At 45.3% G+C, this 144,179-nt stretch overlaps 1 protein-coding gene and 1 long non-coding RNA gene across 5 annotated transcripts; one reads left to right on the plus strand and one right to left on the minus strand.

Annotated features, from left to right (window-relative positions):
• Positions 1 to 1,097: 1,097 nt before the first annotated feature.
• On the minus strand, positions 1,098 to 4,916 carry LOC306656917. Its single transcript, XR_013762666.1, has 2 exons — positions 4,741 to 4,916; positions 1,098 to 2,443 (listed from the first exon to the last, which is right to left on the minus strand). It is a non-coding gene; the product is annotated as an uncharacterized lncRNA (long non-coding RNA).
• On the plus strand, positions 2,443 to 115,860 carry NRP2 (neuropilin 2). 4 transcript variants are annotated; one of them, XM_079132497.1, is made up of 17 exons: positions 2,443 to 2,609; positions 17,355 to 17,532; positions 35,718 to 35,899; positions 41,399 to 41,629; positions 42,676 to 42,831; positions 44,703 to 44,872; positions 46,679 to 46,834; positions 58,766 to 58,910; positions 61,443 to 61,792; positions 63,551 to 63,695; positions 67,570 to 67,686; positions 70,630 to 70,770; positions 81,546 to 81,808; positions 83,332 to 83,428; positions 84,581 to 84,616; positions 110,099 to 110,149; positions 112,568 to 115,860. In XM_079132497.1, exons 1-17 carry the CDS (start codon positions 2,537 to 2,539, stop codon positions 112,870 to 112,872), a joined length of 2,796 nt encoding a protein of 931 aa, XP_078988623.1. In that variant the 5' UTR covers positions 2,443 to 2,536; the 3' UTR covers positions 112,873 to 115,860. The 4 variants fall into 4 exon arrangements, with proteins under 4 accessions (XP_078988623.1, XP_078988624.1, XP_078988625.1 ...); XM_079132498.1 differs by having other exon boundaries at positions 84,581 to 84,601; XM_079132499.1 differs by lacking the exons at positions 110,099 to 110,149; positions 112,568 to 115,860 and adding an exon at positions 93,617 to 96,636.
• Positions 115,861 to 144,179: the final 28,319 nt, after the last annotated feature.

The following is a 144,179-nucleotide window of genomic DNA, read 5'->3' on the forward strand; positions in this document are numbered from 1 at the left end:
TGACCCTTTGAGTTCAGGGACTGTCAGTACAGATAGTGTTATTTGTCCTTAGATTAGCAATGACATAAGCTGGGGTCTTTGCTTCAGGTTTTAAACCCAGACTGCCTTTTCAGCAAATATTTGGAGTTGGGAGTCGTTCTTTACAATTGAACTTTAAACAGGAAAAAATGTAAATCTGTGGTTTTTAATAATATGGATGTGCTCTGAAGCCTAGAAAGAGAGGAAGGAGAAAGGGAGAAAGAAAAAAGGAGAGTGGAATTAAAGGCAGCCTTGGGGTGGGAGTGGGGATGCTCCCCTGGAAGAAGTCAACCTCTGATACCTGCCCTTTTGCAGTCAGGCACCTAAGATTAACAGTGTGATACTCAGCCTGTGGATTTCCACTGTAAAATCCCTCTTTGGCTTGACTCAACTAGTTGCAAATCATTTCTGATTCAATTTTGTTTTGGTTATCTCAGTGTAAATAACAGTTAAGTGGGAGTTACAGATTTTTCAAACACTAAAAGTGATAAACAAAGCTAATGGCAAGTCCAGATAAGGGGGGAAACCACCCAGAAGAATCCACAAGTACAGCAAAGAGGAAAATGGTTTAGTCAGATGTGTGTGTTTCTTGTCACCCAGACTTGATTTTTCTAATCTGTGGACTGGCAGAAAAAGTATGGGCAGGGTTTTATTTTGGCTGTTGCTGTTGAGTGTGATGGTATAGTAATAGGTACTCAGCGAACAAGACAATTGGGAACCCCTAGAACCATTCTTAGAAACAAAGATCTAACTATTTCCCCAACTGCTCAGTTGCAGCTCCATCTAAAGAGTGAAGGCCTCCACTGAAAAATAGTTGGCATAATGCTGTTTCCTTTTTCTCAACGTTGTGATCACATTTCCATAAAGGAAATTTGAAAAGGAGTAGTTACAGTAGCCTTTTGAGGGGTGGACCTGGGATGAGTCCAATTTAATTACCTGAAGAAATTCTTTATAGAAGAAAAGCCTTTCTTCCTCTTATGATAGTTACAAGTTAAGGGCGCAGGCACAACTAAATCCTCACCCAGAGAGCCGAGGAGCCTGTTTGGGACACAACAAAGGATCTGAGTAGTAAACGCAAGGAGTGTTTAGGGGTTTATTCATCCCGGGCTGATGGTGTGTGTCGCCGCCACGCACTGCTGCCTATGCGAACACATGGCTAAGCTGGCGACTGGTTCCCTACCCCAGACACCCCCAAGTCTTCTCATAACGCCATTGCGCGTGGTATTGTGTTGGGTGCTGTGTATGTGGCATCGGAGTCACGGAATTTAGGGGGAACGAGGAATTCCCCCGGTTCCGTGGAGTTTCCCTCCGGCAGGCGCGGCGCAGCCAAGGGCAGAGCGCCCTGGAGGTGCCCGGGGGCGCTCCTTCCCCGGGGCGTGACGCACCGAGGGCCAGGCGCAGAGGAGCGCAGGGCGGGCGGAAGGTCGGAATGGGCGAGGGGCGGCGGGGTGCGGGCTGCCTTAACTTTGATCCCGCGGCGGCCGGTCTGGGGGGAGCCTCCTCCGCCTCCGCCCCACTGGAGCTGGGTGCCGCGGCTCTCGGCTCTGCGCCGCGCGTCTCCGCGGCTGCCTCTTTAATCAGGAACACAGAAGGGGCGGGCCCAGAGCCGGCGCGTAATCGGATAGCTCTGCCGCGGCTCTGACATCCACATGCTGCTCGGCCTGAAAAGGCAGGGGGGAGCCGGAGGGGAGACAGAGAAGGCGAGCGAGGCAGCAGCCCGCAGCCCGCCCCCAGCACATCTTCAGACGCGCAGACACTCGGCGAGGCGCTGGGCGAGGTGGAGGTGAGGGCGGGCGCGAGCGAACTCGGAGAGGGGCTCGCTCACTCCCAGGCGATCCCCGCCGCCGCCGCCGCACCAGCAGCAGCACCAGCAGCGCTACCAGCCGCAGCCGCAGCAGCAGCAGCTTCCTTCCTCACACTCCCCTCGAGAGGCTGGCCAAGCGGGTGTAGCCGTTGGGGGAGGCTCCCGCTCCGGGAACCCGGCGAGCACAAGAGCGGGGCGGCCGCCTCCCACACGGTCCGTCCGGCCGTGGTGCCTCCACCCGCGTGTCGGTCCCGGGTGCCCGGGGATGTGTGTCAGTTTACGTCTCTGAGATCACACAGCTGCCTGGGGCCGTGTGATGCCCAAGGCAAGTCTTGGCTTTGATTTTTATTATCATTATTATTATTTTACGCTTGGCTTTCGGGAAATACTCGCGATGTTGTAGGATAAAGGAAATGACACTTTGAGGAACTGAAGAGAACGTAGATGCGTTTTGTTTTTGAGAGGAAACGGGTCCCCTCTTCCCGGCTAGCTCCCTCTGTGCGGATTTCAGAAGCTACCCTCCTCCTGGTGAGGTGGGAATTCCAGCAAGAATAAAGGTGAAGACGGGCCCCCAAGACCCAGGAGGGAAACGCTGACCATAAGGAACCTTTGCAGAAGACACTGCAAGGAAGAAAATAAAAGAAAAACACAAAGACTTATAATTTAAACAAGAATCTTACCAACCCAGCCCTGGAGAAAACCTCCCTCTCCAAAATGGATTTGTTTTCTCTCACCTGGGTTTTCTTAGCTATCTACTTTTCAGGACACGAAGTGAGAGGCCAACCAGGTAAGCCCCTCGAAGTTTTTTTTTCTATTCATTTCAACATGGTTTCCACTTTAAACGCTATTGCTAACGCAGGGAGGCCACGCAGTACGGCTCAGGAAAAGACTCCCTCAATACTCAATATTAAAGAAAGATCTCAGCCAACCCTCACTACCCCACCACCGCTGCTAAAACCCAACTTTTCTCTCCTGCTATGAGTGTGTGTATGTATGTGTGTATGTGTGTGTGTGCGTGTGTGTGTATGTTGTAACAGAATTTGGCGGTGTTCAGATGTCACATATGGACTGAATCAAAGGTTTAAAAATACTACAAAGCCTTTGCATTACAGTTTTGGGGGATTTTTTTTTTTTTTTTTTCCTGTCTTGAAGCAGAACACATCTCCCTTGAGTTTCTTCAACCTAGCCAGTGAAATATAAATCATTTGCATTCCCTCCACTTAGCTACATTGAGCAATGTTAACTGAAGGGCTTGGGAAAGACAAGTCTAGTTTGAATTTTCATATGCGGTCGATTCTTTGCAGAAGGAGTGGATATGCCTCAAAATTACAGGGCTCAGGCTAGTGGAACAAGTTGGATTGTGGCTGAGATAGGGGCTTTCCACTGGGCACTGCTGGCAACCAAGGTGGTTGGTGGCCCCTGCTCTCTGTCCTGCATCCATGTGTTTTCTGAGAAAGTAAATCATATACATTCTTTCTTAAATTATTAGATAAAATGACTGCATGGCCCTCAAAGATCTCTCACTTTTGTGACGTGGTTTGAAAGTTTTGAGTGGAATTTGTACTCAACCCTTGCCAAAAGGGCTGTGTGGACAGAGACTGCAAAGATAAGCACTGTGAGGCCCAGCACAGTCCCCAGCCAGCATTCTTGGAGAGTGCAAGGGGTACGGTCCCTGAAAAGACATTGCTGATTTCGGATCCAGTGAGGGTAGTCTTTTCTTCCTGGGGCCACTCTCTAGGGTGAGTTTCTCTCCCTTCTGAGAACAGTCTGGAATCTGACAACAAAACTCTTAGCAGCTGCCACAGGTGACTGGGAAGAGGAAACCATGTAGGGGAGAAAAAAGGGAAAAGAGAAAAGGGAGGAAAAGGCACTTCCAGAAGGGCCTTAACCATAAGGCACTTACTTCAAAGATATGGCCGCAGTGATGGGGCTAACCCCCTGCAACCTCCAGGGCCTCCAGCGCCTACTGACTAGCGGATCCTAAAGGGGAAGATTTGCAACTAGTATGCTGGTTCTCACCTTCCCCTACACACACATACAGCCACTCTAAGTTGGGGTGTTTGGGTTTTGGTTTTGGAAAGAGAGGAAGACAGAGGTATGCCTTTGCCACACACATATCCAACCGTGTGCAGCTCTTTCTCTGCCATAACTGGTCTACAGGCAGCTGCAGATCGTATCCAAAGAATGGGCACAGGTCCGACTCGGGAGATTTTCTGACCTCCCATTCTTTTCTTGCCTTAATTCTAAACTCCCATCTTGAAGCAAAATTAAATTACCTCCCACAGACCTGGATGCTGTGTAAATTATGTATGTTTGGATGATTTGCTATGTGTGTGTATATGTGTACGCGCGCACGCGCGCGTTGAGAAAGCCCACCGTATATTTTGTAGTCAGGCGCCGATTCCCGTAGGCCCCGCCGCGCGAGTGCGCGCACACTGGCACACACCACACACCGGCACGCACACAAACACAACTTAAGGTTCCGTGTGTCGTGCGAAGCAGGAGGGATTGTGAAGATTCGGGGGCCATCTTCTTACCCCAGATGTTCGCACATCTGTCCCTGAGTGTTGCATGGAGTGTGTACGTGTATGTGCGACGCCCGCTCGGACCCACTCCGGTTCTGCCACCTGCCTCCCGCGCTCTCCGCAGAGCCCCCTCCCATCCCAACCCCTGGCCGCGCTGCGTCACTTCCAGAGAAGCTCAGAAGCAGGGAGTGCAGAGCAGGTCACCCACTAGGAGGCCTCGGACCCAGGATGGGACCCAGAGCTGAGACCTGCCCAGAGTAGATAATCTCCAGGTCCCCGAAAGGCGAACGCAAGCCGTGTGCTGTTCAGGTTTTCAGCCAGAGCAACCGACTGGCACCCGGGTAGCTGGCAGCGGTTGGCAAAGGGCGAGGTCAAGCTCGACCTCTGACTCACCGGTGTGCGCTAGCCAGGAGAGGGGCCGGCCCTGCCGCAGCCAGCGGCGGCGAAAACCGATTCCGAGAAGGAATCAGGGGAAAGAGGGCGGAAGGTGTGCACGCGGGAGCAGCTAAGCAAATAACCCTGTGGTCTCCGCATGCGGCCCCCTGAGCTGGGAGGACCCGGGGGGCGCCGCGCACCAGGTTCTCCTCTCCTCGCCACGCCGCCCTGCCACATGGCAGCTCAGCTGCCTCCGCTCGGAGCGCCACCGCCTGCCCCCGCACTTCGCTGGGCGCCGCAAGCTCACCGCAGACCCTAGAGACCCGGCTCTGAGGGGCAGGGACCCAAGGCCGAAGACCCAAGCTCCAGCCGAGCTGGGTGGCGGAAAGCTGGGCGGAATTTCAGAGCCGAGGGCGGAGAGGGGCGGGAAAGAGTCGCCCAAAGCCGCCGGAATGCGCGCAACTTGCACAGTCTCTAGACACGCGGCACGCAGAGCACCCGCCAGTGCGCGAAACAGGTGAAGAGCACGCGCCGCACAGGCATCCACGTGGTGGAGACGTGGGGGCCCCAGCGCTCCCTGCCGCCCCACCCCACCCCCAGCGCCGTCTCTAACGCCGCATCGATTTGTTTGGGCTACGCAGCAGAAACAGAGCTGAGCAATCCATAAACATTCTATTAGGCAAAAATATTCCCAGAGAAAGCAAAACCGAGGCTAAAGCCTCCGCGAAGTTGGCCGCCTCCAGCTCCTCCAGGCTCGTCCCCTCCTTCTGACTAAGGACACCCCCAGGGAGAAGCCTGCGGCATTTTCTTGCCACTGCCCAAGGCCAGAAAGTTAGGTCGCGGCTGCGGCTCTCCTCCCGAGCAGCGTCTGCATTCGCTGGCCAGTCCCCCGCCCCTTCCCCGCCGCCTCACTCTTTGCTTTTCCACGTGAGAAAAATATTGCATTCACGGCCAATGCTTCATTTTCACTGATTGATTTCTTTTTAATATCAACACAAGTTAATGGAGGCGAGGCGCGCTGTGATTAAACGGCTGCCCCCACCCTTCGCCTCGGGCGGGCTGCGCCGCTAGTCTTTCCCACCAGATCCCCGGCGCCCGGCTGCTAGGTGGGGGGCACCGGTAGCGCTAAAGTCCGGAGAGGGAGGAGATGGGCGGGGGGACGGGGAGGGTCTCGTCACCCCTCTGGGAATCTTCTGGGAGGCTGGGGCGGGGGCGCTGAGAATCAGCTTTCCAGACCAAGTTTAGGGGATCCCGCCCATCTGTGCTGCAGCTTCTGCGGCTCCGGTTGAATTTCTTCTGGAAGGGTAGTGGTTCAGGGCTCTGGTTTATTGGCGCGTGTTCCCTCCTTAGCTCCCTCCCTCCGCCTCCCATCCTTTCTGTTTCTGACGGAGAGGAGAGCCCCCTGGCGCTAGCCATTACCCCGCAGCGCCTGGCCACAAAACTCTCCTTTGCTAGAGTTAATCGCGATGGGGTGGAGGGTGGGGAGTGGGGGCGCTCAGGAAATCATTCGGGTCCTGACAATGGGTTCTTCAGACGGTGGCAACTTCCAGTCCTAACGTCCGCACCTCCGGGACCTACAGCTCGGCTCGGGGCCAAAAGCAGTCGAACCCCATAACCATCTCCCCCTTTCGTACCCGAGAGAGCTTTGATCTGTGCTGGGCTTAACACCATTGCCATGGACACGGGCTGACTCGGTCAATTCAACCTTCCGTCTGGACTGGATGATCAGATAAGAGGTGTAAATTGGCTATGGGAGACAGGTCTGAGTTCAAACAAATCCTAAAAGAGAAGCAATGATGGTCTAGGCGCCAGGTATGGGTTTGAGGAGTATTTCTTATTTCTTTTAGCCTTTCTCCCCAGAAATGTGGTATAGCCATGGGTGAGCATTAAAATGTGCGAGTAAAACTGCAAAGTAGATTCTATAGAGACAGCGTGCTCTGGGCTCTGGGGATTGGTCTCTTGCCCACATTAAATAAGTGCCCAGTAAACTTTTCCCCAGAAGTAGGCACTGGAGGCAGGGGAGCTGTTGCCAGTTGCCAACGGAGCTCAGTGCAAAACAGTGGAAAGGGGAGAGCTCCCGCGGGGCTCCAGGGCGAGCCCCTACCTGTCCAAGATGCGCCTGGGGTTGAAGTTTTAGGTCATCCTGTGGAGCCTTCAGATATTAAGCCACAGAGCACTCAAATGGCAAACTGAAAGATTGGAAGGCTGTAGTGACTGGAGCCCAGGCTATCCGACAGGACTCTTGCTGCCTGCCAAATGGCTTCAATCCCCTGCTATTGAATGTAAAGTCCATATTCTACAACAGAAAGGCCAATTCTTACCTTCAAGGTACAGAAAAGGTTAGGAGTACAAAAACCAGTAGGCGTAAATGCAAGTAACAGTAAGAGGAGTTGGGACCAGTGGGGGAAAGACACGTAGACTAGATCATTCCGAGGACCCTGAGGTTTTTCAGCTCACTCAACTGTTCCTTGAAGCAGTCAAGAAAATGAATGGACTTGGGGTGACTTAGTTTGGAACAATTCTAAGTGGACAGGATATAAAAACCACGTTCACTGGGACAGGGTTCTTAGAATATATTCCCTAAAGATCTAGTTTGGAAAGCCTTTCGAAACTAAAGATGAGTTTTTCCTTTGTAAAATCATAGAACAAAAGCATGTTACGTCAAGTTTATAGGCCATTGTTTTGGACTGGCCTCCTGTACTAAGCCTCAGCAGACCAAACCAAACCAGAGTGGAGTCACTCATGCTGGGTACTGGGTGCCATGTTATCCAACTGAACTCTGATCCAGAGCAGTTAAAAAAAAAAAGGAAGTATAAGAGTCACAGCAATCAATGAAAGGGGACCAGTTTACCTGAGTAGCATGAGAGGGAAGCCCTCTCTGCTTTAATTCCATAAAGAAAGTAACTTTGAACTGGCCAACCCACATTTGTTCTGTTTCCTCAACACTTTTCTATTTGTAAAACTCACCTCTCTGCTCAATTCATGGACGCTTCATTTTAATTTTATAAATGAGACTTGTAAATAAAAGCCAATTAGATCCATAACTAAATTTGTCCTAGTTTTGTCTTTTTACAAGCATAGCACTTTGAAATCTCTTGAAATGAAGAGAAAGGGCCGGGTAGTGCTTTGTATCATCATTAACATGTGACCATCATTTGTCAAATGAGGCACCCACTTTGAGTGACAGATATATGTTTTGATCGCCATATGTTAGTCCTTGTACTGTTCCTTCCAGGTGAGAACTTAGCTGATTATTTGGTGAAGAGGAGGAGGAAGAGGAGGCTACCCCCATTACTGAATGATTCCGAAGAAGTTTTTTTCCATAGCTCCTCCATCATTTTTCAAAGCTTTATCTACCTTGATGAGAAGTGGCTGAGGGCTTAATGGTTTCATTACCTAACAGGATTCAGTGGGGTTGGATTCCAGGACACACTGGCCTTGTACTGGGGCCGGCCCTCCAGGAGAAATCTTCTTGTAAAGGTTTAGGAAGCTGTCAAGTTTAGATAAGACTGAGCTTCCATCCTATGGGACCTTGGTTGTATTAATAAGGAGAAATTAATTTTTAACCACTGGGAACGTTGCCAAATTATGTGACCTTTGGCAGACCAGCTGTGCTATAAAAATAAATCCCCCATTTCTGAAAATGCTGCTCCCATCCAGTAGAACAATAACAATGTGGCATTTAGGATGGGGAAAGGGGATGAGAAGAAAGAGAAATGGTTGTTGACCAAAATCCCCTGATGTTGTGATACATAATTTTAGACCTGAGCATCCTATCCATCATTCCCCCACCTCCCCACTCCCCACAAGGCGCAGGAAAGGGGGCTGGGATGACAAGGAGCTAGCACCTCCGTGTGCAGGGAGGGGGGAGGTGTTAAGTGCTTCCAGCCCTCTCACACCCCAGCCTGAACACATCTTTCATTGTTCACACCAACAGATGACTGGCATGGGCAGAGGAAAGGGGGTTTTCAAGCTGGCAAAACGTTTGTCTTTCCTTAAATGCCACCAAATAAGTTTGTCATTGAGAAGTTTGGGGGGCTCGTCATTGCACTTTGCAGCTTCTGAATCACTGGAGCCAGGCCACCTAGGTTTAAGATTCATCTCAGCCACTTGGCAGCTCTTTGATCCAAGGACTATGTGTGATCCGGGTACTTAATCACTTGGAGCCTCAGTTTACTTATCTGTAAAATGCATTTTATAATAATAACTACCCCATAAGGTGGCTGTGCTGTGTCAGACTACATAGAATGCTGTTTGACACACAGTGAGCCAATTCTGAAGTCATTTAATCTTTCAAACAGCTTCAGTAGGGTTAGGTTTCTCGTGACCATAGAAAGCACACTCTAACTATTGTGGTCAGTTTATTTTATTTTTATGAGATTTGGTGGAGGGGGATAAGTAAATAATTATTCATTCTTAGCTCTTTCCCCACTAAACCTTTGTCTGTGTTTTATAAGTATCAGATTATCTCCCAGCACACTCTTCTTCAGAGACAGATATTCTCTGCTGGATTCTCATCTTAGATTTATGCCTCTTCTTTGCATTTTCTCCTCCTTGTTCTATTTCCCGTGTTCTCACCTCTGCCTTTTTTTCTTTCTTTCTTTTTTAGCTTTTAATCTCTCTTTCTTCTCTCTGTTCCTTTTCCTACCTTCCCATCCTTCATCACTGGAAGTGTGCTCAGCAGGAAACACCGCGTTTAAGGCGCTCTCCCGAATTTGTAATAACTTCTGCTCTGGCGTGAAGGCCCCTCTCAGCAGCTGAACTCAAAAAAGTCATCAGAAAGACAAAATAGCTTTTACCCAGCAAGACTCTTAATAATCCCATTTCCCTCTGGGTCTTCATAAAAGAGTCATGATCTAATCCAGAAAAAAACGGGAGGAGGGCTGGGAATAACAAAAGGAAAGCCCTTCCCAGTAGCTTGCAGTGGATAGGGCTGCCGGCCAGCTGGATGCATATGTCCCGGGTACCCTGATCCCTGACTCCAAAGATGCTTTGATAACCGGCACCAGGTTCTGGAGAGTCTTTCAGGGAAGAAGATAAAGGGAATTGCAAATTACTGGACCGAATGATAATAACTGTTTGGATAAAAGGGAAAAAAATAAAACAGGTGTGCCCCAAAGGCATATTAGAGGCCAGAGATAGGGGCACGGGCAGGGACTGAGTAAAGAGAAATGAACTGAAACCAAGCAAGAGAAAATCCAACACCACAAGTGGTTTAATGATAAAGTAATAGTTTGTGTTTTCCTGGTGCTACTGGCAACAAATATTTAGAACCTGCCTTTGGGAGTGAGGAGGGAAAAAAAAAATTAAAATAAATTGGTTTCACTATTATTAGAATTAAAGTGTTTGTATTTGTTAAACTTGATAATTTTCTAAGGTTAGAGCATCCTAGGAGACAGTTCACATTAAGTCCACTTTGATCTTGGCCTAGGTATTATTACCCCAGACTAGCTGGTTAAACTGTCAGTTCCCAACTAAAACTTTGCCCTTATTAGCAGCTGTAGGTAAAGAAGGGAGGATAGTAGCTGGAGAAGCAGAATAATTTGTGGTGAAGCTCTCAGAATTTGTGAGCCCTAGTGATGCTCTTGGACTTTAGTTCGTCCTCAAATTATTAATTTATCAAGTCTCAATGAATTTGACTTTTGGGAAAGGTTCTTGGTTTGATTCCACAAAGTTTGCCAAAGACAGACCAGAAAGGAGTTATGCCATCTAGTTGCTAGTGGCCCAGCAGAGTAGATAAGTTCATCCTGAACTTCCTCAGTCCTTAGAGGATGCTGAAGAGCTCCTGCCTGTGAGAGTCAGGGAGGGGAAAGATTATCCCTGGTATCCCTGGGGTGGGAAGGAAGAGGATGGGTGCTTTTAGAGCCCCAAAAGGCCTAAAAGGGAAGGGAAAAGAATAGGAGAGCATAAAGACGTTAACACTGGGATTATTTGAGGAACACTCAGAAGCAGCAGTTTAGAATGTGTGGTTGGAAATAATTGCAAATAAAGTTAGAAATAATAGCTTGAGCTTAATGCAAGGCCCAAATTGCAAGGCCAAGAGGTTTGGGTTTCATGTGCTAACCAATGGGGAGCCATTGGCATTTCAACGTAAGCTTTCATTAATCATAATAAATGAAAATATGTATTCCGTTACCATTTTTCTCCGTGGGTTTTTGGAGAGTTCTCAAAATTATTCTGTTTCCTTCCACCAAATGTCTGTTAAAACGGCCAGGAATCGTAATCCCAGATCTCTCATCAATGACACCAAAATTGCATTTGCAATGAGGGCTGGAAAAGAGTGGACATAAATATAAAGTAATGATATTATATCGGCTGCCCTATTGGAATTGCATTTGTTTATGATATAAGATGACAAATAACAAGGTTACCACAGGTGGCATGATTCGAGGTCAGGGGAGGTAATCACATCAAACATACATTTTACCGATTAAATGAGGGTTCATTTTTAGAATCCAGATTGAGGAGAAGAGACGTTCAAAAGGCCCTATTTCCAGTTGTCTCCTCAGTGAGGTTCCTCCTCATCTGTCTGAGGTGTTTGAGAAGAGGGAGGTGCTTCATTCCTTACTCTTCCCATGCACTGGCATGGAGTCCTTTCCTCCTCTCCTGGGTGGTGCTTTTGGTCAGATTTGGAACTTTACCGTTGCAGAAGTTCATAGGGGTCCCATTTGCTGCGCCTTCACCGGCCTCATAAATTGAATAGATTGCATCCCTTCTTAGCTGCCTTAGGATGTGGTCAAACAGGCACATTCCTGGGCTGATGGATTGGCTCATTTCTTCCTAGCTTAAGCCAAGATGCAGATTTTATGAGACTGTCTTGTGACAGGCTGAAGTCACTTTGCATAAAACAAAATCCAGCCCCAGCTCAAAGAAATAACTCTTCCGAAGCAGCTTATCCTGGGTTGGTGAGCAAAATGTGGTCAAAGCCCTGAGGAAAGGACTTTGATGATCTAGGTGAGGGATTTGAAGATGCTCCTTTTGGTCTTTCTGTTCAGGCAGCCGGATTGTTGATGTACTCACACACTGAACTGTGTATCCATAATATTTATAAATATGCAGCCGCAGACTCTGTTAAGAAAAGAAACTCACGTCAGTAGAGCTAATGTGATTAAAAGAGACATTTGAACTCTCTGTAATGCAAGACAGACATGTTCATTTCAAGATCTGAGTTTTACTTCAAACTCACCAAGCAAATAAAATAGGGATAACACCTGGAATAAATGCCTTATTGTCTAGGAGGGAAGAAAACCTTTTGAATTTTTGGTTCAGTCCTTGGGTTTGAGGCTGTTTTTCCATACCTTGTTACGTAGACTATGAATTTTAGAACTGAAACTGGCCTTTTGGGCTACTCCCTCCATTTTATAGACAGGAAAACAAAGGCCCAGAATGGTTTACTGACTTCCCCAAAGTCACACAGCCTGCCAACAATGAGACTAAACATGATTACATGTCTTCTTCTTCCAATCCTATTTCTGGTCAAGTGCCCTGAAGGAATGAGTGAAGTGGCCTGGTGATAACATTTTCTCTTTCTAAGTGGGTGAAGAGTTTCTTCTTTGCCTTGCTACTAATAATTAAATAAAAACAATGCTGTGGAAATATGGATGAGATGAGATTATACTGTGGGTAAAGAATAAACTGTAAATCAATAAAGTATACTGTTTTCAAGGGAAATGAGACTGACTGCTGTCCTCTGCCAAATGCCCTCAGGTGCGAGAGCTGCATCCCCCACCCCCACCCCACTCTGCTGCCCCGTGGATGCCTGAGACCTTGGTCTGCACCAGCCCTGCACATGGTTTTTCTTATACATACATTCCTGTGATAAAGTTTAATTTATAAATTTATAAAATTTAGTTTATAAATTAAGCACTAATAGAAGAAGAGAACAACTTTTTTTTTTTTTTCTTGCAGTGCTGGGGATTGAACCCAGGGCCTTGTGCTTGTGAGGCAAGCACTTTCCAACAGAGCCATCTCCCCAGCCCATGAACAGAACAATGATAATGACAGACTGTAATATAATTTATGTGACTGTGAGCTCCTTCAAAATACCTAACCCTTCCTGTACCACAGTGAGGTGGCACACTCCCCACATGATGAGGAGACTGAGGCCGATGACCTCGCATGAGGCTACTGATTGGCCTCCCTATGACATCAGAAAGGGCCATCAGGCCATGACAAAGCCATGTTGATGCTGGCTGACGACAGGTAACAAACCACAGAAAGTGAAATCGCAGATGAGAGGATTCCTGCTTCTGAGACCTTGAGAAGCCAGCGTCCCCGGATCATTCCCTCTGTCCCTCCCCATAGCATTTAGGGTAACAAGTGAATGGAACTCTAGCTCTGTGGATCTCACTCCAGGTTCCCGGAGGCCCTGGTGCACTTGCAGAGAAGTGCCCTGGAGATAAGGGGGGCCTGCGAGACCTGGACTCTATACAGCTTCAGGCTCCCTGCCTCCCAGCAGCCAAGAGAACTAACTCTTGGTGCTCTATCTCCTTTGTACCTTGGGTGGTTTTGACCAAGGAGGGAAAAGCACCACTCCTAAAAGTATTTGACAGCTACACACCTAATACAACCCACTCATCGAATTACAGGTGACAAAGCTGAGACCCTGGAAGGTCCCACCGAGTTATAAACCCGGTGCCCCATGTTCTCTCTTTGCTAGTGTCAAGCCCTCTCTTTCTTAGTCACTGGTTCCATTACCACCCCCCCACACACACACACATACAACCTTGAAACAGCCTGTCCCTCTATTTCTACTTCCAGCCAATGACCAAGTTTCCCTGGGTCTGCCTTCACTTGAACTAAACCAAGGGGTCTGTTCTTGACCTGCTGTCATACAGCAAAGCCACTGTAATTCTGATTATTTAAAAGTCTGTCATTACACCACATATATATTTCAAAATATCATGCCATACCTATAAACATATGCAACTTTATGCCAGTGTTTTTAAAAATAAAAAGATTTAAAAGAAAGAAATTAAGGCCCTCACTAAAGTCCTGCTTAAGTTTTATCAAACATTAATGTCAAGTTCAGGTCATACAGTGTTCTTTTAAAACAATTCCAGCTAAATTTTCCTAGAAGGCACTCCAGATATTTAAAAGCTCTTCTTCATCCCTTTTTAAGACTTTCTAAAGATCAAATATTACCAAGGAATCAGAAATCTTAAAGGGTTTCTCTAGTAGGGTAAGTTCCTAGGTGAACGGGTACAAAATTCCTTTTGCTTTTCTGGGATTAGATTGCCCCTCGGCAGCATCACATGATGCGCAGGTCACCTGCAAGGAGAGCAGAGAGAGGGAAAAGACACAGAGAGACTTTAACCATCAGCAAAGATTTTTAAACCGTCTGATATTTTATAACACCTAAGTGGTCACTATGGGCGTATATGTAATCAGAGCTTTGTGACTTTGGAACTTGGTGTTCTTTTTCTTTAAAATTACAGAGTCCTCGTATTAACCTTTCACCCTTGGGCCTGTGACCCAACCTGCTCATCTCTCAGGCTTCCCTCCCAGAAGGAGGAGAAAACTGCTCTAGACATTCTAGGCCTGGGTTTTGTGACTTTTCTTTGGGAAATGAAGTTGCCCCAGGTGAAAGGTATTCACGAAATAGTTGGAGAATGAGGTCCCTTGTCAACTCACCAAACAGGCTCAGTAGCTCCAACTTCAGCAGGGTCAATTTTCCTTCTGTATATGGAGATTGGCCTTAAGGGGTTTGCCCTTAAGTTCAACTCTCCCTTGGCTCTCTCTACTCCTCTGAAACAGGACAGAAAGCATTTATGAAGTTCATTTTAGAACACAATAAAGGCCTACAAAGTAATGGATGGTATAACTCTTCTCAAGAAATTCTAGCTAATTTCTATTGGGACATTTTGTATTTAAGAAATGAAGGGCCCCTGACCTTGAAATGCAAGATCAATCATCAAGAGAAGATGTAGAAAGACTAAGTGTGTTTTCTTTACTGTTTTTACTGATATTTTACAAGAATTCTATTCTCTCCAAGAAAAATAGAGAAAGAAACTCTAGTATTTATCTTTGCGGATATATATCCGTGCAAATGATGTGTGATATTTTATGAGAGGGTGTGAACGTGTGTACAGGACTGAAGTGTGAATTACTGATATGTATATGTAATTGCTGCTTGTTCAATATCTGTGTTTGTGTGTGTTGTGTTTCTTGAGTGTGAATGCAATCCAAACAAGAATGGGAGTTTATAAATGTTTGGATATTGAGAAGGTTGTCTGTACACAACCAAAGCAGATGTTTTAATAAGTTCTCTGATATTTTAGTAAGTGCCTTGATTTTCTTCAAATAAAGAAAGGACAGGAAAGAAGAAGAGGGCTACTCCTTTTTCCTTTGGTCAAGTAAGTTTTGAACAACAGAAAGAGCAGATGTCAACTGTGGAATATACCATACAGTTAAAAAATTTTTTTGGTAGTGGGGAAATGATTGCTTTCCATGTAGATGAGAAATGAAACCATCCTGTGAGGAAGTCTCCTGTCTCCATTGCTGATCTGTGTGCTTGATCTCATTACTAAATTGTAAGCCTGGAGTTCAGGGATTTGAGGGCGAGCAATTCTTCTTTCAAGAGTAATTGGAGAGAAGCAGGGAAAGGGTAGAGAAAGAGACAGTGTGGGTGATGTGGAAACCATAAGGGTTACTAAACAGGAGCTCAGCTCAGGTTTCCTCTCATGAGTTCCAAGGCGAAGAGTGTGGTTTGGGGTGAGTCGGGGCAGGACTCCAGTTTTCAGCAAAATAGCTGGCAGAGGCGCTGGACCCGGTAGAGAGCTCCTCCTTTTGCTTGGTAAAAGCAGCTGGCGATTCAAGTGCCCACACCTCTGCCTTCTCAGAAGGCCACTCCCAGCCTCGTTTCACATGTCTGAGCCAGGACGAATGGGCCACCATGTGACCAGCTGCAAGATATTGGGTGCCCAGTGTAGGTGAGTCCTGCGGGTGCCCAGAAAGTCTGCAGGCGTTGGCTGCAGAGAAAGGGTGGCTGCATCTGGGTGGGAGGGACAGACCCATTGTCCTCCTGGACTGGGGAGGGTGTGGGGTCATTAGGCAGAGGATGATGTGGTGTCTGCTAGCCTGAGGAAATGGCTTGCTTTTGTTTTTCGCCCAGTAGGAAATGGACCCGAATCCATTAGATTCTGGGCAGTTCAACAGGGCACAGTTTGAGCTCTTGGAGGCTCAATGCAGAAAAGGCTACTTGCGTGGATTTGTGTCCCAACCACCATTGTGCAGCGTGCCCATCATTTATGCATTTAAAGCCTGTCAGGCTGGTAATCTGAAGCAGAGGTCTGGAAGACAGTAATGCCAACAGACATGGGGAATGGTAAAGTGCACCTGTAGAGTTAAAAATGCATGACCCATTCCCTCAAAGAGTGAACACAGGAGAAAGACCCCGTCCTGGAGGGCGGCTGCTGAGCTGTCATACATAATTCACAGGCCCATGCTGCTCCATGCAGATGGCGATATTAAATCGTGATTGATGCTAAGAGACGCGCACATCTCAGGAAGGTCTCCAAGAGACTTCTGAATATTTCCCTGTCTCTCGTGCCTCTCTGTTCTAACTGTGGTATGGAGCAAAACCCCCCTACCCCCCAAGAACCCCTGCTAGGGATTGCCAAACTTCTCTCCTAAATAGATGAGATTCTTCAAATGTCATCACCCACCTCTTCCGCCTTTGAAGGTAGGCCCTTTCCCTCCTGGCCCACAAGAGGCTGTTTAACTCCCGTCTGGCACTACAGGAAAGGGGGGCCAGCTCCTCCCCTGCCGGGCCTTTCCAGCGGCTGCTGTGGCTGGAGAAAGCAGCAGCACACTCTGGTGGTGGTGACCAGCCAGGAGGGACAGTGGGCAGAAACATGCAGAAAGAACACAGCCATCCATTCAGCACAAAGCACCTTTGTGGGAATTCTGAGGTTGGAGCCAGTGGGTTCTCCCATACAGATTTTTCCATTTTGGGTCTAATGAAATAATAAATCAAATTTGCGGTGTATGTGGAATTAAATGTTTGGGGATTGCTATTTTTTTTTCTTTCGCTTAAAAAAAAAAAAGGTGGAATCATCCTCAAGGGCCTGTTCTGTTCTGGTCCAAAACTGAAAGTGCTTCCTTGCACCACGTGTAATTGTCACCAGGTGCACTTTGGGTCAGCACCACAAAACCACGATGGTCAGTTCCTGGAGACTTGTCTGCTGGCTGCTGGGGCTGAGCTGGGCTGGGAGACACCAATAAAAATGAAGAATTTATGAGATAAAGATAGAGATGGGGAGTTTGAATGAGGAGAGGAAGATGAGCCAAGAAGGGGAGGTAGGAACAGGCGGGAGGCATGCTAAGTGTACAGCCTTCTTGTTTTCATAATCTCAGACCATGTCATTGGGAATATTTATGACCATTTTCTGGAATACGTGTGTGTGTGTGTGCGCGTGTGTGTGTGGTTGGGTGGGTGGGTTGGGGGAGGGATGAGCTGAAATAATCTCTTCCACTGAATGAGTAAGTAGGTTAGTCTCCTGGACTGCCATAAAAGGTCTGTAAAATAGTTTTAATCAGCCACTGGGAGAGAAGGGAAGAGGGAGTAGGGGGCAGGGTTAAAAAGGCTGGAGCACATTTGAAGTTCTTTGGGTCCTTGTTCTCTCTTCCAGACCCACCCTGTGGAGGTCGTCTGAATTCCAAAGATGCTGGCTACATCACCTCTCCAGGATACCCCCAGGATTATCCCTCCCACCAGAACTGCGAGTGGATTGTTTATGCCCCAGAGCCCAACCAGAAGATTGTCCTCAACTTCAACCCTCACTTTGAAATCGAGAAGCATGATTGCAAGTAAGCAGCGCCCCCCAGTCCACTGTGAGGGGCCTCACACTGCCGTCCTGCCCCGCCCCCATGTGTCTGTCCCTTGTGTCACCTAATGGTGGCAGTGGATCCTGGCCTATAGGGAAACCTCCAGATGACATTCCTTTTCAGGGGAAATAATGTGGAGTTGATCCCATGTTATGGAGGACAGAACCTTATAGAGTGAAGTCCAAACACTAGTGCCTGTCTCCAAAAGCTGGTGGTGATGGGGGGGTGTCTGTGTTGGGGAGGGGTGAACCACTAGACCCTACTCTTGACTCTGGGATCTGCCTTCCCCTTGGACACCTCACCTTTTCCACTGCTGCTTCATGGAGAAATGCCACTGACTTCCATAATAAAATAGTTGCCAGATTCCCAAGTGGAGACTTCCTCAGCCTCCAGCCGTGGAAGATCAGGATCAGCCTTTTATTTCATGAAGTGGCAGCTGGTTGCCTTACAGAAAGAGAGGAAAGCATTCTGGGTCTATAAGGATAGGTCTAAGATTCATTGATTCTTGCTATCTAGGCTACACAGGTTACAGTGTCAGGGCCGGTGTTACAGATTTATTTAACACACATTATTCTAATTGTGTTACAAATATGAATCCCTTCAATTCTCACAAAGACCCCTAGGAGTGGGTGCCATCATGATCTCCACTTTGCAGATGAGAATACTGGAGCACAGAGAGGTTAAGTCTGTCCCAAGGCAATGCACAGGACCTCAGTACTGCCTCCTTGGAAATGTGTGACTTAGGAGATTCAAAGTGGCTATTGAGACATTTAGAAATGCCATGTTAGCACGGAGGTCCTAAGTTAAGGTAGGGAAGCAGGTGGGTGTGGTAATGTCAGTAATGCAGATGTGTGTAGTCTGATGAGCTCTATCTTAAACACTTTCTTCATTGAACAAATGCAAAAGTTTGCTGTGCAGAACAGAATGTGCCCGTGTTGGTGTTCTGCTCCAGATGAGCACAGCTGAGAGCATCGGAGCTGTGCTGTGTTCGGTGCTCCCAGAGGATTAACAAGTAGTCTGGGCATTCTTTGCGAGTGAGGCATTGAGTCCTGAAAAATTAATCAAGGGGACAGCTGGTGGGACAGGTATAAGGGAGGGAGCAAGTGAAACTCCTAGCCTTCATTTCAGAGCAGCCTATACCCAGGCCAGTACTTCCCTGCAGAGGAAACAAGGCCCCTCTAACTGGCACAGGACTGCGAGGCTCTGAATTGATGTCATTATTATCCTCCTAGGGCTACTTTGCACCTACAGAATGATTCTCTTCTAACAAGAGGTAGTCTTTATTGAAAACCAAAGGGTTCCCGGATGGATGCCACATGTGACTGAAAGTCATAAGATGGCATTTCTAATCTCAGGGCCACTCTTGACTGCATGGATGACATTGGGTAACGCATCAGTTCCCCTTTGTCTCCGTTACATACATACCCAGGCTTCCACTCAAGGCTTCCACTTTCCTGACAGTGAACTTTACCAAGAGTTTCGGGTGGGAGAGATGTAGAAGGCATTCTGGGTCCTGGTGCCTCTGCTGGCCTGCAGAGGGTTGTCATAAGCTGAAACATAAAGCACAGAGAGCTTGGATCTGAGCTCAGAGGAATGTGACTAAGCACCTCTCTTCACTGAGGGCCAAATTCTGTTATGCTGATGCCAGCAAATCTTGAGGAGAAATGGCTAAGAGGACATTTTATGTATATTCATAGTGGCAGAGGGAGAAGGCACAGCTTTTTAAAAGGAAAAACCCGGGAGCTCATGAACATGGCATCAAACTCGTTGGAAAACACAAAGGGGCCAGAAAGCTTTGGGTTGTGGGACACCCCTCCCCCTCACAGGACTCAGCCCAGGGGTGGGGAGGACTCAGCGTTGCTGAAACCTTTGTGCAGAAGGGAGAGGGACATTGCCCTTTGCTGGAGCTGGACTAGAGGAAGCAGGTGTGCTGAAGGGTGTCTCTTGGTGTTTCAACCTCACTAAGTAGCTTCCTGTTTTCCTCCTCACTCCACATCCCAAGCTGCCACTTCAACCTAAAAGGTCAGGAAGGTCAGAAAAAAAATCTTTCTGGAGTCTGTTTCCCCCAGCACTGAATTGTCAGAAAGCCTCATCTACTTAGCATAGTCCTAACTCTCCCCCTACCTGCACCCCACTCTTTCTCCTCCATTCCCCATGCCTCCCCCCTCATTAATTTTCATATTGAGAAAGACAAACCTGTTATCTCTTAGCCTATCACTCTTCAAGGTATTTTTTGACATGTTCCCCTGGTCATTTGTATTCAGAATAAATGGACTTTCCTCTCTCCCCACTGCCTACTCCAACTGTCTTGTAAAAAGAATAGTGGATCTAGCTGAAGTCTTGGAAATTCTGTGTGGTTTCTGCTCTCTTTTCTTCTCCCTCTCACCTCCATATTTCATTATTGCTCCAAGGGAGCTCCTGAGTTTGCAAAATTCTTACTATCAAAGGAAATCAGGTCTTTTCTCCTTTCATTTTGGGGCACGTTTCAAATTGGATTAGGCTCTCAAAGCCCACGAGGCAGGTACTTCCCAAAAGAAAACTGCCTGCAGCAGCCACACCCTAGCAAAAAGGGGAAACAGTAAGAAAGTCAGGAAAAATGGCAGCCAGATATGAGGAAAGGGCAGCGGTCAGCACACCGCCCTCATGTTTCTATTCCTTCTACATGCAGAATTAGCTGCAAAAGTTGCCCCTTGACCTAGAAACAGCACCCTGATAGGAAAGAATTATCCTGGCTGAGGCCCATAAGCCCTGGATCTCTGCACCTTGGATTTGGAAGTGCACCCTACAGGTTGAGGCTATTGCTGAGTAAACTCCAGGCAGACCTTCCCGCTAACTGCCACTTTTAATTTTGTTCCGCTGAAGCCTGCTGTCTGCTTGGAAAATCTCACTCACGAACCTCAGCTTTGCCTGAGTCAGTGCAGTCCAAGACCACCATCTCTGCTGAGCTTCCCTGACTCCTCCCTCCTGCCACCCGCAGGGATCCAAGCCCTGAGCACCCATCCGCTGTCCTGGGGCCTGGGGCAGTTGTGGGCAAAAACAGAGGTTTTTGCCAGAGGCCACCGTGGCATTGCCAGGTTCCTGAGCCGAGGGACAAAAGGGCAGAACTCAGACTGCCTGGGCAAACAGAGAAGCCACCTCACCCCTGGGGAGCAGAGGATGCTAGGAGGCGGCTACTGCTTCGGCAGACAGAGGCCTTTCTCTTGAGTCATCGCCTACAGACAGTGTTATGGTTTTAGAAACCGCATAAAACTGGGTTGTTTTTCATTTCTGAAATTCGAAATATATGTATCTCTAAAAACACTCACCAGCATATCATACGTAGCTTGTTCCAGTGTCCTCAAACTGGCATGGCAGTCTCCGACCCCATCCCCGAGGCCCAACCAAATTAAACCAAAATCAAGAGAATGGGTCCTTTTAGGAATCAGCCATTTCCGGGTGGGTATCTTGAAAAACATTTTTAGGAAGTGCAAAGGCCACTAGGAAGACTTGAAAGAACATTTCTTAAGCTAAAGACCTCACGAGGAAGTCTATACTAATGAGTCATGAGAATTATGTTCAGTGAAAAATTAGCTCATTTACCATTTATCACTGAAAGTGCAGTTTCCAGATACTAAAACATACCCCTTCAAAGCTCTAATGTTCTTCTTATTTATTTTTTATTTTTTTAAGTGTATTGTAGATATACATAATGGTGGAGTTCATTTTGACATATTCAGAAATGCATATAACAGGTTTCTCCATTTTAGTTCCTTTTAAAAATGTTTTGATAAAGATTATTTTAAGTCATGTGCCACACTTTCATGTCTTCTTAAACAAAACTAAAACTTAAGGGGACTCCATTTTTGTCTTGTTGATATAGGTTTGTAATTCTAAACTTCACTTTTTGTGACAGATGCTAGGTCATGTCATATTTGGATCAGATTTAGATTTGAATTTTCATTGACCTTTTAAACTTCCCAGGCTTCAGTTTCTTCTTCTGCAAAACAGTGATAATAACAACTGTTTTGCAAGGTTGCTGCTCCTGGTTTATGGGGATCTACCATAATTTAGCATCTTTTTGCTTTGTCATGATGACGTTCCAGATCATTTTCTGTTGGTGCTCTTGCCGACCCTCCTGTTATGAGTAGGCCTGACTCCTGCTGTCTCCATGTTTGGATGAGGTTTTACTTTTTTACAAAAGTGGATTTTGCTTCAGGTCTTGCTGTCTCTTGAGAATCAGAACCCTATGTGGTCCTGGGGTCTAAGCTCTACCCTAAATCAGGGCAATCCCAAGGCCAGTGTTCCTAGTTTGCTTCAGTCAGTCAAGCTCAAGTCAAGTTCATGTCAATAAGGACTGAGGAAGGACCCCAAGTGACAAAGTGTGAACATGACAGCACATGGAGTTCTCAGCATTGGCTTAGATGTTCATAATCTTTTCTTCTGATCTCCCCCCGCACCCCCCCCCCCCACACACACATTCTGCATATTTAGAGTTTCAGATATTTGGCCTCTGGCTAAGTGTCCTAGATAAACAACTCTTGTGTTTATTTACAACAGAGGGCCCTCTGTGTAAAAGATGTGCCTATTTCTCACAAAGCTGGCGACTATATCTTAAAAACGGTAGCAGCTTCCTAGGTTGATAAATTGACCACAGTAAACAGAGGGAAGACACCAGACCTCAGTAACCCAGCCCCTCCCCACCCAGCCATCAGTGCTTCCCCGAGAGCCCAGTAAATGCTCTCCATTCCAAACAACCAAATACAATCTTCCATCTGCACAAGCACCCTGAGTTCCCAGGGCTCAAACTCTCCTTCCTCCAGTCCCTTCTCCCTCCAGCTGCACACTCCCCTAGTGACCCCTCTTGCTCCTCACTTCCTTCAGTTCTCTCTTACCAGTTCCTACTCTGAACTCTCAGAGTATTTTATGTGATCGTGATTTGCCTGCCTTGATCATCCTGAGTTCTGATCATGTAAACTCTCCAAGGGCACAGACCACATATTTCATTTCTAAACTCCTGCATCACCTATTCATGGAGGGCGCTAGGCAGATGGGTGCAGGTGATTGTTTCGGTGATATTGCTTCATTGGAGGTGCCAGGGCATAGGTAGATGACATGAAGCTGCACTGGATCTTCATCCATGTTCATCCATCTGAAGATGGATTGACAGCAGGATGTTGGGATCTGGGCTATGAATGCCGCTAACTATTCTGTGACTTTAGTCTCTCACTGACAAAATGACCATAGACCCTTCATTCATTTCTCAGGAAGTGGTTATTAAGCACCTACCATGTGCCAAGCACAGAGATAGAATTGGGAACTCAATGATGAGGAAATCCTACTCTTTGCCCTCCTGGAGTGGAGAGATTGGGTGGAGGAGGCAAGTCAGAAGACAGTTTTGATGATAAAGTTGTCACATCTGGAACATCACCTATGAACCCCGCACTTGACTAAGCACTTGACACCCATTGTCCTCTGAGCAGAAGCCTATGAAGTGGCCCTGACTCTTTCCACTGTACAGATGGAGGAACTTGGGCTCACAGTTGTTGACCAACTGACCAGGTCCCACTCTCAGAGTGGCAGAAGAAGGATTTGAAGCCAGATTTTCCGATCTGTGTCCTTTATTCTTGTGCTCTCTGCCTCCTCCACACCGGGTGTTCTGGTCAGGATGCAACGTGGGCCTGTTATGTGAGCCCACAGCACCCAGAACCAACCTCAGCCAGGAGATCCAAGAAGGCTCACTGGGAGGAACCTGCATTACCCAAAGGGAGTCAGCCCAGCACAGGGGTGTGCGTGTGCATGGCCAGTGGCAGCCCAGGCAGAGAGCTGCAAGTTCACAGACAAGAGGCAGGGATCATCTGATGTCTTTGGGAAGCACGGCAGCTGAATGTGGCTGAGCTCTATTTCCTTTTCTCTAAGCATTGTAAGAGTCGTGTAAGAAGGGCTGCCTTGTACTTGCTGATACAAACCCTCTTCCTGACAAAGAGGTGCTGGAGCAATGCTATTTAACTTTATTTCCTGACCAGGCGACTTCCACCATCTCCTTAGGAGAGGGGCCATGGTCAGGAAGCAGGAAAGACCGAGACTATGAGGACTCTGCTGCCCCACCCACCCTGTCCATTGTGGAGTCTCTAGAGTTTCATTCTCTCATCCAGGGACAGTGGTTTAATACCCAAGAGTGGCATTTGGGAAAGTCCACTAACACGCTTGATTAAGCTCTTCTCCTCAGTTTACTCCCACAAACTCTGAATCTACTTCTTCCCTATGAGTAGAAGGTGGAAGACCAGATTGCCCAATGAAAGGGGTGGCTTCAACTAAGGTCCACTGAAGTTTCTGAAAGTTCTCAGTGGTGCAAGAGGGTGCCTTGCACTCGCTCAGGAGGAACCCTCGGGTTTATTACTCATGACATTGTGACAGATTTACACACAGAAATATTCCAATTCCCTCAGGGAGCCAGCGAGCAGTAATACTTTTCTGTATTGCAACAACCCTCCTAATGACAGAAACAGATCCACCTGCAGGCACGTGGTTCAATAATAGGACTGGTCCTACTAATCAGCTGGCGCTGACCCTGCACTCTCCAGCCTTGACCAAGGACTCCACCCAGCAACTTCGGTTCGCACAAGGAGTGGGAAAAACAACCCACAGATTGTTCTCCTCCTCTTACCAAGGTTAAAGAGCAGTTGGGACAACGGTTATTTTTGGCAGTTTGTTTTTAAATATGTGATGTTGCAATCTCAACGCTCTCAATGCAAGCTTCACTGTGAATGTCTTCCTTGACAGTGCATTTTATCTTCTGATTAAGAAAATCACTTGAGATTTTATCATACACAGTCCCACTTGTTCTCCCTCTCAACCCTGGCATCTTCTCTAAACCCAGAGATCCCAGAGGGCCAGCATCTCACCCCATGTAACTCCATGTAATTCTCCCATCTCATTACGCTAAGAGTGTCTTAAGACATTCAGTGGGAGCTTCAGGTGTAGAAGGAATAAAGCAGAGGTGAAGGACACTGGAAGAAAGACATCAGACTTTCTAGTAAGAGATTTATACGTTTCCTTGTAATCATGAGTCCTATAGGAAAAAAATACTTTTTTTTTTTGTCCATTTTGGTGGCAGGGGTATTGAACCTCTAGATGAAGAGACACTCAAGAGATGATTTAATTCCATTCCACTTCTACCTGGATAAATCATCTCAGGAGGTGGGGGGGAATATATATATATACATGAGCCGCCCTTGTCTTTTCTTCCAGAATCGTCCTTCATTACGGGACCTTGTGTCTCACAACTCATCTCAGTTGATTGCAGGGTAAATGTTGTATTTAATTTGCATAATCAAAAAAATTTTTTTGTAGAAGGAAAATCCCTGAAAAATGTTAGCTGGGTCAAAATTATTATCTAAAAAAAAAAAAAAAAAAAAAAAGAAAGAGAAGAACCAGAAAATGAAGAAAGAAAGAGATGTGAGTTGGGCTTAGGTTTGGGAGGACAGCATAAATGTCCACATGATAAAAAGAAAATCCACATGAGTTTTGAATGTCTCTTTCCTGGCTTTGTAACTAAGCATCTTGGCAGGCTTTATATATTTTTCTGCTGCACTCTGCTCTGTTAGGGACACAACTGTATGTTTGTAGGCTGTGTGGCAAGATTGTCAGTTGAACAGTAATGGCAAACGTTTCATGATCTCTCAGCTGAGATCAGGAGCTGTCCGTGTTTAACCCCCCTAACAAACTATCTGTGTCTAGTATGGTCCCCATTTAACAGACAGAAATACTGAGGTCTGAGAGATCACAGGATAGTAATCATAGGGCTGTTTGAAAGCCGGGCCACCTAAAGCTGCCTCTGTCTACCTGGTCAGTCTGCCCGGAGCTGTCACCCGCTATCCAGTGCTTAGGTAGCTGGGACCTCCGATTCTTTTAGATAGCTTTGACAGGCCTTTTCTTTTCTCTTTTTATTACTTTTCTTTGCCTTTTCCTGCCTCGTGGTCACCTCCGGATGCCTCTGGATGCCCTGGATGCCGGCAGGGCAGTCAAGGAGAGAAAGGTCTTCCTGTGTCTTTCCATGCAAGCTGGAGGCCTGACTCAGTCAATAGCCCTGTCTGGCCCTCTGTCATCTGCTTCCTACTCCCCTGGCCCCTGTACCCCCCTGGCCACCCTCTTCAAATTCCCTGCCATCCCCACCACCACCTTCGTCCTCCATCTGGAATCCAAAGACGTGTGGACCAGTAATGGAGTGTCAGCGGAAGTAATTGATTCCTCACACAGAGAGAATTCTCCTGCCTTTCGTGTCAATGGAGCTGAACCAGACTCTGGGAGGGTGAGCAAGACGTGTAAACAGTCCATGGCTGAGCTGTCAGGGCCAAGCCAGACACACCGGAGGCCAGCGAGAGGGAGAACGGTGGAACAAATAATTGTTTTATTGGAAAGGAAAGGAGTAAATAATATTTCAGCCTGGGAATTGGCAGCGAGAGAAAGATGGCAGTGGGCTCAGAGCAGAAGGCAGCATGAGGCAGGTTTTAATGGAAGAGTTTTTCTTTGTCTCAAGGTAGGAGGTTTCATCCCTACCCCACCCCCCTTCTCCCATTATCATCATTATTATCATTAAAATAATTACCGTAACAATTACAGTTGATGAGACCTCAGGTTTACGGAGCACCTTTCATCTAAAAGTTCAAAGTGATTTATCTATGTGTCATCCCTTTGAGAGTAGTAGGAGGGTTTAAAGAAAGTATTATTATTTAGAGGCTCTTATCCGCTGGGAAATTGAAGCCCAAGCAGATACCAGATTTGGTCCAAGCTTCCGAAGAGGCTGATGGGTTAAATATTGGGGCATTGACTTGTTTTCTGAGAGGTCTTTGCTGCTATGATTTTCCTGCCAGGGACCTTTTCCAGGTGTATCCCTTACAGCTCATCCCTGGCACTAGTGCCTCCCCGCCATGCTGCGAGGGCCCTGCTGGTCTGTGCAATATGGTGACCAGCCAGCCAGCAGTTCCATGCACAAAACAAACGTTCTGCTTATAGCTGTGGGATAAATAAAGGCTCTTGAAGGCCTGACTCACGCTGTTCTCATCCTGCTTGGAGACTTCCTGCAACCTGGTTCCCTTTCTGGTAGATCTCAAGTCCCTGCCAGATGTATTTCTTTATGGTCTTATGAGCCTCAGGCCAAAAGCACCCAAGATTTCTGAACGTTTGCTACTTCCACCCCCAAGAAACCCTGATGAGTCCTTTCAGAACAGAAGGAGCATTTCTATCATGGGCAAAGCAGGGCTGTAATGCGTGTTGCCTGACCCAGGCTGGCTTTGCACCCAGCACAAGCATCCATCCAGGCACAGTGGCCGGGAGGCAGTTGCAGAGGAGGAAGCCATTCCAGCTGACAGGCCTCCAAGGACTATATTCAGAATCCCCACCCTGGTGTGGCAACAGCCCCTTCCTGCTTGGACACAACACAGGCCCGTCATCTCCACACACCAGTGCTCTTTGCACAGTAGTGACAAGTTTGCCCCTGGAGCCAGGGAAAGCTCTGAGTTCTGTAACTTGAAGCTTGTAAGAAGTGAAATCCCAAAACGGGGCCCATCATACCTGCCACATACTCCCAAACTGTCCCTTCCTTGAATTTCACATGGCACATTTTTCAGACAAGTTTTGTGTCTTCCAAGTCTTATAGAGGCTGGAAGCCAGCGACAGGGGATAGAAAAATGATTAGAAGCCCAGATACCAAAAATCAAAGCAAAACAAAAAAGACTTTTATTCGGTGATTGACTGATTCCCTGATGCCTAGTGCACTTCTGCTCTCAGCAGGCTCCCATTTTTCGGACAGATGGGGAGGTTATGATTTTGCTCTCACAATTGGATCCTCTGGGACCCAGGGTTAGTGAACACTTGGCCCAGAGGGAGCCGTTCACTCAGCCAAGTGGAGGGATGCTGCCACACACCAGGGCCTCAGGATGACGTGCTCTGATTTCCCCTTAACGGTTACCAATGGCCCCATGCCCCTTCCAGTCAGCCCTGAGAGACACAGAGGCATAATCCCTATGCCCATTTATGAGGTGTGGCAAACTGAGGCACGAGGCATGATCAACCCAGTTCCACATAAGACAATTTAGTTAACCTTGGCTCTGCTAGAATTCACTGGCGCATCCAAGCACCAGCAGCTGCTGCTGCCTCAAAAAACAGAAATACGCATAAACTGTGGGGCCCTCTTACCTACCTTGTACTCTGGCATCATTACAAAATGCTAGCAACGGGCCCTTGAAGTCGACCGCAGCGAGGATTCTCTAGATGCAGAACAGACAAAGGACAGATCCAACGGTCAGGCTGAAAACAGCCTGCCCCCATCAACCTTAAACTTCACGCTGGCATTAGTTGCCTAGAAAATTGTTCCTTTTGTAAGTAAACACATTCTGTTGAAGCAGCCTCCAGAGCGCTTGCTGGTTGAGGAACCTAGCAGATCCGCTGCCCTACGGCCTCAGGAATGTGCCTTGCTGGAGAGCCAGGTCAGCAGGGGAAGCGGTGATCACCCAAAGGGTCAGGGCAGAAGTGCGGGTGGCTTTGTTGTGTGTCCTTCATTCTCTAAAAGTTCATGTGCAGTGAGACTTATCAGACGCCCCTGTCTGGAGTGGGCTCCTTCCTCACGTGGAGCGTGTTCTTGGCAGCCTGCTCCACCAGGAACAATGAGATTGGCGGGCCCTCTTCATCATCCAGGGCCTTCTGCAGAAAAACAACCAGAAATTATAAATAGATGTTATTTGGAGTTTCCATTTTCTTGCCTTCAAGGTTTTTAGAATAATTCCTTCTCAGTTTGTTTTGGGTTATTCTCTGTGCATGCTTCCTTTGCTGGGTGGTCAGATTTCCTCCCTTCTGAAGAGCCCTGGTGACCCTGGCTGTAAGGGAATTGTGAAAAATAAAGCTCAAACCATCAGAGATTTGTGGTGGGAAGAAACGAAGGAAGGCAGGACAACTGCCGCTCTGAAAGGCACTGGGCACCAATGCAGATAAACAGAGTTTTGGAACTGTTTGAGATCTCGAAGTTAGAGAAACAATAATAACAGTAATAATAGCAATAACAACATCTACTGTCTGAGCACTTACTATGTGCCAGCCCCTGAGCGGAGCCGTTGATGCGCTTCAGTGACCAAAACGCAGCCACTTCGAGCTCCTTGCTGTTCAAGATCCAGCAAATGCAGGGGAGGTGGTTTTGAACCCAGCCTGGCAGTCTGGTTCCAGAGTCTGGGCTCAGAACCACAAGACTGAAATAAAATCTCAAAAACTCAAGTGACTGAAGCACAGTGGATGGATTTGTGCCGGAGGAGGATTTGGAAAAACCCAGCCCCAAGGTTGAGGGAGTTAAGATTATCACCACGGTTTTTCGGTTCATCTTCAGCGTCTGGTTTCTAGGGCCCTGTGTGGCTGCAGCTCTTCTCGCCCTCAAATCCACATCCTGTGTGTTGGGCAGTTGGAGTCATAAACATAGGGCCTCTCAGGTGCTTTCTGGGGCACCTGGCACTCTGCTGGGCCTTGCTGTACCTTTGCAATCTTTGCATGATCCCCAGAGGTAGGATCTGTTATTATTTTATTATTTCCATTTTAGAGATGAAGGTACAGAAACCTCAAGAGCCGTCATGCCATTAGCAAGTGCCAGAGACTAGCTGGGTCTCTCCACGAAGCCCACACATGGCACTTCCATAGTACCTCGCGCCCTCCTAGACTGATGTCTTTTGTGACAGGACTTTTAGCTTTCTCTTGTCACAGACCCTTCCCTAGGAAAATGTGCATACACACAAACACACGACGTTTCAGCAAGATTCCAGGGGTTCCCCAGCCCACTGAAACTCCTCTGTGGGCCCTACTAGAAATCTGTGGACTCCAGAATATGTGGAGGGTCCTTTAAGAGCTTATAAATATACAGGATCCTATTTTCTCACTCGATGGGCCATATGTTCACATACGGGTGTATATGTGCTTATAAAAATACCGCACTTACAAAAATTAATATGTTATCCCATCTGAACACTTATAAGATGGATTTCTACTGGGTGAATCTTGAAACCATGAATTTCAAATATGCTCACTGTTCCCCTTGGTGATTTGACTATTAATTTTGGCAAGTCCTGCAGGCTTTGTTTTAACAGAATTACTAAATAAAAAGAGCAAGACTCTGTAAAGTCTCTTCTATACCTTATGCCCATTTTGTGGACACCTGAGACCAAAAGTTTTCTTTATACCCGGTACCTGCTGACGTTCTTGTGCTGTGACAATCTGGTATTTCCATTGCTCTCAGATTTTCAAGAACAGCTGAAGCGGGAAGGTGAAAGGTCTGTGTGCCTGAGTCAGATTGCCTGGGTTTCACTCTGCCTCTGATCTTACCTCATCATGTGACCTTGGGCAAGTCACATAATCTCTGTGAGCCTCCATTTCTGCATCTGGAAATGAAAGTTAATCATAACAGGTCCTGCTATATAGTAAATGAAGATCCAATTAAATCATATATAAACTGGCCCATAGTAAATGCTCAATAAAATGTGAATGCTTTCCATCCATATGCTAGCTTCTTATTAAATGAGTGATACAAATGAAGGGAGAAATTCAAGAAAATGAAATTTACTTCTTAAAATATATGACCTGGCAGTGAACAGATTTCTTCATAAAAGCTGGTTACCCATACTGAGCCTGACAGGCAGGTGGCCTGGTTTGGGGCCTGAATTGACCAGAGACCTCAGTCTCAAGCATCCCACCCTATGACTCCTCACATCTCAGGTAGCTCCTTTACTGGAAAGTTGTACAGGACAGTGTTGGCTTTTCCTCTAATTTTCCCTGCAGGTTTTAATGTAAGGATTAATAAGACAGTGTTCATAGCTGTCTTTGAGCTTCCTGGAAGAAAGGCACTCCAGGAGGTGGTAAATTCTCTGGCCTGGATAATCTACTCATGAAATATGGAACTTTGAAAGTGTGAGAAAAATCTCAAATCACTTTGACAGCATTTTAATTATAGTTGATTTGTTTGCCACTAATAGTGGAAATGCTGTCAGCGTGATTTGAGATGTTTCTTCCCCACAAAATGTTATATTTCGTGTTTTTGTGTCACGAGGCAACATTTTGGTTTTCAGATACAACCAGAATAGCTCAGCGAACATGTTTGGGCACAAGGCAGAGGGTACAACATGAACCAACCCATCAAACCCCTCGGAAAGTGTTATCACAGCATGCATCTTCCTAACCAACTGCAAGTCCCTTATCCATTAATTCACTCAACAAACAGCTAGCAATCCACTCCTTGTGCCAGGCACCAAGTAAGTTGTAAATCTGGCAGCAAAAAGACATAGTCCTTGCCCCCTGGTGCTTACTGTCCAGTTCAGGAGGCAGATCATAAACAAATACATAAGCATGTTGGCAAGACCTTTCCAGAGTGGGACAGTAGCTGCAAAGGAACTAAGAAAATGGTAAGATAGAGAAGAAGGATAGGCATCCAAAATAGGGTGGTCAGGGAAGGCTTCTCTGAGGAAGTGACATTTGCACTTAGGCCTGAGAATGAGAAACAACGAGCCTTGGAAAAAGCTAATAAGTAGTATTATAAGCACAGGAACAGCAAGTGCAAAGACCCAGGGGACAGGAAAAAACTTGCCTTCAAAAAACACTAAAGTTAAATGAGACAAGCATTGAATCTTAAAGATTTTGAGACAAGCAGTGTCAAGCATTTGCCTTGTTGGCAGAGTTATGACTTCAAGACCTGGACACAGGTGTTAGATCCAAATCCCACAGAAGGACATAGTCTTCTTAAAGAAACTAAGAGCCCTATCCTTGATTTAGAAACTCCTTCACACATGGTTCTCCACCCACCCATAGAAGTAGATTCTCATCAAGGCCAGATAGTCTCCAGCTCCGAGAGCAGGGTCTCGGCCTGGTGAGTCTTCCAACATAGTCTTGCAGCCTTGAATGCCCTCTGGGAAGTGCTCGGGTGACTTGAGTTACGGACACTAGAAAGCCACTGTTCACGTTTGCACAGTGATTAGAGGAAGAGGTGAAATGGTTGCTTTTTCTCCTGTGGACTCTCCAAATTAATCCCACCACCAAAATTCCCATACCCCAAAAGTGGACTTGGGGAGAAGAAACTAAGACTCTGAAGTCGAAAAAGAAAATAGAGAAAGCACGAGCTAGACACAAGTTCCATATACAGATGTCAGAATCGGTATGGAGAAAAGTGAAAAGACACTTGGGAAACCATTTTAGAGAGACTGAGAAGAGCAGGGAGTAGGGGTGGCTCTTTAGCTCAGGACAAACACAAATAAATACAATAATAAGAGGTAGTGTCAAAGCTTTGAAAGGAATTTTTTCATTTGAGAGAGATTATGAATAATGAAATGCAAACACTAGTTAATATGTCTGTTAGCTGGTTGATGTTGCCTTCCAGAAAATGAGTAATATGTTATAAGAGGAGCCTCTGTTCAAGTTATCCCCCTTGACTGTCCTTGGGGTGAGCTCTGTGTGTACCCCAGATTCCTTTACCAAACAAACACTGGGGATTCCACGCTAGATGCAAAGCCACATTTATTCCAAGACCGCAAACTTCCTAAGCCTCTGCCGAGTCCTTCACAAATGAACCTGACAACATTGAAATTTCTAAGGAGATTTACTCCAGCTGTAGCAAATCCCTAATAATAAAAAATTTCCCCAAATGAGTCAGTCACACGGGAGGTAAATGAGACATTCTGTATGAAGTCAGCATGCCATTTGGAATGTGCCCTTTATATAAGAGGCACAGCCAGAAGACCATGTGGTAAAGTGGGGCTTGTTCATAGGGCACAACCAGGACACTGGAGAGAGAGCGGAGGTCAGGGCCAAAGAATAACTCTGGCTGGCTTCTCCCTCAAGCAAACCTGATGGGAAAATCCAGTTTCTCTCAGAAGTTGAAGCAGAGACTGATTATTTGCTTCACACAAGGATTCATTAGAGGGGTCCTTTAACAAACTTTTGTTTTCTAAAATGCATCCCTGGGCTGGGGTTGTAGCTCAGTGGTAGAGCACTAGCCTAGCAGGTGTGAGGCATTGGTTTGATCCTCAGCACCACATAAAAATAAATAAATAAAATAAAGGCATTGTGTCCATCTACAACTGAAAAAAATGTTATAAAACAGGCAGACCCTTCACTATACATGTATGAGGATAGGTAAGGATATATTTATTGCTGACCACATTACAAGAAGGCATTCGGGTCCGTACATCCCTTGAGTAAATTGAGGCAAGCTCGCAGTGACGGCATTTGGAGGATAGTCCTGCCTCCTGGCTGATTCTGTTAATCTGCTGAGAGACTCCAGGGGTGATTAGGCAGCCAGATACAAGCTCTCACTTCTCAGAACAAGGCAGAGAGATGGCAGGGCCTCTCTTTGTCCTTCCTGGAGAAACTGGCAATGCAAAGGCTACTCAAAATCTTTTCAAGTTATTTATTGAATGTGGGCCATGTCCCCAACCCTCTTCTGCTATTGCTGTGTCTCATTCATGGATGACAATGGGGATGATGATGATGATGAATTTACTTCTTTTTCTGCTAAATCTTAAGAACTTATTTTACTCAGCTCTTCTACTTTCAGACGCGCTTCATGGAAGCAGCTTTGTTTTATGTGTTTTTGGCTTTTTAAAGAAATGCAGGTTTTATGATAAGCAATTCAGATAACACAAGAGAACAAAGAAGAAAGTAAAGATGACCAATTACCTCGCCACCCATGTATCTCACCACTGTTAATATTTTAGTATGTAGTCTTTCAGATGTTTTCTGCATGTTTACATAAGGAAATACATGTGTACATTTTAAAACATTTAAGAATCTACCTTTTATGAGTTATCATGAACATTTTTCCATAAAAACAAAAACCCTAGACCTGCAGCACTCTTTAATAGAGCAGCAGAATATTTCATTTTATAAATATAACAGAATTGATTCACTTACCCTAGATGGTTGGACTTTTCGACAAGATGCTATTTATAAACAAAGTATCTTCTCACTTTTCATATGCTTTTTTAAAAAAAAAAGTATGCACAAGATGCATGTATATCTTTGCATAATTGATTATTTTCTTAGGAAAAAAATTCTAGCAAAGGAATTGCTGGACTAAGGGCTATGTACATATTATCTTTTGTAGCATTTTGCCAAAAATGCCTTCCAAAATGTTTAAACAGATTTATAGCCCTGCTTATACTGTCCCTTTACTCATTTACTCTCTCTTAGGGCATGCCACTTCTGCTTCAGGGCTTGACCCCCTTGCCTCTGAAATGGGTGAGAGAATGCAGTAAACCACAATTTTCTTTCTTAAGCACATGCTGAGTGCCAGGCAATGTAGTAATACTATGTATAGATTAGAATCAGTCATTTAAATCTTACAACAACCCTAGGAGAAAGGTCCTAAAATCCCTATTTTACTTTTATCATCCCCATTTCTCAGGCTCAGAAAGGTTCAGTCACTTGCTTGAAGGTACCCAACTAAAAAAGTGGTCAAGCCGGAAACCAAACCAAGCTCTGTCCACTCCCAGGACTGAGCCTTGTGCCCAGGCCCCTGCACACCCTCCTCCCAGCAAGCCTGGGGAGTAAGGACTAATAAACTGTATCTCAGTGTGGAAACAGCAAGGAGGGGTTTTCCAGAAGATCTGGGGAGTTTCCCCGGAGAATGAACTAAATGCCTTTTCACTTTTGTATTGGACGTGAGAAAGCCTGTTTTCAAAGTCAGCACCATCTTCCACACTGAAATCCCAGACCTAAGCAGCTCCCCCCAGGGGCCTCCTCAGCCTGCCCATCTCTCCCGAGCTCCTGGGGACATTGCCCTCTCCATGTCTCCAGACTCAACCCACTTCCACCATTCTTTTGGTGGCGAGCCGAGCCCTCTGGGGTCTACGAATGAGCGGCTCCTGCTCCACTCCTTGTTCTTCCTTCACAGGCCTATTTATTTGGAAGTGACTGAGCCATCTGAAATATGGCTCCTGGGGGTTTCCTCCACTTCTGCGGGCAGCCAGCTCCCACAGACCCCATGTGAGACAGGAGCCGGCAGGCACAACCCAGGGAGGGCCCCATCTGTAGCCCCTCTCTTTACCCACAAGGAAGACTTTTCTTATGTGTTACTGTAACAGGTTGATGCAAAATAAATAGAGGGAAGAAGGGAGGGAGAGATGGATGGTTTTTAGTAAATAATAGTACAGTGGTCAGCAATTTGAAGGGAATCAGTGGGGAAGAAGCTTCCCGCCTTAGCAGTTGTGACAAAGGTATTAACTGGAAGCCTAGAAAGGAACACAGGGCACAGTGAAGATGGCCAGAGCACATGCATGATTGAAAATGCATGTCTGTCAAGATAAAGTGGGACAGTATTTGTGCACCAGCCCATGAACATGGATGTCTGAGGTTTCTCCCCCACTGGGGCTGGTTTGACTCCAAAAGCTGTGTAGACCTCAGTTTAGGAGGCAGCCTGCTCAGCCAGTTGCTGAGACTGATGCTTGTGTGCTCCGAGATGCTGGGTCCCCAGGGATTCACCCATTTGGAGAAAGGTTTTATTGCCTTATCCAATATGATGCTGATTCTTTCCGAAAAAGTGTTGTTGACTAGACACTGCTGATGTGAACCTCTTGGAGAGGGAGGTAGCCTTTAGATGGGGAATCTCTGTCACTATCAATTAAAGACAAGAAAAGAGGAATGATCAAGGAGAAACCGAGCCAGGGTGGGGTGGAGACAAGAAACATCTCCAGTGTGCCTGGCACAGGGCCTAGTCCCTTACTTGTATTTTTTCCACTCCATACCCATCCTGACTTTCTCGAGTGAATATTTTTCTTCTCATTTTGTGGAGGAAGACATTGATGCTCAAAGGGGTTAAGTCACTTGCAAAGACCCAGAACAAGGAAAGACAGACTCAGAGATCATAGTGGAAATAAAAATGGTGCTAACCAAAGGAATAAAACAATGTTTGTTTTGAGATCTTTGAGAGAATGATTCTATTGCTCTGTGTGAGCAAGAGATAAGCCTCCCACCTGTGCCCTTCTTCACTGTGTGGCTTTAACAAAGCAGCGCAACTTCCTGTGTCTGTGCGTGCCAGGCCCACAAGCAAGCATAAATGCCCTTTGTTATCACTCTGAAACACCTGAATGGGAGAGTTGGAGGAAGACACTGGCCCTCCTCAGGTCCTCAGACTGAGCTTTTCTCATGTGCCCCTTTGTGCCATCCCCATCTAGGTATGACTTCATTGAGATTCGGGACGGGGACAGTGAGTCTGCAGACCTGCTGGGCAAGCACTGTGGGAACATCGCCCCACCCACCATCATCTCCTCGGGCTCCATGCTCTACATCAAGTTCACCTCCGACTACGCCCGGCAGGGGGCAGGCTTCTCGCTGCGCTACGAGATCTTCAAGACAGGTTAGTGTGGTCCCAGGTGGAGGCCAGAGATGGGCACTTGGAGAAAAGGAGGGACATGGAGGGGAAGCCATAGCCCAGGGGTGGAGACAGGTAAGGGGTGCAGGTTCATCCTGTTTGAGCTCAGTGGCAGAGGCTCCGCCAAGATGAAAGGCCAGGTCAGGTCGATACCTAATCTGAGGGGGTTGGGGGAGGCCAAGCACCTGCAGAGTGGGAGCTACCAAAGGAATGGAAAACACTTTTTGAAAGAATCTGATTTTTGTGGTTTTAAAATCAAACTAATCTTCATGGGAAAAAGCAAAACTTGATTGAACTTCCTCTCTATTACTTCACGGTTTAATGTGCCTTTACATAGGATTACTTGGGGCTAAAGGACAAAATCTTTGCACTGTTTAGCTTCTCCAAAGATCTCACCACGAACCTCCAATTGGGGTCACACCAGAGCTTTTATTAGAATATGACTCCTAGAAATTCTTCTTGGTGACCCACTTTACCACCTCTGTCCAATGAACCCCAACTTCTCATATGCCAGGGAAGCAGACTCCTGAAAAGCAATCAGAAAGATAGCAGAAAAAGAGGCAGAGAACACTGCCCTTCCTTGATTCCAGCAGGTCCCCCTTAGATTACTTTAGGCCTTAAGAATAGAGTCCAGAGCTCACGTCAACCTCACGGGAGAGCAGACGCCTATTCAGAGGGCCCTAACCCTACCATCCACACGTACACTCTCCAAGGAGCAAGCCCTGGTCTCTGAGGTCTCTGATGTATGGCACTCAGTTTCTCCCTTGCCCCCGGCTGCTCCCCACCTTAGAAGCTCCCACTCCATCTTCAAGTGTCTCCCCTCTCCAGCAACCTAAGTTTTACAACTCGCGAATGAAGTCTGGTTCAAGAGGAAGCCGTCAGCCCTGTCATCGAGAGGCCCAAGACCGGCACCTGTTGAGTTCAGTGTGAGGGGAACTATTCATATATATTTTCTCTTTCATTAAACAGTTCTTGAAAGGAAGTGGTAGCTGCTGAAAGCACTTTTTATATCCACTCTGTCTAAATATTTGTCAGATTTGTCTGCCTGAGACTGTGGAATCAAATGAAGGGGTGGGGTCACGGGAACTGTGCTGTGCCAGAGTGGGAGCCCAGGTTATCACAGGGTACAGGCCCCAGGACAGTCCGTCTGTCATGGGTTTTCATGCTTTGGGCCACAGCAAGGTCACAGAGACTGGTGCTCTGTGTGCTTGGGACTCAGGGCTGTTGTGAGCCCCTTGAACAACTTTATTCACATCCCCTTGAGTCCTCAGCAAGATTCACATCAGTTCCACCAGCCTCTGCTTGGAGCAGTGGAAAGAGAGAAAAGAGAAGGAATCAAATATGGATTTTGCCTTCTTGGAGCAGAGGACACAGGTGTATAAAATCTCAGCTGGTAGAGATGCACAGTTGTTGAATATATATGTAAATGGAAAGGAAAATTATGATATGAGTAAGTTCTAAGTGAAGAAATAATTAACATCCTGTGGTTATGAAAGTGAGAGAAGAATGAAGGGCTTTTTTGGAGTCTATCAGATAGCAAGGTCCTTTGTGCTAAAGCTGTCACTCAGCTCCCATGAACTGACCAGGAAAAGAAAACAACCCAAGCAGGATCTTCCAAGAAGCTGGCCAAGGGAAGTCAGAACGAAGATGAGCAGGGCCATTAAATCTCTCTGGTCCTATGCCTCCCAACTTGTATATTCCACCAGGCATAGCACCACCTTCTCCAGAAAGCCACAGCAAGAGAAAATGTTAACTTTACCCAGGATGCAAATTTGAAAAGAGGATAATAAAAGATAAAACACACAAGAGTGCATCATAATTCAGCACTGCTGTTTCAATGACATACTGAGGTAGAATTTTGAATGAGGCAGCAAGCCTATGAACTGCCTAGAAACAATGGTGCCAGTCATGGGAAGGAGAGTAGCCTGGCATGGAGCAGTGAGGCAGCCTGTGGTAAGCGCTGGGATTGCCTCCAGAAGAGAGGCCCTGTCAATAGCCATGCTTCTAAGAATGAGGAAGAAGATGAGAGCCTATAGCCTCCTCCAGGGTCACTCACACCTGCCATTGTGCCCATCTGCAAGAGCAACTCTTGGCATGAAATATCAACGTGTAAGTACGCAAAGTGCAAAATTCAAAACCGAGGCTTTCAGAAAACCTGCCATTCTTCCAGGTGCCAAGTCTTCCACCCAGATTTCCACGGTTGCAGTCCTGAGAGAAAATACACAAAGTTTACGTCATCCACAGAACATGAAAGAAGATGGGTGGACGCGCTGAAGAAATCCAAACAAACACAGCTATGTTTGCTAGTCGGATTCATAAAAAGAAAGAAGGGGAAACTGTAAACACAGAAACGCAAATAGCCACACAGAGGGCTCTGGATGCTTCTCTTTGAGGAGGCTCTGGGCACGGAGAGACAGAAGCCCACACTGTGGGGACAGACAGGGGGCATATGACTGAAGTGGAAGGTTCACATCTGTCGTACATGAAATAAAAGATTCTTTTTTTACCAGATCTGCTATCAAAAGAAGAATAAGCCAAAACAACTCCCAAACTTAAAAGATCTCAAATCACCAAATCCCCAGCAGGGTAGAGAAAGGAATTTTAAATAACTTAAAATGTAACCCTGGAAATGGAATCAGTAGAAAATGTGGGGTGGGGGAGGGGGTTGGAGTTTGGGGTTTGGGTTTGGGTTTTGTTTTCTGATACTCCTTTGACCAAAGTTCAAAACCCAGTTTTCTTTTCTGGTGCCCAGTTATTTCTGGGGTCATTCAGAATTAGAAGAAAACTGGAGTGCCCGCTACCCCACTCCTTGAGTTAAGAACCAGAATTCACCTTCCGTAGTCAAGCCAAGCTCAGCTTTGGATGAGTCTATCATGTTTTAAATATCTTCGTATGTGCAGATTCTTCTTTCATTTGCAAAGTTCTAAAATTTACAGTGGAAAAACATGGAATGGGCATTTTTCATGCCAAAGTCTTTTGTTATGAAACCATTCTCTGCAACCCAAATCTCCCAGCTTCTCAGGACAATCTTAGCATTAAGTGGACTTGAATATTTGTTGACTGTCTTTTTAAAACTTTTTTTTTTTCCTTTTAACACATCATAGAAAAGGAACTTGGATTCGGCCAGTATTTGCAAGACTCAATTTTGTCTCCTTTTCAGGGCTCTCTTCTTGACATTGGATTTTTAGCTGCCTTTTGGATGATTCAACCATGGTGCAATTAGAGACAAATCTGTGATTTTAAAAGACATGATTGATTTTTTCCTGCATAAAAAAGGACAAATCTACATATAAGTTTTCCCACTTCATTCAAAATAGGCCAGAGAACATAATACATTTCTAGCAATGTATGAGACGCACACACTTCTTTTTTTCTTTTAAACCTTTCATCCCTAAGGTTGAAAAAATTCCTGAATGCAGGATTTCAGGACCCCGGATCGTTTGGAATCTCACTTTCTCCAGGCCTTTCTTGGACTCTCTGGATGTCCATTGTGGAAGCACTTGTAGTCCCCCACTGGTGAGAGGAACCAGAGAACATTCCACCATAAATTCCCCAATCCCAGGGTGGAGTGAAGATTCCCCCTGCCTTCTAAGGAAATGACAATGGAGCAGACTACGGGGACTGTCAGGAGGCTTTTCCTAGCTCTCAAGCAAAGTGTGAACAGAGAGGTACTTTCCTCATGTCATGTGTAAGCTCCCCAAGTGACCCACGTGAAGAAGGCTCCATAGCTGCCATGAACCCTAACCTTTTCAAAGTTCCTCTTGGCCCCCTGAAGACCTGCCAGCGGGCTTGGCTTTGCCAGATTGCATCATCCTGGGCCAGGAAGGAGGTCCTCAAGAACTGGAGGTAAACAAAGCTGTGGGAGGCCACCCCAGCTCATCCTCTAGGCCCAGCTGAGGTGCCTCTGAGTGATGGAGTAGAGAGCACTGAGATGTGGCGCCATGAAGGGTAGCTCTTGCCTCCCGTGTCCCCAGTTCCCACGCCACTCAGGCCTACCACGGAGCATGGAGTACCAGGAGATGGGAGTGGGTAATGGACAGTTAGGTGGGGGAGACTGGAATTTCCTGTCTAGTCTGCTCTAAAGAAAGTCACAAGGACCCCTCTCCCACTTATTTGCATGGCACCTTTTCCAAGTCAGGCATTTGCAGCGTTCCAGAAAGCCATCGTCAATAAAGAGGGGCCTGCTACAGGAGCTGCAGATAAAGACATCGCTGCGGGCTAAGATCAGCGTATTGACATCACATAGTTATATTTCAGTGTGATCCCCAGAGGACACTTCCTGCCAGTAAACACCTGGTTTATTGAGTATTTCTGTGTGTGTTTTTTTCCCTTCGTGCTTAGAGTATCTATTATCCTCCTCATAAATCCTACTTCCTTTTCTGAAATCCAAATGTGTTGTATGAAATCCATTTTAATTATCCAGCATTTATACCCACATTAACTTGCACTAGTTCTTGCTCTGTGCCTTTCCGTGGACCCATGAGTCTCAGTGCTCCCAGGCTCCATCCCGGCGGGCGGTGGCTGGGGGAGAGCACAACCCGGGCTTTTTAAGCATGACTCCACCTAGAGGCACCAGGAGACGCACTTGCTGTAATCTTAAGGGCTCCTGCTGCTGTCCGAGCCTGCAAATGTGTGCCGCATGTCATCAGGATGCCTCCCTGCGTCCCCAGAAAGCAGACACAGGCGCAGAGGAGAGAAACAAGGCCAGCCCCACCACAAAGGAACCAGAAGCCTTCCAAATGTCAATACACTGCTGCATTTTTCCAAACTTGCTGCTGGAGCGGCCTTTAACATCCCCAACACCCTGCTGTGATCCACCGGCTAAAAACGTCGATTGTTAATTGTCTGACCACTACAGAGCAGCTCGTTTTAATATAGTCATGACATGAATGAGACCCAGGCTCCCCTTTGCCCCTCCCCTGAGGCACCTTGGATCTTGGAGGGAGAGGGGGCACTTAGTTGGCCATGGTACAATAGGGGCTAGTGTTGAGGTCAGCAATAAATAAGGGGTGACATTGTTTTCCCTGCTGGCAACCAGCAAGCCTTCCTTAAGGATTGAAATAACTTACATTTCTGGAGTGAGCAGCTGAGTAATTGAGAAAGAAGACTCTGTTCCTCTTTTCAAGAGAATCCCCCTCTCCCTCCCTCTCTCTCTCTTTCTCTCTCTCACACACACACACACACACACTGACACACACACACACACACTTCTCTCCACCCCCAACACCCCAAATCCTCGATAGCTGCTCTTACTCTAATATACAGAGCAAGCAGGCTGCACCTCCCTAATTTCTGTCCTAAAGAGGCGCTGGGTCCAGGCCTTGAAACGTGGATGGGGATAGTACCAAGGGCCACTTGAGTAGAAAGAAAAATATCACTTCGTGAGTAGGTGAATTGGGGTACAAACATTTAAATAACCCGTGTGACAGAGGCAGCAAAGAAAGCCTTCTTCTTCTTCATGCTACAATTCTCTTTGACACACAGGCTCTGAAGACTGTTCAAAAAACTTCACCAGCCCTAATGGGACCATCGAATCTCCTGGCTTTCCTGAGAAGTACCCACACAACTTGGACTGCACCTTTACCATCCTGGCCAAACCCAAGATGGAGATCATCCTGCAGTTCCTGACCTTTGACCTGGAGCATGACCCTTTGCAGGTGGGAGAAGGAGACTGCAAGTATGACTGGCTGGACATCTGGGACGGCATTCCCCATGGTGAGTGACATCACTGTCACAAGGCACTACTCAGTCACTAGGTCTTTGCCTGTGGATGGATGCTCTAGTAATGGTAAAAAGGGAGAACCAAGACTTCAGGGCTCCTTAGAGTTCTTGTGAGACCCATAATAACTTTCTCTGCTTCTCCTTCACCAAGGATGGTTTGAAAAAAATTATAGATAGGTGGTCTGCTTCTCTGGAGGTGGAGACATTTTCTTTGGAAGAAGACAGGAGCTGGAGTGGGTACTTGGGAAAGGAGGGTAAAGCCTATAGGTGATATCGTTTTCCACACCACGTTATCAGGACAGAAAGCAACTCAATGGCCAAACCCTGTGACCAAATAGAACTCTGGAGTCAACTGATTGTGCTTGAATCCTGGTTCTGCTGTGCAACCTTGACACATTTCTTAACCTATCTGTGTCTTAGCTATGTAAGCTAGCTACTTACATTATTATTATTACTATAATTTTATCATTATTATTACTATAATTTTATTATGACTAAATAATCATAGATGTTGGAAAGGTGCATCACTCAAAGCCAAGAGGAATCTGTCTGCCTCAAGTGAAGGCCAACAGAGATCTTGGGTACAGTCAGTACTGTTACAATTATCCTAAGTATTTTTCAATATGAGGGGACTTGTCCAAGCAAGAGCAATTTCAATTCCTGGGAAAAACATGAGATCTAGTTGGGAAGCTAGTTGGGTTTGAGTCTCTGCTCTGTTTCCCAGCAGCGTGAACAAGGAATCCTTCCATGACCTCTGAGACTCAGTTTCTCCTTCTGCAGAGCAGGCGTTGTAATGATGACTTTCTGGCCCATCTCTGGGGCTGTGAGAACTGAATGCAGCCAGCTCAGTGACAGTCCTTTTTAGCATGTAAGAAAAATATTAGACATTGGTCTTAAAAAAACACCTCCTTGGTTCTTATGCCAAGGGATACAAAGTGATGCTGGATAAAATGGCATTGGACGGTGGGAAGGGAGAATGTGTGGAAAACCAAGTCTGATATTCTCATCTCCTCTGACCTCTCTTTGTCTTGCATATCCAGTCGGCCCCCTGATTGGCAAGTACTGTGGGACCAAAACACCCTCCGAACTCCGCTCGTCAACAGGGATCCTCTCCCTGACCTTTCACACGGACATGGCAGTGGCCAAGGATGGCTTCTCTGCACGCTACTACCTGGTTCACCAGGAGCCACCAGAGAGTGAGTTGGACAGTTGGGAACTTCTGTGTGTCCTTGCATTAGGGCCGTAAGGGGGGACAGGAAAAGGAATGGACCTCTGAGAGAGAAGGTAATAGGAATCTGCTGGATTTGCTGTGGCTCCTAAGTTCAAGGAATGGGAGCCACGTCCTCATGCCAGGCAGATTCAGGAACAAAGGGTCAATGTTCAAGCCCAGCACAGTGGTGCACACCTGTAATCCCAGCAGCTCAGGAGGCTGAGGCAGGAGGACCGTGAGTTCAAAGCCAGTCTCAGCAAAAGGGAGGTTCTAAGCAACTCAGTGATACCCTATCTCTAAATAAAATACAAAATAGGGCTGGGGATGTGACTCAGTGATCGAGTACCCCTGAGTTCAATCCCTGGTACCCCCCCTCATAAAAAGAGAGCCAGTGTTCATCTGGGTGCCAGTTTCTTTAAAGAAAAAAAATAGAGTAGCCAAGAATTAGTTATTCTTAGGGAAAGTTGTAGGACCCTTTTAAGCCCCCATTCCTCATCTGAGTGAAAAAGAGGATTTCTGGGATAATCTACATAGGATCTAACACTTTTTGAGTTGGGACCATTTTCCTCCTACCCAAAGCCTCAAGGCCATTGTCGCCAAACTCAACTATTTTAAACCTCTCTTTGCATATATGTGTTTCACCATTAAACATCTCTGTCCCTGAGTAGAGATTCCCTGGCTAGACGCAACTGCTTTGCACTTCATACTTCCAAGAAATACAGTTTTTGGAGCTTCTGCTGTATGCCAGGCGCCGCACAAAGCCTTGGAGACTGTTGCTGTAACCCAGCTCTCATGGGATTTGCAGTCCAGGCCGTCAGCATCCGGCCCTGGCTCCATCTTCAAATCAGCTACTCTTGGCCATGTGCTTCAGTGTGTGGCCATTGCCACTGAGAAAACCACACAATCTCTTTAAGGAAGAAAGATGCTCTTTAAGGATGATGAGAGCTACCACGGTGTGGACAGCTCACCACCTATGCAGCTAGGGACACTGCAGTCTGGCCTGTAGAAAAGTCACTGGGTTCAGCTCTGATATTTTGCTTTTGTTTTTTCATCAAAGAGCTCATGAAGATTTTAGGACAAAGAAACAGTATGGCAGATTATAGCAGGTCCTGCAAATGGCTAGTTGAGCCACCGAGCTAAAGAACAGGTTTGATAACTGAAAATGATTTCTGGTTCTTATCAAATACGTGCACACACAAATATTGGTTGGTGTCCAAAACATCCAGTAGAAGGACAACAATTTAACTGATGGCACAAGGCCAGAGAAAGTGACTTCTGGGTATATTTGCCCAGACAGGTAGTGCATGGACCGTAGTGTGACATGCATGTGCTCCTAGAGAGGGGTTCCACAGATACCCATTTATGCTTTGCAGAATCTGTAAGCCAGAACTCATGAGACAGTTGGGTGAGAGAGAAAAATGCAAAAGTGCCTCCTGGGTGTTTATTAATAAAGCAGGCTTCCCACGATGGATTGGCCCACCCAAATTGCCAGAAGTCTATCTCACATTTACCTGTATTGCAGTATTGGTGCATCTGGCATCTGAGAGCATCCGTAGCCCGCAGCAACAACAGTTCTTACGTCTTAGATTGTATTTTTAATTTGTATGATGATTCTTATTTATCCATACCCTAATTTCTTTTAGGTCCAATTTAGTTTCTTTCAGACCCAGAGGGGTTGTCAAGCTCTGTGTCTTGGTATAGTTTGTTTTTAAAATGTGAGTTTTTAATTAGAGTCTTTAAGTGGATCCCTCATCAAAACCTGCAAGGACTTGTCCCTAGAAGGGAGCAGTGTTTTGGAGTCCCCAGGGCTTGAGCTCGGGATGCCTAACTCTGCTCTTGACCATCTCCACTCCCCAGACTTTCAGTGCAATGTCCCTCTGGGAATGGAGTCTGGCCGGATTGCTAATGAACAGATCAGTGCCTCATCCACCTACTCCGATGGGAGGTGGACCCCTCAACAGAGCCGGCTCCATGGTGATGACAATGGCTGGACCCCCAACTTGGATTCCAACAAGGAGTATCTCCAGGTACTTACTCAGATACCAGGGGACATACAACGTGTGTGTGTGTCTTGATAGAATGGCGGGGTGGCCCCTCGGCTACAGTGAGCAAAGGACACGAAGAAAATACAGCCTGCTTGAGAACTACATTCATCCACTTATCCAAACTGGGCACAGAAAGCACTGCCAGGCACTATGCTATGTGCTGGGATAAATAGATGAGTAAGAGGGACCCTGTCCTTGCTCTTGTGGAGATTAATGGGCCTGGGAGAAGTTGTTTGCCCTATCAGTATCCAAGGAACATTCTATAAATGGTTCTAGAGCTTCCTCATTCTTGGCACAGCGGGTATCAGAGACTGGGGTGGGGGGGGCATTTTCCTAAGGGCAGGTTTGTTGGGTGCTAAGTGAATATGACAACTTCTCCTGATCTTTGCTGTTTGGCAAGAGCCCTGCCAGGAAGGTTTTGCACATAGCTATCAGAAGAACACATGGGGAAATGTCACTATGGGGAACGAAATTCAAGTTGCCCAGATGCTCTGCAGCGTCTCTTCAGACTATTGTTTGCTTTCTTTCTGAGCAAGTCTTGCAGCTCATGTTGAGTGATCCTCTGGCACTGCAGACTGGTCCAGCTCTTATCCCCTGGGAAGAAGTAAACAGGGGAAGAGCAAGCTGCTGGTTCTATACCAGAGCAATGTCTGCTTATATGACATACACAGACAGCCTTGTGACCCACTGACAAGCCTGTCCTATCTCTGATGCGACACGGTGACCTCTGCTCTAAGAAGGACACTGCAGAGCAGACAGCAGGAAAGGGAGAACGACCACTTAGAAACTCCAGGGAGCCCACAGAGGTTCTGAGAGCACAACCCAAAGGCCATTTGTCACTGTCTCTCCTCTCTTCCTCTCCAAAAATCCTTTCATCTTACAAAGCTTCTAGAAAGTTTTCCTTTGTGATTGGCAGTCCATTGATTATATTCCTTATTTTGGGGCCTTAATCCCATACTTTTCTTACTGCTCTCCACCTGTTACTCATACACATGGACAGCACCACATATTTCTTTGGAAAGTTTCATAATGCTGTGCACATATTAAGAAGCCAGTGATGCTTGTAGAATTTTTACCAGTGTGCACAAGTTACATTTCGTTCACATAGAGACCGCCACTAAGAAACAACATGGCTGACAAAGAAACAACATCTAGCAATTTCTAAATGGGTTTGGCCTTGTGAAAGTGGAGGAACCTCAGAATGTTTACCATCCTCTTTGTAGAGCAAAAGGTCAAGTCTTGATGCATAAGCCTAATTGCTTGGACAGACTCTGCATGCCCTTTGACCTTTTGGTGACCTGAGCAACTAAGGACACAATGGAGCAAAGGAGTATGGGGAGGAGAGACAGCTATGAGCTGTGACTTTTGCAACCAGTGTATTTTGCAATCTAAGAACATTGGATTGAATTGGACTGGATTGGAGTAGAGTGGATTTAGCCTTTCATTTCTTCTTTAAAATAGCATCTAATTTCACAGTCCAAGGCAGACCATAGTTTAATAAGGAGGGGTCATAATTCTAGATGTTCAATGGTTAGGAGAAACTAAATACCATTCAGTCAGACATGCAGAAAAAGGAAAGAGAAGGAAAAAAAAAAAAATCAAGCTACATTTTCAAAGTGTCAAGGAGTTGGGTTTAATTATCCAGTGGAAATTGATACTAATTACAAATACGTCTTGTGAATCATAGACCCAGTTTGTGAGTCAAGTATGATATCTTTACAGAAAAATTCAAGTGCTGTCCTGTGTTGGGACTGGTGGTCCGCTGACTCCTCCTCCTGTCTTCCCCAGGTGGACCTACGCTTTCTAACTGTGCTCACGGCCATTGCAACACAGGGAGCAATTTCCAGAGAAACCCAGAATGGCTACTATGTCAAGTCCTACAAGCTGGAGGTCAGCACTAATGGTGAAGACTGGATGGTATACCGGCATGGCAAAAACCACAAGGTAAATCCAGTTCCCTATCTTGAGGGCTTGCTGGAAGGGTACAGGAGGGAGGGGGCAAGAGGAGCTTCAAGTCGATCCCACACAGGGAGAAGACCTTGTTTAGTGGAGCTCAAATAATTGATGGAGACAAGGAACACGCTGGCCCTGAAAATCTTCTTTCTTATGCTAAAGTGATCGGAAAACACCATTTCTCCGACAGCCTGGCTGCTGTTGCATCTTGCACAGCAGAGAAAGAGAGAGAGAAAGCAAGAGCGCTTGCAGAGTGTACTCTGACTGCAAATGAAGGAGAAAATGCGTTCCCCATCCGTGTCTCCCCACACAGGATTCATTGAGCATTTATGGCCAGAGTCTCTTCCACATGCTGGGTTAACAATCACAAAACCACACGAAACTGCAGTTCAGGAGTTACTGAGGTCTGGAAATGAAAGGGCACAAATCCTGAGAGGGAATCACAGTGTCCCAGAGAAGAAAGAGGACAATAAATAATGAGGAGAAATACAGTTTGTCAGGAATGGAATCTGAACTGGCCATCATGCTTAGCAGCGAGGCATTGAATCCTCTCGGCTGGTGCCTTCAGTGTCTGCGGCTCCTGGACATGTGGTCCCTGGGGGCCATGGGGGGCTTTTGTTGTCCACAGGGATAAGAGTCTTTCTTGAGACACATGGCATTCTGGGTCTGCAGCTGGCGATGTGCTGGTCATACAGCACATTTGGCATATGGAGGGTTTATTGGAAATAGCTGGTGTGTCATCTGGGTGGGGATGGCGGGTATGGGACAGGAGCACTGGCTGCGGTGGCCACTGCTGACCTTGACTGGCTCTCAGGTCAGGAAGGTGAGTGCCATGTCCTGCTGCTCATCCTTCCTGGGAAGGTAATCCAGGGACAAGGAAGGGATTCCTGCTCTTCAGTGCTACAGTCCCACCTGGCCTTGGTCTGTTGGGATGTGAATTATCAAAATAAAGCACTGTGGCCAAAGAGCTTTTCCAGAAGGGAATCTCCTTAGCCCTGTCACTGTCCCAAGGAAGTTTGCTCTACAACTGCTGGTACAAGTGAAAGCCTTGTACCCAGAAAATCCTGAACATTATATAATGTTGGCAGTGTCACTTGGGAAATGCAAGTTTTTAAAAGGAGATTTTTTTAAAAAAATTTAAATCGCCATAGTAACATGGCACTATTCGTGGAAAAATCTGTTTCTAGATATCCCCAGGTATCACTCACACTCACCACACCACACGCATACACTCCCCATTTCCCCAGTAAGGAGAGTGAGGTCCTTGGCAATGGAAAGACATCCCCACTGTGACCTGTGTGCCAGGCCTGGTTTCCCTTTGACTTGGTTTTAGGAAGAGTTGCCAGACAACAGTTGGAAATGGCAAGCTGAGTCGGCATTGGGTGCTGGGAGCTCTGGGGCTGAGTCCACTTCTTTTCCACTCTTGCCTTTTCTCTCCACTTGCTATTTCAATAAGAAACATGGAACCCAGAAGCTCAGCTAGTAAGCAAGGGCCAGCAGCTGGGTAGGGGTGGGCCCTGGGGGAAAAGAAAAGATAGGCTCACCTGACTGTCTCCCTGTCCAGACTCAATGACTAAGCAGCGCTGGCCAGAGGGATACTGTAGCATAAGCTGATTTTAAAAGCACACAGATGGACCGGGATGCTATTTAAAACACCATTTGTAGGAAATCTTCTTTTGGAAATACCTTAGCACTGCACATTTTGAGAGAATGCTGTCCTCCCTGGCTTTATCCCTGGTACTCATTCTGCAGGGAAGATATTCCTGAGAATTGAATTTAGCTTTCTGGTCTTCAGAATCATCTTCCTCAATTTTCATATTGAATACATTCTCTTTTGCCTTCTCTGCCCACCCTTGGCTAAATGTCTTTCCCCAATAGCCAACAAGAAACAGAGTTTTTGTTTTTGTTTTAGAGAATCAGAGTTGCCCAATAAAGGGAGCTGGGACAGAGGAAAAGCCTTTTCTTTCCTCATTAGAAATTCATCCTCCTGGTACTTAGGCAGGGAAATGGAAAGCTGGCCAATTAGGCATTGTCCTGTTCCCCAAGCTCTCTCCCCACACTGTGTGTGTGGTAGGCAGCCAGCAGGCTTTCTCCATCCTCCCCTGCAAGGGTGCTCTCTGCTGCCCCTTCATTAGTGGATCTCCCCCAGATATCTGTGTTTCATGTGCAGATTCTGCACTGTTCATGGTGCGTCCATGCAGCTCTCCAGGCTGTTGGGGTTGAAATAGTTGAGTAAACTGTGCCAAATAGATTTGTCAAGTCTGCCGCAGTTTGATTTGATGCCATGAGGGGGAGGCCGGGTGAGGAGGGGACCTGGGGGCAGTGTGGGGAGGTTTCCTCCTCGCTGGTACTACCACTGAGTTTCTCTTTGTGGCCTCTGGAAGCTGGGCATGGTGCCAAGCTAACTGGTGCTAAGTGGCGGGCTTGAAAGTGAAATTCAGACAGCAGGACCTAAAGAAAAAGCAAAGCAGGAAGGAAGGCAGCAGGCTGCTCAGCTCTGGGGCGAAGGCATTTGCCTTCCCAGCACGCTGATAGGGAAGAGGGGATTGTGACGTTTGGGGCAGAAATTTAGAAATTTGATTTTAATTCCCTGGTCATTGTCAACACCAATGCAGCATATCAAAGGTCAGGGAATTGGGGAAATCAGAGAAAAACAAGATTAGTGAGCACTCAAGGGGGTGGGGGATGGCTGCGCTATTTCCTTGCAAAACATTACTGGCAATTTGGACCCAAGCTGGGTAGGGCAAGGTCTAAGCCTACAGGGGAATGACTTTCTTCTTGCTGCCAGGAAGTGAGGAAGACTAAGGAACTCTTCTTCAGCTTCCACAGCCAGTGAGCTGGCTCCTCGTAGTTTCTTTCCATCCAACAGGTATTCTTAAAGTTGCCTATGAGCAAGGCAACTTCTTGTTGGGGACTATGAGCATCCTCCTGGCAAAATACAGCCCCCTATGCAGGCCACATGCACAGCACATTCCCAAATCCTCAGCCAGTGCCACATGTCATAAATATGGAACCTATGATTTTCACATAGGGCGGGCCCTCCTTATGCATATTTATGGTGTAACCACAAGGCGGAGAGCTCATCTGCCTGATGGAACCCATACCCAACCCACGTGCTCCTTGAGATTATACAAATTGCTTCACATACATTTCTTGAGAAACCACAGCAGAAACTACTGCTTTTGGTTTCACCAACTGTATGAGTAACATCCCAGACGTAGACAGTGTTGTCAATCGAGTAATGGAAGGTTCATGTATGTGTGTGTAATTATAGGCACAGTTATGTACACACATACCAAGAGGGGCACATGGAGAATAACAGCAGAGCTCAAAGGCATGAGTCCTTGGTCAAGGTCCTGCCTTCCTCTGAGATTCCTGCCCCATTAGTCTGCATTGGAGAGAGAGTCTCCAAAATTGGGGACAACAGAGAAATTCTGTATACCTTGATGACCAGTTTAAGAACTGAAGGATGAAGAGAGGGATAAGGTAAGGCCTAGATCCACCAGCAGTCAGAATTACCCCATCATAAGTGGCAAGAATGCATTAAGCTTCGTATTAACATATGGATGACTTCCAAGAAGCTCAGGCATCCTTCAGGCACTGACTTATTTGCTTCCAAATTTCATAGCCTTTCACCGATTGAATTGAAGCTCTTAGAAACTAACACTTGCCCTAGGGAGAAGGGACTCATGGAGTCCCCATGAAAGGCTTTAATTTGCAGACAGGTGCTTTCTCAACAGTCTGCCCAGCCTTGCTTCTCTTCTTGTACCTGGAGGGGAATCGCTTCCTAGTTGTTCAGTCTAAGGGCTGAGAGGTGTGCATACTCCTGGAGAGACTGGGTTCTAATGGAGGTCTGAAGGCAAGTCATGCTTGCACGGCCTGGCTTAGCATGCTAGGCTCAGCATTTTGGAGTTTGGGCTCCATCGCAGTATTAGGAGGATGGAGAGTTGAAAGAAGTTGCTTTTTGTTTGATTTGGCTACATCCCGCCAAAACAAATAATCACCCCAACTTCAAACATCCTCTGTCCTATATTTATTTTCTAGATGACAACCAATCATTTTTAAATCAGAGACTTGGAAGGAGAGAGTAGTATCAGAAAACCAGGCCCCCAGATCAGTTGGCGAAGAGTTAGAAGCACATGGTGTCTACTTTAGATCTTTTCAGATAATGCACTGTATGACCTTGGAAATCTCTCTTCCCAGTTCCGTGCCTCAGTGGTGCCGCAGACACTGTTGGAAGGGCACCTGGAGATCTGTAGATGGAAGGCTCTCTGCAGATAGAGACTATGTATTAGACACACACAGCTCTTCTGGAGCAGAAGCAAGTTGTCAATTTAAAAAGCAACAGAGCCCCATGGGACATTTATCTGCCTCCTTTAAAATCATAGGCCTGAAAGGGACCATGATAAGTCATCCAGACCTTTCCCTGAATCTAATGGGCCTGCACTTGAGCTGCCCCAGATAAATGTCATCCATCCTAGCTTCATTCTTCTGGTAGGGAAGCAATTTTTCTCCAATTAATAATTTGAGGGTTGGTTTGTTTTTACCTCCTGGTGGATGCCTTATTTGCTCTTATTCCTTCTGTGGTAATCGCTTTGCTGTATAAAGACATGGATGATGTTCCAGACCACAAGCTAGTAAAGAACATGAGCCTTTAGAAGTCATAGGTGCAGCCGCTTCGGCTCGCCATGGTTATGTGTGCTCTGAAGAGGGGCGATGCCTTTCCAAGTTCAAGTCCCTCAGTTTATCTGCCCCCCTTCATTATAACTGAGATGAATCCAGTGCCCTAGGTAATTAAATTTGTCCCTTATCCATTTGCCACTGGATGAGCTCAGACCTTTAGCCTCTGCACTTAGGAAGCTCAAGGGAAAATTTCATTATACATACGATCGAACCTTTTCTCTATCATGCTCCTGTGCCTGGCTGCACCCAACTCCCATGGGTGCTGAATTGTCTCCAGGAGCTGAGGCCAGCATCCCTGGCGCTGACGGTCGAGATGCTGAATCCCCCATGCCCCCAGGCCAAGGCTGTGCACAGAGGCTGCTGGGAAAGAACTCATGAAGGAAGTATGCAGGGGTGCTATGATTTTGCTGGGGCTGAGAACGTGCTTTCCTTGACCAACCCCAGAGACGCCTCATCTAGTGCGTCTTCACATGCTCTGCTGTCACCATTCTCTTCTGGGTGGTTTGCTGAGACTCTACCTGGGAAGAGTTATGCTGGTGGCTGAGACACTTGCAGCTTCATTTCCTGTGACGGTGGCTTCCTTCTGCCCACTCAGGAGTTAAAGGCTCCTCCTTAGAAAACAAATCTTCAAACGTTGATGTTAGGTTTTCAGGTGTGGAGGGTCTGTCCCACCCAGGTAGGATGTCTGTGTTTCTCCATCTTTCCCAGATGACGATGGTCATTCCCTGCCAGCTCACTCATCCTTTGACAGGGCTCTCTTCCCCCAGCCCATCTCTGCTCTAGCCCCATGTCCCTGAGCTGCTCTCCTCTCCTGTCCTCCCTGATCTTCCCTGTCTCAAATCCTGAAACCCTAATCCTGTTAGTAGGCTGTGTTCCAGGGCTCAGCGTCTCCATGGGGGTAACATAATCCTGCATTAAATCTATCGGTCCCACAAGGCACGCACAGATGGGGATGCGCACATCCCACCCACCTCCGCCCACCCCCAGGAAGAAACCGCCCCACTCCTCTGTCTCCTCTGTCACGGCAGGAATACTGCCTGATGACAAAAACAGCCCTAAAGTAAACGGGGAGGAGAGCCGAGGTCATCCTAGTCATAAATGAGCATTTGGTTGTTGGGAGCATCTTAGCCCTGCCCCCATCCCTACCCTCCCGTAGACCTACTCACATATATATATCATGTACACACACGCACACACACACACACATCCCTTCTGATTCTGTGTCTGGCTGAATTCCCATATCCACTAGAATGAAGGCAGCTTTAAAAGAAAAAAATTTTTGTAGTCTTTAAGGGGGAGTTTTAAGAGAGAAATGTCAAGACCATGATTTACAAATGGGGCAGGGGCAGAGCCCATTACCTTAACATCATTTTCCCCCATTGCAATGGCGGCCTCCCCGCCTTGCCTGTTTGATGCAACAAATTAATTAAATAGGATGGCATTCATTGATTAGCAATTTATTTTTATGTGTAGACCCATGACTGGTTTAGAGGAAATTTGAGGTGGGGGCAGGGAGGACAGGCTCTGGGTCTGGCATCGGGATGAGTTGATGCAATTGTTTCTGAGACTCATTTTCAAAACATGACAGTGGTTTCCCCAGTCTCTGCCCACTGTTCCCGCCACCCTTCTTTTCTGCCTGCTTTGTTCTCCTCCTCCTTGAATATCTGTGCCAAGTAGATTGAAAAGGAGAACTTTGGATGCAATGAAACATTTATTAGTGGAGAGAAATATTTATTTTTTAAAAATGCTGAAGAACATCTCATGCACAATTTCTACCTCAGGGCTCCTGCACAGTGTTTTCTTTGAAAAATTTTCTTGCTTTCTTTGCAGCCCCTGGGGCTGGAGGAATTCAGATATTTACAGCAAGATTGAAGTAAACAGTAGGTCACACCATCATAGTAGTAAAGGGACAGGCATGCACAAATGGAATTCCAAAGCCCAACTCAGATTGGATGCAGAGGACATGAGGAGGTTCTGCATCTGTCCACTGAAGAGGCCACCTCACTTAGGAAAGTTAAATAGGTGGGTTAATGCCTGAGACTTCATGGGGCCTCTGCTCCAAGGAGCTCAGAGACTGCCAGAATCTTCTTGTTGGCCTCTGAGGCAAGATTGATGACATGTAGCATCTACACTTTGGGCACCTAGATGCTAATAGCAAAGAGGAACAGTATATAGGAAAGGAATTAGGTGAGGCAGAAAAGCCCCTGCCTAGGACCTCAGGAGGCAGGCAGGATACCATGTGCACTGTTCTCAGTGGGGCCGAAGTCCCTACATACTGTTCACACAAGACTTAAGGAGGATGTCAGCAAAGGAGGGGAGGATGCGACTAAAAGTGGGTGAGAAACAGGAAAAGGATGGCCTTTTCATCAATTGGTGCTTTCTAGCTAGATGTTCCTTATTTTATATATAACAAACAAATGTTTTTATTTTACATTGTTTGATATAGTCCATATAGTCCCTGTCCTGTGGATGCAGAGGCCTAGTCAGCACATGCTGATTGTCTTTCCTAGGGGTTGTAGATAACAATCCAACTGGGATGTTGGAGAGCAGCCGATTTACTTGGCAGATACCCCTCCTCCCCCAGAGGTGCAAATCAGAAAATCCATGAAATGCTGCTGGTTTTCAGATTCTGTCTTACTGAAAATAAAACAAAGGTCTCAAGAATCAATTGGAAAATGTTGGATTATGTTCAGAATTCAGTGAGGCACTGAATGGATTATCCAGACCACTTTGCGTCCTGAATTGTTTTTTCAACTTGGTTTGCAGAGATGCATGTAAAGAAATCTTTATGCCCAAAGTAACTTCTTTTTTAACAAATACACCTGCACACATATTGAATAATTACAACATAATTAATCCCATCCCCAGAAAGCTAGGGTCACCTTAAAACATACTCCTGGTTGTCTAGCTACAGTAGTAGTATTTTTCTTTAAAATGAATAAAAATGTGTATGCTGACATCTCACTTTTAAAACAGATGTTAAAATGTATCACATTGCATTTGATATATGCCTATCTAGACACAATATTTAGGGACTATCTGGGTATAATGTATATGGACAATCCACTGATTTTTCTCAGCATTATGAACATCTCACGGCAAAGTAATGGCCTGAAAATTTTTAGCCTCGTGGTGGGACTTGGGAATCGATGGCTTTCAGAACTTGAATTCTCCAAGTTGTCCAAGGACCCATTTGTTGGGTGTTGTGCAGGCATTCAAGCCAGCTGAAAGTGATGGTAAACTGTAGTGTCCATCTGCAGGCCTATTATCATTTTCCTGAAGGAGAAACCAAGGTATCTAAGGTTTATTGATTTTCCTATAGTGATTCAGTGAGTCGGCAGAGAATAGGGAGTGAAACCAATTTCCTGGCATCGTTTCCCATGCACACAACCCCTTACCTTGCGATGCCCAGACTGGAAGCCAAGAATCCATCTCAGGGAATTTGATCAGAAAACATATGAAGGGTGATTCTAAAACCACAGAAGCATTGAGAAAGTCATAAAGATGTATAATATATGATAGCATTTATCAGCTATAAATAGGGGCGCTACAGGGAGAAAAATAGAGACCTTGTAAATCCATTGGGTCAGGAGAAATAGAAACTGCTTAATATTTCATTAAAAATGGATTTTCATAAATTGCACTTTGATATCTTTGGGCAAAAGACAGTAGGTAAGGACTAAGGCGTTGTTATTCATTACTCTTGGTTATTAATAATTTGAACTGTTATTGAACCAACACATCAACAAGGTATATTCTCCCTCTGAATGGGGCACTCACCATGTGTTGTAGGCATTATTTGAAGTGTATTAAAAATCCACAGCACTTGTCCACAAAAATCACTTTGACTCTAAGGGACAACGAGTAACTGAAATGCCTTTTCACAGTGGACACCCTTGGAGCAGTTCATGAAAACTCTCGTAAAGAAAGGCTTAGAAACTGGGACATGACAAATCAACTCAAGCAATCCCCACGTTTATCAAAGGAGGCAATTGGGGGCTCCCAAGGAGGTAGAGGTGTTTGCCTACCTTCTGAGCTAACTAGCAACAGAACTTGGCTCCTTGCTTTTGATTCAGCAGTGGATTTTGTTTTGTTTTGTCCACTCTGCCACACTCAGAAGGAGAGGTGTATAGAAATCTCAAGGAAGATGGTAGGCACTGGGGATATAGTTCAGTGGTAGAGTACGTGCTGAGCATGCACAAGGCCCTGGGTTCAATCCCCGATACTGAAACACACACACACACACACACACACACACACACACACACACACACACACACAGTGCTCTTTCAGCAAAGGACCTGGAGTATAGGGAACATATACAAGTACAAGGTCAAGAACAAACAAGAGACCAATAAGAAACCAGACTCACAAACATGAAGAGTAATTTGAAGCCAAGTTGAAAAGAACCTTCATTTGACAGCAGGGGCAGGAGAAGAGAGAGCAAAAGAACAGCAGAATGAAGTTCCATGCAAGCCACAGGCAGACAGCCTAAAGATCAACCCTGTGCTTGCCTCCTTCCTGACTGATGTCACTGTGGGTGCAGATCGAGGGGCTTCACCCAGAACCCGGGCCCCATGCATCCATGGGAATGCCAGCCCCTCCCCAGCGGGTGTACCCCCATGCTCACACGCAGCCACATTGGCACCACACCACTTTCCCAAAGACGGTCCAGCTACACGACCATTCCCTTACCAAGGGAGAAAAAGAAATGTTTCTTCGTATTATCTGCCAAGGCTGAGGAATGACGGGGTCAGATAAGATAAAATTGGATATTAAAAACACATAAGACGTGCTGTGTTTCTAAACCCTACCAGCATGGTGTGTATGCTGTGGATTAGTGGTTGTGTGCAAGTTCAAATCCACTCAGCTCTCCAGTGATATATTCACACGACAAATAAAGCTTTTTCCCCCACATGAACTCCTTAGCACCTCCTGCTGGAGGCCTCAAGCCCGTCACCATCATTGTCCACAGGGAGCATCCAGAGGTGTCCCCCTGCTGTTCACAGCGCCCGTCTAAAATCAGCAAAGCGCTGCATTTGCTTCTTTCTTGCCAAAGCAAAACAAAATAAACAAAAAGCCTCTGTCTCATGCTGAATTCTGGGAGAACTGATTCATCTCTTTTCTTTGGAATCAGTTCCTCCATCCCTTTCCTCAAATCTGGGAACCCTTTGTCAGCATGAAGTCAGCAAGAAACAAGAATGGGGAGGCCAGGACTTTCCTGAGTGCTGTGGCTCCTCTTGCTTTGTTCCTTCTCTGAGATTAGGATTGCAGAGGGTCAGGGACCTCTCTCCACAGGCCTTCTCCCAGGTGTGCACCTCCAGCCCTTTTCCCTCTATTTCCTTGACCCTTCTCCCTTCCAGGCCATCTTCTCTCTCCTCCTAATCCTTAGTCACTGTACAGGAAGCAGCAGACTTGAACCTGGGTGAGAGGAATGGTCGCCAATTCTTCCTCTGTGCTCCCTTTTGTCATCAAGACAGCAGAGGGGGGAACTGCCAGCCTTAGTATCCAGGGTGGGAGAGCTCCCCAGGGAGCAGAAGGAGCAGCAAGCTGGGTGGGCTGAGCAGGAACCCCTCAGATTTGGTGGACTTAGCACCAGGAACAATAGTTTAAACAGAAGTTGGCTGATGCACTTCTTTATTTTTCTGGAGTAAGCCACTTTCTTTCATTTGGTTGCAAATATACCATCATGGTCTATTATTAAATGGTCTATTATTAAACTTTTTACCTTAGCAAATGGGAAATGTAGAGCAGTCAAGGTTGCCAAATGGTGGGGTTCACAGGACATGGAGAAGAAAGGACTATGTTGATAACTGTCTGCAACTGTCTGTGCTTTCTTTTGCTATTACTCATTTTTCTATGATGGGATTATAAACTCACACTGGGGTCATATCACTGGACAACAATTCTACTTCCATTTAGCCCATGATTAAATGTTCCATGACTCCTAGCCACTAGCATAAATACTGCAAATTTATTTAAAGACATCAAAGTTAACTTAAGAAACCATTAACTTAAAAACTTTGGATCTAGACAAGCATCTCTGAGCCTCAGTTTCCTCATCAACAAAGTGGAGAACATAATACTTGCCTCCAGTTGTAGACCCAACTGGGTTTGCCCAGTGTCTGACTCGAAAGCATTCAAATATACCAATTTCCCATTCCTCTGTCACAGCCCTGTCTGTGCTCCAAATACCTAGCATGTCCTGGCCATCATGAGCTGAAGCATCTAGTTTCCCTACACAGGAGAAGGTGCTTGTTGAGGCAGAGTTGGCCATAAGTAGATTTACAGGGTCCCTTGGTTGTTATAGTTGTGACAGTCATGATTTAGAAATGATGTTTGGTTGGCTGGTTTTTCCCTCCTCCCTTACCCAGGGAAACCAAAAGAAACTCACATATACTTGCTCCAATTACTTTTTTTTTTTTTTTTAAATGGAGAGCACAAAAAAAGCATAAGGTCCATATGGCAGTTATTGATTTGGGCCATCTGGAAAGCCAGGACTTGCGTCTACCATGTTGGATCAGAAACTACTCCAAAAAGCCTTTCCTCCCATAAGAGATATATTGGTCAGCTGGGGACAGGGATGGATTTCATGGCAGGGCGGGGAATAGAGTGAGAGGAAGCTAGAGCAGGACTCTGAGGGACCACCTGCAACCGTGACCTACAACAAAGACCAGAGAGAAGCAAGGAAGTATTGACTGACCCAGGGGCGTTGGTGGTAGACTCAGCCCCCTCGCCCATTCATTCACTCATGGAGTGAGAAAGTGTCTAAGTAACCATCAAAAAATGTGAAACACTTTATAATTACAAAATTCCCTGCAAATATTTCTATATGCCTGAACCAGGAGGAAGAGGGATTGTCAAGTCCAAGCTAGAGAGTGAGGTGACATGTCCACTCCTTTTTAATAGATAACTCTGATTTTTTCTTTCTTAGCTTCTGAAGTATTTTCTTTGTCAAGATCTTTCCTCTGCTTACTTTCAGCCCAGAGGCAAAATTTTCCTTCCCTCCAAACATTTTTGTGAAGACCATTTATTATTTTCAAGTTGGAGCAGTATGAGAAATTAATTTTTTTTTCATGGTGTTTCTAAAATAAACCCAAAACAAGAAACCCCAATGATTCTTTTAGACTTGAGGGAAATAAAATTCAACAGAACTTTCCGACCCTCTTCAAAGCCTGCTCTGGGGGCTACACTACCAACCAGGGTTTCAGGAACTTCCTTTTGCGTCTTCTGTCGCAGGTGTTCCAAGCCAACAATGATGCAACCGAGGTGGTTTTGAACAAGCTCCATATGCCTCTGCTAACGAGGTTCATCAGGATCCGTCCACAGACCTGGCACTCGGGCATCGCTCTCAGACTGGAGCTCTTTGGCTGCCGGGTCACAGGTGAGAGGATCTTATGCTTTTCTTGCCCTCTCTATTACTGACCACATCCTGGGTTCTGTTCCCTGTTTCAGAAACTGTATGAATTTACCACATGAATGTCCTGGAGGATGGGCTTAAGGACTCAAGTCCTACCAGGCTATCTTTTCGTTCATTCACTCGTCCGATATATTTTTCTTAAGCATCTACTATTTCTACTAGCTAAAATTCATTGAAAGCTAACTAAGAACCAGGTTTCGTTCTCACCTAAAGTATATTATCTTTTATTATCCTTATGAGAATTCTGTGAGGTAGATGTTATTGTTATCACTTTATAGATAAGAAAACCAATAGTTAAAGAGCTTGATCACCCAGCCAGTAAATGGTAGAGTCAGGGTTTGACTCTAGGCAATTTGAGTCCAAAGCCTCTGCTCTCAAATAGTGTTCTGTGCTGCCTCAAGCTGGGGCCAAGAGCTACACACAGCACTGTGGACATATTGTAAGTACAACAGAACCAGTTCTGTGAGGCTATTGTGAACAAGTTGGGCAGAGATTAATAAGCGAACAAACCCATGAATAGATATAAAATTAAAACTATGATAAATTTTGGAAACAGGAGCTCAAGGGATTTGACCCAGCCCAGGGGTCCTAGGAGGACTTCCTTAAGGAGTTGATGATTGAGGTCAGAGGGCAGAAGGCAGCAGGCATTACCTGGTGAAGAAGGGAGGGTAGGTATACCTGGCACTGGTCAAGAAGAAACAAAAGAGAAACAAAAGGCAAGAAGAAACAAAAGAGAAAATGGGGGGGGAGGTTGTATGAAGGAAAAAACAGATGCTCACATGAGCTAAAACCCCAGAAGTACCAAATGGAAAGGACCAGAGTCGTATCTAGATATCTTTGGGAAGCTGATACAGTGGTCTGGGTAAAACATATAGTGGCAAGACTAGTGCCAGCTATCTGTGGACAGTCCCATCCCCTTCGTCTTGTGGACTCCACCCAGAACAGGCAAGCTGCCTCTTTGACCTGAAAGGGTCTTCGGTGTATCCACCTACCTGCCTGGCCCCTAGTCATTCCAGATCTGACAGGGAGCGTTCCAGGGTGTGGCCCTGTGTGGGGCTTCTGGTTTCAACTCCTTGCATTAGTACAGCCTCTGCATCATTCATATCCCTTCCTTGTACATTATCTGGCCCACTTTCCTAACAGCCCTAGGAGGTGAGCGGGGCAGGTGCTAATGCAGAAACGAAGGCTCAAAGAGACCAACAGCTTGACCCAAACCACCCAACCACAGGCAGCAGAGCTGGTTCCTGTGCCCACATTTTCTCAATGCAAGTTCTCTGGTCTTATCACCTTTACAGAAAGGCCTGGCTTCCCTCTCCTGGGAGCCGATCATCTTTATCCCACACAGAGGGCTATTTTCTGACCTTTCTGTATGGTGCTCCAGGCCAGCAAAGGTTAACTAGCAAGGATTTAATGAAGACTCCCTGAAAGCTTGAAAAGAGCAAACCAGTGAATTTGGAGAAGGGAAGCAACCTGGCTCAGTTTTGCAAAAGTTTAATATATACTTGCTGTTGCCCTACCCAATACCAGGACTCATATCTTTTCCACTCATTCTTTCACTCCACAAAGGCTGCGTGTGAGGCCCCACGCTGGGTCTGGCAGGAAGAGAAGTGAAGAAAACAAATGAGTTCTCTGGCCTCATGGAACTTCAGGGCTAGTAGACAAGATAGAAAATAAATGCATGCATATGTCATTATAAGTGAAGATGTACATAAGGGGAAAAACAGGATGCTCTGAGAAGGAATGACTGTGAGGACTTAATTCACTGTGGATTCAAAGTTTGGGGACAACCTTTCTGAGAATGTGACACTTATTCATTGGGCAAGTAAAGGTTATCCAGTGATGACTGAGGGGAAGAGCTCTGGGACAGTGGGAACAACATGTAGGAAGGCCCCAGGCAGTAAAGATCTTTCATAACACACGTGGAAGTAAAGACCTGATGCTGACCCCAGGAAGGTTTCCATGTAGTCAACAAAGTGTTCACCTAGGAAGGAATTCAATGCTTTGCTGAGCTCCCCTGTGCTCATGGTGCTTGAGAGGGTCAGAAGGGACTGGTGGCGTGGACAGGATGCACAGACAGGCCCTCTGAGAGGCCTGGATCAAAGTCATAAATACAAACAGCTTCCAACCATCAGAGACTTAAATACACAGGCACTGACCTAAGGGCCGCCAAGTGGTGATGAACAGAATCCTGGTAATGACCACCTAGGAGTAGGTGCAACTTTTATCTCTCCTTTCAATCTGGGGAAACTGAAGCAACAGAACAATTAAAAAATTATCCAAGGACCTCTGATTAGTAGGTAGCAGAGTGAGCATGAACCCAGGCAGCCTGACTCCAAGTTCAGGCTTTGAAACACAGGGATATAGGACCTCGAAATGCAGAGAAATCAGTGCTGACCCAAAGTATTTGACAGTGGGCTTCTGTTGCAGCTCCCTCCTAACAGGGGGGTGATCTCCAGTCTGTGCATGTCAGCCATGACCTCCGTTTTCTCTCCGCAGACGCCCCCTGCTCCAACATGCTGGGGATGCTCTCAGGCCTCATCGCAGACTCCCAGATCTCGGCCTCCTCCACCCGGGAGTACCTCTGGAGCCCCAGCGCTGCCCGCCTGGTCAGCAGCCGCTCGGGCTGGTTCCCTCGAATCCCTCAGGCACAGCCAGGTGAGGAGTGGCTTCAGGTGGACCTGGGAACACCCAAGACAGTGAAAGGCATCATCATCCAGGGAGCCCGTGGAGGAGACAGCATCACCGCGGTGGAAGCCAGGGCATTTGTGCGCAAGTTCAAAGTCTCCTACAGTCTAAACGGCAAGGACTGGGAATACGTCCAGGACCCCAGAACCCAGCAACCAAAGGTAGGATGTCCTGAGAGGACTCTGTAGCCTTACCCCAAACAGGGAGGCTAAGTGGCGTGCAAGGAGTTGGGAGTGCTGATTTCTCATCCAAGAGTCGTCATCAAACCCCTGCAATCCAATGACCCAAATATTAATTGAGAGATTACTTTGTCCCAGGCACGGTGCATATTATCTTATTTAGAGTCTCTTAACTCCATAGCCTCTCCACAAGGACAATTTTTGTTGCTCCCATTTTAGAGATAATGAAACTGAGGCTTTGTCTCATAACCAGAGCCACACAGTTTACCTGTGGCCAAGCCACAATTCAGAAACTAAAAATCTGACTCAAATCCAAATGCCTAACCCTACTTACACTGCTTGTTTATAAAGTTCAACACCCTCACACCCTCTGTCAGATGAAGTTTCCTTGAAATTGGCCAGACACCTCAAGAGGATGTGGTTTCTGGAGGCCAAACTATAGAAACTAGGAGTTTACTTCCAAAAATAACTGTTTTTTAAAATGTTGCTGCTCCCCTTTGTATTTTCCTAGTCTTAACTGCTTAGATCTTTCCTGCCCCTCATATTGAGGAAAGGAAGAATACAGAGAAACTTACTCCAGGCCAGAAGTTCAGGCCAGATAACCCACCCTGCCATCAGAGAGGTGAAGGCGGGGAGAGAACATCATGTCTCTGTCCCTGTTCGGATTCTTCTCCTGCTCTGATCCTCCCTTCTAAGTTATCCCTTATTTTCCTCAGAAGAGCAGGACCCTAAAAAAGAAAGTCATTACATGTCTCTGGTCAGCTGCCTTTGCGAAGAAAATGTTTCCATTCTGAATGCAGAGGCCAGGCCTGGTCTGGAGGTTTTGCAATGCTGGTACAAGCTCCAAACTCACAATTTCAGAGGTCTGGAAAGACTCCGGGTTTGGTAACTGGAGTCTTCAGTGGATGGAGAGGTTGAACCACAGGCTTCCCCATGGAGAGCTGACCCTGGCTCTTCTTGTAAAAGGAGGTGATCTTGGCCAGGTCAGAGCCTGGCCTCCCTGAGACAGCACCCCACTTTGGGAACTTCGAACCTAGAGCACCCTGCAGCAAGAATGATCCAGCAGCACTCCTGGGGGCTACCCTGCTCCTCGCCACCCCAACACCTACCCTTCCCCTAGAGGAGTGACTCCAAGGTAGCTCTGGGTTGGGACCCCACCCAACCTCAACCAGGGCGGCCGAGTGCCATTACTTTCCTGCATCAGAGTGCTAGGTGAGGTCTCTTTGATAGAATTATCTCTACTAAACAAAGGTTTGAGCAGTGTGTGACCAGAGAACACTGGAGTAGTCATTTTGCCCTCAGGTTCTCAGTGAGTTGCTGGTCAGCAGAGACTTGCTAAGTCTAGACTTCCATGCATTAGAGGAAGAAGCATTACTTTTCCAATAAACTAAGGAATTCAGAGTGGTCAGGATAGGCAAGGTTGTCTTTTCTCTTTAACCAAGTTCAGCTTCAAACACAAGAATAAAACCCTCAAACTTTCTTTCCCAAGTCCTCAGTGTCCAGCCCAGGAAAAAAGACATAACCTGACAATTGCACTTTTCTCTGCTCCTTATTTTTTGTATTTATGGGTCCCTAATCACCTCATAAATGAGGAATAACCTTGGTCTGAAAATGAAGTTCCCATAAGTCATCATGTCCCAGGGACCAACCATGAACTGCCTTCTGGGTTGATTGTGGTCGGGAGAGGGTAAGCGGGAAGAGGTCGCCCACAGGAAGGTCTGATGGCTTGTCTCCCTGCAGCTGTTTGAAGGGAACATGCACTATGACACCCCTGACATGCGAAGGTTTGACCCCGTTCCGGCACAGTATGTGAGGGTGTACCCAGAGAGGTGGTCTCCGGCAGGCATTGGGATGCGGCTGGAGGTGCTGGGCTGTGACTGGACAGGTAAGGCTCTTTTCCTCCATGGCCTCACTCACGTGGCCCTGTGACCCTGGCAACCCAGAATGCCTTGGAAGGGGATGGTGGGGGCAGCCATCCCTGGTAAAGCTCTATGAGCTGAGAACCCTGCCCCCCAACCCCTGCCATGTGCTCAGACCACCTCTGGATTGGGACGGTTTCCCAAGGGATGTGTTTTGCCTTTTTAAGGGATCGCTTCAGTTCTGCACCCCAAGTCTCGCAAAAACAAGTCATAACCACACATCTCCCACCCAAATTCAATTAGACCCTGACTCTTCAGGCCAGAGGGCTGTGGCTGTTGACTTAGGGCAGAAAAAATACCGTCATGATAATACAGTAATCGGTTTGTGTCTGAATCTGGCCTCCAGATGTTGGTGGCTAAGAGACTGCATCTTCATTTCAGAGCCACATCTGTAAAAGGCATTTATTTGCTCAGGAGGGACCTGGTTGCAGGGCAGTCTATGGGAACAGGACTTCTTCCCAGTGCTCAGCCTGAGTCTTGGGCAGCATAGGCTCGGGCACTGCCTCTAATTCTCTCTCGGAGGGTGCGGCCGCAGAGCTCACCCACCCTTCCTCGTTTCCAAGGCAGGCACTACCCTTCTGAGTCAGATCCCACCTCCCCTGCAGGCACTGGCCCTCCTCCCTCTGCAAAGCTGGCACTAGACCTCACCTGGAGCTCACTCACTGTCTGCCACAATGAACTCACAGGAGTCACCTGGGGCTCAGGGCCCAACCCCGTGCAGGCAGGAGCAGCCAGCAGGCTGAGCTGTCCTGCCCCTCCCCACCAGGGCCCCAGGTATCCCCATTTTCCTGTCTGTGCCCTGCCTGTCACCAGCTCTCCCAGCAGGATGGCATGAAGGATTAATAAGGGCATGTCAGAGAAGTGCTTTTGGCTCCCAGGGAGAAAAGTGCTGCCTGCTTCCCTGCTCCAAGGGCACAGAGGAGCCCTGCTGAGGCGTGCCCAAGTTAGCCCCTCTCACTCTGAATCGCAGGCAGCCCCAACAAATACATCCTCGTAGAGAAACTCTTACTTCCCCTTATGTAAGGACAAAGCCCAGGTTTTCTGCAGCCTGCTCCACCTGCCATCTCACAGGTGTTGAAAATCCCACCTCCAGCACAAACTGGCTTCATTTACTGCCGCCTTAGAATCAGGAGTCACTGCTGTGGAGGATCCAGGAGCTTCCAGGCTAGTGGCTTCCAAATGTGTTTGACCATGATCCACAATTTAAGATAAATCTCTATCACAGCCCTCCTCACATACAAGTGTGCACATCCACGTGTACACATGGGGTAGAGTGTGTGGTTGAGTGCTTGGACTCCAAAGATAGAGTGCCAATGTCCAGTCCTTCCCCTCTGCCATCTCTGGCTGCATGGCTTTGGACAAGTGACTTAGTCTCTCAGCTGGCAAACAGGGATTCGATAGTCTATCTGGGATTTTATATAATCCAAGAATTGTTCTGTGGATTATATAAAATCAAGCATATAAAGTGCTTAGATTGCTATCTGGTACCCAGCAAAGCTGCCATAGGTAAAAGTAACTGAAGCAGAAGTTTCCAAAGCAGTGCTATCCTTACTAGGTGAATGCACTGTGGAATGTTATAGCTCAGATTTTAAAAATGCTTTTCGTGACTCATTAAATTGATTCTACAACCTACCGAAGAGTGTGACCCATGGTTTGAAAAAAAAAAAAGAAATCACAGAGATAGACCAAGCCCCCTTTTACTGACAGGGAAACTGAGCCCCAAAGAAAGGAAGCCCTTGGCAGAGGTCACTCAGGTAGCTGGGGGGGCCAACTCACACTTCCCTCTAATCCCTTGTCCTTCTGAGCCTGGTCTCAGTCTGGCCCTGCTTTCTGACCAGCTGGGCAGTTGCTAATGACCTCTTCCCCTGATAGTCCTCCCAACCCCAACCTGCCCCAAATTGCCCTAGTGATGGTGAGCAACAGGTTTCCCATTTCAAAGCCCTGCCTGGCCCTCGGAAGATCAGAGTTGAGGCAGTTTACCCTGTGCTCAGCCTCCTTCCCTTTGAAGTCTCTGACATCTGGCTTCAATTTGGGGGAACGCTGCCGTTTGATGGGCAGTTACCTAGAAGTACCCAGTACAAACACGGTAGGCACCAAGGGAGACCAGTGCAATTTCTTCACTTGCTCACTGGTCCCCTGAATTGAAGTTTATCTCCACCAATCAGCTGACCCATTTTGCTACCTAATATTTTCAGAAACTGTTCTCCTTGAGTCACATGGCTTTTTCTTTTTCTTTTTCTTTTTTTTTTTTTTTTTTTTAGGCTTTTCCAATTTCCATCCGTTTCAGCAACTCACTCTTGGTTCATTTCTTCCTTCCTCCCCCAAAAGGATAACAGAAAAAATAATGGGCCGGGCTGAGCTGCTGAAGCCAAATAATTTGACAGGGCTGCTTCACCTGTTAGTGTGTTTGTTTGTGCTTCCAAATGTTTACTCCTGGCCTTGCCACCCATAGCTGGCTTTACAATTGAGTTTGAGATTCTATGACACAGTGACAAATTTGAACTTACAAATTAGGACGCTTCGAGGTTATTTGCTATTTACTTTGAGCAAGAGGCAGACAAGGCAAAGGGACGTCTGAAAGGTTATGTGCGTAGTATTTAATAGCAGAAAGGTGGGAAGTCGACCGTGAAAAAGCTATTCAGCGTATTTAGCAATTTCCTTCAGCTCCTGGCTTTATTAAATGGTATCCTGAAGAGTGCCTGACAAAGGCGCCTAATCACCTACAATAGTGCAAAGGAGCATGTATAGAAATGGGAGGAACAGTTTATTGGCTTCTTTGGAGCATCTTGTTGGAGGGCAGCCCTGAGATGAAAACGCCGCCCCACAACACTTCGGCTTGAGCACCAGTTCCAGAACTTTTTCCACCCCACCCAGGGCCTGACTCAGAACTCCATTCATTCCCCAAATGGTTGCTGAATGAATGACTGGCATGAGCAAATAAACAAGCAAATGAATGGAGGAATGAATCACCTAGAGCCCAGGTCAAAACCAACTGCCTGCAGCCAGGTCAGGCCCCACCCCTTATTATAGCATTTTTAATAAGTTGCCAACATTTACAAGCCTGGAGATTTTACATGGGTATTTTTGACTTTCTGTTATGGGGTGGCCCTGGGGTTTGAGACACCTGGTCACACTGGGTCACCTCCTCTCTAGGCCTCAATCTGCTGGAGTCAGTCATGGAGGGCCCTTTTCCACCTTGCATGCAAGATCCCCATGGCCATCAACACCACCCCTTATTCTCTTGCCATCTCCAATCTGTTTCCCTCATTGACAGTGGCTACTTGGATCCAGGAAGCACTTGAATTTGCCACACCCTGACCCAAGGGCCCAGCCAAAATTACTTTTACCAACTAGAGTCTGAGTTTCTTGATGTCCATATTCCCATCCTTCCGGTTTTATGCAAACATGAACACATCGGATCACGTTTCCCAAGCTGTTGGGTTGCACCTGTGGCTTTGGAAATAGTGCTTCTGATTACTCTGTTACAGGCAGGCCCCATAGGTCAGAGTGTTGTAGGGTTAGCTTTCTGAAAAGTCTCATCCGATGGAGAGGAGGCCTTTTGTACTGCCCGTGGGGCCTCAGTGTGGAGTTAAGAACCTGGATTTGTATCTGTGCCTCTGTCACAGCTGCTTCTACAGCTCTAGATCATTCTCATTCAATTCACCCAATGCCCCTGGCTTTGTCAACAGCAAACACTGGTGACTTCAGGGTTTTGTGCACACGTGGACACCTTCACTTTCCCTCTCAAAAGCCCACACTTAGCGAGGAAAGAGTTTGGGGCATCTTTGGGGCATTTCAGCACGGGCTGCTTCAGCGTTCTCTTCCTTTGCCTTTGCACAGATTCAAAGCCAACAGTAGAGACTCTGGGACCCACTGTGAAGAGTGAAGAGACCACCACCCCTTATCCCATTGATGAGGAGGCCACAGAGTGTGGGGAGAATTGCAGTTTTGAGGATGGTAAGAATGAGGGTGGGTGTCGTATATTGCATCTGTGATAGAGCTGTCAGAGTTGGGGCTGGCCTGTGACTGGTCAGGGACTTGGGTTGCCCTGGGTCAGAGATCCAGAGACTCTTGGGGAGGAGATTGGGAGATACAACTACTAAGAGGCTTGGAACAGTGTATCTAGAAGGATTCCAATATGTGACCAGTACAGATCTACAGGTGAGAACCCATTGGTCATCAGCTGAGAAAACAGAGCCTTCAAGAAAAACCTCCTGGAAAACAATCTCATGGTTGAACCCTTACTACAGTGCTCCTCCTATCACGGGAAAGCTATTCCCAGCCTCAGAATCCGTTAAGCTGTGTCTCCACAGTACAGTCAAGTGAAGACCTGGCGGTGTTCTGGGTGATGTCCCTGGAGTGTGATAGCTGGGCTTATTCACCAGTTGACCATGACTTTATTGTGTTTCCCTGTGTCTTTCCCCACTGCTGGATTAAGAAGGTATAACAGGGATGGTTCTACAGGATAGTGTATCACATTTCCATGATCAAGTGCAGGCCAGAGGCAGGGGCAGAAGTATGAAGAGGCACCTTCAACCAGTTCTTCGAAACTCAGGAGACCCTTGTTTTGGGATCATCTCTTCACACAGGAAACCTATATGCCTTTTATTTCATTTTCTAAGCATATCCAAGTTAGACAAAATAATAATTGGAAGGGCCCAGAAGTAAGTCACATTTTAAATCATACTGTTAAGGTCACCAAGTATTAGGACACTCCTAATAAATCACATGTTTTGGGACACCTGGCATTTCTGGCTAGAATTTTGAGTTTGAAAGCTTCGATTTACAGTAAATTACTGATCAGCATTAAATGTTCATTAGAAAAAATGAGGAAAGATTGGCAAAGAGACCGAGGAAAAGACATAAAGATGTAGGTAGCTGGTGAAATGCACACGCAGCCTTTTGATAGTATAAAGAACACAGATCTGGGAGGATGGCTCCAAAAAAGGGCTACTAAGAAGAATGGGAGGAAAGCCAAAAATAAATGCTGAAGTTGTGTGACTGAAAAATGATAATTTAATGCATATGCTTTAGGGAATGTGCTTTTGTATATCGTGTGGGTGGAGGACACTATTGGTCAGGGTTGGTTGAATACAGAATCCTGACATTTTAATGAACTTGTTTTTGTTTTATGAAGAGAAGAAGGAGACTTGGAGAATTTTCCAAGACATGTTTAAGACAGTTTGAGAGCCAAAAATGGAATGCATAGGGAGTTAATGCACGGTATTAGATTCATAGAGTTAGCTTGATGGGGGCCCCAGGGTGGGGATTCTATCCAAATGACAATCCAAAGGAAAATTTAAGGGTTCTGCAGCAGATTTTCAGAAGTTTACTTTTAATATAATTTTTACCATTTATAATGGTTTGTTTGATTTGAGGTTTCTTTGATGGTTCTTCCCTTCTCCTTTTTAGCAAAAGATCTTTTTTGTGGAATTTGGTTCCTGAGATACAGTATGCATGTAAACATTAGAGAGGAATTATGGTATATTGAATTACGCTATATTTTTGAATGGAAAAATAGACATTCAGAAATTGTTGAGAGAAGGGGATGGTGAGGGCTAAGGGCCGACTTTTCCAAGCCACAGGTTGATGCTTCTGTAATAGATTCCATGTGTTTCTTCTTGACTCACGCTGACTCTGGCCAAGGGAGGGCACGCATTAAATACTCTCTCTTGGGAATGGGAGGCACAAAAAGAAATCTGCGGTAATGTGCCTTCTGCTCCTGAGGTCAGCAGCACCCTGTCCCCCTCGACGTAAGCTTCCTCAGTTCCATGATGAGCAATTTGTTTCTACCAATATGTTGCTCCCTTCAGACTTCCTAACCTGCATTCTGAAACTTCCCCACGGAAATTCCTCTCTGGGAACCCTGGGAAGGGAAGTGAGAAGCCAAAGACCCCACTTCCTCCCCGCCGCCATCATTGGCCAGCACTTTTCCGCTGTCTTTGCAGCCACTGCTGGCAAGTGTCCAAATTTGGGTTCCCATTTCCTTTCCTTCCCCACCTCCACACAACCCTCACTTAAGCATGTATTCGACACTAGCTCATATTAGACTTTTGGAGTTGGCTGGAACCCCAAAGAAACCCCTTTGGATCAGTCTTCAGGCTTAGGCAGATGAACATCCCAAGCAGATGGGTCAGGCCATTTGTGAAATCAATTCTTAGATTTCCACAGGGAAAGCATTTTCCACCTCCCTTGGGATTCCAGACTTCGGGGACTTCACAATGTAAAATTATTTCTTCTCCTGGTCACCACTGAGCCGGGTGGCCTGCTAGTCTGGTCCCTTCATCTTGCTCCTAACATGTCGAATCACCTGTCTGGAGCTGCCAAACTCTCCTGGTCTTCTGAAATAAGAGATGCATCAACAGAGAGGTGAAGGGTGGCGAACAAGCCTGCCTTGTTCCTGAGGCCACTTTCTTTTCTCCGGCCAGTACCTCCCAGGCATTCCAGCCTCTCTGGATGCCAACAGGCTGCCCCACCACCTCCGAGAGCCAGGTTGGCAGGAGATGAGCTGCTACATTTTGGGAGCCAGCCTTCCACTGAGGCACTGGGGAGACATTCTTCTCTGGCATTTAGGGAACAGCAATTTTCACATTTGTCTGCTCTCCGAGGTAGACAGAAGAGGCTGATTAGAGCCTGAAGCCATTTGGTGGCCTCATTTATAATTGCTTACTATGGGAACCACTGGCAGACTTGGCTTTCATGCCTGGGAAGGATGAGACCAAAGCCTGACCCGAAAGCCAGCGATCGCCAAGATGAGTTAAATGAATAAGCAAAGGGAGCCACTTCTTTCTCTGCTCGGCAGACAGACCTTGCCAGCCATTTAAATAGCACCACTGTGGCTGTTCTCTGGACCCATTTCATTTGCCTTCCTTTGAGTTATTTTTTTTCTCCCCATTTTAGACAAAGATTTGCAGCTCCCTTCAGGATTCAATTGCAACTTCGATTTCCCCGAAGAGCCCTGTGGTTGGATGTACGACCATGCCAAGTGGCTCAGGAGCACCTGGACCAGCAGCTCCAGCCCCAGCGACCGGACGTTTCCAGGTAAGCCAGCTTAAGGCTGGGAGAGGAAGGACATGAGGCCAACCTGCTCCATGTTTTCCAACCCCAGATTCCCCTGCAAGCTTCATCACTTCCCACCGCAGAGCAATTCTCTTCTTTGCCCACAAACCACCAGTGTTTGCTGCAGACGTCATCTCACAGACGAGTCACTTGCTGGTTCCAGCCCTCTCCTGTGATTACAGCACAGCCTGGCATCATGGAGGGGGAGGGAAAGGTCAGGATAAAAGGAAAAGAAGGAAGGAGCATTAGGAGGTCCTAGGAGTTGGGAGGAGTCATCTGGGTCCTCTAGTTTCCATAGCCAGCATGGCTGCCACCATCATATCTCCTGGTATTGTTCCCAAGGTGGCTCATTGGGAAACCACTAGCCTTGACTCTGAGGGATACTTCGGAATGCATCACCGCTTTGGGAGCCTACCAAGTCAAGGGACTAAAATGTGGCCACACCCATGGGTGTCCCAGGTGTAACACCCATGGGTGTGTCAAGCAGAGCTGTCTGACACTTGGCAGTCCTTGAAATATGGTTAAGTTCACCCTTTGGTTTCAGAGAGCCAGGTTTCAGAAGCCTGTGCCCACTCTGTTGACAGAGAGGGGTTGCCACCAGCCTTTCTAAACAGGGAGTAGCAAGAGTTGTCTAACCTTTCCACTGTCCAGTTCTCCCCCGTGGTGTTCCGGTCAGTGTTTAACAACTTGCTTTCCAAGGGCTGGAAGAAAACAGCATGTGCTTGGGACATTTGCTGCTTCCAGTGGTATAAATGTGCTCACTGTCATTCGGTTCCAGTCACTGATACAGCATTGGAGGCAGAGCTAAGAGCGCAGGGTTTGAGGGAGAGGTTTTCTACTGTAGAGATGCTATAGCTATAAATTTCCTTAGGAGCAAAGTACTGACCAAAATGTATTAAAATAATTAGGAAATGTGGCATTTGGGATCTTTATTACCTTTTGGTTTTAATATGATTTATGGTAATTTTATATAATTTATAATATATAAATTTATAATGATTACGTTTAACTTGCTTGCAAAATTCCAGAAAATTTAACAAGTGACTCTCACTAACTGGTACACACTACTTTTATCTTTCCTTTTTTCTACACCTTCAGCCTGAACCTTAGATTTCTTTTTAAGCATTTGAGAGGAAAGGGGTTAATTCTGGAAATTTAGAGGACTAAATGTTACTAGTGTATAAAGGGAAAAGACTGGAAAATAAAAGGGAGAAAGGGTTCCCCTGCTGCCGGCTTCCTCAGAATTGCTCTGCTGCCCCTTGCCCAAGGCCTGGAGGTGTCCCCTTGTCCCCAGGGAACAGCAGTAGGACAGCACTAGGAGAGCGCTTGGGGTCAGCCTCTGACACAGCCCATACTTTGTTTCCTGGAGGGTCACAGCGTCTGCTCTGGAGAAAAACATTTTCATATTTCAAGTGTTTATCTCTTCAGCATTTGAGTGCTCAGAGAGATTAGTATCTGAAGATGGCCACGGCCTCGGGCACAGGAGAGAACACTTAGCCGAGTCCCAGCCTTAATCGCCCTCCCCCCTCACTCACTGCAATAATGTTTAATTAATATAATGAGCCTCCTGCATGTTGGAAAAAAATACTTATTTTTATAACCCAGCCTGGATTTTTCATTTCATTTCCTCCCCTTTGAGACCGGGTCCAATTAATTGGTGGGTTTTCCCAACCCCCATTTTTTATCCAAACGTAGGGGAGGCTGGTGGGGTGTGCGCTCACGTGCACACATGGTGTCTGAATGAGCACGTCTGTGGTCTCTATGCGTGGGGGCGTCTGTGAGGGTGTGGATAAGGTGCAGCTCAGCAGGGGCCCTTTGAATAAAAGGTTGTACTCATGGGCTCTCTACAGAGTGGGGAGATTTTACTGGCTCTTATTCAATGTCCATCTTCAGGGTTTTTTCCTAATAATTCTGGCTTTTTCTCTTGCACTTTTGTAAGGAGATTTTTCTTCTCCCTGGAGAATGTCTGAGGCCAGTCCTGTCCAGGCTACAAAGCCACCACTTACCAGGTAGCAGTTCGGGAAGAGCTTAAGTTACCTCCCTGGAATCCTTGCCCTTCGTCTCTGCCCCTCCTTGCCCAATGCTGCCCCCACCCCCCACCCCCAATGCCCTGCCCATTGACCTTTGCTGCTGGTTGGGAATTCTAGTCTTTGTCCTCATTCCACACTGCGGTTTGGGAGGGCTTTGCTGAGCAAATTCACAAAGTGGGCAGAATTCCAATCTTTGACTGAATAGATGGGGGCAGAGAAAATTAAGACTGTAAAGAACTGTAAGACCCAATGTTGTTCCTCCATTAAGATATTGAGAAGGCCAGGCGTGGTGGTGCATGCCTGTAATCCCAGCAGCTCCGGAGGCTGAGGCAGGAGGATCACAAGTTCAAAGAGAGCCTCAGCAAAAGCAAGGCACTAAGCAACTCAGTGAGACCCTGTGTCTAAATAAAAAACATAAAATAGGGCTGGGGAGATGTCTCAGTGGTTGAGTGCCCTTGAGTTCAATCCCTGGTATCCAAAAAAAAAAAAAAAAAAAGATATTGAGAAGGAAAACAATTATTTTGCTCTTCCAGAGGAATACTTGAAGTTTGGAAGAGTGGCATTTGTAATCTGCCTCTGGGAAACAAAATCATAATATTGTTCCGAGTCCTTCCCTCTATCCTCTGATGATTTTTAAAAAACCCTGTTTCTGCATTTCCCATTTTCCTTCTGCTCAAGATCCGGCTTTCAGCTGAGGATAGAACGCCCTTTCTGTTCAGGGTGGTCCTTTCTTTAAAAAAAAAAAAAAAAAAAAAAATGAAGCCCTGAGGGGAGCCGGCAGGAGAAAGGAAACAGCTGTGCTTGTCTGGGGGTGGGACAAACGCTGATGGGTTCACAGTCACTGTGCCACCGAGTCAACCTGAAAGCTACCGTATCACCCACGCTTTGCTATTCCACAAAGAGGAGACTGTTCCCGTCTTAAGAAGTGTGCCGTGTATTTTATCCCCTTATTGGATAGGTAGACAGAAGTAATTAAATTTGGGAAAGGAAGTGTCTCCTAGAGAGAATGGTCTTGGGGGAAAGGGTGGCAAGAAGTGAGGAAATAGCCATGTTGAAATATCATACACAAGCCATTTGATTAGAAGTGTCTGTGGAAACTACTTACATTCCTTAGATATTTTCTGATTTAGTTGTTTTCTCGTGTTTTCTCTCCTGCCTCCCTTCCTTTTCCTTTTAAGTCAGCAATTAGTTCTGTTCTTTTGGCCAGTGCTGATGGTTGCTTCAGGCTGACAAGACACCCACTGGTCTCATTCCACTGTTTTTGTTTTTCAAGATAGTCTTTCAAGCCACTCAGAAATTCTTTTTTTAGCTCTTTGCTTGTGGCCGAGCTGCCTGGAGTGTGTTCATCCCAGCCCCTGCGGATTCTGTTCCAAATTCAGTGACCCCTGGTGGTGGTGGAGGAGCCTGCCCATGTTTTCTGAGAAGCCACTTACCTTTTCTTGGTGGCCACAATGACCAAAAAAGTGGCCCCCTACGAGAGCTGCCGTATTTTCTACATTCTCAAAGGCTTTGATCATGAACAGTCTTGAGGATGATCAGATTCAGGTCTGTAAGGAGCAAGGCAAAAACTCCAAGGGCTGGCTCAGGTATTTAGAGCTGCCATGTTTAATAGAGGAGCCACTACATGGCTATTTATATTTAGATTTAAATTAATTAAAATTAATGCAGCTAATGCTTGAGTTCTGCTGCTGCAGTAGCCATACCCTTGGCACGGTAGCCACCCTGTATCCGTCAGGGCACGTATGGAACATGTCCAGAGTGTCGTATTTACATTGCAAATCTATGACCCTTGGACAGTAACAGGAGCACACCTCAGGACGCTTGCTGATGCTTTGGTTTCTTGGCGTGCTGTAAACCAAGAAAAAGAGATTAGGGGGATTTGTCTTCTCTGATTCCTTGCTGGAAGTGTTCAGTGGTTGGCGTTTTAATTTTTTACATCATTCTACTTCACTGAGCAACCCATAGTAAAGTAAACATGTAACATAGCATTAGAAGGTGTAGAAACTACTTTTGGTCAACAAAAAACAACATCCTAAGTAAGCACAAGCTAACACTAATAAGAATAATGATAGTCATTGTTGTTACCATCATATTGTCAGGAATGAGACAACAAGTCTAGGGATAAAGCCAGGTCAGCTTCATAACCCTCAGGTGGGTGGTGTTCCTACATGTGTGCTGTGTTATACATCGGTTGACCTCATAAAGCATGATTACAGTGTTACCTCATTTCAATAATTTCAAATCATGAACATGATATGAAGAAAACAGGCAAAGTCTATTTGGCATAGTCCGCTGTTATGAGAGCTTTGCCAGGCTTACGCAAGGGCTTGAGGGCAGCACTCTGGGTTCAAAAATAAGCTCAAGTGGGCACAAATCAAGAATCTTAATATTAAGATGTTATCAATTGTGCCTATCCCTTCACATAGAAGTGGTAGACATATTAACTCCTCGTAGGGGTTATTTTGATGCATTGGGCCACAGAGTAAACTCCATTAGAGCAGAGACCAGAGCGGTGATTCACCATGAATGTGCATAAGAGAAACGTGGGTGGGTGTTGTGGGTGGGTGTTTGCAGAGAAATCTAAGGAAGTAATTGATGAATGAACTTACTTATGCTGGGCTTGATTTTTGACAGTGAGCTATCAGTGTTTCTAAATTAAAAAGCAACTCTCTGGGTTCAAAATATCAGGAGAGACCAGTTGCAGCAAACACTGGACTGGTGTTGGACTGGGTTACCTTCAGAAAGAGGTTCCTGTGGTTTGTCTGGGGCACAACCAACTGCAAATATAAGGATAGAAATCTCTCAGGCTGTAGACTATAAGAGATCATTAAAATTCAAGAACAGCTTGGGTTAAAAAAAAAAAAAGTCAATATTGAAGGAATAATTTAACTAGAAAGGAAAGAATAGAGGCCATTCTTTAGGGAAGGTAGGAAAACATCTCTGGCTTCATGGGAAAGACAACAGTGGAGAAGAGAAGCCATTACTTCTTTTTCCTGGAAGTCACAATTGGTCGAATTCCCCAGAAGTATGTGGATTGATAATGAAGATGCAGAATGACAAGACTGTCTCAATAGCAGAACTTTCCCTGAAAACTGACATACCGAAGAACAGCTCAGGTAGACTCCAGGACAGGGCAGGCCTGAAACCTTATATAACCACAGAATGTTCTCTTATAAAGCTTGAAAACATCCTGCTGAGTTCATCCAAAGTCAATGTTTCCTTTAACTGGTTGTTAATTTGAGGACCTTAGCAGAGATAGACTGACCTTGGGAGGCCAGCTGAGGGGCTGACTCATGTTTTAGGTATGACCTACACTAAGAGTCTGTATCTCCTGCAGCACTAAATATTCTTTCAGATGGTTGCTCTAGTCGGAGGGCAAGATGCTAGCCAGGAGATGTGTGTGTTGGACAGATGGTGTGTTTGGCTTTGCGATAGCCAGGAGGAGCAAGCTGGTGATTTATTTCAGGGTTTGGTGAGGTATAGACACAATTGAATCCGTCACTGTTGGGCCAATTGTGGTCACGTGTTCCCACAGCACTTAAGTGGTTGAAGCCAGATGGGACTGTAAATCGCCAGGTGAAATATCAAGAGACCTTTCTAGAGACAGCAGCAGGTTTGCAACGCCTGAAGGACCCTGTCCTCTGCACTTCCTCTCTGCCCTTTTGAACTCCTGTTGTTTATTCCCATGTGATTGTTTTCCCTGTATCATTGGCAACAACAGATGTTTTGAGTCAAGGACCCAGCAAAGTGTCTCCCGAATACGTCAGGTCCAGGAGGAGAGGGATTGTATCTCTGGGACATTATTTCTTCACTCTCCTTCAGCAACGGAACACGTTTCCTTTCCATTGTCTTTTGTTGGAAGCTGTCCATTGCCGGCAGGCCGGCCATCAGCTACGAGAACGAGAAGGCAGCTTCCAGCAGGCAGGGCTGGTTCTTCCTTAGCTAGTCAGTCCTCACGTTCAGGCAACTTCTTGATGATTCAAAGGGCCTTTCCTTAAAGTCCAAGTCAATCAATTAAATAACCCCTCCCCCGAGCCATGCCAAACCTTTTCTCTATCAAGTCCTCAACAGCCTCCATATGCTTAGAGCGTCCATGATATCTGGCAATTTTAGGCCCATAAATTAGAATATTCCAGAAGAATAATCTTCACTTGCAGTACGTGTTCCATCTCAAGGTCTACGTGTGGGCACCATGACTTTAAAGAGCTAAAGCATTTAGCTTGGAAGAGAGGTCAGTGGAAACACCCCATAACCAAAGCTGCATAAAGGGGACATTTGAAGGGACCAGGGTTGTGTATCCTGGGGAAGCACAGACCAAAGGTCTTAATTCTTCATAAGTGAAAATGTTTTTAAGTCAGAAGACAGAAACTGGCCGTGTTGCCTCAGGGATAGCAGGAGAAGCGTCTAAATGACATGAGGGACCTACGGCCTCCTGGCATTTAGGGTTGTGGCCTTGACAACACATTGCCCATGTGGCCTGTGGAAGCACCTTCTCTGAAGAATTAAAGCAGAGGGTGACAGAGTGCTGGGGATGTTTTGGCCTGCTCTGAGTCATCCCTTGAGGTCCCACCCTTGTTCCAGGACCACAGACTCTTCTATGTGTAGATTGGCCCAGCAGACACGTGATGAACCCTGCAGGATGGACAGCTTGGGGCCAACAGGTTTCTGGGGTTCAGAGAGACCTAGGGAACCAGACTTTATTACAGAGGACATCTCGACTGTCCTGGGGCCAAACCATACTTGTTTTTGAATCTTGGATTGACCTTCCCATGTTTTTGGTGGCTTTTCTACACCTTTTGTTTTCAAGTAAAACAAAGGCAAGCAAAGGAGGCAGTGTGTATAGTGATAGTAATTGATTAAGCTCTTACTGTGTCCCTGTCACCACCCAAAACACTTTCATGGCTCATTCCATCTGAGCCTCCCTACAACCCTGTGCAATAATGCTGTTAAGACAGCCACTTTGCAGATGGAAAGACCAAGCCTTTCAACAGTTATTGAGCCTGAGGCCAGGATTCCAACCCAGAGAAAGGCCACGCCTGGCCAATTTACTCAGTCCCATCAGAGTTCAAATCCTGCTTCCATCACTTTCTGGCAGTACTCTAGGACACACTGCTTCAACTCTCTGAGACTCCGTTTTTTTTGTTTTGTTTTGTTGGGGGGCAGGTTTGTTGTTTTGTAAAAGTGGAGGCAATGATCCTGATTGCACAGGGCTAAATTTTGCAGTGAAGATTACATAAGGTAAATAAAGTCCCAGTGCAGTGTCTGGCATGTAGTAGGTGCTCAGTTTGTTCATTCTCCTCTCTGCTTTTTTTTTTCTACCTTTCCTTGCACTTTTCCTGATCTGTATCACTCCTTCATTCTGTCCCTGGTTCCAATCAGACCTCTCTCAGTGACAGGCAGGGACGTTTTGCAGCTCAGCGTCCCTCTGACTGATGTCAACTGCTAATTCCTTAAATTTACATATCATCTTTCTTCCCTGGAGCTCATAGCACTTAGCAGACAAGTGGGCACAAATGATTTAACTAAGTGAAATCCAGAGGCCTGCTCATCTGGAGATTCTGCAAACTAGTGGATTAGCTCAGATGTCAGCACTGAATTATGAGCCTTCAGCTGCTCGTGCTTAGCACACCACTAGCATTAATCCCTGGTCTTGCAGTGGTTCTTTAAATCATGCGTAGTGATTATCATCCTACTGTGAGAGAAAGAGAGAGGGGAGAAATGAAAGGAGAGGGGAGGAGCTTCTCAGGGCCCGGCTGGCTGTGGAACCTTTGGCCTGCCCGTGCCTAAAGTTCTAGTAACAAGATGAGCAAATAGAATGGACCCAGATGAAACCCAGTCAGCTCACTTCTTCACAAACCACACACATTTTACTTACCAAATTCTAACCATTATGCTCTGATTCCCCTGCTGCTTAAGAATGCAAATTCACACAAGTGACAGTATTTCTGCCAAGCAGTTTTCAGGCAGCAAGTGGGTCTTATTTGTGAAACTGTGAAGGAAGAAGGATGAATAATAACTCTCTGAAATCTGGTTTCCTTTATAGACGAGGTGGAAACAGTAAGAGCTTGGAAATGACCCGGCCTGTAGGAGCATTTGGGGGGGCTCTCTCTGGGGTCTCAGTCAATGGCATGCCTCCAGAGGTCACTCTGTTATTATTAGTTCACCTCACCTTTGAAAGGAGCTATTGGCTCAAGAGAATGGAGGGATTGTGAAGGAATTATCTGAATCTGAGCGACTGCCAGAATCTAGTAGATTCTCCCTCTGTCCTCATTTCCAATGGACAGCCTCCTAGCACTCTTTATCCATGTGTTTACCACTCATTTGTTCATTCACTCATTCATTCATGGGAACAAAATTTCCTTGAGTAGTGCCAAAAAATGACAATATTTAGATAAAGGGGGAAGAAGCAGCACTGAACCCTATATGTGCAGGACCAGGACCTCATAAGAAAGTTAAATTGTGGTGCCAGGTAATGGGTAGTTACCTGCCAAAATCCACAGAAAATGGCCTCAAGTCCTTCTGAAAGCCAGTGAAATCAGCGGTATAGTCAGTAAATGCTAGAGTTGTTGAGAGAAGAAGGGGATTAATGTGCCAGAATGATTAGGAGAGGAACTGGCAAAAGAGATGGGGTAGAGGAAGAAATGAGGGAGCAAGGAATTATAGGTAAAAGGAGAAAAGGAAGCAACAGGCCCAGTGGGGAAACCAGTTTGCCTCAAACAGAGTGTGGTCAATCACAAGAACTTGGGGCAAGGCACTCACAGGCAGTTGAAATGAAGAGTTGACTACAGAAAGGTGGGAAAACCCTTAATGAAGTCTAGACTCTGCAGCCTGTCTACCTTGGACAAGTTCCTTTCTGAGCCTCCGTTTTATCATGTGCAAAGTAAGATTAGTAGGTCCCAGTTCCCAGGTGTATAATAAGGATGAAATGAAATAATGCATACCCAATGTGCTTTGTAACCTGTAAAGCATTATGCAAATACGAGTTGTAATTATTATCATTAATAGCACTGGCAATAAGATCTGATGGGAGAAGCATAGGTTTAAAGATCACCGAATATCAGTATCTCTTCCCTCAGCACACCTTCATTGTTAAAATTCTCTTCTGACGATGGTTGCTTCTTAGTTATCTGTGCTGATTTGGGCCTCGAAGAGGTCAGAATTTGTGCAGATATAGACAGACATAGCTCAGACTGGTGAAGGAAGCACAAATGAATCTCACATATGCACCCTAAACTGGTCAAATTTGATTTCAGGGAAGGGCAGCTTCTGAAGTAGTCATCTCAGACAGTCTAGCAAGAGGAAGGGGCTTAGGGGAGGCTGGGAGGTGGACAGGATGGATGGTCAGAAAGTTGAGAAGGAAGGAGCTGTTTCTAGGTCAATGATGGGAAGTCAACCACAAGCTCAGCTCTCACCTAGAAAGATGACATCAGCAGGAGTAACAGGGGCAAACCAGTGATCAGAGAGGGTCATGTTGGTTGCCTCCGGGCTCTGGAGTCCCAGCCTGTTCTTCCCTGACAAGTCCAGGATATTCACACTCCCTGTGAGTTAGAGAGCTCTATGCACTTGTCTCCGACTACCATGGTATCACCTTAACATCACCTGAAGAGTCTGACATGCCCATGTTCCACACTTGGGTGTGTAGTAAAAGTGTGTCTCTGCCTTCCTGCACAGTGTTCAGTCTCAGATGCCCCTGTGTTTCAGGGCCTAAAGCAGATAGTGAGATTTCCTCCTCAGATGGAACTTGCTCTCTGTACATGTGACCAGAGTGCTCTTGAACAAGCTGGAATTGCAAGTACTGGTGTCCCCACCTATGTCTGCAAGGCTTGGGGGTCTGCCAACCGCAATGAGAACTTGTCTTCCCCAGAAGTGTCTGATGTATTCAAAATCAATCCATCAAAAGGGTCAATCTCCAAACATTTGGACTTGGTGAACCTTTAATTTCCCAGAACGTGTATATTCTCTGCTAAACACATAGCCTTTGTTATGGCAGTAATGACCGTATCTTTATCATTGGAGCTGACTGCTTGAGAAAGGTCAAGTTCAGCCCTCCCTGGAGCGTACAAAGAAGAGGGTGGAATGTTAGGCATCAGAGTCACTGTACTCAGCTACCACCCCCTGTTCTGTTCAAAGCTGACATGGGCTTCCAAGTCACAGGCACAGGAGCCCAGGCATCATCTAGCAGCACTGGCAGAGACAGAAGGTTTTAAATGTCTTCCATTTGGACAGTGCCCAGCCAAGACGTCAAAGGCTTGAAACATAAACCACCTAGCCAGAGTCACCTCCAATCTAGCAGCCGCTTCACCCCCTGTAAACTGTTCCCTTGTACCCTTGTAATTCAGTTCAGACTGCATTGGCCCTTCAGGCAAGCCCATGATGAGTAAGATGTGGGCCTGACCTCTGAGACCACAGGGAGAGGCAACAAGTCAAAGACAACCAGCCAACACTACTTAAAGCCAGCTACACCAGGTGCTATATGGTGATACAAAGAAAGTGATACAGAGAAATAAGAGAGGGATTGGTCTGACTTAAAGACTGAAGAAAGGCCTTCAAGAGGAGAATCAGGGTTCTGAAGAAGCCTTAAGGAAAGGACAGGGGAACAAGGACATGAATTTAAAAAAACAAAAAACAAAAAACACTGGTCCCAGCTTTTCCCTGGAGGGGCTACAGCTGCAAACTGGTGTCTTTCCCAAGCATTTATCAAGGATCTGTTTGGGTTTGTTTCCCCAGATGACAGGAATTTCTTGCGGCTGCAGAGTGACGGCCGGCGAGAGGGCCAGTACGGGCGGCTCATCAGCCCGCCTGTCCACCTGCCCCGGAGCCCGGTGTGCATGGAGTTCCAGTACCAAGCCACGGGCGGCCGCGGGGTGGCGCTGCAGGTGGTACGCGAAGCCAGCCAGGAGAGCAAGCTCCTCTGGGTCATCCGCGAGGACCAGGGTGGCGAGTGGAAGCACGGTCGCATCATCTTGCCCAGCTACGACATGGAGTTTCAGGTGGGGTGGTGGAGGAAGTTGGATCCAAGGGAATCGTGATCCGTGTTTCAATATTTCAAAGGGCTGTGCCCATTCATCATTAGGGGACATGGTTAAGCGCTGCTGTTTTCATTGTGCTTCTCACGTCGCCATGGCAACTAAATGACACTCTTATTTGTTATTCAGAATGTGCCTATCTCTACACCCAGACTTGGTTCTTTGTTCCTCCTATTGCCTTTTATATTGCTGAAATCTTCTCCAACAAATGTTTCTTCTCTCCATTTTATTTTAGATTGCTATCAGGTAGGCTGACAAAGGGACACAGAAACCAGGGAAATAAACAACAAACAAACCCTCCACACACAAGGGAAGGGGCCTGCAAGTGCCTCAGAATGGAAGAGGAAAAGGGAATACCCTCCGGACCTGTCCTGGGGTGCTTGAGCACAGGAAGGGGGCAGATGCAGTTTGTACTCGGTGGCCAGCAAACCTGAGAGAGTCTTAAACAAGTGGCTTCTCTCTCAACAGCTCTAGGAATTGAGTTATATTATCTCTGTCCCATAGAGCAAGAGACTGAGGCACAGATGGGCACACGCAGCTGTAGCTGCATCTTGGGTAGGAGTCGACACACTGGATGAGGTGACTGAGAACCAGCCAAAGCATTAACCTGCTCCTCCCCAGACGAGGAGCAGCAACAGATGGCTGGTGAGGCAGCCAACTGCTCGCTCAGCTTGCCAGAGGACATGTGCTCGTTTGCAGAAAGAACCTGGGGAGGGAGAAAATGAGGAGTGATTGAAGACCGCAGAGCAGAAAGGGCTTCTGTGGGGAGCTGGGTGGGGAGTGGGTTCCCACTTACCAACCTAATATATGCATTATAAGTGCCCATTTGCATTTTTGTCTCAGCCACTAGACAGTGAGTTTCTCTGGGTAGAGTCTCGGTTATGAGATTTTATTATTGTCCTTGTACCTAGCACATAGTAGGTACTCAGAAACCATCAGTGAAAGGGCAAATTTGCTTCCCTCTTAGATGCAATAATGGACCCCTAAGGTAATGCGTACTAATGAGCCATAATGCAATGGTACCCACAAGGCACACCTGTGTGCCATCTTTCTCACCTTACCCCCACCTGCTCATGTCCTCTGAGTTTTCAAATACCTGAATTGGCACTTGAAAAATTTGGGAGAAAAGAAATTCAAAAATAGCTAGAGAAATTTCAGTCCCCCTTTAAACACTTCTCAGTTGTAGCTCTTTTAATTAATACATTCTAGTTACTGGACAACAAATATCCATCACCTTGTTAGATTTTTTTATTCCCTCCAAATATGCATTTGATTTGAACTAACTCTTTTAAAAACTAGATCTCTAGAGCTATAGCCATGTGGTCAACAGATGTGTACCAGGTGCAATAATACACACACACACACACACACACACACACACACTATGTGTACATGCATTAAGCTGCAGTTAACAGAAAATCAAAAAATCTTTGCAGTTTGGACCAGGAAACTCAATTAACCATGGCTCTTGTTCTTTCACCTTCTAGATTGTGTTCGAGGGAGTAATAGGGAAAGGACGTGCAGGAGAGATCGCCATTGACGACATCCGGATAAGCACTGATGTCCCACTGGAGAGTTGCATGGGTACGTGACCACCTGACTCTGCATGGCTCTCTTAAATAAGACACCAAGGGCTGGGGTAGACAAGAAGAAACAAGAGACCATTTTCAGACTAATCATTCCCCAGAGGGCAGGGTATGTGGCAAGGTGTGAGTGTAGTTGTATCTTGGGCTGAATTCAAGGTGGGAGGGTGTGAGATGAGGTAAAAGCTTATGTCCCTGTTCCCAATCAGCAATAGATGTACACTAAGTACATGAAGATTCAGGGTGCTGAGACCCCATCATCAAACTCCAGTTTTTAGCAAAGAAAATGCTAGAGGTCAAGAACAACTGCCAGTCAGAATTACATGCCAGAAAGGTTTGATGGATTTAATGGAAGCCTTCAGTATGAGCTAAAAGAGGACACATGGTACATAAGAGGGATAATACAATTACCAAGCAGTTCTTTTATATCAGTGAGTTGCAGGGCAAAGTATGGCATGTGAAATAAGATGCTACACATTGCTTTAAAGCTAATACCTCTAATGCCCAAGTCCTAAGCTGCAGGATTAAACATTGCATACCAGATGACCAACATGGGAGGGACACCATTATGGTCACCTTGGTCAGAAAGGCACAGCAGCAGCCCTCCGGAGGGCACACATCTTACCCAGGTCCTCATCCTGCAGCAGGAGCCACCCCAAGGTTACCCTGACCATCTCCTATCAGAGTCATGGACAGTCCCAAAAGCAGGAGAGGAATCCTGAGAAGGAACAGGACCAGAGTAGTGGTAAAGAGTCACCAAGTGCTTTTCTTGGCCCCCAAGTCCCAGGTTTGTGTGTGCCTCATGATGTAGGAAGCAAAACTGGGACCACTCCAGTCCCCTTAGGCAACTCTCAGGTCCTGGGCATCTAAAAGTAATCCTGGGTCTGAGAAAGTAATCAGTGATAAGTGACTGATTACAATGCTTTTGGGACCCATTACTCTGTGAAGGATTTTGTGTTCCAAAGCAATTTTGAAAATCCTCTCTACCCACCCCAACTCGATGATGATATGTTAGACAGAGCCTAGAATACATGGAGGACATGGGGCACTTCCTATGGAGTATTACCAAATAGCCTAGAGGAAGTCATCATAGTCATCATATTCATACAATTATTTCTTCCCTTTATCTAACTCAATTTTTTTTTTTTTCCAGAACCCATCTCGGCTTTTGCAGGTGAGAATTTTAAAGGTAAAAAAGAAAAAAAAATTTTTTTTTTTTTTTTTTGGCATGCCTTTTCCCTCCCCCATGTGATGTGAATTTGGTGGTGGGGGTAGTAAATTTCCAAATTTGACAAAGCTCTCAGGAGAAAATAGATGCCTCACCTTCCCACCACTAGATGGCACCACCAACACCTGTAGATTCGGGGATTGAGATCCTCAGTGTCTCTTGTTTAATTAAAGTTTGGAAACCTATAATAGAGACAAATAGGTTACAGATAAACCTTTCAACCCTGCATTGTCCAACGGGGAGCAGTGAGGCTGAAAATTCAGGAGTGGCGAGAAAGGAGAAGCAATGGGAAGACAGAACAAAAAAAAAAAAAAAAAAAGTAGTAAATTAAAAGTGAAATGAGGTGGCAATGATTTATTTTAGCCTGAAGATGGTTTCTTTCCAGCCCCAGGGTACCAAGGCAGCAGTCTCAATTAACCCCCGGTGAGGTGCAGTGGCAGGCAGTCTTGTGAGGGATGGACATTAGGAAAAGACAGGAGGAGTGATAATCGTGAGGAGGAAGAGTTGCTGGATTCAGGAACTGGTGTCTCATAAAGGGAATAAGGAGACCCATAGGTGATAGAGTTAGTGCACTTGAAATTCAGGCCTGAAAAACAGAAAAGGACATTTTATCCCTAAGAAAGTAAACAGAGAACAAGGCAAAGAAAGAATTTGGGATGCTTGCCTCATCCAGAAAAACAAAAAGGCCTCCAAGTTTGGCCAGTGGTTCCGTTGGTGCTTTTGTAATGCAGCAGGGTCTACACTTCACTCTCTTTGCAGTCCAACTAGTTGACACTGTTAAATTTCTAATGCTAAACTCAGGAACCACTCTAAATGCTTCCCTGCAGTGGACCTGACTGTCAAAGCACACATGGAGACACTGACCCCACCAAATGACAGAGAATTTTCTGCCAGCAATTTAAGGGCTGCTGTACCCTTTGCACTGGTTGGGTTTAGCCCTATAGGTGACAGCATTTCAGAGATAAAGTCAGCCATTTTTATATCCCATGTCTAGACTAGTTATCTTTACTCTCGTTAATCTGTCCAACTTCTGGCTAGAAAGAGATGAATTCCTGGTTTGCCACCTAGATGTGTTCCCAGACTCCAAATCATCTCACCTAATTTGCCACTCGGCACCCACAGCACTAAGGGGAAAGGGAAAAAGTGACACTAGAGAGGAAAATGACAAACCTATATAGAATATGTTTTTTTTTCCTCACTTATCCTTCCTCACCTCCCCAAAAATCCATGCCACTCTGCATTCCACATTTTGAAGTATTAAGAGTATTTGTGTGCATCTATTTGTGCTCTCTGGGTGTGAGATTTATGCGAATGCAAATCCTAAGTATTGGAAGGAAAGCTGAGATCCAAACTGAACGACTTGGATTACAGTTGAATTCATGGTCTAACCTTCAGGACCCGAGGTAATGATCATATTGGGGAAGTGAATTCTGCTCATGTTATTTCACCTGACACTCTTTGGGTTGTTGAAGCTCAACACTCCCAGGAAGGCTGGGTCAAGGTGTGCTGGCAACTGCCACAAACACTGTTCTGTGTGCACCTCATGTCGGGTCATGACTGACAAGCATGGTAGCTAAGAACTTTGCCTCCATAAGAGAACAAACAGGCCAGGCACAGGTGCTTTCCTTGAAGCTATATGTGCCATGGAACTGCAAGGTCCAGTCGTGTTTGCTTGTAGAAAATATATACATAAAATCTAATCCAAGTGGGCAGTGCTCATTTAGCCAAAATAAACATGGCGCTTAGTAGTTTGAAGGTAAGAATTTCCAGTGCGCTCCCAATGGGCTGCTTGAGGGGTTACACAAAGCCAGGATCAGACCATGGCTGTTGTGGAAGATGGCAAGCATCTTGGCAAAAAGAAAACCAAGTCTTGGGGAACAGAGACTTGGCCAAGGAACACAATCAAGATCAGAGCTGGAATTGAGAAGGGACGATTATGATCACATTGGCATGTTTTACAATGGAGCTCGGAGGTGGTAGTCAGAATCTAAGGCTCTGGGGTGGCTTCTTCTGCTAAGGGCTGCTTAATCTTAGCATGACTCTCTGGGCACTTTTACTCAAGCCATCCCTTCCATTGGGAAAGAAAAGAGGACATGTGTTTCCTCTAACCTAGTAGCATGCATTCTGTTCCTCTCAAGGGCAGAACAGCAGGAACCCTCTCTTGGTTTGGGGGGGAAAATCAGTCTTTCCATTCAAAGGGAAGTAGAGAGAATCAGTCTGGGCAGGCGAGATATGGAAAGTTGATGTCGAAACATCATTAACAATAGGAATTTACATGGCTAGTATGTTCTCGAATTGGGTTTTTTTTTTTTTTCTTTTCCATTATAAATTAACCATGTGCCAGAAGTAATCTCATTCATTAGAAGAGATCAATGTATACTCAGTAAATCTTTAGGGAAATGCAATAAAAGTGGTCTTTGGATCTGGGCTTATTACGTATTCTGATCTTTCATATTTCCAAGTATCTTTCATTTTCTGCTTCTTACTGATATCTTGCCACGCAACATTGCCTTTTTATTCTAATCACCTGTATTTTCTGCTTTTTATATACACTTAGATTGTGTACCAGAGTGTGTTAGTACTGAAGGGAAGTCATGGAGAAAAGAGAACTGTAGAGAAGGGGAAAAGAGAAGAGAGAATGAATAAACGGAGTTGTCATGGGATTTTTAAAAAGCCCTTTTCGTTGTCGTTATGAGTCAGATCTTAATGTAGTCTGGGTGTGCATTTTTTTCTTTTCAATTTTTTTATAAGCAGTAGCTATAAACATGGTGCCATCATGTATCTTTCTGTAGGATTTGAGCTTTAACAAATTAAAAACTATACAAAGGCAGGGTGGGGGGGGGAAGGACTGAAAAGTGGTATCATTAGGGTGATGAATTTTTTCCCTTTTTACTGATACTTTCTGAACCAGTAAAAATACATAAAGCCCATAGTCAAGAGTTCTGCATTTGTTGACCAGGTGGGTTTTTGTTTTTTTATCAGTTCTTAGTGAATACTAGAGATTTTGTTCCTGTTGGAGCCTGCAGGCTTTGGCAGGAGGAGCAGAGATCTGGGTCTGGTGATCCACCTGTTAGAGACCCATAGAGCTCCAGGCAGAGGTGCCCTTGTGGAAGTGGTCCTTGGAGAACAGGATTCAGAACTGCTGTCTTACAATGATGGATGCTAAAGGGAACATCCGCAGTTCCTGTTGATGGCCATCAATATGGATTTATGTCTCAGATCATTTCTGAGCATACTGTGCCCCATCTTTTGGGTTTCACTGAGTACCTTTCTGCAGTTTCCATCCAGGCAGAACTAGGAGAAAATGAGTGTCAAGGCTGTCTCATGGACATAGAGGGGAGTGGTCTTAAAAGAGACCTATTTGAGCAGACTGGCAGCTGATACTGGCTGCCTCAGGTTTTGAGTTCTATTTATTTGATACCTACTGGCTAATCTCTGCCATTTTGTGGCCCCACCTCTTTTTCCATCCCTAACCTCACCCCCTACTCCCTGCCCCCCAGAGGTTTTGTCCACCAGTGCAACATCCCCCAGCCCAGGATGCAGGACCACAGGTAGCCTTTCTCCTTGGATTCACAACCTGTCTACTAGAAGCACTTCTGAGACACAGAGAGGGTTAAACAGTGTTCTTGCACGTAGTCCTCTGATGAAAGGCAGAGAAGTATTCCTAAACCCTGCCAGGGTTCCAGATAGGCAGCTGTGGTGTGTGAATCCTCCTCCCCTCCCCACCCCCAAGCCTCCAGCTGCCAGATTAAGGCTAGGTGTTGCTGAGCAGGGAAGGATGGAGATCAGACGTGTGAACCGTGTAACTGCTTGGCGGCCATCCTTGCTCAGGGGACACAGATTTCTTTGCAAGGTTGGCTTGTGCACACTGCCCTCTCCTGTCACAGAGTCTGGACACCTCCCCTCCCAACAAGTTTATGGTTAATCTAAACAGCTGCTGAGGTCTAAGGGTAGAAGAAAATGTTTTTCACTGACTTCTTTCTCCAAGAACACAAAAGGTCAAGCCCTATTTGAAAGAAGGTAGCAGAAGTGCCAGCAGAAAATTGAGAGGTGGCCGAGCCCAGTGAGCCAGGAAATCTGAATTTAGGGGCATTTTGGGTAGACGGAGGACAGGGGACAGAAAGGGGGACCCTCACAGTTTCAGCCAGCTCACTAAAAACCCCCAGCGATCTTCTTCTTTATACTGCTCATAAAACAAATGGAAAGTCATTCTTCGGGGATGCTTTGTACTTTAAGATCCTTTCTCCAAACAAATCAGAGGGCGTGACCACATTCTTCTACTATCTTCTATAAACTTTTCTGAAAGAGCCAACCTTTTTCTGTTGCTTGTTTAATCGCACAGATTCAATAAGCCTTTTATTTGAAATGTCCCTCTTCATCAGCACTTCATTTTCAACAGGTACATAAAGGACTCCTCAGACAGGCCAAGCCTAAAGCAGTGTTTATGTGCAAAATGGCCTTTTCTTCTGAGCGAGAAGACTCACCACCGGAGTCTTTCAAAGTGTTTCTTTTGGGAACCTGGGTGACTCCTCCGGGTCTGGGTGGCATTCCGTGAACACTGCTATAGGAGATGCTTTCTCTTTTCAGGGATTCACTGAGAACCTGGCTTGACTGAGACACCTCGTCCTTAGGCAGGTTCAGGCAGAGTCAAGGCAGCCAGGGAGAGAGAGGGCTGCTTCTGGTTCCACCCCTGCTGGGTGAGAACAGGGGCTTGCAAATCTGTTCTGTGAAAAGCCAGTTAGTAAATATTGCAGGCTTTCAAGGACATACAGTCTCTGCCACAAGCACTCAGCTCTGCCACTGTGGCAGGAAAGCAACCGCCGGTGATAGGTAAACAAATGAGGATGGCTGTGTTCCAATAAAACTTTATAAAAACAGGCGGTGCGCCAGATTTGGCCCATTAGGCTGTAGTTAGCTGACCCCTGGGTTACAGCACAGGCTGAGGATTCAGACCACCTGGTTCCAGTCCCGGCCGCCACTCGGTAGAAGCATGCAATTCCAAGGGCGCCAGGCCTTCCCCGGGGTTTCACTGTGTACTACCCTGCCCTCCTCAGTTTTTCCCCAAGTGAAACCAGGAGAAAAATCACTTATCCTCTCAAGTCCTCATGTCTCCCATTTGATGAGCATGAGGAATAAACAAGATGATTCATGTGAAGACCACAGACCAATGGCCAACAACAAATAAAATGTCCACTCATTCCAGCTATTGTGACAGCCAAATGTCCTAATTGCTTATTAAATCAGTAGCCATATTTGCAAATAGGAGTGGAAAAAACACGACCTAATGTGTGAATTTTTTTCTTACTTTTTTTCCTGCCCGTGGCTTCTCAGAATTTATTGTTTCTTAAAATTCAAATTCTTTGCATTCACATTGCTTTTCTCTGAGGAGCTCAGAACTTTTACAGTTGGGAGCCTGCTTAATCTCGCAAATATATTTGGAGTTATTGACTACTTAAATATCTGTTTCTCATTATCTCAAACAATGAGAAGATTTTTGTGGCGAATTGGGGTGGAAATTAATGAAAAATAGTTCAGGCATTGAAAGCATCATCCAGCTGAAAAGAAAGAATATAATGAGACTAAGTGGCAGACGTGGGAATGATCACAGGAGAAGTTAGGAGCATATCACCAGCCCTGAAGTCTCACCAACCTTCTCTCGCCCGGGTTGGGTTCCTCACCCCGGCGCCTCTGTTGGGAAACAATGACCTAGCCTCCCCATAGGACTGAGGGGGCAAGTGGGGCCAAAATCAAGCTACTCATTAACCTGGGCACCTGCTACAGGTGGCATCTGCTCAAAGTGGGGACATTTTTCTGCCTTCTCATAGGGGCACTATAAGCAGAATCTCTAGCACTTTCTGAGAATAATTTCTTTGAAGTACCTGAGGGTCATCAACATTTTCCAAAGAGTCTGAACATTGGTCCAAAGTACATTTTTCCATCCATCTATCTATCCATCCATCTGTCCATCTATCCCTCCGTTCATCCATCCTTCTGGCATTGACTGAACTGCTACTGTTGCCAGGGAAGGTGCTTTGGGTATGGATTGAACCCCAACTGATTTATTACCTTCTTCTCTGTAACTGGTAAACCACAGCCTCATTAGCACACAACCCTTTCAAGGTTGAGCTCGAGTCCAAACAGTACATCCACCTGCCTTTGGGAGTTGACTCTCTTTAGTTAGAGAATGTTCTGAGAAACTTCTGGCCCCTCAACTACAAGTCACCCAAAACATGCACATTAGAGGATGAGGAAAGCATTGTTAGTTGTATCCTCTCTTTTCTAACCCCCTTAATATTAAAAGCATAAATTCACACACTATAGTTTCTCACGTCTGCAATCACATGTTTAAGGGGCCAATGTAATGTCCCCTAATGGCTTTTGTCACTCAAGTTTTCTACATATTGATAATTTTAGGGGAAGGAACATAGGCAGGAAAGGAGAAAGATGGTCTCATACTTAAAGTGGAGTCTGCTTTCTAAGTCAGGGCACAATTCTGAGGTGATAAGTATCTCTGAGTCTGAATATATAACCCACGTGTTGTGATTTAGCCTTCCCAGGCAAGAAGGAAGAGTCTCCCTTCTCACCCTGATTTTGCCTCTATCATCAGAAACATTTTAAGAGTAGCATTAAGGTCTCAGCCTCAGTACTTTGAGCCTTGACTGGTGTGTTTAATGTTGGAAACCAGCATTTTGACTGAAGGAAAGCAAATCTTTAAACTGAGACCATATGATGGTAATAGAAGAAGCGTGGGTAGTTGAAACCATGTTCAACTTGACCAAAATTGGTGCTCCTACCTTTGGTCAGGTAGAATTTAATCACCATGGATTTACCACCTCCCTTTTCCCTGAGGGGTGAGCTGCCATCTCATTAGAGGATGACCCTCACTATGGAGCCAAGTCGAAATCAGGGGCAAACCTAGGGACATGTTGTCGGGAGAAGAGCGATGGCTCTCAGGAACTCCATGTCCACCCCTACCCTGTGTTATTTCCCGAGCATCCTTCTGAGCTCATATGAAAATCCAAAAGCAAGATGGTTGCCAGGCAGCAGATACGCTTGGTGATCTGAATCAAGAGTTGACACCAGTTCCCTGTGACTTGCAAGCTGGCCATTTCAAAGAACTGTTTTCAGAGTCTTGCTTTCTCTTTCTCTCCATTCTGTTCATAATTTCCAACGTGAGTACACATGAAAGAGGCAGAGAGACAGTGGGTCCTTTCACAGCTGCAATAATGAAATCATTAAAAAATGGAAAAAGCTTAAGGACAAAGAAAAGGAGAGTAGGTGATAAAGAGGGAGAAGATGAGGTTGCAGAAAGGGGTCTTTGGGGAACCCTGGGATAGTTTCTGCCCAAGAGGCACTAGGAACCTGCACCTCAGTGGAAGGGGATCCCCAAACCCAGAGGAAGTAGTGACTAAGAGCTGACAAGTGAGGCGGGTTTTGAAAGATTTTTCAAGGAAAATGCTCTCATTTTTCTGTCACTTCTGAGAAGACGTTAGAAGTTCTGACACACCTCTCAGCTATTCCCAAATAAAAGAGAGGCTCCTGGGGGCTCAGGCTACTGGAACTGCAGAACACTGACTCAGAATGAGGAGTCTGTTTCACACTCGTATTTTATTCACTGAGCATTTGTTGGGTGCCCTCTTTCACATACCCTCAGGTAAAAACCAAGCTGAGAGTGATTTCCTCAGCCTGAGGAGCTCAGAGTCTCATGGGGGAGACAAGAAACATAAACAAGGCCTGTCTACATCCTGAGCAGAGGTGTGCTCACGGAGTAGGACACATGAAGAGGCACCAGGTCCTCCCTTCCCCGGCTCCCCTCCTGGAGTACCCTGTGGGTAGAGAGAACACATTTTTCTGGCCATCAACACTTGATGCAAAAATCTAGGGAGGCATTTTTCATAGGTTAAGCCTACATCATTTTTCAGAAGTAAAGATCATGTCTGGCTTTGGCAAACTCAAAGGCGCCTAGTCCCTTTCTGGGCCAGATTCTCAACTGATGTAAATCTTTGGGAGAATCAAGTTGTAGCACTGTTTTGCATCAAGTGGGACTCCAGCCAATCTTTCCCCAGAGTTACCCTGGGCTTAAATCTACTACAACATCTCCATGGCAACCAGAGGCAGGCCAGTGAAGTGGTTGCCTTCTAGATTCCCTGTCCCACCCTTCCCTGCTGTGTCTTTCCCAGGATTAAGAATGATCTCCCTCTGCTCTCACTCACTCACTCACTCTCACTCTCACGTGCCCGCTATAGCTTTGTGCCCACATTTTTTGGTTGCAACTTCCCTTCCAATCTGCTTTTTAAATCCTCCATCCAATTAAAAAAAAAAAAAATGAAGATGCATTAGTCATTGCTTGATAGTGGTAATTGACCTGTTTAGACAAGACCAGGCTGATTTCAATGGGCACAGAAGCCTTGGCAAGCCAAAGTGGAATTTACCTTCAAGTCTAGCCAGCCTAATGAATACATTGTTTGAGAAAGCTGGCCAGCCAGACCAAATATGGCATTTCCACACACTTAAGGGAATCTACCGCACTGAACTCCCTGCAGTCATTTCAGCATCATTTTCTTGTGTCTAAGTGCACACGTGCGTGTGTGTTTGTATGTGTGTGTGTGTAAGAGAAAGAGGGAGAATTACCATGCTTCTCTGTTTTATGGAGTAATTGTGGATAAACAGAAAAAAACAGCTTTATCATCCATACTACTCACCAGCTGAATATTGATTTAACCTCTCTGAGCCTCTGTAAAATGGGTGTGAGGTACCTACCTCCGAAAGGAACAAGTAGGAGATAATAGCATTCCTCTGAAAGTGCGTGGCACACACTAGCCCCTGACCCTCCCCGTGCGACCCAAAGCATGTATGTGTTTCTTTCTCTCTCTCTCTCTCTCTCTCATTTATTTTTGAATTGGTTTTTGGAGTAGTGCGCATGCTCTCAGCCTAGCAACCCTCTCTGTGTCTCTCCCCCAGGGGGCACCCTCCCGCCAGGGACCGAGCCCACAGTGGACACGGTGCCCGTGCAGCCCATCCCAGCCTACTGGTATTACGTAATGGCCGCCGGGGGCGCCGTGCTGGTGCTGGTCTCCGTCGCGCTGGCCCTGGTGCTCCACTACCACCGGTTCCGCTATGCGGCCAAGAAGACCGATCACTCCATCACCTACAAAACCTCCCACTACACCAACGGGGCCCCTCTGGCCGTGGAGCCCACCCTAACCATTAAGCTAGAGCAAGACCGCGGCTCGCACTGCTGAGGGCCGAAGCAAGAACAGCACCCAAACAAACAAGAAAGACTGCAAACACGTTGCCTCGATTTTGCACTTTTTTCTTCTCGCCTAGTCTCTGTGTGAACCCCCAGACCTCTCTCTCCCGTCCCCAACCTTGAGCGCTCCCATCCGCCCCTACCACGCTCCTTGGATTCTTTTTCTGTTTTTCTTTTCTTCCTTTTCTTTTTCTCCTCTTCTTTCTTTTCTTTCTTTCTTTTCTTTTTTTTTTTTTTTTTTTTTTTTTTTTTTTTTTTTTTTGTGATTCCAAACCAACAAAACCCAACTCTAATGCTGCATCTTGGAATATGAGAAGAGATCCACCCCTAAGCACTTCACAACTCAAGGCTCAGCTGGTTTTGTTCCAGAGACTGGTTCTCTTGTTTCTCCCCTTGCCTTATCCCATCCCTCCTCTCGGTGGGCAGGCTGCCAGGAGTCTTGAGGGGAACCTGGCTCTGTGTGTATGTACATAGTATACACTTGCCATGTGAATAGCTGTGTGTGGGTATGTGTGCGGGTGTGAGAGACTGGTTCTTCGTGGGGGGAGCGTGTGGGTGTGTGCAGAGTGCCCCATCACTCTTGTGTTACTTCTCCTGGGGTACATTTTACAAGAAAATAATATACTGTACAAGTTTTGTTTACTTGGAGAAGAGATTGAAGCTTTTTGTTGCCTTATCTAGCTCTGGCTGGGTTTCTGTTGGCTGTCATTTTCATCTCCAGGTATCTAGAGAAATAGCGGCCACATGGAATGCAGTGTGGCCCCTCCCATCCCCATCCCCAACCCACCTGACCCAAGAGGAAGGTTCCCCCAGTACACTCAGACATGACTCCTAGATCATGTCTGCCGGCATCTTTGAAGTCACGTGTAACAGCCTTTGAGTGTATTGTGGAACCATCTCTTCTTCCAGCCCCGAAGCAAACCTGGCTCATGTTGCCTTATAAAAGAGAAGTTCATGATGAATGTTTAGCTTTTATCAGTTAAGTCCAAGTGTGGAATAAGTCATAAAGAATAACAAATCTGGGACCCATGTAGGAAAAGCAGTAGTCTGTTCAAATTCAGAGCAGAAGGAGGGGGAGAGAGAAGGGAGGAGAAGGGAAGACTGAAATGTTATCTTTGTAAAGTCTCCTAGGGGGGCCCTCTAGAATGGGGTTGAGGAAGAAGGCATTTCTTTGGTATGATATTGGTTGTTGTAATCGCATTTGTAAAATATGGGGGGGAAAGGGGGAACATTTGCTTTCTTTTCATGGTGTTAATGTGTGCCTGAATCTATAGCCACTAAAAAATAAGGCTGTCCACCTGATTATTTAAATATTATGAAAGAATAGAAAGTAATTATTTGTTTAAATGTACCAGTGTGCTACCCCCTTAAACCACTCATGGCATCTGGCAAACACACCCTCCTAGGCTGACCTGGCATATCCAGATGTCACTGCCTGGTCAGAGAAGAGGTAGAATAAAGGTATATCCATTGCTGCCTGTTTGTGCCACTAAACAACACCGGGAAAGGGATGTTAGAAAGTAGTTGCCTAATGATTCTGTAATGATGATGGATTAAATAATGAAGCCAGCTTCACTGATAGAAAATGTGTGTTTGAAGGTTTTCAGTGTACTAGGGCTCAGCCTTGGGGGCATTTGTTTTTTACCTTCCTGCAAGTAATCCGCTAGGGAAGTGTAAAATCCTCTCCAAAGACGGTTGCCTGGGCTGAAAGCCTCCAGGTACAGAAAAGAAAGCAAAATACTAATGATTTTTTTTTTTTTTTTGGTTGCTTGGGAGAGAGCCTTTTAGCATTCTTTCCGAATATCCAGATAGCTCCCTTTAGCACACACACTCGGCTTTCCCATCTGGTTCGTTTCATCCTCCTGAAAGAACGGTGCTCTCCCCTTCTTATTCCGTTTCAAAGAGCTACTCTGTCTCAACCACAGCAGCCCCTGCCAAGAAAAGCATGATGAAAGGCTAGGGCATGGCTACCTTGAGATTTCAAACAATGTCCAAGCCCAGCTGAAGAGGCAGAAGGAAGCAGGAGCAGGAGGGGTCAGCGGCTCAGGATGCTTCGTGACGACTAACAAGCCAGTCACTGAGGGCTTAGCATGGCGGGAGTCCACTTCCAGTTGAGTGTTTGGGGCCAGGCATCCCTCCGAATGATGGCCCTTCCTTTAGGTGCCCCATGGGGCATGGCAGCAAGAAACCGCCGCTGGAAGATCCAGCCAGTGTAGTGACTGGATATGTTGCCACCTACCCTTGAGGATTCCTCTTCTTTAAAGGAAGATGGCAACAACTTTGTGAACTTGCTGTCTCTTTTCCCAATGTCCCATGTGGCATCATCTCCACATACATGCCATAGTCGAGAATATGAGGCTGCTCAACTCTTAGGGAATCCCATGATACACTTCAGCTGAGGACCAATCTCTCTCTCTCTCTCTCTCTCTCTCTCTCTTTCTCTCTCTCTCTCTCTCTCTCTCTCTCTCTCTCTCTCTCTCTCTCTCTCTCTCTCTCCCTCCCATCGCCCTCCCCCCTCTCCCACTCCAGCAGCTTTCATAGTATTATCCAGGTACTATGCTTAAAAGGGCAGCTCTTCTGTAAAATGCCATGCCTTGCAGCTTTAAAAAGCAAAATTCTGTTATTTCATGGAGGAGGGCAAGAATCACTCTCTTCTAAGAAAAATAGACTGGACAGGTAGATGCATGCATGTGTTTGGCGTTGCTTCCCTGAAGAAAAGAGGCGATAGCAACTAGTAAAATATGAATGAGCGAGCGAGTGAGTGAGTGAGTGAGTGAGTGAGTGAGTGAGTGAGTGAGTGAGAGTGATGTCAAGGCCTGGCTCAGGCTGGTAAAGCTCTTGCCTTACTAGAGTTTCCATGATGACACCTCCAGGAGGGAAGCCCTTATCTCTGGGGTGAAAAGTCCCTTCCTCGATATTATGCTAGCAATTGCTGTCACCTAATTGCTGGTGAAGGCAGTAAAAGGAAAAAAAAAAAAATATATATATATATATACACATAGCATTGCCATTGACAAAACAGGATGCTGAAAATAAAGTCAACTCATCTTTTCCCCCTGTCCTACATTTTTGGAATTAAAACCAGAATAGGAAATCCAGTAATATTTCTGAGGTTGATACCCCATCTTTAAAAAGACCCAGTCTTTAAAATGAAATCAACAGGCAGGTAAACACCTAAAAAAATCGAAAATTACCAAAGAACAACAACAAGACAAGAAAACCTAAAGATTTTTACTTCCTATTCTTATCCCCCTCCCTCTAACTGTGACATACCTTGCATTTGCTCAGTTGCCTGTGTGTCAAAATAACTTGTGGACGTTGGAAACTATTTGAAAATGTATTGTGTGGAATGTAATAAAATGATGATATTTTTATACAAACATCTGGGTTTTTTTTTTTTTTTTTTCCTTTGCCTGTGAGAACAAAGTTGAAGCGTAGGCTTTGAACAAATTGATGTTTCCAAAGTTTACACATCACCTTCTGAGCTACAGGGCATTTCTGTGGGAGGTAGGTGGGTTTTCTCCTTGAGGCTAAATGCCAGCTCTTCCTTCTTTTTATTTTTATTACTGCTTGATAGGAGTTTTATCCAATTTGTACAGCTGAGCCAACTTTTATGATTGGTGTGGGATTTCATGAAAGTTGCTAAGTGCTAAATTGCTAAATGTGATTCCACAAAATTTCTCTTGATGGCAAATCCCTGGAGATTGGACTCTACTTTCTAAAGGCCCCAGGGGGAATGGGACCAGCTAAGCTGAATCACGTACTTGGCTCTACAAAGGCAGATTACTTCTTCTGGAGGTGAAGCAGCAACAGTCTACCCCTTACCTACCAAATTATTACTTCCACAGGGACATTGATCTCCAATCTCTGAATGATTTCCCGGGGGACTAGGGGTGGGGGACAGGAACTTGTAGCATGTTCAGAGCTCAGAGATACTCTAGACTTTGAACAGGTAATGAAGATAATTCTCTGATTATCATGAACCTGGAACTATCAGAGTAGAACATTTTATAAAAGGAACATATTCCATTAAAACTTTGTACTTAAAAAAACTTACTCGAAAGACCTGATCTTATTGGACAACTTTTTTTTTTATCACTCTCTTTGAATAGTTGTGATCTAGTTATAGAAAATATTTTAATCACAGGGGGATTTTTTTTAAAACACAGAGACAGAAGAGATAGCTTCCTAGGGGTTCAAAGTTTTTAAGTAGGGTCAAGAATGGGTTGTGAGAGGATTCTACTGCCCAGCATTCAGGAGGAGTAGCTGAAGTTTTTCATCCACCCAGAGGTCTTCTTCAGGGGTCCAAGGACCATCCTGAAAGATCCTAGGAAAAGATACATGCCCAAAATTCCCCATTCTGCCAAGGTCCTGCTTTTCTAGGTTCTGTTCAAACCTAGATCTGGCAAGAAGTGCTTTTAGGGCTGTAAAACCTGTCCAAGTGCTGCTACAAAGAGATAGGCTTCTGTTTTCAGATCTTACAAGAAACTACTAGTACAGATGGTTCAGGATAGATGTCATTATCTGTCCTCTGCAGGAGAATGGAGGAGAATGTCCATGATTACAGCGTTGTTTCTTTCTCCAATGCCAAGCACAGTTACCCATTTTGTCTAAATAACATTTGGCTTGTCTTAAAACCATTTGTTCCCCCCATTCGTAAAAGATAAAACAAAAGCATCTCAGAAGTGATTATTTCAAGCAAAGACCCAGGCTCAATCAACATTTTCCTGAGTTGACCAAGGACCAAATTTGCCAAACTGAATTAAATTAGCCATTGCTTCTTTTTCATTAGCATTACTGTTTTGTGAGCCACTTCGGGGGAAATGATCCTACCTTGATTCTAGTCCCAAGATTTATTTTAGGAGTACTCTTTCTCTCATCAAAGGGCAAAGACAGAACTCCAGTCTTAAACATTGAACACAGTACAGTTGCCAGTAAACATCCCTTAGTGTGTTTCGGACTGAGCTCAAGCATAAATGTTACAGAAATTATGCTTCTGTGGATCATAAATACCAGATGTGAAGGCCCAATGTGTTCTGTTTGTGTTCCTACCTGATCCTTTATGATGGTTTAAATGTGTGTTCTTGCTTCTACCACTGCCCTCTTAGCCCAGTTAACCGAAGGCCAGCCAAGCCAATGGGCCTGGTGTTTGTTTTTCTCTCCTCTCTTCACGGACTCTGCAGTTGTTCTGCACAAACATTGAGGCCTTTTTGTAATCTGTGATGAAAAGAGCTTCATTTTGAAGTTTTGATTTGTCTGCATTGTGGGCTGCACATCTGAGCCAAACTGCAGATCGGTAGGTACAGGCTTGTTTTTTCTCTTTAATTGTGCAGAGCACTGGGGCTCTCACAGCTGTAATTTGCCTTTCATCCACTTCAATGATGGCCCAAAGAAAACACAAAACAAGTCCAACCAGAGAAAATGGGGGGGGTGGGGCACCAGCTGATGAACTTGCAATCAGCAGGGCGTGGGGTGGGGAATCGCCTTGTATGAATAAGTCAGAAGCTAGGCATGGTGGAGGGTGTAATTCAGCCTTGCAGAGGTCAGGTGCACTGGAGCATGTGCAGAGGTCAGCTCAACCAGAAAGCCACTCCCTTAGGAATCATCAGACCGCAAGCCCCAGCCAGAGGATGTTTGCACTGACTGCTTAGCGGAGTTCTATTTGGCCCCAAATCTAATTGAAAAGAGGCAAGATTTGGGAAATCACCAAGAGTAAAACTCCACTTTGCATGAGGTAGAATATGGAGATTCTAGGAGTGTCAGGGCCACCAGCGAAGCCATCCCATCCCCAAATCCAGGGAACAGTAGACCCCAAAATATCTCTCTTCTGCAGAAAGTAATTGCTCTTGGGATTTTCTGCTACTGACCCCTGAGAGGAAAAAAGTACCTAAAGTAAATTTCCATGGCAATGGACCAAGAAATGAGAAGACCATTTTAAGGTCACTAACAGAGGTACTGGAGACAGGACAGGGTGTTGGGTACAAAAACGCCTTTTTTCATAGATGCGTTGCCAAAGTGGTTATCAATACTGAGCAAGGTTGTTGAAGGAAATTTTAGGATAGTAAATGGGTGGGTTTCTTTCTTTCTTTCTGTAATTCACAAATTATACATGACTACATTTTCAATAAGTATAATAACAAAGAGCAAATCCATTTCATTGTTAGCCAGTTGCACTCTCCTCCCCAGAGGTCACCACTGAGATGGTTTGAAGCCTGTTTTCTGGGCTTGTCTTATACCTTTACAAACATGTGTTCCTGTCAAATTCGGTGACTTGGTTTATCTGGGGTGTTGTTTTACATATATGGTGTCATAGCATTTGTTCTGTTGGATGGAAAACTGGCTTCTTTTCACTTGACATCCCAAGGACACATCAGTACATACCGTCAGACTTACCCCATCCTTTTTAGCTGTTGCATAGAATTCTTTGTTGTTGATACGCCATGGTTTATTAACTGCTCCCCAATGAGTGGGGACTCAGCTTGCGTCTTTTTTTCTTCCTGTTATAAACAGTACTGTAATGAACATCCTTGAAGTTGCCTCTTTCAGCACGTATTTCTCTAGGAGAGAAGTTCTGAATCAAATGGCAATTCTATTTTCATTTTAATAGATGCTTCAAACAAAATGGCTGAGGTTTACCTACAGAGAGGGACAGATTCACTTTAAATAGAATGTCCAGAAACCATGGACATCCTGGATTTAGGTCCCCTGCCACATTTGCACAGGCCACATAAGCTATTTTCTCTAAAGTGGGAATAATGCTTGCAAGAGAAGACTTCAGGCAGTTTTAGCTAAAGGGAATTTTAAACTCAGGGAGTACTTCCCAAGGACATTTTAAAAATTTTAAACTGTCAACTTGTGAAGAATATGGGCCTGGCTCTAAGTGGCAACTAGAGCACAGGAGTTAATTCTGTCCCTGGGTTCAGCAGGCAGAGTTCTCTTCTCCATGATTAATGAGTTCCACTTGGTTTCTCTAAAGAGGGACTGTGCTGTGCCTTGCTGTTATTTATTTATGTTTTCTACTAAAAAATTCATGTGAAAAATATTCTTTAAGGTCAGTGCACAGCATTGTGCTGCAGACCAAATGATTACAGCAGCCACAGGTAGACCCACATGCCAAGAGCAAGTCTTAAATCCTTGGGGCCTAGGGACCCAGGCCTCACACTGGCCCTGCGAGGAGCAGACCTTGCAGGTATCTGGTTTCCTCCTAAAGAGTTTCAGCACTACCGAGACCAAAGGAAAGGCACCAAGCACTGGAGTTGTTTTCTAGTAGGATGTTTATATATGTAGGCAAATCTACCAGCCCACCCACCCCAACCCCCTGCCATGGCTCCTGCAAGGAATAGCAGGAGAAGCCAAGAGACCTGCTAGTCCAAAACACCATTTTTAACAAGAGCACTGACTTCTGTGTGCTGGGACAAAAGGGTTATAACAATATGACTTTGACTTCGAGCAGAATGAATAGTGTCTATGGTCATATATGTGCTCTGCAGGTTTTCTCCGACTCCAAAAGATCTAGGGCTGCCACCTGTTTGGCATGGAACCTGAGCATATTACTCAGGAATGAGTATGGGGTCTGGATGAGCCAGAGGTGTCAATCCACATACACACAATGCCTTGTTTTGTTTTCTCTGTAAAATGGTGCACAAGTGAGCTCGTTTCATATAATTAACATTCCGAAGAGCAAAGCCTCTGATCCAGAACTGGAATCACAGTATCTCAGGTCTTGAGTTTCAACAATAGTAGTTCCTTACTCTGGCCCTAGGATTCATTATCAGGGTGCCTGGACTAGAATTCTCTACAACTTGTTAAGGAGCAACCAGCTCCAGCAATGATGGGAGCTTGCAGGGGTCCTTGAGCCAAGGTGGCCTTGACCAAAGTCCTCTATTCTCAGCTGATCTGCTGGTTATTGAGGCTTCATTTTAGCAGAGGACATTTGTGTTTGCTTACTACCAGCAAGGACCTGGAAGAAGTGGCAAAAAGACTTGGGCAGCCGGTGTGCATCTCCCCATTGTCTCTAGGGCAGTTCCAACAACTGGGATTGAGAGTAAGAAGAGTCATTCGGACTTAGATGAAGGCCAACATGGGTGTGGCAAAGGATCCCCACAGGTGCTCCATTGGCCCAGACCAACTATAGACCAAGAGTGTAACCCTAACAATAGTGTCCCTGGGAAGCCCTGGGCCCACAAGTCCATCATCACTTTCTGACTTTGCAATTTCAGATAGGGACACTGTCCCCACCTCTTTTCCCAAGGAGGACCTGACCTGATCTTCAACCCTGCCTTTGTACCAGAAGCAATTCATCTGCATCCTCAGCCCTCCACCTTCTGTACCTTCTGCCCGTCTTGGTGGCCCCTTTTCTTCTCCTTTGCATTTTTGCTCTCTCACTACCCTCCTTCCGCCAAAACCTCCTCCCAGAAAATCATGGGTCAGATTACTTCACAAATGCTTAATTGGTTACATCCTCCAAGTAGACACATTCTCACAGAACACCAAACCTAACGCCAGTGGAATCACTGTTGTCTTTGCAGTCCTTGGCCACCAAGCTGCTAGGGAAAACCATCTCTTGAATGGGTGGAGAGGTACCATTTTGGTCTGTGTAAAATCATATCACAGAGTCCTCTCTTTATGTACAGAAGAAGAGCTCAGCTCTTAAGTACAGTGGACTCTTATGTGATATATATGAAAACAGAGTATTTTTTTCAAGGACCTACAAAACAAGAGGGCCAGTCTTTAAGAAATTATAAGTTTTCACAAAAGAAGTTAATATAATTTTAATTCTTCAACTCTATCTTTCCACTTGACCAAGGTTGTATTTGATCACTTCCTGAGTGACTTTTCTTATGTGCATGTTTTAGTCAATATTTTTACTGTTATGACCAAAAGACCTGACCAGAACAATTTTAGAGGAGGAAAAGCATTTGTAAACTCATGGTTTCAGTCCATAGAAGGCTGGCTTCAATACATGGAGCTCTGGGTGAGGCAGAATATTATGGTACAAGAGTGTGGTGGAGAAAAGTGGCTTAGGACATTTTACCAAGAAGTACTAAGAGAGAAAGAGAGAAAGTGGCTCAGGACATTTTACCAAGAAGTACTGAGAGAGAATGAGAGAGACTCCCCCTGTCAGGGATAAAATATAAACCCCAAAGGCACCCCAATGACCCACCTCCTCCAGCCACACCCTACCTGCCGATAGTCACCAGCAGTTCATCCCTATCAGAGGATTAATTCACTGACTGGGCTTTCACAACCCAATCATTTCACCTCCAAACCTTCTTGCATTGTCTTTCATGAGATTTAAGGGGACCCCTCATATCTAAACCATCATGGCGCACCTCTTAATTTTGGAATAGAAGGAGAGGAGAAATGTCAAAGTCTACTGGGAAAAACTCCCAGAAAGAAAACATAAAGATGTAAGAATTTTTTCCTCTTACATCTCCAGGAAAAAAAATTAGAAGAGAGGGACAACATTTTTCCCCTGAAGTTTGCTGGGTTTCTCCCGCCTTCATACCCTCATAGACGGTGGCCAAGAAAAGAAGCACAAAGGGCCAATTTCTCGTTCTATCTACTTACAGGGATAGAGAATAACTGAGTTTTTCAAAGACTTAGAGTTAAAGAAAAAAAGAAAAAAAAATAAGAAAAGGGGGAGAGATTCCAGAATTTTCTCCCCTCAGTATTGCTGGTTTTTTCCAGCCTTCACAATTGTGAAGCCTGTCTTCACAGCTGAACATTTCACTGGCGGCCTTTCTCCTATTTTCACAGAGTTCTTGGGACTCAGTGGAGGCATTCTGGCTGGCCCCAGCGTAGCCATCCCCGCCTCCACACTTGAATGTATTATTAGGTCACTTCACACAGCCTTCTTGTCTGCAGTCAGAATTTCCAAATCTTTTTAGTGTTTCCTTCTCATTCTTCAACTGAAAATAATAGAAAATAATGACTAAATTCAAGATCAAACTCTTCCAATAATCTCATACTAAGCCCCCTTCCCTCTTCCCACTTGAAACCACATGAAAAACTCCAAAAAAAATTTTTTCCATGACCTTGTATAGATTTGGCTTTAGCTCAAGAGATAAAAATCCATGATAAAGGATCTTCTGGTGGGTTTCTAGACTCAAGCCAAAACCAGCAAGGGATGAACAGCTCTCAAGTAGCCTGACTTTCTAACAGAGGAGACTTGGCAAAGTTAGACCGACATCTGAACTTTTGGCTCCTCATTGCAACTGGGGATGAACTAACTGAATTAGGGAAATTAAGTGTGGTGGGGAGGGAGGACCTTCAGCCAATAGTAAATGCTGAACTGAATTAAACATTTTGAAGTGCCAAGAAATATCTCCTTAGTCCTTCATTATTTCTGGTTTATTGAGATCTCAGTGATGTATTTCCTGCTGGGATTAAAACAGAATGGCCGAGAGAATTTTTCTAAAGCCCACTCCCATCTGAAAGATTCAGTGATTTAGCTGGCTCAGGAGGTTCAGGAACTTGGAATCAAACTCAACAAAGGCTCTAAGTGGCCAAGAGCTTATCCAAAGTAAATCACAGGCCCCAAACAAGGTGTTGAAAATCTGTAGCTTAATCTCAGGTCTGCTGCTGATATGTTCACTGACTTATTGGATCTTTCTACCCTCCTTCTTCAATTTCATCTTTTTAAAGTAGAATCGATGACACCTGGTACCTGAGAAAATGAATGAGTTCAGTAGTTTTCAAGACATAAGAGGCTCTTCCAGCCTTTGAAAGTTGGTTGAAGCTTGAGGAGCTAAGTAAATATGCTAAAGCTGACTTTCCATGAAGTTTTCTGAGCCCAACTTAAAACTAAGGTGAAGGCTTAAAATCAGGAGCATAACTGGCTCAGTTTGTCAGTTCCTGGGTCTCCAGTTAACAGGACTGGGTCCTACTCAAACAGGCAAATATTAAAAACATGGAGCCTCATGGCTTCCCTTTACCTGTCCTTTCCGTGGCCTTCTTTTTCCATGAGATGGATGACTTCAGAGAGTGATCACTTCCAGGAAAGGAGGGAGCCGGGGTGAAGAATGGAGCAGTGAACAGTGTAGGGTGATAGAGCCTTTACTTTAGAATTCCCCTCATGTGCTTCAACCAGCACCCTCACGGGAAAGGCCCTCTGGCCATTCTCATTTTTTCCCCATAAAGATGAAAGAAGTGTGAAGCAGGGGCACCCTGAGACTTGTGGAGGCTCTGAGTAGACACCTGGTCCTAATCCAGTGCACCTGCGTGTCTCCCTCTGGGTACAGAGTGATGCTCATTCTGAGGTCCGTAGGATGTCTCTGCTACGAATTCTAGATGGCAAACCTGGCCTCTTAATCCATAGTTGAGTTGGCATGGAAGAGACTTTTCAAAGAAAACCAGTGCATATCATTCTCCTGAAATGATCTGCATACAAAGTGACCCAGGGATGAACCATCTTAAATTATTTATCTAAAAGTAGCCAGTGGTTTGGAGCCGACTGCTCACTCCCCTGGCAATCTTTCGAAGCTCCTTTTATAATGCAGAAAGTAAACAGAAGGCTCTCAAGGCCGACACACTCACAGTCGGCTGCAGTATAACAAGTGGTAGAAGTGGAAGTTGGGAGTTTTCTGTGAGAAACTGCAGAAAAGCAAACTAATGAAGGAATGATACCCCCAAAGAGTCTTAATTTAGAAGATGGAAAAAATGAGGATGAGAGGAAAGATTAATAAAGCGTGTGTGTGTGTGTGTGTGTGTGTGTGTGTGTGTGTGTGCGTGCGCGCGCACGCGCGTGCATGCTTGTCAGGGGGGCAGCAGAGGAAGGATCATTAGAGAGTGCATCTTGTTGGAAATCTAGATCACACTCAGTGGGAATTTCCCAGCTGCAGGTTGGAATGTCACAGGGTGTTTCCCCTGAATAGCATGTGTGGTCTTATGCACCAGGCAGCGTTCCAGACCCCTCCAGGGAGAACCGTATTTCATTAGAGGAGGTTCCATTTGTGACTGGCTGGGTCTGCTCCCCAGTTGTGCCATAGTGTTGCAATCTCCTGACCAGGACACTAGAGAATACTTGACTCTTCTAAGGTGAGGGAGTTCCTGGAACAGTTCACTATGAACAACAGACGGGTGAGACCTTGAGTCACTCTTCACCAAGTACCTACTTTGTGTCTCCATTATGCCAAGAGAAGGGACACATGGGGAAAAAAGGGGAGTCTTCAGCTTGAGACTTCTATTTCAACATGAAAATGGTCAGGGTTTTGTGGAGTTGGGTGGATTTTGTTTTGAAGCAATAACTACTGTGCCCAAACTCTGTCCCACTCCTTTCCAGTCATTCCGAGTTCATTTCCTCCTCTTACCATGCTCGTCTACAGCAGCTAGTGAAGATGAGGCCTGGGCAGAGGTCTGACTCTCTTGTAGATAAATACAGGCTATAAGATTTATGGCTGAGCAAAACAATCTCTTTTCATTCCTTGGTGAGACTCATACAAATGAATATGAGCCAAAAACCAGGAGACCAGTGGGTGGGTGACATGGTTCGGGTGCCATGTTTGAAAGCATTCCTGTCAAAGATAAGGAGATAGACCTCCCCCAGGCCCATCTTGAAGAAACCTTAATTCTGAAGCAACCTCCTCCACACTTTCACACGTTCCTTGCTGTCAGTGACCCAACCTCATCTGCCCAGTCCCTCCCCTGGATTGCAGCAGCACATGGAAACCCCTCCACATTGCCTCCCTTTCCTTCATGCTACTTTGTTATAGGTGAGGCTTCGCTTTCCAAGAACACCGAAAGCCATGATGGTAGACACCTGGTCCCATACATCTCTATTTCCCAACATCCTCAGTGTGGTTTCTGGACCTCCTAGTAAGCCCCTTTCATAAGTGATTGTTGGTTGATTGGTTGGTTGATTGGCTAATTGGTGAAGACTGCCCTTTGAAGAATGATGTCATTCTGTCATCTCTTTCTGGGTGATGCCTGTCATGTAAAATGTGAAGCCCCAAATTTCGTATTACCACATCTTCACATTCACGAGAAGTCCCCTGCTTAGTTTCTATTAGAATGGGGTGGTGGTGATGTGGTGGTTGTGACCGTATCCTACCCACTCAGAGAACCAGAATGCAGACTTGGTGGCCCCCGTTGATCCTCACACAGTGTTTGAGAGTTAGTTCAAGCTGGTCTCAGATGGAATGCACACAGGGGCCCAGAAGGAATCAGGGTCATGTGAGCAAAAAGTTTCAAAGTAGAACTCATGTGTGTGGTAAGATCTATTCCTGACCTGTGTTTTTGTAGAGGTGTGGCCCATTCCATTCTCCCTAATCCATCTCACACCCACAGACACACCCAACCTCTGAAACAGTCTTGGAAGTCCTTCTCCAAGTTTTTTCCCCATTTAAATCAACTTCTAAGTCTTTATCCCTGTCTCCTGCTATTTCCTGATGTCTGCCTTCGCTTCACCCAGCTGGGTACACCATCTTGTGGCTGCCATTTCCCCTTTCCTAGGGTGGTGCTGCTTCACACTCTAGCTTGAGAATCATTCTTCCTATCCCACAAAAGAACCAGTACCCTCACCCTCTCGATTCCCTCTTGGCAACTATCCCCCACACCCTGCTTACCTTTCCTTTCTAGAACTAAAGAGACCCAGTGGGAGGACCATATTTCTTCCTGCCAGCATCCTGAGGAAACAGACAAGCAGAAAAGGAAAGTGGCTGATGAAGGGCAAAGAGGCTTTTGAGAGAGAATGTTCTTAATCAAACACAGATATCAAGAATATGAGCAAAGGGACTAGAGAAAATTGCTATCAAAGTAAATTGCTTTTTGTACAAATGTTCCTTTTATTTGGGTTTTCCCCAGTGTGCTGTTCTTTCTTTAAGGCTTGGTGAACAGATGCGTTTTTGAAAATGTTGATTAACTTATCCTTTTTTCGACCCCCTTCCCACTCACCCAAACTCCTGGGAACGGTGATTAAAGAAAAAACAAGTCAAGCTGCTGAGGCGTTCTTCCTCACCTGAAGTGGCCTTTGATTCTCCAGGTGCAGAAATCACAGCTGCATCTGAGCAACTGATTCCATAGAAACCTAGAAATGGGCCAATTCTTGGGAAATCATCTTGTCCAGTCCTCTGCCTCCAGAGACAAGAAGCTATCATCTCCTGGGATAAAATGTTCTCATTCATTACCATCCATTTACCCTTTTTGCTTTGAGATCAATACTACATCCACCCCTTTCCAGCCTGTGATCAATAGTGTCCTAAATCTTCCCTGAGGGTGTGAGATGGAGCAAGGTGGCATTCTAGCATCCAAGAATTTGCCACATCCTTGGCAGAGCCCAGATCCCTAAAAATAAGAACAGGATTTGGCCCATAAGTCACTGGCAAAAACCTCGTAGTTCTTGTCCTGTCTGATTCACATATTCTTATCCAATGTTCTGCATCTTTAACCATGAAGATATTAGGACATATAGGCATCCCATTGAAACAATTAATTGTTGGAAATGTAGCAGTTTTCTTCCAGGTTCTTTTATATATATATATATATATATATAAAAGATATATATATATATACATATCACACACACACACACATACACACAATGTTTAAAAAATACACACAAGCTCAATTTGATCCGTGACAGATACCACCTGCCTCTTGTTGAATCATGTTCACGTCTTCATTCCAAGGAAACAGCCTGCTTTGTAGGGGCCTGGAGAATAGTGCAGGAGATGGGCATAGAGGTGGGAAAGCTGGCATAGCTTGCAGGTGCCCGTTGCTGTGCTACAAACGTGCCAGGAGTGGCTGGATTTAGGGAGGATTGGCACAACATGACATTGATCTTTTCAAATGAGGTCTTGGTGAGTTGTTCCGTATATCCCTTACGAAACACTGAGGGGAGAAGAATGTGCTTCAGTACTTTGGCCAGGAATGAAGAAGACTTCCAGTATGATAAAAACCACCACCTCTAGGAAAGAGTGAATGTCAAGTGTGACAGTGATGGATCAGTCCCTAGCTCAATCCATGGTCAAGTAACTCTTCTCTGAGGTGTACTGTTGATGAGCAAGATGTTCATGGGGATCTGAGGTTCTTTTTCTTCCCCCATTTGATACATCAGCTGTTTGGGCTTCTGAGCGCTATCTTCAAGGTGGTTTATCTGACTTTGGGTTGAAGAAAACTCCTAAAGTGCCACATGCCTTCAATGGGACTGTCTTGAGTTGACAGCCTGGGAAGTCATCATTAGCTTGAAAGATAGTAGGAAATGATAAGACCCTGCTCTTTGCCACATGGTCTGGTTTTTTTTTTTTTTTTTTTTTAATGTTTTACCATTTTAGACAGGTAGTTTTCATTGGCTCTGATTTCTATAAGATGGACGGTATTGTGACTAGAAAGACTTGTATTGACCACCCCTAAGAAAGTATCATGTAAAAGAAAAGGATAAGCAGTGATAATACTGGAAAAATTCAGAGTACATTAATTTTGCTCTTTTCAAGCCTGGGCTAGTCAGATTGGATGCCCATTTTGACTATTCTAAACTGTGAAGAAAGACAACAGGAAAAATGAACTGAGGAGGAAAGACAAGAGATATTAACACAGATATGTGAAGGTGGACAGGCATGATGACATTCTTTCCACTTCTTCCCTACATTAAAACATATAACAATGCAAACAACATTACTCTATGTAAATTTATGATTACACAAATGGTATGCCTTTACGCCATGTACAAACAGAGAAACAACATGTATCCCATTTGTTTACAATAAAAAAAAAAAACATATAACAATGAACCAAGAGTTCCTTAAAGTATCATAGGTGTCTTTGAACTGAGAGGAGAAAGGCTCTGGTGCTTTGTGTCCACTTGGATATATGTGTACAAGGAGGAGCAGTTTGCTACACCAAGTGAACATATCCTAATGGGGATTGATGATGTATGCAAGATGCTACAAAAGGTGCCTGAGATAAAACCCAAACCTGTACTGGTAATGAATGACAGTTACTGTAAAGACAGAGCTTATGCAGTACTGAAGACCTCATCTGTCTTATCATTTCTGCTTTTCTGGTTGTTGCTGGAAGACAGATCATTTGCAGGAGAAATGATCCAGTAATGTGTATACCAAAGGATCTAGAAGTGGATGTGACTCTCCTGCTGTCCTTCATAATGGGGGGTCATTCTCAAAAAGTCATTCCTGCCTCTTGGTTACACTGACAGAACTCGTTACAGATTGGTTTGTTTGTTTTCCTTTCCATTATAGTGGACATCCCAGAAATACACGGGAGAGAGGGCTATGAAGACGAAATTGATGGTGAGTATTGCTGTGATGTAGCAGATAATCATGAAATTTAAGTTTGGTTATAAAGATGTCAACAAAAATGATGCCCGGAGTATTAGAGAAATACAAGTGAAAAGAGCCCAGAGAAGGATGGAGAAAACATCAATTTGCTTTGTCAAGGTCAAATTGAGAGATTTAGAAAGTCTGAGTCCTCTCTGCTTAATCTGAAACAGGTCCCCAATTTCTGGCAACTTTCTGCATCTATGGACTTCAAATCTGGATAAATCCTTTTAGAAGTGAAAAGTGAGCTCTTCTATGCTGGTCAGTGTTTGACCCCTGTGACCTCCCAAAAAGGATTTGAGTGGATGTGCATGAGTGTGAATGCTTTCCCAGGCCAGCTGTGGTATCCAGCTCCCCAGCTTGGGGAAACCCTTCTCATACTATTCAAGACTCCAGCTCTTACACGTTGAAGAGTTGGGTTTCTGCCAGGCTCAGTGGCGCACTCTTGTAATCCTAGCAACTCAGGAGGCTGAGGCAGAAGGATCTCAAGTTTGAGGCCAGCCTCAACAACTTAGCAAGGCCCTAAACAACTTAGCAAGACTTTGTCTCAAAATAAAAAATAAAAAGTTCTGGAGATGTAGCTCAGTGATAAAGCACCACTGGGTATTCAATCCCAGTACTAAAAAAAAAAAAAAAAAAAAAAAAATGATTTAGATTTCTTTTTCACACTATTTGCATATTTATTCCAAGCTTTATTTCTGAATTTCAAATGCATATTCTTCAAGAGGCTAAAGCCAGTGTCCCAGCTGAAGGGCTGCTGAGCAAGCATGCACATATAATTTCCCTTCTTGGTTCAGAATGGCACAGGTTTCCCTGGGCTTCTCTGAGGGCCAGAGTTGGTCTCCACAACTCTCAACAGCAAGATTCCACTCAAAGCACAACTTCAGACTGAGATGGATGCATTTAAGAAGAGCCGTTTATAGAGCAGCTGCTTTTAACCTGACCTTAATCAAAAACTTCAAGTGTAGTTATAGAAACTGGAGTGACAAACCCAAACAGCACCTTGTGAACCAGCTGCAAGCTCTCCCTGCAAAACCCTGTCCAACGCTCCTTTTATGGGCAAAAGTGCACAACTGACCTGCACAGGGAGCCTGCAGTAGATCAAGCAGCAGAAACACTGAGAGGGAGTGGGAAGAGCGAGGAACAAGGACACAGAAAGCCTGGTTCCTAGTCCTGCTTCAACTGCTTGCTAACTCTGTGCCTGGAGTGAGTTACCTGGTCACCTAATAAAGCTCAGTTTCCTCACCTGCCAAAAAAACTATAATATTACTCTTCCTTCTTCAAGGGCTTCTTAGGAGATCATAAAGAAATGGGCCCTAGATGTGGCCATGCCTTGGTCATTAACTCTAGAATTAGTTTTCTAGGGTGACCATAGCAGTACCACAAACTGCTTCAACAATAGAAATGTATGTTCTCACTGTTCTGGAGGCTAGAAATCCAAGATGAAGGTGTAGACAAGGTTGGTTTTTTTTTCCTGAGGGCTGAGGAAAGGGTCAGTACCAGGCCTCCCTCTCCAGCTTGGAGACAGCCGTTTTCCTGTTAGCAGAGTTCTTTCCATGCATGTCCATGCCAAAGTTTTCCCTCTTAATAATGATAACAGTTGTTGGATTAGGGCCCACCCTAATGGCTTTGTTTTAACTTGATCATCTCTGTAAAGACTCTATCTCCAAGTAAAATGGCATTCTGAGTACTGGGGGTTTGAACTTCAACATGAATTGGGGGTGGGGGGACAATTTAACTATAACAGTAAGATCACATGTTAAGGAAGGTCTAGTGGCTGGAAGGAATCTCCTGTGTATATGGCCAGGAGATCTAAATTGGGAAGCTGGTCATGTGAAAATAATCCCAGCCTGTCATTTGATTTAACTGAAGCAGCTGGACAGGAGAGCTGAGGAGACAGAGAGAGAAATGCCTGTGTCACACTGCCCTGCACATGCTCCGAAGGCACCCTGAAGGTTCTGCTAAAATCTGAGGCTCAGGCGTAGCTCAGTGGCAACAGTCTGCCTAGCCTGTGCAAGGCCCTTGGTTTCATCCCCAGCACCCCTAAAATAATCTGAGCTCACCTGATGTGAGCCAAATTATTTAAATATCAAATACTTAGTAACTATGTACCAGACACCAAATATGAGACAAATAGTTTACTTCATCCACCTGACAATCCAATGATCTATAAATGGCCCCATTTTACAGCTGAGAGAACCAAGGCAAAGACAGGTTAATGACTTGCCCAAAATGACACACGCAGCCAGGATGTGCAGCGCTGGGCTTTGAACCCAGTCAGGTTAGGTCCTGCACTTCGCTTCTGGGCTCCCAAGAGCCTCAGGGCTGGAGGCTCCTTTGTTTCTCCCTGAGATGAGCCGTGCCTACAGTCTCTCGTGTTTTATGTTCCAGATGAGTACGAGGTGGACTGGAGCAACTCCTCCTCCCCAACCTCAGGGGCTGGGGCCTCCTCGGCTGACAAAGAAAAGAGCTGGCTCTACACCCTGGATCCCATTCTCATCACCATCATCGCCATGAGCTCTCTGGGCGTGCTCCTGGGGGCCACCTGCGCCGGGCTCCTGCTCTACTGCACCTGTTCCTACTCCGGCCTGAGCTCCCGCAGCTGCACGACGCTGGAGAACTACAACTTCGAGCTCTACGATGGCCTCAAGCACAAGGTCAAGATGAACCACCAGAGGTGCTGCTCGGAGGCGTGACAGATTGTACCGGAATCCCATCCGATGCTTCCTTCCTGTGAGAGGGGCTGGTGAAGATGACATTTTTTTTCCTTTGGAAACTGAATGCCATAATCTCGATCAAACCGATCCAGAATACCGAAGGTATGGACAGGACGGACAGGCGAGTCAAGGGAAGGAGAGAGATGCAGCCGCAAAGGGGATCATTACCCACCTAGCCCGTCAGGGCAAGTCATTGCAGGAGTGGGCCGTGTTCTCTGCCCAGACAAAGGCAGGAGCTCATCTCTTTGGGGTCACAGTTCCCTTTCGTTTGTGAGTTCGTTATGATGATGATTATTATTATATTTGATTTCTTTGGTCTGTGAGCAACTCAAAGAGGCAGAATGACTTCTCCAACAAAAACGTGGAGCGTGACCGTCTTTCCCCACTTTGGCTTCCTAATCAGCACTTGAAAAGCAAAGGGTCTTTCCAGCCTTCCCATCTTGAGAATAAAACTCAAACAAAATAAAAAGCGCCGTCCAGCTTATCCCATCCTCTCTGGTCTCACAACCTAAGGGATTTGCTGTGGTATAGGTTCTGCCAGCCAACCCTACAAGCTGCCGTTTCCAGTCCTAGCATTTAGTAGGATGTTGTTGCCTTTAACTTTTTTTATCCAGGGGAAAATTGCCATTTTAGGGTCAGCTTGAACAGCTCTTTCTTATCTACGAATTAAAACAAACCAGAAAGGAAACTTCACACGTCAAAATCCACAGACGCACCTCCACATGCAAAGCGGACGAGCCTTAAAGTGCTTTGTGAATAGGAGCCATTGGATAAATCGAGACCCAGAGTTGGTGGCTGGGAGGCTTCCCTGGTGGGGCCTCAGCTGGTGGTTTTGCCTTTTCTTTTCCCTCCTCCTTGTTCTTCTAACTCATATACACGTTCACGTATGTGTGCATCGCACACGTGTACACACACATGCACACAGAGTTTTGAGATCTCTAAGTGCCAAGAAATAGCTCTCAGAGGCCAGGTAAGAAAAGACAAGCTCTTGGCATATGTTCTCCATGGGTGAGAGATAACTGCCGAGTGCTAGCTAGAAAGGAGGAGAGATGCCAGCCTCCACGGTCATGATGGCAAAGCTGAGCAGTGACGATGGAGGCACTTTGATGACTCAGTCTCTGATAGGCTGGTAAACACTGATTTCTCTTTTGGGTCACACTTAAGCCTTCTAGGAGTCAGAGCGTGGATGTGCATGAGCAGTCTGCAAGCACGTGGACTAACAGCTAACCACACTGCCCCAGAGAGTCTTATTTATACACGTGTGTACACGTGCACACACACACACACACAACCAATTTATGTATTTTTTATTAAGTGCCTTGAAAAAAATTGTAGAAAAAAGTATTTTCCCTCTATGTAGAATCATGCATATCTTTCAAGTTAAGGCATTCCTCCCTCCCTAACCCCAACGGCTCCATTCCCAGTTCCCCCAACTCACCACTGATCCTGCTAATGGAATGAGCCCTGCTATCAGAGGAGAAGTCATATCCCTAGATGACTTCAACTACTCTAAAAAGGGAGGTGTCAGGAATAGAGTGAAACTGTGTGAAGGATAAGATTGTCCACATTGAGATCCAAATCTTGGTTTTGTACTAATGCCTAAGAATTGCCTGAGTGCTGGAAATGTGTTTAGAACCCAATCAGCATTCCCAGCCTATCACCTATCAATGGTAAACTGAATTCACAGACCATCTTTGCTGCTATGGTCACTCACGATTTTGTCTGTCTCATACCCAGGTGAAAGAGGAAGGGTGGATGGGACTGGATGTTTCCTTTACATGTTAACTCGTGAAAATGCTAGTTCAGATCGTAACGTCACAGTGTCTCATACGCAGAGAAGGAAAGTTCGTACGGACCGCTATTTATTCGAGTGTGTGTGTCTTTGCGCGCCTTTGAGTTCTCTGTATCTACTGTGTATGTGAATGGTCATGTGGGACACAGTGGTGGTGTTGTGACTTTGACCTAGGGTCCCCCAGTGTAACTGCTGATCTCGGCACTCCTTGGCACAGTGATAGTTAGAGGTGAAAAGCTGTCAAGCCCCAAGGGCTTAGTGTTACGTGCCCCCTGAGTCAGGCATGCAGTAGAAACAAGTTTTTCATTGGTTCACCCTCCTCTTCACCCTCTCATGCAGCTCAGTGTTCAGAAAGCTGGGGAGTCCTGGTGATTTCCAGAAGCAGCCCACAGAAGAAGAAAAGTTCAAAGCCCTCACTGGGAGTCCCAGCCTTCTCCAGTCCAGTGGGCCATTTTATTATAATTTCCCAAAGACCAGCCCTGTCTCAGGTCTGTGATTCACCTGTAAGTTGTGTACAATTCAACGTGCATCTCTCTGAAAGTCCCACATCCATATTCACCACTAGTTGATTTGAGGCTCTAACTGGGCCCTGTGTGCTGAAGAGAAGAAGGTCCCCAGGGCTACATGTAGATACCTCACCAAGGCTGGAGGCTAGTCTGTCATAAGACACAAAGGAAGACAGCTGGGTGTGATTCTAACTTGGCCACGGGACACCTTGGTGCATTTGTTTTCTTTATCTGCAGGTAGGCTAGCTGACCCATTTCCTTGAACTGTTCCCTTTGGGAAGCCCAGCTCACAGTATTGATGTCCTTTCTGCCTTGTACTGAATGACATATTACCTCCACGCTCTCCTGGACTAGGCGGTCAACAGGGCCACAGGGTTGCTTTCTCTCTTGGGTGGGTTTGGGGAGTTGACAGGAATGAGGGTCCACGGAATGAGCATGAATGACAAGAAAACAAGGGGAAAAGTTAAACTGTCATACAGAAGGTTGACTTTTCCTGGATTTGCAGTTAAAGGTATTCAACCATTTGCTGGCTGAGCCAGATCACGGGAACTTGAGAGCTTTTACTGTGATTCTTCAATGTAAAAAATAAACAACAATGTCAAACTGTGTTTATATGATTTGTATAAAGCCTTTTTAAGATTACTATTTAAATAAACATTATACCAGAGACATTTTTCTGCGTTTTCCTTATTGGAAACAAAGAGACTTGGAATTCAAGTGATCAAATTGTCCCAAAACTTTCCTGAGTTTTAGCACTTTAAGTCTCATCCTAGGACACACTTTGGCTTCATCAGCTTGGGTTGCGATAAGAGAACCACAGACTGGGTGGCTTAAACTTTCATTGCTCACAATTTTGGAGGTTTGAAGTCCAAGTTCAAGACACCAGTCGATTCAGTGCCTGGTGGGGCCTCTTTCAAGCTTGTGGGTAGCACCTGGAAACAGCAATCTGGCCGTCTTCCTCCTATGAGGGCACTAACCCGCCCCCCCACCCCCGCCATGATGGTTCTAACCCCTCCCTGAGGATCCTACCCCTACAACCTCATCTAAACCAATAGCACCCCAAGGCCTTGCCTCCTGATGCCACCGCAATGGAAGTTAGGGCTTCATACGAATTTGGGGAGCACACACTCATCCCTTAAGAGATAATGCGTCCCAACGTTAGAGTCAGTAGGTTGACTGGTTGGCTCTTTATAAAATGAATCTATTATGGGGATGGATGACAGACCATCTGGCCAGGTGGGCTACTTTTTAAGTGCTACCTGGTAGACCTCAGAGGTTGTGACTCCTCCAAACATACCTCTTCTCTGAACATTGCCAGGTCTTGCAGCTTTAGAATCTTCGCTACTTCCTTTCTGCTCAAACTCTAAATTGTCAATGTCTGGTGATTCCAATGTCTCTGACAGTGTGTCTCAAAGTGTGGTCCCAGACCAGCAGCATTAGAATCACTTGGGAACCTGTCTGTCAGAGATGCATACTCTTGGGCTCCATCCCAGATCTACTGAACAAGGAACTCAGGGGACAGGGCCTAGGGATCTATGTTTCTACCACCCCACCAGGGAATTCTGATGCACTTTCAAGCTCAAGAACCATTGGACTAGGGGAAATTTAAATTATGTGTCCTCAGAGAGTGATTGAGAATCTTTTTACCAGTTGATTCTTGGATTCAAAATAAAGCAGACTTTGGCCAGGTATACTCCTAGGTAGCAGGCCAGGAGGAGGAGAAACTTTATGAATCCCTTTCCTATGGAAGCTGTGAGCCAGAGTTAAATTTGTCCCATACCGTTCACTCCTGAAAGGAAATTTGATTCAATCATTTATTCAAGAAAAGTTTGTGAGCACTTTTTGATTTTACACTCTAGTCAGGAAGGCAGAAAGCAAATAGACAAACATTAAAATAAGGACAGGTTACAGTTAATGTGATAATAACTCTAATAGAAAATTAAAGGGAGTTCCAGTAGAAATCAGTCTAGGATCATTCCCTCTCAATGGATGATCAGGGAAGGCCTCTCAAAGAGGGGATACTTAACCTAAAGCCTGAAGGGACAGGGAGGAATGAGCTAAACGGAATGCCAGGAAAAGCTTTGCAAATTGAAGGAGCAACATATAAAGATCCTGCTGTGGAAAGAATCTTGGAAACATAGAGCAACAGGAGCGTGATCAAGGAAAAGTGCCAGGGGTCGGGTCAGAACCAGGCCACAGGGCACAGGAGGCAGCAGTTAACGGGTGCTCTCTAAACTGCCCCGCTCTTGAGTGTTTCTGAATTTGTAGGAGGGGAGCCCCACCCCACCCATTCCATGTGGGCCAGAGGCATCACCACACCAAACCTCTCCACTGTCCCTCCTTGCCCCTCCTGAGAGCCACACTGTCACAAGGCTCCTGAGATTCCGGGTTCTCTGGTATTCCTGACCCAGCAACAAGAGAAGTTAGAATGAAAGCACTTTTTTTCTTTCCTTCAGTTGAGTTATTGGGTATTTTTAAAAGTGTAATAAACTAATAATACTTCTGGTCCCTAGGCATCTAGTGTTTACATAGATCTTTTTTCTTCTTCTTCTTATCTGCATCCTTCTGGAAATGTTTACACAATCCTCAGGGGAGGCAGGCAGGCCAGCAAAATGCAGTCGGAACAGGCCCGTCTATGAGGGAAACAGGACCCATCTGGACGCTGAGGCCACCTCCGCCCCTCAACGTTGGCGGTGAGGTTGGGGTGCGGGAGGGGCTCCTGAAGAAGTGGAAAGATGACTCTGTTCCAGTTCTCACAAGCTTTAGGCTCTGTCCCAGGCGGAGCTAAGCAGAGCTCCTCCGGTAAATGTCTTTCCCAGGTGACAGGTGGGGGCTTAGGGGAAGTGCGGTGGCCAGAACAGGAAACCCTACCTGTGGGTCCTCAGAGCTACCCTGCTGCCCACCCAAGGACCCCCTGGTTACTCCCATTCCCATCAGCAACAAAATGGACTGGGTCCTAAGAGCCCAGTGGCCACCCAAGCCTGAGGCAAAGGCCAAACTTGGCCCTGAAGTCCCACTTCAGAACTCCTGAGCCTCCTGACCAGCTCCGCACACTCTCCTTGTCATTCCTGAGTTTTCTCACTGATGCCGAGAGGAGTCTCCTGACGGAAGTACATGCCTTCCAAGTTCTCTCTGGAGACCTGAGCAAGAGACCTCCAAGGGAGCCATGAGCCAAATTGCTTCTGCAGCTTCTCCAGAGAATGCCACCTGTTTCTTCTCCCTTCTCTGCAAGAAAACCCCTTAGATCTCTGAGTGTGTGGGGGGGGGGAGGTATGTGTGTGCTGTTCCTATCACTGCAGGTTTACCAGCTCTCCCCAAGAGAAGCCCTTTCGCTAAGAAAATGTGTCCCACCTGGCAGCACTGGGTCTGACACCTTCCACATCATTTGTGATGTCAAGTGGCATCAATGTAGCAAGGGCCCCTCTCCACAGAGGACCCAGCCTGTGCAGAGCCCACACAGGTCAGCCCTGACCTCTGGCTGCCAGGCCCACTTGCATATCAGGTCTCTGCAGAAAACCTCCACCAAAAGAGGTGCAGCCCTGGGGCCCGGCATTGGAGGTGTGAGGATTTGGGGTGCTCAGTTCTAAGCACTTCACCAAATGCCTCACCAATCCAGCAGGCTCTGGCAGCTGTAGCCAGTGTGGACTGTCCTCCACCTAGAGACTCAGCCGCCCCTACAAACAATGTGGTTTTCCTTGTAAGGTGCAGACCACAGCCTCCATAGCTCCCCAGGTGCCTCGGAACCACTTCAGAGCCAGGTTGCTGTGGTTTGGAACCAGCTCAGCTCATAAATCTCATCCTGACGCCCCTGACAGCCTCCACTGGGAATTGAAGTGCAGCCTTTTCCTGGGCCTGCTGCTGCTGCGTGTCCACATGGCCAAGCCTCGCAGAACTGCCCTGACAGGGGGAAGCTCCAGAGCCAGCATGCAGCCTTCTTGGAATCACCTTCTTCCTTTACCTTTACCTCATCTCACCTCCCCTTGAGCATGTGTGTTTCTCTTTCCAGATATTTTCAATGCCTGTGGGAGTTCAAAGAAAGCTGACAGGGGTTTGAAGTCTCCTTGAACTTGGACATGCTGAGGGAGAAGAAGAACACTGCTCTTGGGAGCTTAGGAGACCAGGGTTCAAAATTCAGTTCTGCCTCTTACCTGTGCGGCCTTGGGAAGGCATGACACATCTTGGCTTTCCCATCTGTAAAGTGGACATTTGTACTGAATGAACTTTGAGCTCCCAGCTCCACACCCAGGAGTCATTGTGTTGGGTTGTCTGTGTTGGACACAGTTCAACAGGGGCTCCCTTCCCTTCATCCTCCCAGGCTCCTTTCTGCAAAGATGCTGGAGATGGCATCTTTGGGCTCAACATTTTTGTGAAACTGGCTCCCAACCCCAGATTTCCAGCAGCAGAATTATTCTTTTGCCCAGAGCCCATCATTATCTAGATACATAGGAATTGTCATGAGTACCTGTCTATGTCCCACTATCTTTTGAGGAAGGGATTTATGCCGCATCCATTTATATAATCAACACGTTTTATATTAAATGCCTATAATGTGCTTTGCTAGGTGCTAGGAAATTGTACATGAGAAGCAAAATGACCTAGTCTCTGTCTTTAGGAAATTTAGTCAAGAGAGATAGACAAACAGACAGATATAGGTGAATCAAAGAACCACATAAAAACATCTAATAAGGGCTGGGGAGATAGCTCAGCTGGTAGAGTGCTTGCCTCGCACAAGGCCCTGAGTTCGATCCCCAGTACCTCAAAAAAAAAAAAAAAAAAAAAAAAATCTAATAATCATGGCAGGAGTTGCCAATCAAAGAGAGACCTCTGTGTGTGTGTGTGTGTGTGTATGTAAGCAGGGATCCAGCATCCTTTCTCATGGGAGCTGACATCGTAGGTGAGCTGCTAAAGCAGGAAGGGTGTGGGGCAGAGTCAACAGGCAGAAGAGCTGGTATATGCGAAGATGGAAGCCAGAAACCCGGCCAGGACAAAGTGGGGCCGAGGAAGACACCTTATTCCCTTTTGCATTGGGACACTCAACTCCCATCTGCTACCTACTTTGTGTGCATAATCAATGTCTGTTTGAATGAATTAATGCTGTATAAATTCACCCTCTAAAAGTCGTAAAGCTGCCCAGTGTGTACAAACTAAAAGGTAAGTGTTTTAGTACTTGCTTATTGCTCCCTGTGCCTCAGCAGAGTAGAAAACGTGCAAATAACCTTCTGAGAGTCTGAACTGAGAAATTATGTCCACGAGTTCCAACGTGGAGATGGTCACTACTGGTTTCTGTTTAAATATGATAATTAGGTTAAATATAATATTCAAATTAAAATTCTGTTGAAACAGTTGGAGGGTTGCCAGATTTAGCAAATAAAAATGTCCTAAGCAGCTACAATGGAAAACAGCATGGCGATTCCTCAAAATGTTAAACATAGAATTACCATGCGATTCAACAATTCCACTAACGGAACTATGTACCTAAAATAATTGAAAGCAGGAACTCAAACAGATACCTGTGGGTCCATGTGGATTATTCACCATAGCCAAAAGGTGATGACACAAGCCCAAGAACAGATGAGTGAATCAACAAAAATACATAGATACATACAATGGAATATTATTCAGCCTTAAAAAGAATGTCGTTCCAACATTCATTATAAAATGGATGGACCTGAAATGTTATGCCATTAAGCCAAACACAAAAGGCATCATATGACTCAATTTATAAAAGGTATCTAGAACAGGCAAATTTATAGAGACAGAGAGAAGATCAGAGGTTACCAGGGACTGGACAGCAGAAAGAATGGGAAATTATTGTTTAAAGGGTATAGAGTTTGGAATAATGAAAAGTTCCAAAAATGGATAGGTGTGATGGTTGTACAACATTGTGAACGTGCTTACTGTTACTGAATTGTACACTTCAAAATGGTCAAAATGATAAGTTTTATGGTATGTGAAACTGTAAAAGCATCTTGCTTATTTTTGAAAAAACTCTTGTTTAAAGTTTCATGTAATACTTGGAGCATACTTAAAATAAAACTGTGTTCACTGTTTATCTGAAATTCAAATTTAACTGGGAGTCCTATATTTTCTTTCTCTTCGCCGTGGGCTTCCTAGGACCCTCCCTGGATACAGGGGCCATATTTTCCAAACCAAAAATTAGGGCCCATGATCTGATAACAAAGAGTGCACAAAACAGTGGCAGAAAATCAGAGGAATAGTGCCTGCCCTAATTATAGATTCCACCACAGAGAGAGGCCACGAAGTGACGCCCCCAGCCCTCGCTCACTCCATCAGCAGAGAGGTCGGGATTAGAAATCTTGGTTGGGTTTCCCATCTGTTGTTTAATCATCATGATCCACAAATGCAGTAAAAGCTGGTTATAAACCCCTTCTTACAATCGACCACGTGGCTCGAATTACAGTTGCAGATGGTGACACTCACGCATGTGACTCAGTCGATAGCCTTGTCCCCCGCCATCAATGGATCTTCACACCAGAGTTGGTAAGAACCCATGGGGTGCCCAGATGCCTAATTGTTGCCACCATTTGCACCCATGCCTCTCGAAGAAAGAAACCGCCTGCACGGCTCATCGAGCAGCGAGGAACAACAGGTGCAAAAGGCAAAGGCCACTTTGGAGCCATTTGGACCAAACAGCGTGGCTCAGCGTAGCAAGAGTGGCACGGACTTGGCACGCCTGCACCAATCTGCCTATAAGATGGGCCTGGAATCACACCACAGCCCCGGAGTCTACTGCTTCCGTTCCAGGTGGTCCCACCTACTCCTTCTTTCAACCGAGATGAAAGGCAGCTGGGGAGGGCATCTCACGAAGAGATGGGTCGCATCCAAATCATTTTTACTAGGTGCTGACAAGTCACTGCGAAAGTCTGGAAATGTGTAGCACAGCAAAAACACCCGGGTCACCAAGCACTGGTGAGTGATTACCAGAGGAGCAATTCATTATAGGCTGCTCTCGGCTCCCATGAGATGAGGAAGTGTTACATTAACAAGATGGAAGGTCCCCACGGTCCCCTCCCCAACACAGCCCCCACTGCCACCGCCTGCCACCCCACTTTTTCAATTTTGTGTTGCATGGTGGGAGCAGAGCCCAAAGGTGGGAGAAGTTAATTCAGCTAGACTAATCAAAAAGGAGGCCAAAGCCACTCGAAGTCCATCTGACCTGTGTGTTACATGAAATTTTGTCTGTAGCCATAGACCAGCTATGACCACTGTGGTCTGGCACCTACGTGTGGCATTGGAGCAGAGTGGGTGTGTTATGGTTCTTCATGTAACTTGTTTCCTATCGGGGTCTGTGTGTTTTCCTGTGCCTGAGCCTGGCCCTCAGCCCTGTCGGCACCCGGGTTCCCTTTGGTTTTTAACCTTTCCTTAGGTAGACATAGATCTTAGACGGTGCCAGCAGGGAACCTGTGCTGAGACTGCGGGATGGCAAAGATGAATTAGACACATGTCTTAGATCAGCTCTGGATCTAGTTCGGGGGTGATAGACAGAGTCTCCATTTGGGGGTGACTGATGGGTTCCAGTGGCCTTCAGTCCTTGCTATTCAGAGTCACATGTAGCCTTGGTCTCATCCCTCTTTCTAATCTCTCTTCTTCAGTTATGACCTCCCCCATTAAAGAATCATGGGCCACAAATGGCACATTAGTCAAGAGACAACACGAGACAGATAGGTCAATAGTTCTTCCTTAACGGGATTTCTGCTCCGTCAGGATGCCGTTCACGCACAGAGGGGCCCATAAAGGAATCTGTCTCAAAGTTAAGAGCACAGCCAGGCCCCGGACAGATGGGCTCTGCCTCGACAGGGGCTCTCCACAGGTGCTTTCCAAAGGAGACCAGAAAGCTCAGAACACAGCCTTGCCCCTGGGCCCAACCTCTCACCTCCAAGGGGCCCTGACGGCTTCCATTGCAAATGTCAACCGGAAGTCAGGGAACTGAGCCCAGAATACTCCCCAGCCAACAGGATGTTAAATATTAAACCTCCCCGTAGCCGGCCTGGGCTGAAAGCTGCCATTTCATTATGCAGCTTTCCCTGGGCTTAAGAAGAGAGCCTGCCTCTCCTAGAAGCGCGCAGAGGAGACCTGCCCTCCGCCTTCCCAGCACTGGGGAAACCTTCAAAGCTGTTCAATTTGTCTAAGCCCCATCCATCTTTAATGTCACAGTCTACATTTTCTCCTCTCCTCCTTTTTCAAAGCAGCCAAAAAAGAAAATGTCACTGCATTTGGGGCCAATTCAAAAGCCAGGCTTAGACAGAAGTTCTGTTTCGCTCTCCCGGGTCCCCGTGTTTTTATCTCCCAGGGAGCCTTCAGGGGCTGCAGCTCACCCGCTCCATTCCCGCACTCATCTGGAGTCTTTATATCTGCCCTCGGTTGTATGTCCTTCATTTACCTCTTTATAAAGTTCTCTGTGACTGCAGCGCCTGCGAAGAGGACGTGGAGTTGATTTTTATGGGGGCACAGCTGCAGTGGGGGGCTTGCCAGGTGGGGCTTTCACCACGCCCATCAACTTCCTGACAGGGATTTGGAGGCTGAGCAGCTCATGTGAGTGAATGTCCCCTGTGCTGCCTTTTAAAGGCTAGGTTCCCCAAATTTATCCAAAGCACAGGGAATCGGCCTCAGTTGTGTCAAACACAGCTGGGAGCACTCTGCATTTCTTCTCCCCCCTGTGCCTTAAAAAGACCCTTGAAGCCACTCAGGGCAGGTGGCAGTTTGGATGAAGATGACAGTCACAAGGCATCCCTGACAGGCCCTGGCTCACCCAGGAATAGAGAGCTGATGCTCTGATTGATACCTGAGAGGGCTCCTGTCATCTGGGAGGACACAAGAGGGAGGTAAGGGACTCAATCAGTGTCAGACCCGTCCCAACGCAACACAACCATAAATCACTTTGGGTAAAGATGCTCAGCTGCTAAAGTGGAGAAGGGTGTGCAGGTAAAGAAAAACAGCTGCGCGGGTTGGACGAGACGCTCGGTATCAGCCCTAGACGGAGGGCAGGCTCTGCTAGAATTCAGTCTATTCTCAACCCAAGGGAGGAACAGCATTTCCTCGAGTTAATTGCACAGGGTTAAAATACAATCCAGGGTGAGACCTACAGTCTGTGAGTTATGCCCCAATATAGCTGTTGAAAATATATAATTCCAACCAGAAGCCCAGGATGGCGCGGAGGGAACCCTCTCTCCCTGCCTCCCATCTACCCCATGGAGGCGGAAGAGACGGTTGCGAGGCTCTGGTTTTGTCCTTACCCACTGGTGCCTGAGAAAATACAGCACACAGTGAGCTCTGAGGAAAACAGGACTCTGCCTTTTGATGAAAAAAGGTTTCTCCAATTCCAGAGAGCCTCAAAGCTGCCTTCAGCAACTCCTGTCGATATTACTGATGTGCATAGCATTGGCCAAACCCATTTTAGAGATTATCTTCAATGTGTGTTAATTAGACACTTCAACAATAAGAACTTTTTTTTTTTTTTTGTCCAAGGGACGGAGATTCTTAAGTGGGAAATAATGAACAGATTAGCAATTAATTAGTTGCAGGCAGGTGTAAGAAGAAACTATGTATGGCTTCTGAGTTTCCCCCTTTCTCTCAAGATCACACTTTCTTATTTTAATTAATTTTTTTGCCACCCCAGCACTTCTCTTATCAAAGATTCAAATAAACTAAACAAATAGAGTGTGCTGAGACCAAAGTCTCAATATGGTGTTTAATTGGAATTGTAGCCTGTTTTCTCCCAGTGAAGTCTCGGGATACCTGGAAGTTTTCCCTGGCAGAAGAACTGGCCTCCAAAAGTGCATTTTAGCATCTAGTTAATCTTCATTTCAGGTGCCAAGGGCATGGCTTGATTGAAACAAGGAAATATAAACCATTGGGTGGTTTGTGGTTTCTCTCGCCTGGTAAGGAACACAGGCAATAACATAACGGGGATGGGTCTTCTCTCTACTCACTCTGCTCCCTGTTCATCTGTGAGTCTGCCCTGGATGCATGATCCAGCTGTTGGACAGGCCAGGTCTGCTGGCAGTCACTTGTCCTTAGCTGTAAGCATCTCACTGGCCTCAGCAGGAGGGCTGCCTCCACCCTGCTGTTTACACTAGCATAACTAATTTAGAGCAAAGGTCCTGCATCTATGCACCCAAATGCAAGTCACACCCAAAGGAGGGGGACAGTCAGGGCATGTGCTCATCTGCAAAACCAGCAGCATCAGCCTCTCAGAGAATGTGGACTTCATGCCCTATCCTTTCCAAAGGGACACTGCTTAGATCACAATGGCACAGGGCAACTTCCAGTGTGGAAGGCTGTCTCCTGAGGGAGTAGCATTCCTATATAACTCCAAGAGGGGCCTCAGGGATATAGACCTGTAATGGAGCAGCTTTGGGCTGCTTCAAAAATGAGTTACAGGCTTCTGACACTACTCTGGTACCTTCTAACAGTCAGGAGACTCTCTCGGAGGGAGGGCCTCCACTATTGTCTCAAAAGCAGCCAAATTGTCGAGCCATGACCACTGATTTATCCAGAAATAATGATTAGTAGGAATGAAGATGGACTGGAAGGAGAGTTTTTTAAAAATGGATCTCTGGTGGCCATTGTGTCTTTCAGCAAAAAGTATTTCTCGCCAGACAGAGTCAAAGATAGTGGTAGTCACTGTGACTGATGGAGCCCAGATGATTCCTGGCCAAGCATTTCAGTACAAGGGGTGGGTGTGCTGAAGGGTGGAAAAGGTGGAGCCATGGACAGCAGAACCAGTTAGCTGCTGAAGAGCTGCTTCCAGGGGCTTCCAAAACCACGGGCAGCATGTGGGATTCAAACAGAGGAAAGATTTTCTGGTACCTACCTCAGTCTTTCTCTCCCCCAAGACTGGAAGCACCCATGTGCTGGAAAATTGGGACAGGATACCTAAAGGAACTCCTAACATGACCATGGATGTAGCTTGGTTCATTTGTTTGGGGTTTGCTTCTTTTTTTAATTCTCAAGGATATACTACTAGTTTTTTTTTTTTTTTTTAATAAGAAAGCCCCTTTATATATAAATACAAAAATATCTTTAAGACATATGTTTAAACAAAAAGGCCAAGTGAAGAATAGCTATATAATTTTCAAGGTCTAATGCAAAATGAAATCATAGGTTTTAAAAATAATTAAGAATTTCAAGATGATGACCCAGCAATGCATTAAACCAAGTGCAGGGTCCTTCTGATTTCAGAGCCCTTGGTGACTCACGTGCCACCTTCCCATGAAGCCCATTCTACTTACTAACAACCATTGCTGTAAACCTGATGTGGCGTGTGTATAATTAATAACAAGGCTTGCCAATGGGGAGGGAGGATAAGAACTAGGAGGAACGAGGAGGGAGAAGAATGTCCACTATACGCCTACTTGTATATTTTAATATCTAAACCACATGAATAAATTAACTATTAAAAATTAAATAATTAGGAAAAAGTTCTCAGGGCTCCAGAAACCCCAACACAGACCCTATGCAATACATGGGCTCCCAGTCACCTTTACCTCTGATATATTGCTCTCAGGAGCACTGCAGGTGGGAAGTGGCTAGGAACAGAAGCATCAGGTTATAATGACAAAGCAGCAATTGTCCTCTTTCCCACCTGGCCACTCACCTGTCAATGGCCATAGATTTCTATGAAGCCAAGTAAAACATAAAGTGTTATCTCACTCCAAGATCTATTAGGTTCCCCCCACCCTTCTGAAATGTGTTAGGCCTTAGGCGCATGGACCAGGGCCTATTTTTACAGCTGCCTTATAGGTTAATAAGTGCTACTTTTGTGACTCCAAATCTCATTAAATGCATGGATTGGATGAATGTTTTAGAAATAATAAACTGCATAAGTTTAACTAACAAGACCCTCTCATGTATCTCCAGAATAATGCAACCCGAGAAGGGGAGCAGAATATTTCCCACTCCTGGACCACAAAAATCAGAGTACCTACAGTGTGCTGAATGAATACTCGTTTAATCTCATGATTCCTTGCAGGCAGGATCCACAATTTTTCTCATTCTATTGATAAGGAAATAAATCCAAAGAGGAAAAGAAACTTTCCCACCATTACCCAGGGAGTAGAAGATGAAGCCAGAATGGAACACAGACAATTAGTACCAAAACCCACACTCTCAACCATTAACCACAAAAGAGGGAGGCCCTGGTGTCAAAGCAAATGATCTATAGAATATCAAACTAACACATAATACTTCTTCTCAGCTGTTTCACTCCACAGAATTCTCAACTTTCTAGAACACAATGGGACTAATTTGAAAGTAGACCGCCTATTTTCATCTGGGTAGATACAGCCATGAATTCTTTTGTGCCATCAAATAAAATGAATGCTGGGTTCCCCATTGTTTGATGTTCACAAAAATCTTCCATATATGACCCTGGACCCTCTTTTTCTTGGTAGCGTTTCTAAAATTATGAAAATTTGACAGCTCTTGGGAACAATTCCCAAGAGACTTGCCACACGCTCTCTAAGGGATGTAAGAGGTTGAGATAGTTAAGGAGAGTGAGAGGGCTTACTTCCAAGAGCACAGGAAGAGTAATCCAGAGTCACAGAAGGTCAAGGGCAGGGCAGCCATTGACATTCCTGGACTTAGGAAAAGCTCCAGGACTTGATTCAAACCAGCCATAGAAATATTATGAAGATGGATCTAAATCTCAACATTTCCTTGGGAATTTTTCCCCTTCTGAATTGCCTAGGATAACAGGAATAAGCATCTATATGAAAGAACCGGACATATCCACACCACCTATATTGTCTTGCACTCATCTTCTATCAAATTAGGAAAATCAGTTTCAGAGTGTGTGTGCACCTTTCTGTCCTATAACCTAAAACACTACAAGATACAAATGGGTCCTTAATAATTGTCTGATGAAATGGTGAGTGAATGAGTGAATGGATGAATGAATGAATGAATCATCTGTCAATTGATACAGGACCATAAACCTTAATGGCCATGCTATGCAAGTAATATCTCATTATGACATTTCAACCTCTCCCTGAAGCCTACCATAAAATATTCAAGTGAACTTTTTCTATGTTGTGACAATTTCCAGAAATTCTATTCTCAGTGGGCAGGAGTTAGAGATGAAACCAAATCAATATCAAATTTCCTTATCAAACACTGTTAAAATAACTTGAATGCAATGAAAAAGGAATGTTTTTCAGATCTGCTTAATATGTTGCCCTTCAAATGCCTGGATCTGTGTGAGGTTGTCAAGAACTCCTCAATAAATACTTTAAATCTTGTTCAAATTCAAATATTAAAAGAAAGAAAAGAAGTTTGACTGTTTTTTACAAATTCAAATAGCCAAAGTAGTGTAGAAGGAAATGAAAGCAGTTGGAATATGTGTAGTTGCTAATTTAGTTGAAGAATAATCATCCATCTAAGCAAAAATAATTCCTCTGCCACATCTGGAGGAAACAGTTGTAGAAGAGAAGGTGTGGCTTGGTTCCTTATTGGAAAAAGAAAATCTTAATCTCATGCAAATTGCCGTGTAGGTTTTTTTCTTCTTCTTTCTCTCTTCCTTTCTTCTTTCAGAATGATGAAACACAGTGGGGAGACAGTTTGGAGATCAGGATGAGACTGCTAAAGCCATGCTTTCTTAGCAAAGAGACTCGCTGAACCTTAGCCAAGCGATGAGACATCACCATGCAAAGTATTCAAGGTTTCCAGCAAAGGCTACAGAATAAAAAGGCTGCCAGTAACTGGGGGAGAAACCAAGGGATTGGGACTTTCAACACTCTTCATAGTAATTGAAAATCTAGAACTTCTACTTAAGGAAAAATAGAGCTACCTTTAAACAATGATTGATAATAGTCAAAGGCTAGTGGGATAAAGAACTTAACTTGAATGTAGATGTTTGTACATTATTTCACTGAAAGTTGCTGTAAGTTGGGTATCATATACTGGTTTTATTATTTTAAGAGTTATATTAGACTTTATTTGCATTTTTTCCCTCTCTCAAAATGAGTGATTCTTAAAACGTGATCTGAATACTCAGAATACTCAGAAATCTTTTTAAAATGGAGATTCTTGAACCAAAAGAGTGTATAGGGTGGGTTTCCAGAATCTGTCTTCATAACGTAAAGGTGATAGGTCCCAGGAAATTTGATGCAGGTGATCCACATCTCCCTTTGAGACACAACTCATTTGTCCCAGGTAATGTCTGGATGTATACGGCTAGTGCAAAGCGCCACATAGTGGAAATTTACCCAAATTACAGGCATAATGGAAAGGGGAACTCGCTTGCGTTGTGATTTACACTGTGATGTTGAATGACCACTCAATAAATGTTTCAAACGTTACTTGGTTTATTCAAATTTAAGATAGTAAAAGAATTAAAAGAAGTGTGGATGATTTTTACGAATTCAATACCAAATGTAACATGAAAGAAAAATAAGCTTGGATTTGTGTAATGGCTATTTTATTGTAGGGTTCAATAGTCCAGGACACACAAAACAGGACACAGGAGCAAGACTGAAGAGTACAAAAACATATTTTACTCGTTTTTTTCAATTCTTTCTGCAGTTCTCTGGAAGTAAAGCCCATTTAAATGAATCTCAGGCCAACGTGTCAGTGAGTGAATCGAGAAGTCACCAGGCAGCTTCAAATCTGCTTTAATCCCATTCACCTGCCTCTCCAGGTTAGCGATGTCCAGCTCTTCCCTATGAGTTCAAAGCATGTTCTTATGATCCAAGTGCAAGCCCTCCCTCATTTGGGAGGATATGGAAGAAAACCAGGTCAAACGAAAAGGAGTCCTGTCCTGGACAGTATTGTGCCTCCTCCTAAACACACACGTGATAAGAATCAGGGAGTCCAAACTTTGGATGTCTGAACTTCTTCCACTGGGGAGGTGTTTGACTTGGAAAGCCAGAGACTTCCACACCACCTTCTCATCTCTCCGTTCATTGATGACAGCAGATGGTACGAGGCATCAAACCCCTTGCAGGAAGCAGCTGCCTTACAGCATGGCATGAGAAAGCAGAGAGCATTTGGCTTGAGACAGTAATTTGCATGACCAAGGGCAAATTACATAGCCTCTCTAGGCATCATTTTCCTACTCTATTAAAGGTACATTCCTACCTTCTGGGGTTGAGAGAATTTGAGATAATGTATGCAAAATGCCTGGGACATAATAGGTGTTCAATAAATGGCAGTTATTATTTTATGCATGAGCCTTGGGCTAATGTATGTGTGAACATTTAGTTATTAATTAGAAGGTAAATGAAAGCTGGCTGGAGGGAATTGCATTTGACCTTTAGCAAATTATTTCATTTAGATGCGCTGATGCAAAACTATCACATCTTATGAAGAAAGACGAAAATAAATCTGGCTGACAAAAGATATTTTAATAAATACTCAATCTCCCTCCAACATTCTTCCAGTCTATGGCCACCTCACTATAATTTGTATGCTGTCTGGGGAAGCTTTTGTGCCTTTCTCTCTCTTGTCATAGTCAATCACCAGCTGATCAGGGACCCGATTTAGCTCTGAAAAAACCTTTTCGAGCACCTGCATTTAGTGACTGCTTCAAAAAAGAGACTTCTGATGCCTTTCTCCCTCTGAATAAGCTTGCCACCAAATAAGCTTGGATGTCCCGGGGCTGGTAGAATCTGTCTAAATTATTCCTAGACTAAGTGCAGCCCGGCTGGTGTAGAATGAGACAGGGGCTTGGTGCCTTTGTCCCTCCATGTGCCCATTTTATTGGCAGGCAAAGAGAACCTGCTGTGCTCCACGTGAAGCACTGACAGGAGGCCATATCATGAGAGTCACTTTGCTTGCAGAAGCGTGATCTATCACAGGGAGAGTGGCGTGTGTCTGTTTGAGCTGATGAGAGAGAAGGAAAAGAGGAAGTAATGAGGGCTTACTGCAAGCCACAAGGACAGAGACACATAGAGGCATCGTGACCTTCTTTCTCTTGGAAATCCCTGGAAGTCCACTTAAGAGTGCAGGAGTCCGGAGCTTCAGCAGATGAAGGGGAAAGTAAGGAAGGAGGTTAACGAGAAGGGTGAGGATCTGTGAAGGCACTTCTGGAGTGGAGAATCATACATGAGAGAAGAGGTAGGCTCCAAGGGGCTAAAGGGTCTTAAAAGGCCAGGCCAGCCCTTCTTAGTTGAAGAGTCAGTAATTTTAAAAATTAAGGAGAATATCATGCTAAGCAAAATAAGCCAATCCCAAAAAAACAGAGGCTAAGTGCTTTATCTCATGTGTGGATGCTAATTCACAATAAGGGAGTGCAGGGTGCTAGGGAAGAATAGAGTTACCTTAGATTTGGTAGAGGGGAGTGAAGGGAGGGGTGGGAGTATGGGGGTAGGCAGGACAGTAGAGTGAAACAGACATTATCACTTCATGTGCATATATGACTGCATGACCAACGTGATCCTGCAATATGTACAATCAGAAAAATGAAAAAGTATACTCCATTTATGTATGGTATATCAAAATGCATAAATGCATTCTACTGTTATGTGTAACTAGTTAGAACGCATTTTAAAAAATCAAAGACTGGCAGCATTAGGGAAGAAGAGAGCTAAGCTCATTGCATTTTAAAAAACAAAAACAGAGAAGAAAGGAGATCCGTAAGAAGAAATCACTTGTCAATACTGTTCTGTTGGAAAAGATTGCAGGTCCCACAACTGAAAGAAAAGGTTTGTGTTTTCCACATAGGACTCTCTCATACTAAATGACACAGGGGTAAATGGTGCCTTCGGGACCCTCATCTTCAGTTCCTCTGCTTCTCAGCCTACCTGGGATGGGGATGTATTAGAAAGTCCAACTCAATGAACTTTGCAAAAGGGCTGTGATTAGCTTCAGAAGGCTCCAACTGTGCAAGCAGCCGATATAATAAGCTCACATGTTGTGACTGATTACACCCATTACCATGCCTGCATATTTCTGCCTCCTAATGCCCACAGAGGAGCTGAGAGAGGAGTCAGGCACACATCTTCAGGACTGGTTTATTAAGCTAATATACCAGGCATTGCCCATTTTGCATCCTGAGAAGCCATCAAGCCCTTTGAACTTAGCATTTTCATTAGAAATCATCAATTTTAAATAATGATACGGTGAATCTTTGCACTGCTTTTTATCCAAGGGCTTCAAAATACATTACTATTATTGCTGATTCTTAGCATTTGGTAGAAAGTATTACATTAATTTTTTAGATGGGTAATCTAAAGCATCTAACGATGAAATGCAAAATCAGCTACAAAGGTAGGAAAAGAGTTTAGAGGACTTAGAGTCAAGTCTTTTATCTACCTAACAATATTAACTGTGTCCATGTCAATAAACAGAGGCACAATTAGGAGCTAGGAGCAAGTGTGGACCTCACAGCTGTCCATTTGTAGAGATTGGTCAGGTTGGTGGCTGCTTGTTTTCATTTGCCTGCTCTCTGTAGGGAGGGGCTCATTTTCCCAGTCTCCCTTGCAACTATAGTATAGACATGTGACCTGGGTCCCCCAATCAGTTGCACTAGTGGCAGCAGCCAATCTAATCACTGGCATAGAGGTTGAAGTGAATCCAATTACAGTATCAAGTTTAAGGTTATAACAGCAGTGACTTCCAAATGAGACCGGCTTAACAGTGTAGTTGTTAGCATGTTTCTGGTTTAACCTCTAAACCTGGTTCTTCAACCACTCAGTGATTCTGAGATCTCCCCAAGTTCTTTGTAACAAACTTCTCTCCAAAATCAGCTAGACTTAGCTTCCGTCATTTGTAGCCAGAACTCCTGGCAGGTCTTCCTTTGTGTCCCATGAAAAATAGGAGTACACAGACTTCTTTTTGGCACTTTTAGATACATTGATAACTGATTATCAGCATATTTCTCAAACTGAATATCAATGAATTCAATTAACATTTAATGTTTATAAATATCTAGTGTTATTTAGGACCTACTATGTGCAAAACTGCTGAATTGTGCTGTGTGTCAATCACACTGAGGGCTAGGGATGGGGGAAAAAATTAGCAAAGCTAGACATGGCCACTCCCGCCAAGAGCTCACACTGCAGGGAAAGGCAGATAGTCATTGGGGAATCACACTCAGAACTGCAAAACTGCCACCACCATAAGCAATGTGAAGGGCAGAGAAAGTCTCCCCGAGGGACTGATGTGTTGGTATGAAGTATGCCTTTGAAAACAGCACACAAGAGTTGGTTAGGAAAGGAACCTGAAGGAAGTCAAAATAACAGCAGGCAACCTGGTAGGAGCAATTTTAGTGATTCAGAAAGGAAGTAACAGGGCTGGGGAGATAGCTCAGTTGTTTGAGTGCTCGCCACGCAAGCACTAAGGCCCTGAGTTCAATCCCCAGCACCGCAAAAAAAAAAAAAAAAGAAAGGAAGTAACGGGATCTTGGACTAGGGAGTTGGAAATGGTGATGCAGAGAAAACAGGAGAACCAAGTGACCCTTAGCAGGTAAAATCAATGATTAGACATAGAGAAGATAGGATGGGGCCTCGGATGACTCTCAGGTTTCTGACTTAAGCCACTGGATAGGTGGTGGTATGCATCCTGAGAGAGCATTGGAAGAAAGCCAAGTGGGGTAGGGATGTTGTCAGTTCAACATCAGACATGTTCGAGAAGTTGCCTTCAAGGTATCCATGAGACAATTGCACATTAAGAGTCCAGAGTTCAGAACAGAGGACTGGCTAAAGGCAGAAGAGAGTCCTTGCATAATTAAGTCATTGGTACAATGAGATTTCTTAGGGCAGAGTATAGATAAGAACCAGAGAAGATTTGGGAATTGTTCTGAAGATGTGTCTGGCTAGGAAACAACAAGGTAGAAGGCATTAATCTAAGAAACATGCCTTAATTCTCAAACTGGAAAGTCCCCTACAATGAGGATCATACACTCAGGGCCTGGCCAGTCTACACCTCTGTTCATGGGCCAAGTGGGGCTTGTGGCACACAGAAGAACACATGTCCTGTCTAAAGAGGGCCACCAATTCCAAGCTCAGGCAGGCATTCCCAGATATGATATCTGTATCCAAATTCCTCTATTAAAGTACCCCCATTTGAAGTAACAATTGTGGTTTCTACTTACCTGAATGGACCTTGACCAGATTTATAGATTCAGAGCCTAATTCTCTGCTTCTGACTTGGAAATAATTCTCAATTGCCTTAAATGATTTCCTGTATTAAACTCCTCTATTTTTCTATTTCTAAATAGCATGAATAACCTGAAAAGACTGCTCTTCTACCTCCACAAATTTTTCCTGGGTTCCAATTCTCCCCAAACTATTTTCCAATGTCTAACACTCTAACCATAATGAGCCCACCTTAACATCTCCTTCATGACTCAAATTCATCCTGAGGAAAGGGTACCTATTGGAATTCTGGCCTCCTGGTGTGGGACATAAGGACCAGTGAGCAGCTGAACAGAGGATAATCATCCCCTGGCACTACAAGACAGGTGGGAACCAAGAGAGTAGGTTACTTGAGATCAAGGAACAGTCTTTAGAAACCAGTGACAGAGTGAAGGACAAGAGAGTTCTGGAGCAGTCTTGAAGATGGACTAGGGCAAAAAAAAGAAAGTACAAAAAAATAGAAATAGTAGAAACTAGCTTGGAATGTTAATGTTAATTAATTCCGGCCTCTGATATTTTTTTCCTGCTTAGCACCAGTATATTTGCTTGAAGGCCTGGGAGATATTTTTCATTACATACATTCAGATTTTTTTGGCATTCTCAATATTCCTCTGCAGTAGCACATTGCATGTACTAATTATAACTGCCAGCTATTGACTAAATCTGATATGTAGTTGAACTGGATCTATTTCTTAGCTTAATATTATGATACACACACACACACACACACAAATTATTCGCCATACACACACCTCTTCCAACCTCGAGCTATAATTATTAAACCAAGAGACATGAAGGAGCACACCATCAGCACGCCCATGTGGTAAAGCAGCTATTGGAACTTGCTCCTGCTTCAACATATACCAGGTGAGTCAAACGCACACCTACCTTGTTTTGTAGCGTCCAAGGTAAACATCCTTCAGGAAGCATTACACAGCACCTGGAACAAAATCACAGCTAAAAACCTGTCAGTGTTTTCTACAGAACTTTGGTTGATGTGAGAGCTTGCCCCACTACTGACATTTGGCAGGACTTCTGTCAACAAAAATTATATCAACTAACACCTAGCAGAGTGTCTGGCACATAGTAAATACTTGAAACTTGTTTTTAAAAATCCAAAGAACATCAAATGAAAACGAGCCATGTCTAATCTCATAATGAGTTAATAGAGTGAAGCAGTGAGCACCAAGCACAGAGTAAGTGCTAGATAAATATTAGCTATTGCTGTTATCATTATCTGGAATCATTGTTGCATCTCATTGACATTCCAGAATGGCCTCTCCCACATGCTCTTCCCACCCCATTCCTCTTACTTAAATATGATCACAACTTTCATAAAGATTCAAAACACACACACACACACACACACAGAGTAAGAGAGTATGACCCCACTTTCATGCATTGCTGAAGAAAATCAGCCAAGTTCCTACAGAGGGCAATTTGAAAATGTCTATCCAAATTACAAACACATATACTTTTCAGCACAGCAAGTCACATTAGAGAGTCTGTCCCACAGATTAACTCACATTCATGCAACAAGTAATAGGTGCAAGGTTATTCATCGCAGTCTTATTTGAAATGGCCAAACAGAAATAAGCAAAGTGTCCATCAGTAGGCAACTCATTAAAGAAACCTTGGTACAATATAGACTAGAATTTTATAGAGCAAACTACCAAATTTTGAATGAGGAAGACCCCATGTACATATATGAGGAGATCTCTAAAATAGATCGCTAAGTTAAAAAAAAAAAAAAAAAGGTACAGGACAGTGTAGAAAACATCATGAATTTTGCATAGAAAAGTAGGGGATAGGGCTAGAGAGATAGCTTAGTCGGTAAAGTGCTTGCATTGCAAGCACAAGTCCCTGGGTTCGATCCCCAGCAACACAAAAAAAAAGAAAGAAAAGAAAAAGTAGGGGATAAAAATATATACAGTAATATCCATAGATTCAAACCAACCAAGGACTGAAAATATCTAAACAGGTGTAAACTCTTTTCCTTGTCGTTATTCCCTAAACAACACCATATAACAACTATTTGTACAGCAGTGACATTGTATTAGGCATAACTAATCTAGAGATGACTGAAGGCCTATGGGAAGCTGTGCATGGCATTATACAGCTATAATTCCATCTGCTCCAGAGACTGAGGCAGAAGGATCACAAGTTTGAGGTCAGCCTCAGCAACTTCATTGAGATTCTGTTTCAAAGTTTAAAAAAAAAAAAAAGGCCGGGGGTGGAGAGGGCTGGGAATTGTAGTTCAGGGGTAGAGTGCCCCTGGGTTCAGTCCTCAGTACCACACACAAAACAATTTTTTTAAACAAAAAAGAATGTCTTTGAGATAACTGCATAGGTGATATGCAGATGCTGTTATCATTTCACATAAGGGCTAGAGCTTAGATTTTTGGTATCCGTGGGGGTCCTGGATACTGAGAGACAATGGTACTTTTACTTGTTTACATTAAGAAGCTCTGGAAGGATGTGGAGGAAACTAGAAGGAGTGGTTCCATGGTGGGAAGGAGGAAATGAGGCTGAGCGAGTCAAGTGGCAGGGGGCAAGGGTAAAAGGGAAGACGTTTCACTATAAAACCCTCTGTACCTGTATGATTACACAGCTGGTCTGAATCTACATCGTGCACAACCATAGAAACAAAATGATGTACCCCATTTCTGTACAATGAATCAAAATGCAGTCTGTACAAAATAAAATAATAATTAAAACAAATAGCGAGAGAAAGGGAGGGAGAGACGGAGGAAGGACAGAGAGAGGAGATACCCATCTTTCTTTCAAGTAAAAAAAACCCCAGTTTTCTGACTCCCCAAGGAGCTTCTTGGCCATCAGGGCTCTGCAGCTGAAGCTGACGCCCTGCAAGTTCAACACCTGGCTCACCTCCTACCTGCATCCTCCACGCTTCCTTCTCTACCACTGTGGGATGCTGCTGCCTTTGGGATGGGGCATCGGGTTAGAGTGGGACCCCAGACTGGCTGACTTAGTACGGTCCGTTGGGCTATGGCCCTATGCGCACATGTGTGTATTTCTTCTGGAATTCAAGAGTTTAAATTAAGAAAAATCTCCTGGGTCACAGACTCAATATTATAACTCTCCATGTCTTTGCCTTCATCAGTTTAAATTCAGACATTTAATGCGATTTGCAAATAGCCTTGTGTGATATGATATTAGGGGTCAGAGGACTCCTCTATCCATCTAAAAATACATAAACACACTGCAACGAAAATCCATTAAAAGTAGAAATAGCTAATCCTTTACATGGGGAGAATAAATAATTCACCTCGAGGCTCTCCCACCGTAAATCAGCTGTGCTGTTATCAAATGCCAGCACTGGAATAGGAGAGCAAAGCAGCCATATTAAACTTTGACAATTTAGAAAGAAAGGAATAGAAAAAGTAGGGATGAAACATTTGTTTCCCTTCCATGTCGTTCCCTAAACAGACTACATAATGAATGAGCTGGGGAAAGACTAGGGACTTAATTCCATTTCTGATGAAAACGTTCCTTCTCTTTATCTCCAGGCTACATCTGATCCATACATTAAGGTTCCAGCAACACACACACCGATCCTTAGATGTGATGGAGTGCTCTGCTCAGGCGGTTCCAGGAAAAGATCTACAGGGAGAACTGCCATCTTGGGCCCCTCAGATTCAGTGGGAGGAGGAGAGGGGGAGGTTCAGAGACAAATAACACTAGGCTCACTCTATACCACCCATCTACCCTTATGGAATCAACCAACGTCAAGTCCAGGTGGGTCTGCAAAAGCATCATAAGGAGACCCACTCCCACACCTCCCGGTGAAACAGTCAACTCTGGGAGAGGTTTAGAGATGGAGAAAGCTCAGTTAGGAAACAAGGTTCAGGTCAAGCCAGGTGTGTCCATCCAAATGATCCTGGGCAGCAAAAGGTCTTTTTATAACTTAGTTAACAAATATTTTCAAGGTGCTTGCTCTGCGCAAATTGAAACCACAGTGACATGCCACCTCCTAGCCACGAGGATAACTATGATAATAAAAAAGAAAGTAAGTGTTGGTGAGAACGTGGAGAAATCAGAGCCCTCCTACATGATTGGTAGGAACTTAAAATGGTACAGCGCCTGTTTGTCAGCTCCTGAAAAATTAAATACAGAAATTATCATGAGACCCAACGACTTCACTCCAAGATAAATACCACAAATAATTGAAAATGTGTCCAAACAAAATCCATGCAAAAATATCCACACTAAAACTATTCTTTCAATAGCCAAAAGATGAAAACAGCCCAAATGACCATCAATTTGGATGATGAAATGTGATAAATTCATATAATGGAACATCATTTAGGCATAAAAATAATAAAGTACTACATGCGACAATATAGTTGGACCTCAAAACTGCTGTGCTAAATGATGCACAAAAGGACATATGATGTGTGATTCCACTTACACGAAACATCCAGAATGGGCAAATCCATAAAGACAGAAAGCAGATTAATGGTGGTTGGGATCAGGGAAAAGAGGGAGGGAGAGCAGCTGCTCCATGAGTTGAGGGTATCCTTCTGAGGTGGTAGAATGTTCTGGAACTAGACAGTGATGACAGTTGCAAATGTACTAAATACCATTGTATTGTACCCTTGAAATAGTTAAAATGTTGAATTTTATATAAATCTACCTCAATTTTTTAAAAATCCATGGCTTTAAAAACAAAAGCACTCTTGGTCACATAATCAATGGGTTGAGTGGGGTAAGGTGATCCAATCTCAGCCAGGCTGGGCTCGGACCCAAGCTACAGGTAGGAACCAGATCTGCCTCATGTATCTTTCGTCCTCCTCAGACCAGCAGACTTGACAGGTCATGTTCTTCTCATGGTGGTGACAGAAGCACAGGGTGGCCAGTCCAACAAGGACATGTATTTAAAGCCTTGGTTTGCATGGTGTCTGCTAAGAGCCCATTGGCCAAAACAAGTCACACGGATGAGCACCAGGAAGTGCACTCTACCACGGGTGGAAGGAATGCAGGGTAAGGATAAAGGTAAAGAATTTGGACCTCTAATGCCACCACCACAGCTGCTGCTCGACACCAGCACCTCTTCCTTGATATTTCAGATATTTTTCCACCAGCTTTCACAATTTTTTAGAGCAGAGGTCCTTCTTCTAAGGAATGTGACAGATTCACTCAAGATAACTCTTATTCTATTATAGGAAGCACAGATCAACATGAGTGTTCCTAAAGTTAGCTGGACTTTTCTAATTCTTAGCAGATGAGATGTGTCAGTTCCAAGGCAATTATAAGGTCCTGGGTATCCTATACTCCATTCTCAGAAGTTTTAGGTCTCCCGCTATATTTAGAGTCAGATTTTAAAATCAGAATCAGTCAAGAAACACAAGAGGACATGGAGGATTGTGCTGGAATTTTATGGGTCTGTCCTGGAAGTAGCATACATAACTTCTACCTACATTGCATTGGCCAGAACTCAATCACATGGTTACAAATTTCATAGCTGCAAAAGAGATGGAAAGGCAATCCAGCCATTTACCCAAGAGGAAAAGTGAAGTTCATGCTTGGCCAGCTTCTGTCACATTCTATATGAAGCTGTCTTTATTTAAATGTCAAAACATCTAAAGTTGGCTTTTAAAAAAGTGTTAATCACTTGGTGGTGGGGACTTGGGGAACCACTTCTTCAAGGCTGGAGGAATAGCGTGGTGCCCTGGGAGTCGGTTTGAAGACACGGGAGGCAGCAAAAGCTAGAGAAGTAGAGACGACAGCAGCAAGAATAGAATTCAGCTGAAGGAATGGAAAGCTACACATGAACTTGAAGAAAAAGCACTCAAAGCATCAATGACCCCACAGCTCCACTCCTGGGCATCCAAACAAGAAAATGGAGTGAGCTCTTAGAAACAAATGACATTAAATGACAAAAGCCATGACCTCATTCAGGTCTGGCCTGAGGAAGCAAGACTTCCATGTGTGTTGGGTATTTCAGTGTCCCATTAATGGTTTGCTCCTTAGACAGTGACAGGCACCCTGAATAAATTTAAAACTGAACAACAAATGGAGCCAAAGTGATTCGGACCCAAAAGTTCTTTCCCTTTCTTTCCCGCCCTTCCGCCAGCCCCCCCTCTCATACAGCTGCCCTGAACCAAAGGGAAGAGAAAGCCAGGCTAACAAGGCCATTAACACCTCCAGAGCCAAAGACATGATGAAGTCAAAGATCCTACTTCCATGGTGCTCACCGTGCTGCCCCCTGAGCTGGCAAGCTCCTTATTTCTCTGCAGTGACCTACGCTTCTCCCCAAAATTTCAAGCTGGTTGCCATCTCCACCCCTCTCAACTGGGGTCTTTATTATCTTAAGGTGTGAAAAGTTTCTTCAGCAGAAGTCTGCCTGGGAGAGAATTCAGAGTGATTTAAGCAGTGCCCATGTGTGTTGGAAATGGAAGAGAATCCCCAGCTGACACATCAGACAGGAAAAATGTAAGCCCGGATGCATTCATTAAGGAAGGCTGAATACCTGCTCAGCAACTGCCCACCCTGCCCTTCACTCTCAGATGCTATTTGAATGAAAAGCCACCGCAAGTCCTCAGCAAATCACAGCTTTGAAGGGAAAATGTCAATCCCTATCAAACCCTGAAGAATAGCTGGAGCTGATGGAAATCTAAATTCATTTCTAGGTTTCCCCATTTCCCCTTCATCCCTTCAAACCAACCCCTCCTCCTCCTCCACTGCCCTAAAGTGCAGAAACGCAGTCGCAAATCAACACCTGGGACATCCTATCAGACAATGGGAAGGTCTAAAGAAAGGTTAAAGCAGAAAGGAAACTAAATTTATAGACTTAGCATTAAAATCTTAAAGGACCTTAGGAACAGCAATGAATCTGACGTTAGGAGAGGCAGGGGCTGTCAGAGGCCATGGCAGCAAGGCCTGACAAGGGCTGTAAATCTAAGCCACGAGAGGTGGGGAAATAGGCGTCCTTTCTGGCTGAGGCTACATGATGAAAAGATTCCAACCTGGACTTAAAAGAGAGGCAAGGCCACAGAGGCATGGTGGGGAAGAAGCGGACTGGGGACTGCAAATAAAGAATAAAAAGAGCAGCAGATCGCAGGGGTGGGATAAAGGAGCAGGCTGGGGCCAGCAGAGGCTGGCAACAAAGACACCAGCAATACACTCCGGGCTGGGGGTGCGGGGAGACTTTGAAATTGATCTGCAAAGAAAGGGAGCAGAAAACATATGCTTGTTTCTTGCTGTATGTATGCGATGGAATGCAATGTAACCTTGTAAGCAACCACAATCAACAAGGAGAGGCCAGGCAGCCCAGGGCAAAGATTGTGGAGGGGGTCCCTAGGAAGGGTCTAGAAAAGGTTGCAAATTCCAATGGTTAGAACACCACCCTGGAGTCCAAGAATGGGCAGGATTGTTCTGCATGTCCAGTCACCTATTCTGTGTACTTTTGGATTTTTTTTCTTTCAAGTGTGACTCCTGGGGCATATTTATTAAAATGCCAAGGTCAAGTGGCTTTCCCTCCAGGCAGGCCCCCCTGGAACGACAGGATAGGCATCACTTTGATTGCCAGGACTAAGATACCTCACCTGTGTGACCCAGGGTGAGCCATTGTTTTCCACCACCTCAGTTTCCCCCAGTGAAAAAGAAGTCGGCAGATCTGTTTCAGAGTTGTGGTTGAGGATGAATAGAATTAATCTCACAGTATATTCCAAAACTTTGAGATGAAGTCTAGCTGCTGATGTAATGATAATGGCATATATCCACATGGAAGAAGGTATCAACAATGGTGTAATGATATTTTACATATATACACACCCACTCATGAAGTGCAACCTGTTCAGTTGTTTGAAATATGAAAAATCAGTGTACCTTCTCCATATGTCTCATTCCTCTCCACTCCACTTTGCTGTCTACCTTCTGCTTTTCTTCTCTTTTTTCTAGTTTGTTTTCCCTTCTTCTCAAATTTTCATCCACTTGTTTTCCAGCGTCCTCTTTCTCTCTCTCTGCTGTTTTGACTTACCCCAGTTTCTCACTTTTCCCACTTGCCTTGGAAACTAGAGAGCATCCCATGTGCAAGGTCATTTCACAGTGAGCTCCTATGGGCATTAATATTCATAGCACTTAATCTTGCTCTTTTCCTTCTAGGAAAAAATAGGAAAAAAAAAACATGCTGCCTTCTGTGTGTCAGAACCGTTTGATTAGCAGGTTCTACTTTTAAAGTATCAAACTCTCATTCTGCAGAGAACTGGAGGTCTGAAAGCTCTAGGGTGGTTGATAACATTCCTTGGCCAACAAGGAGAGGGAAATTAGCAAAGCCAAGAGGGGGGATCTTTCAGGAGAAATTTAAGCCTCAAAGTGGCAAGGATCTTTATAAACTTCCAAGTATGAATTCACCTAGTTGTAATTTCCCAGAGATGGTGACCATCTTTTATATCCCAGACTCAGCAGCAGATCAAGGAGATCAAAGCAGATCAACTCTTCCCTGAAAAGTTAAAAATCTTGGACTCTGGAACCAGTAAGTGCTTTAAAGTGTTTTCTGTTGCTTATAAAAAGTCAACGTGGACCAAGAATACTGACCATTGTGGCTTAACTCAGCATGCACTATCTTAATCACAGGGGAAAAAAAAATCTATGCAAAAGGTAAGAATGCATAAAAATTGAAAATAAATTAAAAGAGGGGCAAAGAAATACCACTCCAGATATAAGGAAATTCTGGTATTTAGGACATTGTATAAGAAAGAACTTTTTATTTTTGGCTTAAAGTCAATGGATCCATAGATAAGTGGACTTCTAATTTCTAACTCGATTGATGAAAAGCTAGTGGACTAGAAGTTTATTTGCAGAACCAGGGGTCCTTTCAGCAAACTCAATATCAGGCTTCCTGTTTGACTTTGGGCAAGTTTTTTAACTATTCGATATCTAGAGTTTACTCATCTGTAACATGAGTAAAACAATATTATAGCCATGTTATGTTTGGCTCTCAGGCTGCTCCCAACCTAGAATATGTAACTAAATCTCACAGAGGAATTTCACAGAACTAATGAATATCTGCAGAAGCTGGAGGACTTTGAGTCAGACATTGACTTCATGGTCCTTACAATTATAAAGGAGCCGCTAAAAGACCAAGGTACCATTGCTCTGTCCTTCCCTGTCTGGCGTGACCTCTCTGTCCCTCTGCTGGAAAAGTTTTCATACTCCCTTTCCTTCATTAGCCCCTCCAACGATCTCCTCTAGCATGCATAAGAAGTTTTCTTTGTCTTGTCTTTTCTTCTTCCCATCTTAACCCTATAATCTGATTTCTAATCACCCTTATGATTTTGTTTTTGTCAACTCAATGGTTCCTTTATATAAACATCCTTCTACAAAAGAATGTTCTTTCCCCATCTGTTTTAGTGTTGCAGTGGTTGATTTGTAGACTTCAGAGATGCTCAACATGCAGTAGATCACCGCAACTTTTCTGATATTCCTTGAGAGACACTTATTTCTATTCCTGCCCAATGACATTCCTGTCTGAACTCTCTCCATATGGTGGTGTTTCCAATAAGTGACTGTCCTTATCATATGGTTATTCCAATCAATCATAGTGCACTCTCCACCTTCTAGTTCCTTATCTCTTTTGGATATGGCATGTGAATTCTAAGACACTTTTTATCAACTATCCATTTTCAAAATAATAATGCATAACTAACCACCTTCAAAGTTTGTGGTTTAAAACAGTAACTGCTTGTATGTGAGTATTCTGGGTTGATTTGTGATCTGAGCCTAACTTGAATGACCTCAACCAGGGTGTTTCATGTATCTGGTATCATTTGGTGGACAGGTAAGGACTCAGTGATCTCACATGTTCTTAGCAGGGACAGCTGGGACGTCCTTGGCTTTGTGTGACTCATATTCCCAACAGACCAGGCTGGGCTT

The sequence above is a fragment of the Sciurus vulgaris genome (assembly GCF_902686455.1).
Source record: "Sciurus vulgaris genome assembly, chromosome: 3".
NCBI classification, from domain to species: Eukaryota; Metazoa; Chordata; class Mammalia; order Rodentia; family Sciuridae; genus Sciurus; species Sciurus vulgaris.

Coding starts and splice junctions, on each gene's coding strand:
- NRP2 (XM_079132497.1), top strand. CDS start 2,537: ATGGATTTGTTTTCTCTCACCTGGGTTTTCTTAGCTATCTACTTTTCA. Junction 58,911..61,442: donor CTTTGGCTGCCGGGTCACAG/GTGAGAGGATCT, acceptor TTCTCTCCGCAG/ACGCCCCCTGCTCCAACATG. Junction 84,617..110,098: donor TGCAGGTGAGAATTTTAAAG/GTAAAAAAGAAA, acceptor TTTCCATTATAG/TGGACATCCCAGAAATACAC.